Source organism: Tiliqua scincoides, chromosome 8 (assembly GCF_035046505.1).
Source record: "Tiliqua scincoides isolate rTilSci1 chromosome 8, rTilSci1.hap2, whole genome shotgun sequence".
NCBI classification, from domain to species: Eukaryota; Metazoa; Chordata; class Lepidosauria; order Squamata; family Scincidae; genus Tiliqua; species Tiliqua scincoides.
In genome coordinates, this window is record NC_089828.1 from 6,796,577 (window position 1) to 6,916,116 (window position 119,540).

General features: G+C 49.6%; 1 protein-coding gene and 1 pseudogene across 1 annotated transcript; both read right to left on the minus strand.

Moving 5' to 3' along the window:
• Positions 1-22,060: 22,060 nt before the first annotated feature.
• Positions 22,061-70,740, minus strand: IGDCC4 (immunoglobulin superfamily DCC subclass member 4). The gene is made up of 20 exons (XM_066635371.1): positions 70,692-70,740; positions 70,255-70,587; positions 66,034-66,175; positions 64,983-65,116; positions 51,888-52,025; positions 50,600-50,755; positions 48,675-49,085; positions 46,789-46,953; positions 45,532-45,669; positions 44,692-44,862; positions 43,998-44,231; positions 39,740-39,847; positions 37,066-37,249; positions 34,662-34,789; positions 34,068-34,238; positions 32,152-32,289; positions 31,469-31,574; positions 30,156-30,396; positions 24,075-24,236; positions 22,061-22,594 (listed from the first exon to the last, which is right to left on the minus strand). The coding sequence occupies exons 1-20, from the start codon at positions 70,738-70,740 to the stop codon at positions 22,061-22,063; spliced, it is 3,843 nt and encodes a 1,280-aa protein (XP_066491468.1).
• Positions 40,575-40,691, minus strand: LOC136659735 (5S ribosomal RNA; annotated as a pseudogene).
• Positions 70,741-119,540: the final 48,800 nt, after the last annotated feature.

Below are 119,540 nucleotides of genomic sequence, written 5' to 3' on the forward strand. Positions count from 1 at the left end.
CTCTCATCTCCTTGCGATGAGTCTCCAGGCTCTGCTTCACAGTTGCTCTGACCCCCTTTGCAGTTTGCTGCTGTGCACTGCTGGTGCACAGCATCCATCTTTGTTTTTAAGATGACCATGCTGCCTTTAAGGTACCCCAGAGTATCTCTGAGTTCTTGTCTTTGCTGCTGCAAGGTCCTTACTGCTCTTGTCTCACCAGTTTCACGTGCTCTCTTTGCCACCATGGCTCAGTCACCCCAGCCCAACATTTTTCTCCAGAGAAACAGCAATTCCACTCCTACCACCAGTGTTACACGCTTGTGCCCCATTTCTCCAAGTGGTGAGAAGTGCCAGGAGCTGCAGCACAACCCAGGTCTCCTTTGGAGCAGCAATCATGGGAGGTTGTTGGGAAAATTTACATATATATAGGCTTGAGCAGAGGCATCGCTAAACGGGGTGCAAAGCACTAAGTTTTGCAGGAGGGCAACCTGTGGTGTGCAAGCGGCCCCTTCCCTTCATAGCCAGGCATACACTCAGTTTTGCTCCCACCTACTGGAATGGCTCTGAAGGGGAAAGGGAGGGGCGCTTTGCACACTCCCGCAAGCAAGACTCCCTGCAAAACTTAGTGCTTTGCACCCCCTCAGGCCACTGGGCTTGAGTGCTGGACAGATAGGGGAGCAGGCTTCTGCAAGCAACGTCAGCTACATGCATCCTCCATGCATGTGTGTGACTGTTAGTGTCCAGCCCCTTTGGCTTCCACTCCAATCTCTTCCCCCCCCCCCATTACATCCAAACTCTCTCTGCCTCTTCCAGAATCTTGTTGTCACACATGTTGGTCTTTAGGGTCTTTCTCACTAATCCCAAGAGGGAGGGAGGGAGGGAGGGAGGAAGGAATCGCCTTAGCCCTTCTAGACTTGAGGGTCCACAGAGACTCCCTCACATCATGGTCTTTCACAGCATCAAATTCCAGCCCTACAACAGTATAACAAGAATGACAATACTGTTCAGGAGTGAAGAGAGGGTTCCAGAGTGAAGCAGGGCTGGGCCTGCCCCACTGCCTCCAAAGAGTAAGGCATCTGCCATGACGCCACTGCACAGAGATAGTCCCAAGCGAAGTGCTACTACAACCACTGGTGGAACCACGCCCAGTGACCCTCCCCCATGCTGAATCAAACTTTCCCATGTGTTGGAAGGACACAGAATGTTATCCAGACATGCAGTCAAGTCTATGACCAATGATGGGAGTCAAGCAGCAGCCACACATTTCCCACCAGGTGCCATTTGGGCCTCAGTGCTCCAAGGTGAGCCGGGGAAACCCAGGCATGTGGTTGCCTTTCAAGATGCTCCTCAAGGACACAGACAGCCCATGGGAGAGGGAGAGCTGAGACCAGGGCGCAGGCAAAGCCCAAACTGTGGGTGGATGCCATGGGAACAAGAGCGAGGCCCTGCAAATAGCAGCCGCTGCGCCATGGTGATAAAGCCAGGCTCCCTTGATCTCTCCACACCACACAAAGAAGCCGGTCTGGGGCAGGAGATGGGGGGAGGGCAGGGAGGGGGAGGCCCGGCAGGGCTGGGATAAAGGAGCGTGGGCTGGAGAGCCTCTTCCCCGGGCAATGCGGGGAGCAGCTGGGCTGGTGGGAACCTGGGCTCCAGGGAGAAATGAGAAGAGAGAGATGCAGACAAGTTGGAAAGAGGAAGACAGAACAAGAGCTTCGAGGCTTGATGATGGAACCAAAAGCCAGACCGCTTAGTCCCTTCTCCTTCTGTGTGTGTGGACGGACAGGGACACATCCAAAGCGAGCCTGCTCTGAAGACAAGCTCTGCTGAAACAGACGGAACTGACTTGCAAACAAACTGCAAGACAAGGATCGGGCTGTGTAAGCGCCAATCGTACTAACAGATCAAGAGAGGCCCCAGCTCTCCCAGAAACAGGACCAGGACCTGGGAACAAAGGAGAGGCCGACAGATAACCCAATGCAGCATTAAGCACCCTTATAGCCACTAAAATAACTGGGCATAAGCAAGACTAACTCTGTGTGGATATATAAGCGGTATATAAATACTGTTGTTGTTGTTGTTGTTGTGGATCTGCAGCCTCAGAAACTGAGTGTAAACTGCCAAAAGTACGCCCTGGAATTAAAATGGAACCAACCTTAATCAAGCTACAAACTCTTATGACACCACAGCACAAACCAACATCCACCAACAATCCTCTACCCCTTCAGTGTGACTCCAGAATGGAACTGCCCTGTGAGAAACAGGGGAGGTCTGACACACCCATGGACCCTCTGTACCTTTCCACCCACCCTACTCTGTCTCTTACAACATTGGTACAAACCTCACTTGTACCAGACTTATCTACGGATGAAACATCCTGACTCAAGTTTTCAAATTCCAGAACTGCCCTGGATCTACTCAGGACACATCCACACTCTAGATTCAAAATGCTTTCGCTGTACTTTAAGGGGCTTTGTCCCAAGGGGGGAGGAAGTTTGAGATCTTGAACAGAATTCCTAGGTCCTCCTCAGGGTCCCCTGGCAGTGGCATGCAGTGGGCAGGGTGGCAGATGAAGCACAGCCTCCCACTGGAGTCCTTCAAAAAGCACTACCATTGTGGGAGCGCACTGTGCATGAGTTGTGTGTGCTTGCACACCTCCCACGGCAGCGGTGCTTTCCAAAGGATTCCAGCGGGGAGGCTCTGTCTCACCTGTCTCCCCATCCACCGCAAGTCCCTGCTCCCTGGGAGAAGCCACGCCCCTTCACACAGCAAAATGGATGGGTTCCTACCTGGGTAAAAAAATGGTATTGGCGGGGGAGTGGGGCAATGGGCTGGCAGGCTGGTGGCCCATAAAGGGACACAAATGTACAAAAATCAGGAAGAACTGAGAGGAACCGGCTGGCCATCACCTTGGCCGTCACTTTCTCATACAACTTGTCCACACACACTGGAGAGACTGCCTGCTTCTTGCGTCTCGTCATACTGGGTGTTTTGATTAGAAAAAAGAGCTGGGCAAATTTCGGCACTCCAGACTGAATTTCATATACTCTGTCAACTTATTTTATTCGTGAAATGATACCCAGTACGTATGTTAAGTGAGGCTCACTTCCACAAACAACAGACAAAATATCTCCGTCACCTCAAGCAAAGGGAAATTTTTGGATTTTTTTAAGAAGAGTATCCATAAGACAATGCTAGTCCTAAAACCAGAGTTAGGGTGAAGCCGAGGTCTAGGAGGCTCGAATTCACACATTAGCACAGCCCTCATCTGGGCAGCTACAGATGCCTGAGCTATGGAAACGCAACTTCTAAGACTAGAGTAAGAACATCAGAAAAGCCCTGTTGGATCAGGCCAAAGGCCCATCTAGTCCAGCTTCCTGTTTCTCACAGCGGCCCACCAGATGCCCCAGGGAGCACACAAGAGAACAAGAGACCCGCATCTTATTGCCACTCCCTTGCACCTGGCATTCTGAGATGGCCTACTTCTAGAACCAAGAGGTTGCAGGTACCCATCATGGCTTGTCATTCATAATACACTTTAGCAATCAAGCATAACGTTAAACATGTGGTCCTTTGGGGGCGTGGGAGTGAAACAGCAGCTGTATTAAAATTAGAACCACGAGGGTATGGAAGAGAGAATTACCATCATGGTCACAGGACAAACAGCAATATCCCCCAATTGCTCTATGCTCAGCAAGGGAAGCATCTCTTGGGCAATGGAAGTTTCCTTTCTGAGAAAAACACCACCTCCAGGAGCAGGGCTTTCCATGGGACTGAGTCATGAGGGGAAAGAAGGTAACGCATCAAGTGCCACCCTCCCAGTCCTGATCAGTGCACCTCACAGCTGCTGCTTAAAAAGAATGACGGTTTCAACTACTCATTTCCCATAACATGTCCTTGCGGCATCAGTGCCTCTTCTGTGAAATGGGAACATACAAGATTCACTTCACATGGCTGTTGTGGGGGTGGATGTGCAAAGCTTGCAGTGTTGTGAGTATCACACAGTTAGGGAATGATGCTTCATACAAGGGGGAAGGTCACAAAATCAACATTCTTGAGGTCCAAGAGATGAAATATTGCAAACCATCAGAAAGTCCCTCAACCATCAACCCTTCCCACCCCACAACTGTTTACAGGTTTCCCAGCTGCCCCCCTCACCCGCACATACTGGTCTGGTTGTCTGGAGGTTTGCATTTACGAAGGGTTCAGCTTTCAAGAGACTGTCAACTTTTTAAAAAATCCATGTTATTTCAATCATCTTAATTGCATACTATTATCTACCCTGTCATCAGGACAGGCACGTGCTAATAAGCGGAGCTGCCTAATTGCGTGTGGTTAATCAGCGCTTTGTGCTCTGCAAGGGCCGCATCTACACACTCCCCTCACCTTTGCCTGCTGAAAACACAACATCAGGGACCTGATGCTGCTGGAATCAACACTCCAGGGGCCACCCTCATCCCTTCTTTCCAAAGAGGCTTCCGGCTTCCGATTCCGGGAAAGTCTCTTCTTCTGCAGCTTGGGGTCTTTAGGCAACACGTCCTTTGGCCTTTTCCTTCCTTTTCCTCTTGGGTGGTGCAGACAGGTTATGCTAAATCAGTCCAGCAGCCTTTGGAGCCCTTTGGAGTGCTCTGCTGGGGCTATAGCTGCTCTCCAAGGACTCAGGAAGAGACAGGCTTTTGCCTTCACCTGCCACCTCAACTTTCAGTTGGGGGTGCAAAGAGTTGCACGATGCACTTATCTGGTCACTAAACACAGCGGGATTGGCTCTTGAGTCGACATACATAGCACTGCCCTGTCAAGCTACAATCCTGAGCACACTTTCTTGGGAGTAAACCTCACTGAACAATGAGCATATGGCCCCCCTGCTGTTCACCCCACCTAATGCTGATCCTAAATGTTGATCGCAAGGTCCTGGGGCAGAGAAGCCACCAACTGGGCCTTATGTGTTGCAAGCTACCATGTGCACTGATGGTGTCATCTAAAGAATGATTCCCAAGCGTGAGTTTTTTAATAGAAGGAACTCCAACAAAAAGGAAGGGGGAGACACAGCACCCTGCGACTCTTCCCACATCATCAATGTGGCCAATGCGGCCAAAGGGTGGAATGAGTTCTCCTTCCTATCCATTTGCTCAGATGCGCAGGGAAAAGAAAGCGGCAGACCAGCCAGGTGAAAAATGTTTGCAGTTCATCAGCCAGGGTGAGGAGAGAAACCCCCGTGATGTTTTTGTAATTCTGCTCCGGGCCAGTGGGTGGTGTTGGCAGTGGAGCTTTTGCACTTCTTGGAATGGAAATTGTGCACTGCAATAAAGGGCATTACTTTCGAGGATCGGGAAGGGGGGAAGCACTGAATTCCTGCACACTTTTTATCTCATCCCTGACCTGCCCTAAGTCTAGAAAGATAGCCCCCCCCCCCTTGGCACCCAGGGAAGTTTCCCTCCAGAGGATCACAGCTGCTCAGACGCTTGATTTTCACCTGGACCACAATGTGAGAGGAATGAGCTTCATGCCACCCATGCACTGCAGTTCCAGTCCTGACCATCAGCTCTCTAGCCATTCCTGTTTAATTTAAAATGAAAGACACAATGGAAGCCACAACGTAAGAAACAATCTTTTGCACACTTGCCTGGGAGTAAGCTCCATTGAACTCAGTGGGACTGCCTTCCAAGTAAATACGTGCTGTGTCGCAGCACATATTTAGTTGGAAAGAAGTCCCACTGACGTCAATAGGGCTTACTCCCAGGAAAGTGTGCAAAAGCTCCATTGAACTCAGTGGGACTGCCTTCCAAGTAAATTCGTGCTGTGTCGCAGCGCATATTTAGTTGGAAAGAAGTCCCACTGACGTCAATGGGGCTTACTCCCAGGAAAGTGTGCAAAAGCTTGCAGCGCCATATTGCTTCTGTGGGAGCCAAGCTGATCCCTGCACAAGTTAAGAAAAAAAGAAAAAAGGGAGTGCCTCTGAGCATGCGACCAGAACATTTCCGAAACCATTTCCATCACCACAGCCCACCACAAACATCTCCGATTACAGGGGCTTCAGGGTCAGGAGATGTGGCAGGCACATCTCTTGCTTGAGCAATGCAGAGTCAATCTGCAGCCAGCCACACATGTGCAGCATTCCCATTTACTTCCCTAGTAAACTTTTCAATTTCTACGAACCTTACACAACAACCAACAAAATGTGAAATTAAATTTACTGCCTCAACCAACACATCAAAAAATGTCCTACAGAACGCTCCCTGGCAGAAAACAGTGAAAAATCCCGGGGCACAATGCAGAGCTGTTTATTGGTGAACAGGCTTTTTCAGGTCAAGACAACTTCAAGTAGCAAAACCTATGAGGATCCCTCCTGGATTAAACGAAAGGCCACCAAATAGAGAAGCATCCAATTTATTTTCAGAAGTCTCCTACCTTACACTTCAGAAAAGCCCACAGGTGTTGCAGGGAGGCCTCAGCCCTCATCCACTGTTTGCCCACTAATGACTGCAAACCCGAGGTAGACTGCCTCTAAACAGGGAGGATCCATTTGGCTATAACTGTGGCTCTGCTGGGAGCCAGCCGCAGGCCCAGCTTGTCCAGCATTCTGTTCCCCAGAGTGGCCAGCCATGTGCTTCTGGAAAGTTCCTCCCCTAATTGTCCCCCACATTTGCTATTCAATGGTACACTGCCTTTGAACATGGAAGTTTCATTAAGTTACCAGGGCTGATATCCATTTGCATGCACAACCCTCTTGCCCAGACTGACAATCAGGAATCAGGAATCCCACACCTAAGCTACAGATATACTTCTAAACAGTCAGGGGTGTGCAAGCACACATACCCCTGCAACCACACACCCTATTTGCTGCGCACAGAACACCTTGATAGTGAGTACCAAACTATGGTTCAGCACTTTATCAGGGCAGCCAATCCACACTGCAGAGTCTTCAGCTTCATTTTAAGGGAGGAAAGTGCCTGCCCTCCCATCTTCAAACTTTCCAAGAGTCTGTTTTCTTTTCCAGGAGAAACCCTACCTGTTTCTCTTTGCTTCTGCTCTCCGCCTGCCAAGAGACCCGCATGTTCCAATCAGTGCTGAAGACAGATCTGAGTAAAGCCGGGTTTCATATTTTCAAACAAAGGGTGGGAATCACAGCCATTCCTGCTTCCTTGACCCAGCAGCCCACTTTGCAACCCACACATAGCTGAGGCTAATCAAACTAAGTCTGCATAAAATCTCCTGCGCTCCGTTTTGAGGCTGCGACCAATTGCAAGGTTTGTTTGGAGCTTTTCCACCAGGCCCAAAGTGGTCTCTCTCTCCCTCTCTCCTTCTTTAGGTCTGGCTTAATAACCAGCCTGGAGAAGAACCAAGGAGAACTCCAAAGCCTGCTCACTGCTACCATGTGGGAACTGAGCTTGTCCTAGCAAGGGTCTTGCCATTCTTCAGCGAGACATGCTGGTGACTTGGACATGGAATCTCCCTGCTACTTTCCAAAAAACAAGTTGCCCACTGGACTCCTCTGGATGCTCCAGATGTACAACCAGGTGTTCAAAGCTCACTTTGGCAGAGCCAGGGAGAGAAAAGTTCAGAAGTGGTCTTGATGCCCTGGGTCAAGGCTGTGTCGCCCACATTTTTCAACAATTATGTTTCAAAAAGTGGCGGGGGGGGAGGGCCACAAAGGGGTGCACCCATCCTCTTGTGCTGGCATCCCCATCAGTTCCACTCCCTCCAACAAACCGAGGTCGCTCTGCCCCACCCCCACCCTGAACTCCTTGCTGAAGAGCAGTCCTGAATCCCACACCAACTGAGTTTCTCCTTTCCAGATTCCCCTTCCAAGTTAAAGACTTCAGAACCACCTCATTGCTCAACTGGACCAGAAACCCACTGAGATCAACAGTGGCCACAATCAACAATCAACCCATGGATCTCCAAGTCTTCTCATTCTGCAGGCGCCCCTGAAAGTGATTTTGACCCCGAGGTTCAGTATTCGGGGGGGGGGGGGTCTGCCCAGGAAGTCCCTCTGGCTAGCCTGATCTACTTGGCTGGTGCAGCAGATTCACACTATCAAGGCTTTTTGTCGTCAAGCTGCATGTCCCAACAAGGGGAAGAGATGGAAGCGTTAAGGAAGTGAACCTGCTACACTAGGCTCTACTGCCCTAGATCAGTGTGCAGGTGCTGGCAGCTCCTACATAAGAACATAAGAAAAGCCCAGTTGGATCAGGCCAAAAGGCCATCTAGTTCAGCCCCTGTATCTCACAGTGGCCCACCAGCTGCCTTGGGGAGCACACAAGACAAAAGGAGACCTGCATCCTGGTGCCCTCCCTTGCACCTGGCATTCCAAGGTAGTCTACTTCTAAAATCAGGAAGATGCACCCACCCACAGCTTGTAGAACTTTTCCTCCAGAAATTTGTCCAATCCCCTTCTAAAGGCATCAGGCAAGATGCCATCACCAGATCCTGTGGCAAGGAGTTCCACAGACTAATTACATGCTGGGTCAAGAAATATTTTCTTTTTTATTAATTTAAATATTATATTCCTCCTCTCTGGCCCCAGGGTTGGGGCTGTAGTTGTGCCTGCATGCAGGAGGATTTGGGGTCGGCTCAGGGCAGCATCTAGAACCCCCTCACTGACCCGGAGCATGGGCAGCAAACTGGTGCTCCCTTTCTGTGGAACAGGTGAGGGTCCCGCTAGCCCAAGGGCTGTGCTCTTTAAGGGAATGGCCAGAAGAAGGTCTGCTGTCCAGGGTGTCCCAATGGAGCCCAGGGGGACAGGCTTGGGGGCACCACATGGTGTGGGGGGGGCACAGCTTCAAGCCTGACAGGGGAGCCTCCTAGAGGGGCACTGTTGGGAGCCAGCCTGGGGGCGAACTTGCTTGGGCTACAATCCTATAGGCACTTTCCAGGGAGTAAGCCCCATTGACTATAGTGGGCTCAGAAGTAAGTCCCATTCTAGTCAAAGGGGTTTACTCTCTACTCAGTAGACATGCAGAGGATTGGGATCTTAGAGCCCAATCCTATGTCTGTCTACTTAGAAGTAAGCCCATTCTAGTCAATGGGCTTACTCCCAAGAAAGTGTGTGCCAGGAGGAGAGCCGGTTATCTCCGGCGGCAGCAGCAGCAGGCGAAGGGCGAGGGGCTCCGATAACGCCGGCGAGGGGCGAGCGCAGCGCGGGCTCCGGGAGGCTGGAGCCCCGGGGCTGATCGGCGCAGCGCCCCGTCTCCCTCGGCCCCTTCCGTCCGGGGAGGAGGAGGACTTGTTGACGGAGCCATGTGCTTCCCGGCACGGGAGATCGCAGTCCGCCCGGCCGGCCGCCTGCAGCTTCCCTCCGGCATCCCCACACCCGCCCCCCCCCAGGACCCCGTCGGCGGGCAAGAGTCCAATCCTGGCGAATCTACTCAGAAGTAGGCCCACCGGACTCAATGGAACCTACTCCCAAGAAAGGGAGCCTAGGATTGTAGCCCAAGAGCCCCAGCCTAGGCATATCTACTCAGAAGTCAGTCCATTCTAGTCCATGGGGCTTACTCCCAAGTAAGTGTGGCTAGGATTGCAGCCCGAGCCCCCCTGGGTGCCCCGCGAGCTGTGCCGGCGAAGGGTTCATCCTACGCGGGTCTACTCTGAAGTCAGCCCCACTAATCAATGCAACCTACTCCTAGGAAAGTGAGCTTAGAATTTTAGCCCAAGAGCCCCGACCTAGGCATGTCTACTCAGGAGTCAGTCCCATTCTAGTCCATGGGGCTTACTCCCCGATAAGTGTGGAGGGGGTGGCTGCCTTAGAGCCCAATCCTAGGCAAGCCTACTCAGAAGTCAGTACTGGGGCTTACTCCCAAGTAAGTCTGGAGAGGGTGGCAGTCAGAGCCCATAGGCATGCCTACTCCGGAGTCAGTCCCAATCTAGTCCATGGAGCTTATTCCCAAGTAAGTGTGGAGTAGCCTTAGAGCTACTCAGAAATTAGCTCCATTCTAGTCTATGGGGCTTACTCCCGAGTAAGTGTGGAGAGGGTGGCAGCCTGAGGCGGGAGCAAGCCCCTAGTGGGGTTTCCTTCTGAGTAGACCCGCTTCGGCTTGGGTCGTCAGTCCCTCTGGGTGCCGGGAGGTGCGGGGACGGCCAGCAAGAAGGTGCGGGGGTGGGTCGCCGGGGGTGGGCGCCCGCCCCGTCGAGTCCGGGGACCCATCCCCGCCTGCCGGACGGGCGGCGCTGGCAGGCGGGGATGGGGTCCCCCGGACTCGACGGGGCGGGCGGGCGTCCCCCCCAGGACAGGATGCTGCGCCCCCCCGGGGGCGGCCGCGACGGAGCCTTACCTGCGCGGAGGGCGGCCAGCAGGCAGGCGAGCGAGCAGAGCGGCCCGAGCGGGGGCCCGCGGACAGCCATGGGCGAGGGCGCCTGCCTGCCTTCCCTTCCCTTCCTGCCGGCGCGGAGCCCACCTGGGCGGCACGTGGCGCCCGGAGCCTCAGCCCCGCGCAGGGGCGCCCCCGGGCAGCCTGTGCTCCGCGGACGCTGCCGGCCGGGAGGCTGCGCGCTCTCGCGCCATCTTGCCGCGCTGCGGGAGCAGCAGCATCTCCTCGGCCGGCCGGCTGGCTGGCTGGCTGGCTGGCCGGCCTCTCGCTGCCTCCTGCGCGGCGCCGCCCCCGCTCGCCCGCCCGCCCCTCCCGGGAGGCTCCGATGCCGCCGCCGGGCAGAACAAAGAGGGGCCGAGCGCCGCGCAGCGCTGCCCGGGCCGACACGTGCGCGCCGTCCAGGGATGCTTCTTCACGTGCACTGGCCCCCCCGGGCTGCGGGGAAGAAGAGAGGCCGGCCCGCCCCGCCCCCCGGGAAGGAGGAAGGGGGGACCCCCTACACACCCCCCGGAGGGAGAGGCAGGCCTGCAGCCCCAATCGGCCTTGGGGAGCCGGGGAGAGGACCAGCCTGTCGTGGGGATGCTCCCCAAGAGGGGAGGCTTGTCAGTGTGAAGCCGGCCCCCCCCCCGAAAAACTGCCCTTCTTAGAGCCCAATGCTTTGCCTGACTCCTCAGAAGAAAGTCTCATTAGAGGCAATGGAGTTTACTCCCAGGAAAGTGTGGAGAGGATGGCATCCTTAGAGCCCAATGTTATGCCTGTCTACTCAGAAGTAAGTCTCACTAGAGTCAATGGAGTTTACTCCCAGGGAAGTGTGGAGAGGATGGCATCCTTAGAGCCCAATGTTATGCCTGTCTACTCAGAAGTAAGTCTCATTAGAGTCAATGGAGTTTACTCCCAGGAAAGTGTGGATAGGATGCTCAATGCTAAGTGTGTCTACTCAGAAGCAAGTCCCATTGTGTTCAATGAGGTTTACTTTCAGGAACATGGGCATAGGATTGCGGGCATAGGATGGGGCGCTTTGCCCCCCCCCATGGCTCTGACAGGGAAGGGTTGCTTGCAGTGCACATTCAGGTGCCTGCAAAACTTAGTGCTTTGCATCCCCTCTAGCTATGGCACTGCACATTCCAGAGGCTTCTTCTGGTTCTTTTGCTCCCTCTCATCAATAGTGGATGTACCTCATGTCCAGTGACTCATCACACACCAGGAATGGACACAATCCTCAGCCTGCCTCCTTGAAAGGGGGACCATCACAATCAGCATTCCCCCCCAAAATGTGCATAAGGTGGCAAGCATTTTCGGAATGGATGCCCTTAGTTTTTTCACTTGAGGTAAAGCTCTCCAACTGTGCCCCCCCCCCCATGCAGATAGGCTAAGCAGGTAGGGCCACATCCCAGTCCTGGCTCAGTAAAGAGTGGGAGGAGTCCAGCTGGGGAAGTAGGGCTGAGGTGGGGCTGGGGAAAAGGCTGACATTTTTTGCCACACTTGATCAGCCTTCAGCTAGTTATGTTATATAAAGACAACCAGTAAACTGGAGAGGTTCAAGCAGAGACTGGACCAGTAACTGCTGGAGATGCTCTAGGACAGCATTTCTCAAATTCTGAGCTGGGACCCACTAGGTGGGTTATAAGAACAGCCCTGCTGGATCAGGCCATAGGCCCATCTAGTCCAGCTTCCTGTATTTCACAGCGGCCCACCAAATGCCCCAGGGAGCACACCTGATAACAAGAGACTGCCATCCTGGTGCCCTCCCTTGCATCTGGCATTCTGACATAGCCCATTTCTACAATCAGGAGGTTGCACATACACATCATGGCTTGTAACCTGTAATGGATTTTTCTTCCTGAAATTTGTCCAATCCCCTTTTAAAGGCATCTAGGCCAGATGCCATCACCACATCCTGTGGCAAGGAGTTTCACAGACCAACCACATGCTCACAGTCGTGAACAAATTTCAGGTGGGTCATATAGTACCTAGCTCAGCTGCCGTTGAAAATACAGGGTTCAGAGCTGCTGGGCAGGGCGGGCTTTTGGTGGGAGAGAGGACTGGTGGGAAGATGAGAGGCTGGAAGGAGAGAAGGGCTGTGTGGTTGGAGAAGGGTCCAAGTTCTGCTTTGACCTGGAATGTCTGAATTTAGCTATGCAAAATAATGACATAAGTACACTGAGTAATAGGACCTTTGGCTGATGGTGGCTTAGGTTTTTATGGTGTCACTTCTAGTCATGACATCATGACATCACTTCCAGGTTAATGACATCACTTCTGGTAGGTCGCAACAGATTCTAAAAAGTGGGTCCCACCCCCCACCCCCTTTCTACTCAGCCAGTCACCCTACCATAACAACAGACCAAACCTCAGCAGCAAAAGGCTGGAGCCAGCCAAGCGATCTGGAGCCACAGATGTTATTAGTAGTAGGTAGTAGTAGTATTTATATACTGCTTTTCAACAAAAAAAGTTCACAAAGCAGTTCCAGGAAGAACAGTTGGACTAGAACCCAGGAGAAAGGCAGCTCATCTGGACAGCTTCAGTTGCAACTTTGGAGAGGCAAAATAGAACACAGGAAAAAGAAATGACAAGCCTCTACATTTTACTGCATACTGACCCATGACACATTTTTTGCCACCTGGGAGTCACTTGAGAGAGAAATGCACCTTTCACAATCAGGGATTATGGGGAGTGCTCCGGTCCTGGGAAGCATTATGGGGGAGTGCTCCAGAGGCCCCCTTTGTCCAGGGAGGACTTGCTCCCCAGTAAGCATGCATCCGAGTGCAGCCTGAACCTGTGATTAGTTTGGCTTTCCACCAACAAGTGACTCTGTTCTTTATGCGCTGAATTCCCACACTCACTGTGCCTTCTGTGAAGGTGGGTGCTCTTTTTCATTTGCCTGAACTTCCTGCCAAGCAGTAATTGAGTGGCCTCGATTTCTGATGAAAGGAGAGGCAGATTCTGCTGAATCTGCTCACTGCACTGATGTTTCTCCTTTATTACCTCTTTTCAGAATCCAAAAAGCCCCAATTGTTTTAGCCTTTCCTTCTCAGGAAGGTCCCCAGCCCTGCTATCATTTTAATGCTCCTTTCATGTACTTTTCCCAGCTCTGCAGTCTGTACCAATCTATTTTCCACTATAAACAGCAGCCCAGGCCGCTCTGCCTCAGGCAGTAGCTAAGTTTTGCAGGGAGCCTCACCACAGTGTGCAAGCGTCCCCTCCCCTTTGGAGCCATTCCAGGCAGTGGGAGCAAAATGGAGGCATACACCTGGTTTCAAAGGGGAGGGACTGCTGGCACGTTGCAGTGAAGTCCCTGCAAAATTTAGCGCTTTGCACCCCCTCTAGCTACGCCACTGTGCAGTGGTGGTGGGAGGGTGTCAACCAGTCCACGCTTCCCCCTCTCCTTTCCTGCTCGCGTTTATTTCGACCACCTCTAACTGGACTAGATTATATTACAAGCCACTGAAATCATATTCTATTACTTGCCAGGGAGGGAGCACCCAGCAGTTCATTTTACAGAGCAGCTACTGAATTCCACAGCCGTCGCTAACAGATTAGAGCCGAGCTTGTGATAACAATCCCAGCTGCATCAGTAGCAATTGTGCTTTCTTGGATAATTATATATATATATATATATATATATATATAAAAAGAGTGAGCAGAGGGAAGGGAGGGAGAAGGAGACCTTTGCTGCTCAGGAAAATAGCTGCTTGCTTGTTATTTATAAGGCCTGGATTGCACAGCACCAAAATGTGACAGAGCAGCACAAAACAAATATTGAGTCACTTTCTCCCCACTCTCCCTGTCTCTGTGCTTCCTGTCGCTCTTCTCCACATGGTCTTACCTCCCGCTTAAAGTCCATCCTGGAGAGACCCACATCTTTGAATGAATACAGAAGGGTCCTTTAGGTTTGGCTGCCATTTACAGTGAGCCACGCTCAGGGCTGGCCCATCTATGAGGCCAAGCAGTTTGATGCAGGGGGGTACAACTCACCTTCATATGTGCGCTCATCTCCATTGCTCCTCGCCCGCGTCTCACTCCCTGGATTGGAAAAGTGGGGCTTGGATTGGGGGCTGAAGTGGAACTGTGGAGGTGAGTGGTAGACATGGCTAGAGCCTGATGCTATAGCCACAAGAAGGGCAGGAATGCAACAGCCTTTGCCTACTGTTGATACCAGCAACTGATACTGAGAGGTAGACTGCCTCTGAGCCTGGGGGTTTTATCTAGCCATCATGACTACCCCCTTCTGCTCACAAGTGTGTGTAGCAGATATTTGTGCTGGTGACCACGGATCCAGCATGCCACGTCCAGAATCTGCTTTGGATGCCAGAAGTACTGGTTCTGCCAGAGAACTTGCCAGCTTCTTGCCATGTTCTGGTACAAGTCTAATGGTTAGGCATCCACTTCAGGAAAGCCAGGATCAGTTTCCTCTCTTGCTGCAAATCAAACTCTGTTTCTGCTGCAGCTTTTTGAGGAGCAACTGGGGCAGGGAGGGGGCTGAATTACATGCCACGTGGGGGTTCCGTGACTGAAACATCCCCTTTAACTTCCTTAAAAGGAAGTTGCAAGGCTTGGGCTCCAGGCTGTGTTGCAGGGAAATGGGGGGGAGAGAGAAAATCCCACATACCCCCCACATGCACACTATGACCAAGTCTCTTCTTCAAGCTATTAGGTATAGAGGGGAACACTTACAGGCACAAAAACTGTTCCTGTAAATGTTTCCCTCCACCACTTATTGAACTTAGTGGTGGAGTCATAGAATTGGGACAGCCCGATCCTAAGCTACCCAGCACCAGAATGGCTGCATCTTACGGGCACCATGGCAGGCTCTGGAGGTCTCTGCAAGGGAAAGGAACATTTGTTCCCTTCCCCCAAGTAAGGGCCAGGCCCTTCAATGGGTCTCCTCTAGTCTGCACCAGCTATTTTGCCGGCACAGACTGGAGGAGCTCCATGTTGGGCTTTTCAGCGTGACCTAAAGCATGAGATCCGGCAGTCCTCCACCCCATTCCACCCACTCCACGCCTCCCCCCTGCCCTGAAAAGCCTTACCTCCGACCTAAGGCCCATGACAGGGGGGTAAAGGGGGTAATTTGTACCTGGCCCAGGGTCAAACAGGGTGCCCAGGAGCAAAAGGAGGGGCCCAGAAATTTCCTGGGCTCTTACATTTTATGATCTTGCCCACACTTGCTGCCTGTGCAGGAAGTTGGGGCTGCTGCCACAGGTGCGTGGTAGTGGCTGCTGCCACAAGCCATGTGCACGGGGCCAGGAAATGCATACATGACACTCCTTACCACAGTGTGACATCTGGGAAGAAACTGGCCTGCTGCAGTAGCTCCTGGGCTTGTGAATCAGCTCACCATGAAGGAGCATACAGGAGCTCAGGGGCTGCAGAAGAAAGTTTTGGTCCATCCAGCACACCTTCCACGCTAGCGTGAGCCTAAATATGATGATGCTAATTTTCTGCAATGATCTTCTATATTTCAAAGATTTAGAGAGAAACTTAAGTGTGTTTGGTTTACCGTTATTACTGTATCTAGCCTGTCAGAGCCACACAGGCAGGTAGACCTGGGCTCTGCGTTGGGAAGCCTGGTGGGCCAACTGTCACCACCCCAACCCTGTTTCACTCCCTCCCCACCCCAATTCCTCCTGCCCATCACCACCTTCCCCTTGCTCTGTTTCACCCCTCCTCTCCCACTTCGGGAAGGGGTCCAAAAGAAACTTTGTACCCCCTGATAAAAGTGGCCCTGCTTTGGCTAGTGCTGCAGGTCAGCCATCCCCACCAGTGCTGGGGCTTGGCGTTGACTGGCACTGGTGTTCCCTACTCCTGGATTGCCGTAAATGTGCTTTATGGCATGTTTATGACACCCAGTGCTGGAGCTCAACACTGGTGCTAGGAATGGATTGGACTCGGCCCTTAGACTCTTCCCACCATGCGAGAGGCCCAGTTCAAATTAACCCACTCCCTCTGGCAGGGTTTGGAAAATGAAAAAGCTGTGGGGATTCCAATCACAGAATTTCCATGCCAGGCCTCTGTCTGGGTGAAACTAGACATCACCTCAGTCACCAAATTTCTCCTTCCCACACCCACCAAATCTCCCCTGCAGATGCACTCATAATACTACCAGCACCTGAGTTTATCTCCCACTTAAGCACCCAGCTGAGAAAGAAAAAATGATTTAAAATTGGACTGGGAGGGAGATGTCCATGGGAAATGGGGGAAGGCAGGATTATCACTCCCCCCTCCTACTTGCTAACTTCCCCTTTGCAATCCCCCCATTCCTGAATACGCATTAGGAGATTCATATGGGGCTTCCTTGGCTGCACTCAGAAATGGAGCCTGGCAGCCTTCACCGTACTGCCTCCTGTTGGCTTGTCCAGTCACTCCTTTCCATCCTACACTCCGTTTCTCTGCTGCCCACCCTCCACTTTGCATCGTCAAAACCCACCAACATCTGGTTTGCTTTCTGTCCTAACTGTTGCTGTATACAGACCAGCTGTTTCCATCCCTGTGGCCACACCAGCATGGAAATCTATTTCCTGAATGGTTACAGTTCATTTAAAACCTCTCAACATGTATGTAAATAAGCCATAGGCATGATAGAGCTCACTAATCTGTGCCTGGCACATCCAGCCGCACACCGCATGTGTTGAGAAGGGGACTTGATGATCTGCCCATATACGTATGAACTTAAGTGGCTGCCTTCCACTAAATCAGGCCATCTTGCACAAAATTATCTACATGAACTGGCAGCAGCTGTCCAGGCTTTTAGACAGGGGGCTTTCCCAGTCTTATGAGGTGGTGCTACCCAAATGAGAACACAGGACCTTCTGCATGCCAAACTGGCTCAACCGCCATAACCTTAGTGGAGAACACAAAACTCAGCTCCATTCCTCCCAACAGGATCAGTGGGACTACTTGTGCACATAGCCAGTCCATGAATGCTCACAGAACTCCCCAAATTAGGGCAATGCCATGCACAAATGAACCATAAAAGGTCATAGACTCTTGGAATCTTGAACCAAGGGGTCACCCAATTCAGCAGTGTCTGTTTCTGACTGACTAACCACAGTCAGAAACAGACACTGAATTTGGTGGCCCCTTAGGCTTTAGGGAAGTTCAAAATCAGGGCAAGAAGCCTTCCCCTTCTCTTTGTCCCCCAGCAACATTCAAGGACATCACAGTCCTACACAAGGATGTTCCATTTGGTTAGAAGAGCACAAGAGCTCCCTGGATCAGACCAAAACGCCAACTAATCCAGTAAAGTGGCTCGCCAGATATTTCCGGAAAGTTCATGAGCAGGACACAAAGACCTCCTGGCCCCACTCGTGACCAGCGAAGGGGAATTTCAGCATTTCAATTCCACTTAGTTGGTTCATTAGCCTTTGACACCCCATGAATTTGTATTGATCCTTTTTAAAGTCATCTGACAGAGTGGCTACCACCGCCATACCCTGTGGCATCAATGTCAAAGATGCTTATTATGTTTGTAAAAAAGCACACACACATTCATGCACACAACCATGGCAAAGGAGCAAATCTAATCGCTTTTATTTTTTCTTTTTTAAACAAGAATGAGGTAGTTGTGTTGTTAAGGAGAAAAAAAAAACCAGAGAAATAGTAGTAAAAATGCTAGGCTAGAACACATGCTACTCAAATTCTTCCTTTTTGTCTTACAAAATTAAATAATGTAATAAAGATGCTCTGAAGAAATTAAAAAAATACATTGCCATACATTAAAAAGGAGAAAAAAGTGAGATCAATACCTAAAATATTAGGTACAAGAACCTACGCGCACCGTCTGGCGGGAATTTCTTCTGGGCGAACCCCGTCAAAATGAGCAGCAGCTGTGAACCTGCCCCATTCGTTTCAAGGGGACTTGCGGGGAGACATTCCCACTGGATCATGCCCTAAGTTAATACAAAAGTCCAGGCTGGTGAGGTGACCCAGTAGCTGGAGAAGGTTCTCTACTTTCAGTACAAGTTGTTAGAAGCACTCGCAGAGTGTAATATAGAAGAAGTCTCTGTGTCTGTCTGCTGGGATGGGCTAGTGCCTCTCAAACAGGCTCCTTTCCTGTTTAAGTCCAACAGGATTAAGTGGTCATGCTGTCCATGGACTGAGGGGATTGTCTCAGGCAGGAGGAGCAGAGATGATCCATCTCTACTCACCCATTCAGCTCACCCCACTGACCCCCCACTTCCCATCCCGCACTGGATTCAAAAAGGAAGCAAGAAGTAGAGCAGAAGGCTGGAGGAAAAGACAATGGTGAGCTATTGACAATCTAGCCCGTCACTCTCTTCTCCGCCTCACTTCCTCCGCCACTCCACCACCCTCTTCCTTTTCCAGTCCAAACAGTAGGAGGAACAGAGGCTGCTGGCACATCACCCTGCAAGGGGGGGGGGCAGCATTTAGCATGCCACCTGAGGCACAAGGAGGTCTTGGATTAGCCGCATATTTGAATACTCTCCATCTTTAAAAAGCAAACAAAAAAAAAGACCGCCCCGCCCAATTCACTGTATGTCAAGCACTAGTAAATAAGAGAAAACCCCAGATGGAGGCCTGGCTCACACAAAAAGAAAGAGGTGGCAGGACGGACTGCAGGTGGGGGACAGCACTCTTTTTCAATGCTCCTGCACCAGAATAACTCTCACCACATAGAAAATGAGCAAGGAGGGGGAAAATGGCATGCCAGCTCTTTGCCCACAGTCCTGGTTTTCTATTTTCAGTGCATTTTGTGTGTGTGTGTGTTTAAAAAACATAGGAGACCAGTAAAAATGTCGTCTCTCGTCTGCATTTAGAAGCAGTACAGTCTGTTGTACCACTTCAATCTGCTACATGTGTAGACCAGACCTGAAACCATCACCCCAACAGGTTGGGCTTGGGGTATTGAGGGGGGGGGGGCAGAGGACTGCATTACACAGAACAGCATTTAAGTGTGCAACACCCCCTCCCTCTCTGCACCCTAAAGTGGTACAGTCCAGGAAAAGCATTACTACTTGATTCTTCTGAAGATATAAACCAGCCCTAAAGATCTGAAACTTATGGCTGCTGCAACTCACAAGAGTCAGGTGTTTTGCACACAAGGGCTTACAAGGAGACTGGGCAACTTTCTTCGCACTCCTGCAAAGCTATTGGTCAAAGGGGTATTTTGCAGAAACACAGAGGGAAAAGCAAATGGTCCCGAGTACCCTCTGCACAGAAGCAGCTGCCACAGGAAGAAATTTGACGCTGCCTCCATATGGCGACAGCTTCTGCCAGTTACATGGGTGTTTACATCACTGGTCAGCAACTAGACTGGCTGGTGAAAGAGTGTAGGGATTGGGGAGAGGCCACCCTCAGCCCTTCCTCCTCCTCTCCTGAAATGTCAACCAGCAAATTCAGGTCTGATCAAGGGCAGATCCAAAGGGGCGGCCATGGGTGTGTGCCCCCCTCCCCAAACTATCATACCACCAAGGCAAGGGCACCCTCTGGGATGGGAAGCAAAGTTGGACACCAGGGGCGTGACTTCGCCATTGAGCGGGGCGTTGGCAGTGCGATCACGCCTGGCCAGGAGCCCAGGTCAAACCTCCAGGAAAAGGTGGCAGAGTTGGAATGAGAGACAGGGTCTATGCGGTAGGTAGATCTGGGCTCCAAGTTCAGGCAGGAGCCCAGGTTTACCTGTCCAGCAAACCTCAGCCATAGAGGCTAAAGTTCAACTGGGAGCCCAGGTCTATCCATCTAGCGGACCTGGGCTCGGGAGTTGTTAGTGCTCATCCCCCGCCCCCCCGCACAAGTTCTGGATCTGCCCTGGGTCTGGTAGAGAACAACAACCCTCTAGCCAATGTGCTGCCTATTGGGGCCATGGAAGGAAGTGTGAAAGACTACATCAACAAGCACTCTTTGGGTTCCTGGTCACTCCTGCCCACGCAACACTCACACTTCTGTGTGATGAGCAAGATAATAGGTGCTAAAAAGCTCCTTTGCCTCAAGGGAAGGGCACAGGTGAACTGTGAGCCAAGTGAATATCTATCTGTAGGCCAGATTCAGCCAATGGGCCACAAGTTGCCAACTACTGGCCTAAAGACAGTACTGGGCTCCTCTGCACCAAAGACAAGTAGAAAAGGACTGCAGTGCACAGACTTTCAGGCACTTTGCCTGGATAAGCCACCTCTGGCAGGAGGCCAGCACATGGTTGCAAAGTGGCTACATACCCTGGCACTACTCACTCCTTGCTATCATTCCCAACTGCGTGAACCATGTTACAGGCATGTCCTAGAACACATGTACAGCAAGAGACAGAGCCTGTGGCGTTATTGCTCCCCACACACTTGCATTAATTCAAGGTCCAGAGCCCAGAATCTGACAGGAGCAACTGAGCCATTTAATTGGACCTTTTAGAAATCCATTCTAGAACAGCAGCCAATTTTATTTTTCCTTTTTGGAAAAATAAAAGCAAATACACATGATACATCACTAGCACATCTGTCCAGTGGCATTCCCAGAGAGGAGGCACAGCACTAAGTTTGCAGGTTGCCTCAATGCGCTGTGTAAGCTGCTGCTCCCCCTGGCCATCAGAGTCTTTCCAGGTAGCAAGAGCAACATGGAGGGGACACCTCCATGTTGCTCTCACTGCCTGGAATGACTCCAACAGCGAAAGGGAGGGGCAGCTTACACGACACATTGAGGCACCCTGCAAAACGTAGCACTGTGTGCCTCTCTGGGAATGCCACAGCATCTGCCTGTCTTGCACTGTTTCTTGTTGCAGCAGAAACAGCTGCAGCTCCAGCTGCTTTTAGGGTGTGTTGTGCAGGGTGAGCTCTGGCTTTTATCCCAATGAGTTTGCAAAAATGTGAATGCGAATTATCCTAATAGGAGTTTATTTTCAACATTCCCAGTTACGGAGGCTGTTAGATTGGGAGGAACCTGGGGGAAGGGTGTAGAAATACTGGATTTTCCAAGTTCATAGATACTTCATAGTCCTGTGTTGAAATTCACTAAGGAGACTTAAGGGTTTGGTTTCCTAAGAAGCGGCTGGCTCTCAGGGCTGAATGTCAAAGCACCCCTTCTACCCAAGACAGCATGTATGTGGTCAGTGCCATCAGCTGGCAGGTTGGGCAGCTGTCAGGCCAAAGCCTGCCAACTAGAAGCCAATGCCACCCTTTTGGTCCAGTGCACTCTGCCTCTGTGCTCTGTGGATTTGACAAAGTAGCCACAGTCCTCTGTAATAGCACAAGGGAACCCAGGGCCATACCCTAGCTCCTAGGGCTTTTCCTCTCCACCTTTTACTGATGAGCTGCTTCTCCCCTAGACACTTCAGAGACCACCTAGGCTCAATTCTCAAAACGGCTGAAGTTGAGGCCCTTCTGTTTACCTTGCCCCAAATCAATAAGCAGATTATTGTTCCTCGAAGACTGTAGACTAAGACTTTCCCCTTGCCCGCACTGCTGCCGCCACTGAGTGACAGAGTAGGGGGGAGAGACGTGCTGGGCTGAATGCAGCTCAAGGGTCTTGCAATGCCCACCCTCCTTCTTTGTCATACATGATTCCCAGTGTGTTGCTCCTTCTATGCTGGATTCCCAGGAGCCTCTTTGCAGAGTGGGGGAAGGGAACTTGCTTACGGAGCTAGGACAGGAGCAGGCTTGGGGGGGGTCACACACTTGTGGGGGGGGGTTAGCACCTGACAGGCATGGCTCTATCCCCCCTCCTCCTCCAAACAGTGAGTTGTCAGGCTGTTTAGTACCACCAGGGACTAAGCCATACTTAACAGTTGTTATGCTACTCCTAGCTCTGCCACAATCAAGGCTGTGGAAAGCCTTTCTTCAAAGATGGTGGATGCACGCCACATTCTCGAACACCGAGGACGGACTGGTGATTGTGGAGAGACCCCCACACAAGAGGGCTTGCGACTGGCTGGTGGAAAAAGCCTCACACGCGATGGGCTGAACATCCTCACCCTCTCTTGGAAGGGAGCCGGAGTCTGTGCTTCCAATAGAGTCCAGGCTTTCAGCGGGTCTGGGGAAGCCCGCAGTCACCCCCGGTAACCTGGCGGACACCTTGTGAGTGTGCGTGTTGGTCCTTAGAAACGTCCCAGAGGCCTCCAGTTGGCTCGCGCCTTCTTGGTCCCGAAATGCCTTGCTGAGGCTCTGCTCTTGGGAGCTGGGGGTTGCCTGCTGGGGTAGGTCCTCCATGGGGAGGTCTTTGGACTGACTGTCCTCAGAGAGAGCCTCGTCCTTGTCCAGTGTATGAAATTGGGAGTCACAGTCTCTGTCCAGGGCTGAGAAGTCAGAATGGACGATGACCTCTGCGTCCATCTGGTTGAGGCTGCTGGGAGCCCGGTCCTTATTCACTTCGTTCTGCAGGATTTAAAGGCAAGAGAGAGTGACTATAGTGGACCACTTCGAGGGGCTTCAGCCTGCCCAAGCCACTCAGAAGCAATGCTGAACAGCACGGTCATTGAGAAAAGAAGCCCTGCCTCAACTTGGCTGGACGGGTGATCCAATCACTGTCAACTCCAGGACAATCCACCCACTTCCTGCTAGCCAGGCCCAGTTCAGTGCTGGCCTTTGGCAAGTACAGAGGGGTCTCCAAGAATTCCTCCCCTCCTACAGCCCCAGGGGTGGTGTGATCCGCAACGCTGCCTGATTGGGTCCTCCACCTCTGTGCTACTATCCCTCCCCTAAACAACTAAAACTGTGCCCCTCACGCAGTGCCATGAAACTGGAAGTCCCACAGTTCCAGCTTTCATGGCAGCGCACAAGGAGCACAGGAAGGAGGGAAATTACCTGTTTCTCACTCAGCTGAGCAAGAAGCAGATCCCTGTGGCTTGCATCGGCAGCAGGTTGGAGGGAGATGGAGGCAGACGAGGTGAAAGGCATTCTGAATCTGCTCTTCCCTCAGACCCCTCATCAGCTGCTGCAGATGCAAACTGCATCGGTGGGGCTGCATGGGTGGGCCAGCAGTGGCCAAGCCAGCCCAGCCCAGCCAGACTCCTGGATGTAGTTACCTGCCCTTCAGGCCCCAAACGCACCATTTCGTCCTCTCCTTCCACATTCCTCAGGTGGCCCCTGAGACTAGGGAGGGGGTGCAATCAGGTGGTCAGGTTCAGCCCCCTCCTCTGACTTCCTGGAGCCTCCGCTAGGCCCCGATTTGAGGTGTGCCTGCTTGTTTCTTTTCCTTGATGGTCTGCAGCCCCTTGCGTCTTGACCGCTGCTGCCAAGTGAAGGCTTCCCCTCAGCCCCGCACACGAAGGGACTCTACCCTGCACCAAAATACTTTGGGCACAATCCTAGAACGTACTTGGGCCGACACAAGTCCCTCGTGCCAACCTGGGAGGGTCGCAGAAGTGCCATAAAGCACTTTTGCACCACTCGTTGGGGAGGCAGGCCAGTTGCTGCAGGCCCCGGGGAGAGGGTGAGTTGCGTCGGTCGAGCTTGGCCAACGCAGGGGTCTGGGGGGGCGTGGGGAGGAGGCGGGAGGGAGGCGTTTTGGGGTGGGGGAGTATGGGCACTGGGAAGGACCGTGGGTGGGCAGGTGGGAAGGGAGTGGGAGGCAGGGCCAAAACCTGGCGGTTATGCTGACCCCATTCCTGGGCAGCCCAGGTTGCTCAATTTGCGCCATCTCATCAGGTGGCACAGATTTGAGTAGACCCATTGGGGCCACTGCAGCACAACATGGGGTAAGGAGAAATGTCATTGCAGGACAAAAATCCCAGGAACGCAAACAAAAACCTCACAGCCCCCAGTGTTATGCAGGTGCTTTAAACCAAACGGCAGCCCTTGTCATCCCACCCTGGTTTCAAAGGGGAAGTTCCTCCCTGCCAACTGGAATACCCACCGTCACCACCTCGTAGACCAGTGCTTGCAACAAGAGCTTCTGGCCCCCATTAGAGGTCATCTTCACTGAGCCGTTCAGAGTCACTGCGGGCTCCTTCATCAAGGCGTTCTCGTAGCCAGAGTTGCTGTTGGTCCAGTTGTTGGGGACTTTCTCCCAAGGGAGCTATGGAATTGAAAAGAAAGAGGAGGAAATCATTTCTGGCTCAGGAGACCCTTTCCCAGGTGGGAGGACACGGCCCCATGAGCTGCAGTGGTGCCCTGTGGCGGTCAGGACCAGAACAGGCTCCTACCATTTATACTGGACCCGGTCAGTCCACTTCCTTCATACTGCCTGCCAACAGGAGAGACTGATTTCTTCTGTGCCTCTGTAACTGGGGCACACACAGTGAGGGTAGCTGCTACTCTAGACCAGCGGTCTCCAAACCACAGACCGCGGTGTTCTGAAAAAGCTGTCCCCACATGGCATGGCACTTCCCATTCTGCACCGCAGCCTCTCATCTTTCAAGGCAATCTGGAAGCAGCTGCCCAGTGCAAGTTTCTGAGAAGACTGCCTTGAAAGAGGCCACGGCACAGGAGGGAAAGCACCACGAGGGGGTGGCTTTCTCTGACACTGGATCTGGCCTGTGGGCTGCGGTTTGGAGCCGGCTGTGACTCTCAAATCCTAAGATTTTGGCATTAAACCCCTGCCAGTATGCCTGTCATTGGTGCTTCCAGTTTCTGCCTTGGATTATAAGACACCCTGAGTTGTTCCCTGCACTGCTGGGAAAAAAGAGATGATGCTGGCCACAAAGAGGAGTGGAGGAACCTTTCTTGACATCCGTTTAGCTGCACATGGCCATTCTAGCACAGTAGCAGCACTGAAGGTGATGAGAAACTGAAGGTGATGAGACCCTGCCTACTGGACGCCAGCCTGACCCAGCCACAGATCCGGCTGACCCCTCTCTCCCTCAGCCCATCTGGCTTCAAAGGGGGTGGGGGAACCAGATGCTGCATTTTTTTGCCAAGCAATTATGACCTTCTACAGCCTCTCTCTGGTCACGACTGGGAGCAAAAAGTCAAAGGGCAGGTCAAACAGACTCGGGAGCTCTCGCACAGTGCTCTTTGCCCAAGGGCAGCAGCAGTGGGCAACCCTTGGGTCAAATGTACCAGAAGCCACATCACGAGTGTGGAACAGTGTCACTCTGGTGCCTCCCACGCGGCAGCTCCTTGCTGCCCTTCGATTCTGCGCTTTTGGGGGAGGGGGTTTGCTAGTTGTCTACAGCAGGGGCAGGTTGCAGGTAGATGAGGATTGAGTAGCAGTTCTCTGAGTGATTTGCAGTGAATCTGAAATTCTGACTCCCAATTATTTAAGAAGAACTAGAAGGAACTTTCATAAATCAGGCTGTTGAAACTAAAGAAGTGGGAAAAAGGAGTTGTGTGCAAGGATTGTGAGCTCAGTGCCAGTACTGGGGGTGGGGAACAAATTTCTGGGCTACATAGATGCTCAGAGGCCCCTGGTTCTTACTGCTAAGCTTCCGTCCAGGCAGCTGAGCCACTGTTTTGCACTTGGCTCAGGTTGGTAGACATTGAGATTCTAGGCACACACACCTGAAGTCTGTCCATCCCTGGTCTGCAGAGACAAGGGGCACAGCTTTATGGGACGGATGAGCAGGCAGGCAGAAGTGCAGGCTGTCAAGCTACCCTGCACCTGCCAGGACTGTTGTTGTCAGTTGTGGTGGCTGTGCCAGGGGCTGGTTGTCCTGTGACCACAGCTCTTTTCCAGGCCATGAGGTAACCGAAATACACAGCAGCACAAATCAACTTCTCCGCAAGTCGGCCACAAGAGTGCTGAAGTTTGATACGGTCAGCCCAAGAAGAAAGAATTGGCCCAACACATGACTTATGACTTCCAATACAAGCAGGGAGGTCTGCTTCAACCCACTTTTCTCTACATACATCAACACAAGTCATCTGCTTTTTTTTTTTTAAAGTATTTCCCACTCCTACCCCCAAAAGAACTCTGAGGACCAAAGGGCTGGAAGTTGGATCCCAAAATCTGCCCACTCAGTAGGGCAGGGGAAGACCTGCCCTCCCTCAGCTCCCATCCCAGGAGAGAGTGACCTACTGGGCATCTGCAAAGGGTGTTTATGAAGGACAAAAAGAAAGAGGATTCGGCGACACCTGTCTTTGTGCTGGGCAATGGAGCGGTGGAAATACACCCAGCAGAGGTCTGTCCAGCTGTTTCTTCTGGCCAGCCCTGATCAGAGCAATATTGAGAGCATTGAGCCAAGCTGGGACGGGGCTCAAAAGCACCGGGACAAAGGAGACTAGCGTGCAGGGCTCTCCGTAGCTCTGCTGACCAGGAGAAAGAGGGGTGGGACTCAGAGAAAGCCCTTCCCTCCCAGCCCTTCTTCAATGCAGCTCAGAAGAGATGACGACCTGGGAGTATTTCTACATCTCACCTTTTCCCAGTAGTTTTATGCTGTGGGTCTCAATGGGTGCCGGAGAGATATGGACACTCTGGACAGAGGTTTCAAGGTGTGTGTGTGTGTGTGGGGGGGTCTCTTTCTTCCCTCTTGCCCAGTGCTGAAAGCAGCAGAGGACCACTTCCTAGAACGCAGGCAGCCTTTGGCACAGGCCGAGTATCTGCTCCCCTCTAGTGGCTGCTCAGGGGTGTGGAGAAGGGGTGGCTGAGAGAGGCCAGCCAACTTCAGAACAGAGAGCGAAATGAGATGCCATTTGGAGCTCCTCCTAACATCTTTCTTTCTTTCTTTCTTTCTTTCTTTCTTTCTTTCTTTCTTTCTTTCTTTCTTTCTTTCTTTCTTTCTCAAAAAGCAGTCGTGTTGGGGAGGGAAGAAGTGACTTATGTCGGGGCCGCAGCATGAGTTTTCTTTAACCCTAACCCCCACGGCCAGTTCCCCAACAGAGATCACAGCCCTTTGTTCCTCACCCGGCTGCCACAGGGGACAGCATACAGACACAAGTGATGGGAGGGGAAATAAATTCAAGCTGGAGGGCAGCATGGGGCAAAATCTCCCCCTTGGGCCCTGAATCCTTCTCCCCCCACACAGCTTTTTACTGAGAAAGGAAAAGATCACCAGATCTCCCACGACCCCAGGTCCAGTTTGCTCCTGAAAGAAGTTCTTGCAAGCTTGTGTTCAGGGCCGAAGCCCTGTTCAAAACCACCCTCCTCCTCAATGGGCTCCTGTGAGCCACACATGGCCACCTGCCTTCCTGGCAGGGCCATCACACAGCCACAGTGGCAGTCTGTGGAGCTCCAGCAGAACTTTCCTCCATCGTGACACTTGTTGGAACATTGGCCCAGAAGCAGAGGTTGTGGCTGCTGGCCCTGCAACCTCGCTTCCTCTATGTGCCTGCACCCCTGGGGGGCTACATTGCAAGAAGACATTTGAGGTTGGGGAGGAAAGAAGTGTTGCTGGACAAGAGGTGCTCTGTGAGCCCTATTACCCAGTGAGAGGCTGGGTTGTGCCACATGAGGGAGCACCCCAGAGCTCTCTGCTGAGACAATTTGTGGAAGCAAGCTAAGTAGCATGTCCAACAAGGCACTGGACTAGATGCTTACAGACACCCTTCACGTCTTCTTCTTTTAACCAAAGGGCAAAAATGAACCTGGGTAAGGTTAAGGGGACAGGAAAGGTCACGCGGTCAGTGGTGTCACAAATGCAGTGCGGCCAGAACAGGCTGCACTAGGTGATACCCTCAGGAGGGGGTGACACTACACTGCCTGAGCCTCCGCTGGGCAATCTTCAGCCTGCTCAAGGCCCAGCTGCCTTGTGCTCACACCTAAGATGGTGTTTTCACTGCTTATTGGTGAGAACACAAAGCAATTGGGCCTGAAGTGAACTAAGAATTGCCACATAAAGGTGGTCTAGAGCAGGGGTGTCCAAACATTTTGGCAGGAGGGCCACATCATCTCTCTGACACTATGTCGGGGGCTGGGGGAAAAAGAATTAATTTACATTTAAAATTTGAATAAATTTACATAAATGAATTTATTAGAGTTGGAACTTATATGAATGAATGAATGAATGAATGAATGAAGGTCTTGCAGTGGTTCAAGGCCTATAAAAGACTTTGCACAAAGCAAAGCCAGCCTTTCCTACTCCTGCATCACAGATGTGAAATAGCAAGTAGTGGAGAAAGCCCTCGTCCCACAGCTCAGGTGAGAGGTTGAACAGTAGTCCTCACGCTGAGAGCAGTTGCATCAGGCCAGTAAGGGCTCCAGCAAGTCTCTGGAGGGCCAGAGGTTCATTGGGGGCTTCCTGAGGGCCTGATTGGGAGCCCCTGAGGGCCGCAAGTGGCCCCCGGGCTGGGGTTTGGGCACCCCTGGTCTAGAGGTAGGCTTATCACATTTAAGGCGGACCAATAGCCTGGAAGGTATGGGGAGATGAGATTATGTCACCCCCAAATTTCCAGATCTGGGTTCTGGGAAATAAAATTGGGGGCTGTGAGGAAGAGCAGGTAAGAGATCTCATTTCATTCGTGTCTTCTCAAACTGCCAATATTTTTCCCCTCTCTCATTCTCACTGCCAAATTCAGAGTAGAGCATTTCTCGTGAGCCCTACTAAAAAAGGCCGCTCAATGCCGACCTGCCCTCTGCCCATCACTACCTTCCCGATTTCAATTTGACAACCGCCAGCACTTGGTGCTAGGGACTTTGGCACCAGGGATTGGAAGTGCATGATTGATGCAGACACAAAATCCCACGCTGGCCACGCACTTGTTTTAGTCGATCTCCTAATTACCTTACACGTTCTCCATGGGCTACAAAGACAGACATAAACAGATTAACTAAATTAGGCCAGTTAAACATTCCCTAATGGAATGAAATGCTCCAGACAAATGCTGGGAAGAATTAAAGTGGGATGGGCAGGGAAGGCAGGCAAAGGCAGCACAATGGCAGGCCAACAACTTGCCATAAGAAAATCAAAACAGCCACAAAGAACGCTCAGAACATAAATCCACGCAGAAGAATCTTGGGGGACTTGGAGCACATTCGCATGTGCAAGCCCCTTCTCAGCCAGGAGCATACGACTACACAAACTGGCACAAATCACCATGTTCTCCAGCAAAGAGTACAGAAGCGCACAAGACTTCCCAGCAAGCAAGCTGGTGCCTAGGTCTCTGGGGTCACCTCACCATCTCTATAGGGTACCAGTGCTTTGAACTAGGGAAACTTGCAGAAAGGTCCTTGGCACCTGACTTGCTGAGACAGTTTGCAAGTGGAGGAAGTGGCTGGTGTGGGCCTTGCTGTTTCACAGTGCTGCCGCCTTGACAGTAACGGGAAGGAAATCTGCACTGGTTAGCCCAGAAAGATCAGGTGATCTTTAGAGCAAGTGGGTGATCAGGCGGGGCTTTTAGGCTTGGTTTCCCAGGCTGAGCAATTAGACCACTGGTTCCCAACGATGAGAAGTGGTCCACGAGGCCTTAGGAAAAAAAGATCGCCTCTGATCACTTCCAGCATCTCACCAAGTAAGCACTCTCCCACGGAACACCAGAGAGGGCAGAGAACTGAATGTCCACAGTCACAGCTGGCACTGAAGTGTTGGCTGTGGGCCTTTTGTTCTTCACTCTCTCTGGCAGGCAATGGCTCACTCGGGAGATGCTTCCCTGCATACCACCAGAAGAGGAGGAGAATGGACCACCCACAGCTGCAGCCAGCAACAAAAGCAACAAATCTTCTCTACAAGTAAAAAATCTTTAATCTTCTCTATTAGAAATTTTATTGTACTTTTTGTGTGCAGGGGGGTTGTATGTGGTCCACGATGATTCCCATTTTTGCCACAGTGGTCTGTGGGCTCCTACACTCTTTGAACCTTTGAACTACATTCTGATGCAAACTACCAATTTCTGTGCTTTTCCTTCCTATCCCCTCAACTGCTGCCTTTTGGGACCTGACCACCTGTATGACCTTGACCACAACGTATCTGCCTCTGTTACCTGTGACTACTTTCCACTGGTTCGGCCTGACCTGAACTACGTCCTCACTTCTGCCCCCCAACAGACCTACTCGGCATAGCCACAAGACGCAGAATAGGAGGGTCCCACACAAGAGGTCACTCAGAGCCTACTCTGGCAATACCTTTCTCAGAACATGCCCAGTGCTGTCGCTGTCGCCCACAGGGCTGCCACGGATGAGGCCCTGCACTTCAGTCAGCTCCATGATGTCTGTCGGTGGAGAAGAGGCGTCCTCTGAGCGGGGGGTCATGAGAGACTCCAGTTCGTGCAAATTAGAGGGGGCCACAGGAGGTGGGGCTGCCTGTCGGCTCCGGTGATAGAACTGGTTCCCAGTTGTTTGGGATTCGAGATCCGGCACAGGCTCCCTGGGGGAGATGAACAAGGGAATGGACCACAGCCCAGGCAGCAAATTCCCACCCCACCTGCCCCTGACCCAGTGGCAAGAGAGCGAGGCCTTTGTCTCCTGCTGGGGGGCTTCCCAGAGGCAGCTGGGTGGGAAACAGGATGACCTAGCAGGACTTTTCTTATGTTCCTATTTTCCATTGATTTATTCATGGAGCTCTCCTGCACTCCCTTCAGCACCTGAGGTTTGACAGGTGCGCACAACAAGCAAAGCTTTGGTGGTGGTGCCAGTACTCTGGAACCCCGTCTCTGCAGTGGTTTGAACAGCCTCATCAGTCTGCCCTTTCTGGCAGCAGCTGAGGAGCCAAAACATTCTCTTTAAAAAGACATTTGGGAAATGATCTTTTCTTTCTCATATCATTTGGCTTTAACATTATGTCATATGAATCAGTGCGTTGTGTTACTTAAAAAATAGGAGGAAAGCATGACAGGATTTGCATTTTTTTTTTTTAATTAAGAAACAAAAGAGGACACTTTGCCTAACTTGTCCCCCATTTAGTGCTGGCCATTCAGTTATGGCTTTTTCCTTGGCTCTCAGGTGCTGGTGGGCCTCGTACTAGGCCCTGATACTGACCAAGTATGGGCTTCCCTGCCAAGTCTGCTCATGCATCAGAATGAGGTGGTAAAGCCCTCATGCAATAAAGTGGACCGTACCACTTTAGACTGCAAGTGGGGGAAAGTCTTTTTTTTTTTTTTTACATATTCACTTTCTTTTTTCATCCCTGCAAGGAGAAAATTAACACATCAGAAAGGAAGGGCAACATTTTGTACACTCTGCTAGCTTTCTATTTGCAAGAAGATGATTTTCTTTCATTTTTTTTTATTATAGGGGAGCATTCAAAAATGTGTTTCTCCCACTACAAGTCTGAAACAGTACTGTCCATTCTACCACTTTTGACCACTTTCATCTGTTGTATGTGTCAACCTAGCCCAAACTCCTTGGAGGAAGGACAAGGTTGGACAGACTGACAGGACTGTTTTTTTTTTTTCCCATTTGGTCCACTGTGCTACAGATCAAGCCAACAGGAGGCTTACCTTGATTTGCTGTTGCGGAAGCTGGCACACATGCAAAAGAGAACACAGAGCAGACCCAGGCAGACTCCCACAATGATCCCTGTGACAGAGTGAACATCCAACATATCTGGTAGACAACAAACAAGGAAAGAATCAACATTTCTGGCAAAAGCAGGAAACAAAAAGAATGGGATAGAGCCAGCCAAGTGTGTTCTGAGATGCACCATTCCTTGCACTGCAAGACACTTGCTGTCTCCAGAAAGGATGGTCCCCCCTCTGCTACAATGTACTTGAAGTTAGTTTGACTGACCCTCCCAAAAGTCAAGTTGGCACAGAAATAAGCCAGTCCAAATTCAGCCCACCCCAACCAGCCCACACACCTTCTCCCCACTTTCCCTTAACCATGTTAGTTGGAGCAGCCGTGGCCCTCTGGGAAAGGGAAGCGGGCAGCCTCCCACCCTGTTCTCTCCAGCATGAAAGAAACACAAGGGCCAAGATGAACTGCCCCTGGCAAACACAGGTTTGCAGCAGAAAAAACTACACTGGGAAATACAGGTTTACACTGTGGAAGATTTAAATCTGAGCTGCAAGAGATCTTAAAGTCTCTGAAGAGAGCAATGCCCCTTTGGAGGCATTTGGAGTCCGAGCAGCTGGTTTCTGGGACTGGCTCAGCAAGCTTTCTTCAATAAGCAGAAGCTCAGTACCTGAGGACGTCTCCCGTAGGGTCTGCACATCCTTGACATCCGAGTACGGCCCTGACCCAACAACTGTCTTTGCACCCATCTTGAAGAAGTACCTGGTGTTGCTCTCCAGTCCATGCACTTCAGTGCTGAAAGTATTCCCTGAGCAGAAGAATAAGGGAAGTCACCTTACCCTGACTCAGTCTTTACAGGTCAGGGCTGTCTACTTGCAAGGGCAGCAGTTTTCCACAGTTCCAGACCAGGGATCTTTCCCAGCCCTTCCTGGAGATGCCACTCGCACCCTCCACATGCAGACAAGAAGCTCTCTCTGGGCACTCAACTGGTCTGTTTTTTATATTAAGCCCTGGTTTTCAGAGCATGGTCACTCCAGGCTGTAGCTATTAATACTGTTGACGTTCTACTGCTGTGGCGTCATGACCTGGACTGCCAGAAAGATCCTAGACGCTGACACAGAGCAAGGGGGTTCAGCTGGGTAAAGGCAGCCCACAGCACAGACCACAGAAGTGCTAGATCAGGGCTCTGACACGAAGCATGAGACCAGCAAGCACAACCCCTCCAAGCCAGCAATCCCCAGACCCTTCGAGACTGCAACCCCTGAAGCCAGGCACTGCTAAAGGGCCAGCATCCACACCCTCAAGGCCAGAATGCATCACAGGGCTGGCTCAGCACCGCAGGCAATGTACCAGGCAAGAGCAGTGAACATAAGAACATAAGAACAGCCCCACTGGATCAGGCCATAGGCCCATCTAGTCCAGCTTCCTGTATCTCACAGCGGCCCACCAAATGCCCCAGGGAGCACACCAGGTAACAAGAGACCTGCATCCTGGTGCCCTCCCTTGCATCTGACATAGCCCATTTCTAAAATCAGGAGGTTGCACATGCACTTCATGGCTTGTAACCCGTAATGGATTTTTCCTCCAGAAACTTGTCCAATCCCCTTTTAAAGGCATCCAGGCCAGATGCCGTCACCACATCCTGTGGCAAGGAGTTTCACAGACTGAACACACGCTGAGTAAAGAAATATTTTCTTTTGTCTGTCCTAACCCTCCCAACACTCAATTTTAGTGGATGTCCCCTGGTTCTGGTGTTATGTGAGAGTGTTAAGAGCATCTCTCTATCCACTTTATCCTTCCCATGCATAATTTTGTATGTCTCCCCTCAGGCGTCTCTTTTCTAGGCTGAAGAGGCCCAAACGCTGTAGCCTTTCCTCATAAGGTAGGTGCCCCAACCCAGTAAGCATTTTAGTCGCTCTCTTTTGCACCTTTTCCATTTCCACTATATCCTTTTTGAGATGTGGCGACCAGAACTGGATGCAATACTCCAGGTATAACCCTACCATCGATTTGTACAACAGCATTATAATATTTGCTGTTTTGTTCTCAATACCATTTCTAATGATCCCAAGCATAGAATTGGCCTTCTTCACTGCCGCCGCACATTGGGTCGACACTTTCATCGTCCTGTCCACCACCACCCCAAGATCTCTCTCCTGGTCTGTCACAGACAGCTCAGAACCCATCCGAGTGACTAGTGCCAAGCTCATCTACGCCACAGGACAGCCCCTCCTCGGAAAACGCTTTAGGGGGGGATGTCTGGCCCAGAGAGTGTATAAGAACTTGGGTAACACCAAGCATTTGCTGGAAGAAGTTGCCTGCTCCTGGAGACAGGCCCCAAAGTCTAGAGGATCTGTCTCTAAGCACTCTCACTCTCCAACTCCCTACCTGTGCGTCTGCTACTCTGACAGCTGATTAGCCCCAGACTCAGTTCCTCCAAACCCTTCAGGGGCTCAGCCTGGCCATAACTGAATACTTGATGAATGGCTTTCAGGGGTGGGTAACAATGGAAGCTGGAATCCTTTGCTCACACCTTCCCTCCCTCCCTCCCTCCCTCCCTCCCTCAGTGCATTTGCAGACATTCACCCTCTTTGGTCAGCAGAGTCCACATCTCGTCCGGCTGTGTGCTGTTTGCATTGTACAAGATCAGGTACTCCACAATGATTCCATTTGGCTCAGAAGGGGGGCACCAGTGCACCTGGACCGCGTAGGGGTTGATCGGGTGCAGCCGCAAGTCTGAGGGAGGAGTTGACGGCCCTGCAGAAGCATAACAGAGCACTCCAGCAGGAGGACACTTAACACACCATTGCTAAGAGAACAGAACGAGTGCCTCGAGCTCATGCTACTCCCACCACCATGCCATGTGTATCTGGAGACCAAGGGTGGATTCTGCCCACCGATTCAGAGGCAGGATTTGACGCTTGCAGAATCACAGCTTGGCTTCAGAGACTTGGCCAGGCGCTGCCCACACATTCTCAGACTTCTCTTCAAAGCCACGTGGGCACATGGAAGTATGTTGCTTTAAAAAGAGGCCAGGCGGAAACTCCTGTGCGTAAGAGACAATGCTGCAGTTGCAAGGAGCAGCTACACAGCTGATACAAGAGATGCAACATGAGCTCCCCCTGATCCATCTCCCCATTACCCAGAGGAAGGCATCCCACCCCACACTGCTGAACTCACTGTCTGGAAGGGTGAACCACTCCAGCGCATTCCCAAACGGCCCATCGACACCGACACCGTTGGACTGCACTGCAAATTCGTATCTGGTGAAGGGCTTCAGCCCGCTTATGAGGATGTCTTCATCAGGGCTGCCAAGGAAAAGAGCACCCACATGGGAGGAAGTATTAGGGCAGAGTCTGTCCCTGTCGTGGCCAGCGGGCCCAGACTCACTGCGCACAAAGCCTCAAACGATCAGCAAGCGAGAAAGGAGAGATCCATAAACCAACCACCACGAAGCGTTTCTCTGCTCTTGCAACGAGCCTGGCTTGTCAGAGACGGAGAAACTAATCAGGCACTGGGGGTGGAACCCACAAAAGGACCCACAAATGAACACTGCTTTAAGTCACTCTCTATGGCCATTGTCTGCCTGGGATGAGACAGATGCTGCCTCAGATGTCTAGAACAGCATTCCTCAACGTTTGTCCCCTGCTGTACCAGACACAAGGTGACAAACACCAGTAAGAGGCTCAGGGCAGACAGGAGAGTTTTTCCTGGGTATGTAAAAAGTGCACGCTGGAGGTCTGCCCGCCAAGCCTCCAACTGCTGCTTGTCACATTGCATTGCTGGTCTCACTCTAGGGGTCCCATGCGTACCACCAGATAGTTGGCATAGTATAGTTCGCAACCTTCAGTCTTGAAAGACTATGGTATCGCGCTCTGAATGGTGGTTCTGGAACAGCATCTTGTGTGGCTGAAAAGGCCAATTCGGGAGTGACAATCCCTTCCACACTGGGAGCAAGTGCAGTCTGTCCCTGGTCTGTCTCCCTGGCTATGGGCCTTCCTCCTTTGCCTCTTTGCCTCAGTCTGTTGGCAAAGTGTCTCTTCAAACTGGGAAAGGCCATGCTGCACAGCCTGCCTCCAAGCGGGCCGCTCAGAGGCCAGGGTTTCCCACCTGTTGAGGTCCACTCCTAAGGCCTTCAGATCCCTCTTGCAGATGTCCTTGTATCGCAGCTGTGGTCTACCTGTAGGGCGCTTTCCTTGCATGAGTTCTCCATAGAGGAGATCCTTTGGGGATCCAGCCATCATCCATTCTCATGACATGACCGAGCCAACGCAGGCGTCTCTGTTTCAGCAGTGCATACATGCTCAGGATTCCAGCACGTTCCAGGATACGACCTCAAGTATCACTGATTGAGAAACACTGTTTATACAAGCAAAAGTAGGGCTACTTCTGGACCATACTGGGGGTAGGGTCTGATGGGCCAGTGGGTATATCCAACACAATCTATCTATGGATTGCCTCAGTGGTATATTACTCTGCATGGACCACAAAGGTTAGCTCCTGAGCACTGGAGCTCAGTATTTTGCCGCTGCTTAAAACTGGTTAATAAGATGACTGCAACAGTGTTGACAAGCACTCAATGGAGAGCAAGTGTCATGTGTCAGCTAAGAGGGTGGCAAATTTCATCTCTTGCCACAAACTTACATGTGATTCTAAGCAAGCCCTAGCTTCCTCAGTCAACACATCTGCAATGTGGGTGATAACAATGGCCAGTCTTACAGGGTTGTTGTAAAGAGTCACAGGACTTGTGTAAGTGAAGCAGTCTGAACTAGAGCTAAGCCAAAAACATCCCACCCCCATCAGGTGCTGCATGTATTGAGAAAGGATGCTTCTGTGTTTTTTTCAGGGCTAGAGGGGACAATCTGGGGAAGTGGGCAGGAGGTCTGGTCTAGAGGGTAGAGCCTCCGTTAGCCCGAAGATATCAGAAGGTTGCCAGTTCAAGGACACTGGCAGCTGCCTGAACGGCTGAGAATGGCGAGACCTTGAAGCAGCTGACAAGCCCAGCTGAGTGATTCCACCTGCTTTTGGTGTGAGCAAGAAGCGTCTTGGCTGCCCTCCATGTGAGAGATGGAGCTGCTTGTCAGCCTGCTTGGGAGAACCGGAGGCCAGAAGTGAGACCAAACCAGGAAGATCCATTCTGAAATGTTGTTGGTTCTTGAAAGAGAAAACCTCTATGATTGTAAAAATCCCCTTGAGGGATTTAGGAACGTCTGCCTATGTAAACCGCCTTGAATAAAGTCAGAGGAGTAATCCAATGACCAGAAAGGCGGTATATAAATACCTAGTTGTTGTTGTTGTTATTAAGTTACAGGCCACCATCAGAACAGTGCTTCTTGGCCTCTGAAAACCACCACTTCCTCCCATTTTATCATCTGATTGTATGATCAGGTGCAGGGGAGCCCTCCGGCCTTTCTCACCTGCTCATTTCATTTCCTACTGGGCCTGCTGGGCAGCCAGTGGCCACAATCTGTGTTGTTACAGTAAGAGATGAAAAACTGTCTCTCTCAGAAGGAAAGTTTCTAGCCCTGCCCAAGCTTGGTTTTATTTCCCAACTGTGGGCAGCCACTGTGGTTCTCGGCCTTACCTGGTGTAGTAAGTCACAAGCGAGGCGTTCTTCAGGCCCCAGGGGCTGAAGCGCACCGTGTAATTGACAATCTTTACTGTGGTGAAGTCCGGCTTCTTCCACTTCAGCCAGATGGACGTTGAACTGTTGGATTCAGCGCAGACGTGGGCTGGGGGCAGGGGTGGGCCCTTCTGCGCTGGGGGGTCTGTGAGGATAATGAAGAAAGGGAAAACCCAAATTAGGCTGGTAGGGCTACTGACAACAGCAAAGGCATGCAAGGAAGAGCAGCAATAGTCAGAGATCAACATGACCCCCTGTGAGGCACTGTGTGTGTTTGTGCTGTACCAGAATGCTTGGCAGTTGAGCTCCAGCACCTTGACTGGGGTACCACCAGTGCTCTTCAAACACTGCAAGCCTGGCGCACTTGGCACATGCTTCTAGGGTGCCCTCTGGGCTGCAGTGCCAACACGCTCAAGTACTCAACCAGTGGACCACTCAGGGCCAATTGTAGCCCAGCAGAACCTGCAAAGTCCTTGTTTCAAGAGCTTGTGCCGTGTCTAAGTGGTTTGACTCCTGCGTGATGACTCTGCCTGCATTCCTACTTCCTTCCTGCAACTCCAGCCTTCGATCCTGACTCTCTGCCTGGTTTTGACCAGGCACCTGCCTCTGATCGATGACTGCTGCTCTGGAACTCAACCTCCAACTGTTTTGGAGGGTGTACCTGCTGCTGACCCACCTGGACTCACCATCAGCTCCCCCAAGTCTTGGAACTCAAAACCCAGAGCTCAAGACCTGAAGTTAATGTGAGCAAATGGCCCCATATAGTTTTGTATTAAGGAAACTTCCAAGTATAACCTGGGAAACTGTAGCTGACAAGTGGTCTCTCTCTCTCTCTCTCTCTCTCTCTCTCTCTCCCTCTCTCTCTCTCTCTCTCTCTCTCTCTCTCACACACACACACACACACACACACACACACACACACACACACACACACACAATTAATTCATTATACTGACAGGTATAGGGATGTGCCCAAAGTATGCAGTATCAATAGCAAGGAAGGGCATTGGGGGTGCTCCCAGCTCATTTTTACCCACAATTCCCCTTGCATTTTGCCCTCGTGAAATATTGCTGAAATGCCAATTCCTGTCCTCATTTTCCCCCACTGTAATGGCACAGTGAAGTGGGGTGGGGGTGCTCTTCTCCTTTCTTAGACTGTTCTGGGAGACTTGGGAAAGGGGCAAGAAGCAATGGAGGGTGTTAGAAATTGGCCTGCGCTTCCATAGCCGAACCCACCCCCCCCCTTCCAGGTCTGATTCACCTTCCAGTCTGCCCACCCAGCCCAGAAGTGCATCCTTCTCACCTCAGAAACTCCCTCCTGCCACCCTCTCTGCACTGGCCTCCTTCAGCCAGCGCAACTTAGCATGCCCAGGATCATTGGCGTAGCTGGAGGGGGGGCGGAGCAGCTTGCCTGGCAGGGAGGTGGGCGAGCGGCCCCTCCCTTCAGAGCCATTCCCGGTGGGGGGTACGACAAAACAGAGCCGTATGGCTCCGTTCCTCCCCCCCCGCCGCCGGGAGGGCTCTGAAGGGAGCTGCCGCTCGCCCACCTCCCTGCCAGGCAAGCTGCTCCGCCCCCCCTCCAGCTACGCCACCGCCCAGGACCAGATCCAGAGCAGGGAGGCTGGCGCATGTCCTTGTACCAGTCCAACCTGTTTTAAGGAGGTGTGAATGCGCTTTATGGCACGTTTGCAACACTCCTGGGCCAGCACAAGGGACTTGCACATCTTCAGGATTGTGCTCTAAGAATTACATAAGAAAAGCTCAGTATGAGTTCAATTATTTTACACTATTTTATTTACAATTACTTTACACTAAAGTCAACCCTTAGCGTCAGCTGGACCTCAGGGGATCTGTTCCCAGACCGCTGCAGATACCGAAAGCCACAGTTAATTAAATCTGCAAGCTGAAGTTCAATAGGAGCTCCAGACGCGACAGAACTTTATTCTGGTCGTGCCCCAAGTCATTCTGAGGCCCATGGCAACCGAACACAGCCTCCATGGGCCTCAGAAAGGCTCCCAAACGCGACCAAAAACCACCTGTGGTTACATCCAGGTGCTCAGGTCCCGCCTTCATTGCTGATTCAGAACCTGTGGTTAGTTAAAACTACGGATCACGCCTATGGAGGTAGGACCTGTACGTTATTTACTTCTTTATTTTAAATAAATTTTTAAACTACTGTGATCTTTTAATTTACTTACTTAATTCATTAAATTTGATTTACAGCTCAATCCTATGCATGTCTACTCAGAAGTAAGTCCCATTGTGTTTAGTGAGATTTATTTCCAGGAAAGGGTGGATATGACTTCAGCCTTAGTCACAAGGATGTTAAAATTTTTCATGCCCCCAGCTTCCAGATGTCTCAGCTGTGCCACTGACCACTGGAAATGCTCCTTGGAGCTTCTGAGTTTTCAGCAGTACTGGCTTCTCCTTGCAGGCTTCTCTAGTGCTAGCCTAAGACCATCAATCCAAAATGTTTTAAAAGTGGAGACCTTCAGGAGACCGAATGCTCATTCCAATACAAATTTCTGCACTTGTGAGTACTACATGTATGGAAAGGACATCGCCTCACTTATCTGACTTCATTGTGAAAACTATCTATGAACAGGCACTAGTGCAAATGTATCTGGGCACCTACCAACTGCGGTTGCAGGTGCTCTCTCGGTCTTGCCCTTCCATACTGCAGCGTAGCCGTCCTCATGTTTATTGAATGCTACCAACTTCACCTCGTAGAGTCTTCCAGGAACTGAATGAAGCAAGCAGAGAAATAAATGAATACAGAAGCCAGGGCAGGATGGGAAGAAAAGGGTTCAAGAGAGATGTGGGCTGGCAAAGACCTCAACAGACAAGAGTGTGGACTCTTTTCTCATGAGTCGCATTCTGATTCATTGTGCCCTGGGCTTTCTCCATGGAGATCCGAACGCAAGAGTGCCCTACTGGATCAGACCAAAGCTTCCATCTAATCCAGGGTTCTCTTTTCAACAGTGGCCAACCAGAGGATTCAAGCACAGCACAAGGGCAACAGTTCTCCCCAGCACCCAGAATTTACAGCTCTCCATGAAGATTTCACATCCCCACCACAGGTGACAGTTGTAGACAAAAAGCTCCCCCCCCCCCAACCCAGAGATATCTAACCTTTCATCAAAACCAGTTGAGAGACAAACTGGACATGATGCAGGAGGTCCATGAATGAAATTCCCAACATCTTTTTTTCTTGTTAAAAAAGCAGCTGAGAGGAACAATTTGGAACAGTGCTGTGGTTCAGGGAAAAGGAGGTTACCCCTTCCCCCGTGTCATGGTCTTGATCCAAACTGCGCCACCCACCCCCTAAAGCTACCGTTTGCCATGGAGGGAAACACATATGGTCACAAAAATTATACCCTAAAGTTTTCTCTTGAATGGCTTAAGAACAGGTTCAGCAGCTCTTTAAGTTGGTTGGTTGGCAACCTTCAGTCTCGAAAGACTATGGTATAAGCCTACAGCACCCGGTATTCCCAGGCGGTCTCCCATCCAAGTACTAACCAGGCCTGACCCTGCTTAGCTTCCGAGATCAGACGAGATCAGGTATGTGCAGGGTAACAGCTGGAGACACAGCAGAAGGCAACGGGTTTATTAAAAAAAACAACTCTTCTCTACGGGTCAACTCAAATTACTCCTTCTGCAGTTGCTTTTTGAATAAAGAAAAGTCAGCAGGAGTTGAGTCCCAGAACTCCTACTTTATGACTAACTCAGCCCCAACCTCACGTCCATCACACAGCATGGTTGCAACTGATGTCTGTTCCGAGCCTTGAGACTAGACCAGTGCTTCCCAAACTTTTTACCACTGGGAACCACTTTTTTAAACAACAATCTATTGTGACCCAGTAGAAAAAAAAAGAGATTTAGAAAGTTTTTGTTATTAATAATAATTAATATATTTATTAATTAGTAATAATCAGGGTCCTATGCTCCTGAGACTGTTAGAGACCTTATGCATATTAAGTGTGTGTAGACATTTGCTAGACTCTCCCTAAAAATGGAGTCCCTAGAAACTCCCTAAGGACTGTTCCCCCAAACCTTCACAGTCATTGCAGGGTACCCAGAAGGCTGAACTGGAGAACAAGAAGTCCAGTAAGCAATTTCCAGACCAGAAAAAAAAGGCTGAAACTGGGTTCGCACGTGATCTACAGCATGCCAATTAGTAAAGAAAATCAGAAAATGTGACATTTTAATTGGGGGGTATTAAGGTTTTCTCACACCACTGGTTAGCATTACAGCTAATGATTTTCTTCTGCAAACTGGGCAAGGGAGCTTTTTTTTTTTTTTTTTTTAATGTTTCAAAAACTTTTTGTGACCCATCAAAAATTGGCTCGTGACCCACAGGTGACCTACACTGTACTAGACCAATAATCCTGCACAATATGGGTAGCACTTGCTCAGATGATATTCCATTCCCCCATTGTTCCCTCTCACCCACAGTTTTTTTATTCTTTACTGTTATTATTTTAAACATAAACAAGGACACAATTCTGGGCTAGGGTTGGCAGTAGGGTTAAATGGGTTAAATGTTAGGGGGTTCGTTGATTATATTGCATGGGACGGTGCATAAAACTTGAATAAACTCTAAATAAATTTCAAAATACTAGCAGTAGCAGATTCCATAATTATTTATTATTTATTTTTATAACTCATAATTCTCCTTTTTCTTAAAGGTCTCATAAATCAATAAGAATTAAAATCCCAGAGCCAGAGTTCAATGACCAGTGAAAAGCAGCCATTGCAAATGCCCCTCCCTACCTAAAATCAAGCCCCAGCAGAGTCTCTCCCTCCTGGCCAATCTCTTCCCCAGCTACTCGGCCCCTTTACCGAAAAGCCCTACTCCACGCTCCTGCTGACCCTACCTCTCAAGCGCAGGAGGCGTTTAAGTGTTTTGATTATATGTTGCCAACACATAAATAGGGCAATCTTTAAAAAACAACATCATCATCAATTAAGTAATTGCCTGGCCTTGTTGCGGCATGGAGGGCAGCCCAATGCGAACTGCGTGGCAACCAGAGCGGAGTGGAGGTAGCATGAATCCTGCCCTGCCAGCCTCAGCTGCCCTTTGGGCTGCAGTGCAGCCTGCGCCAAGTTCTGCGAGGACAGCCAAAACAGGCCATTTCCAAAGTTTGCCTCCCCCTCCTTTTTCCAGCCTGCTTGGGAGACCTTCTTTTCCAGATCTCCTTATAGAAGGGCGCTGCTTAAACAGCTCAAAGTTTACAAATAGAGGAAACATGGGGCAATTCTCTCTTCCAACACCCGGCTCCTTGTTCCCAAATGGCCTCCTCTTCCCCCTGGACGCCCCCCCCCACCAGCCCTGGTCTGCAGCACTTCAATTGATGAAGCTCTGCTAATTAGGGATGCGCCATTCATTGCCTGCTGCAAAGGAATGGCCAGCTCCATTTGCGGCCACAATGCACCAGCACAAAAGTGCCTTTTTGTTATGCTAATGTCATCGCCTCTTGCTGTGGCTGTGTTGGGGGGAGGCAGGCTACTGCTGCTGCCCTCCCCCAAGGAGAAGTACATGGAGGCTCTAAGGATCAAAAGATTCTTCTGCTCCACAACACACATTTGCCTCTGGAAGAGAAAACAGCCATTTTTGGCAACTTTTTTTCTGACCCAAAAGAATCTCACAGAGAGGAGCCTGGTTTGCTCCAAACCCATTTTGGCAGCACCCTGACGAAGGGAGACCAGGAACAGGAGGGGGAAACAGGGCAGGCCCAGGTCTCAGCATTGACCTGGCAAGAGAGATCCAGAGCCAAAAGCTTTCCCCACATCAGGTGCTCCAAACACAAGCGCAGGTAGGCCTCACGGCTAATCCAGGTGCGGGATCCATGGTGCGAGGAAGCAATGCGCTCTGGTTGCTAAGCAACACCAACTCACTTTCCTCCTGGTTCTGAAAGAACTTCTAACTTATCCATTTCAAAAGAAGTGGAATGGGAACCCCATTGTGCTACGTTGCATAATGCAAGCAGGAGGGGCCGGTGTTCCAGAGAAGAAAGAAAGTGCCCAGTGGAGGTCCTAGTCTCTTCCCACAGCCCCACTGTTCATTCTCCTGTCTCCATGACCTGCTCTTCTGGAACCTTCAGAAACTGGCCCCTTCGCCCGTTCCTTTGGACAGCGTCTAAACAATTCCATACCCTTAGAAAACCAGGAAACAAGCCGGCCCTGAGAAGTAGCACAGATTATGCAACAGAAGCTCACACGGGCAAAAACTGCTTCCCTTCCAACCACTGATTCCTGCCAGCTCCAAAAGCTAAAGCCAGCTGAGGTCTCCTCATCAGAAGAGGACCCCACTATAGGCCACAGCATGACCTAAAGCCAGGGTAAGACTAGACTGGGCACCCTGAGATTACAAACCCCACCCAAGAAGCCTGTAGAACTGGGAAAACCAGCGTGCCCCAAAGTTCTCACCGTCTCCGCCTGACTGTGGCCTGTCAATGGCTACTAACAGGACCTCTGTAATGGAGTTGGCAGGGAGACCAACCTGAACTTCAGAACCAACAGTACAAAGCCCACATTGCAGCACAAAGCATTCCACTCCAGAGCCCTGCAGAGGAGGGCAATCAGGACCAGGAGGTGCATGAGGAAGGATAGGGCAGCCAGGCGGACCACGGAAAGCTGCTGTCAGAACAGCTCCATGTGCCAGCTCCTGGCTGCCTGCTGGGCAATTCCTCCACTACTCAGCACCTGTGCCTCAATTCAGCTGACCAGCAACCCTGCATGGCCTGCAGGACCATGACTGGGACTGTCAGCTTGGGGTTGAGTCACAGTACAGTGTAAACACAGCCTTGTTAACCACCTCCTTGAAGGGTCTGGCACTACCCCGCTCAACCTCCATGGCCTGCTGTGCAGTCGACAGCAGCCTGACAACTCACCCAGTTGAGTCAGTTCGTGCTGCTTGACTTTCTTCTTCAGCCGTATCGGCCCAACATCCCAGAGACCATCTCCGGTGCCTTCAGAGGGGTTCTCCTCGCTTGTGTCCTCCACGGCCACTTCTCGGTAGTAGAGTTTGTAGCCTGAAATCTGGGCGTGGTTGGCTGGAGGTTGCCAACTCACCAGGAGGGATTCCATCTTCGCTCGGACTTTTAACTCCGTTGGGGCAAACGGAACTAAGGGAAAAAATAAAGAAAAGAGAGTCATACCAGGGAAATGGTGGGTGTTGTCCTCCAGTACCTTTTTTCCTATTGTCTGTGTTCATCCTGGGTGGCATCTTTTCTCATGGCTTTATGCTGGTCTGGTCTCCCTTTTGTAAGAGTGCGAATCTCTTTGGGACAAAGAGTTAAGTTTTTCAGTTCTTTTTCTACAAAAACTGCTTTGCAAACTGTTTTGCAGGATAATAATTCTTCTCCAATTTATCACTACTTTAGCTGCATCTTCTGTCCTTGTTCCCATCCCACTCCCTGGTGGCCACTTGGCATTTCATCACTGCCACTTTTCGCTCAAACTTTATTCCTTGCCACAGGCTTGGCTTCTGCCACCTAACTGCTCCTGGACTTACAGACTAGGAATCATCCAAGCCCCACAAGGTCTTAGTGCCGAATGATGCCAACCTCAAAGAAGTGAGCCTACCGTGAGTCTGGTTGTCTCTGTCTGGGGTGCGATGCTGCGTCCATTCCGAAGGGGCTCCGTAGCCCATGCTGGTGCTGGCAGCAATGCGGACTTTGTAGACCTTATTAGGGTGCAGGGCATAAAGGGTGAGTTGTGTCTCATTTGCGCCAACTTCAGTGGAGGAAATTTGATCTGTTAGAAAAACACACCCCGACACCTGTTGACAAATGTTTAGCGTTCCAGTAATTTACCCAGTTTTCTCAGATCGATGGACAGAAGTGTGTCTAAGTACAAAGTAGTACTAACATCGCTCAGAAAGGTCAGGCATCTTATCAAAACTCATTTAAAGCCCCCTCAAAATTCTTCTGATGTTTCCTCAAGCACAAATTCCTCAATAAAGTCTAGGAGTTAACCATACAATTATGGCATGGGAGCACAGGCTACCTCAGAATGCCAAGTGCAAGGGAGGGCACCAGGATGCAGGTCTCTTGTTGCCTGGTATGCTCCCTGACCCATATGGTGAGCCACTGCGAGAGACCAGAAGCTGGACTAGATGGGCCTTTGGCCTGATCCAGTGGGGCTCTTCTTATCTTCATGTTCACAGGATTATACACAGGCCCCGTTCAGATGAGCAGCTCCCACATGAATCACTGGGGACACAATAGGTGGGGGGTGGCATACTGGGAGGACCGGCCTATCCCTGTCTCAACCATCTGATGGGCCAGATATCACCCAAACCTGCTGTTGAACTTCTAGGAACAAGCAAACTCATGCTCCCCTAGTGCAGCCTACACAGGACGTTGTTTAACAAATAACGGCACTCCATCATGCATTTCTGCCACGGAACCGTCTCTTCCTCACCTTCTTTGAGAGGGGCATAGTCGATCTTGTATATGGTGACCCTCCCATTGCTCAGTTCTGGAGGGAGAGGCAGCCAAGTCACCTTGATGTCAGTTGGGGTTGTACTTGACAGAGACAGCTGAGGTGCTGTGCTGGGCACTGAGAAGAGGAGGAGGCAAGGGACAGAACTCGTGACTCTACCTCGTCATAAGGGAAGCAAGAACAATGCTTATTTGGCCAGGAGAAACGTGTTTGATGTGGACGGGCTTCATGGATCTGGGAACTTGCTCTTCAGTTCCCTCGGTTGCCCTACATTCTCCTTTTGTGTAAAAGGGTTTCCCAGGAGAACAAGGAAAAAGAATCGTTCCTAAAAATATGAGGACTTGGATCTCCTCCAAGTGGCTGAGAAGCAAGGCCTATACAACTTGTAAGCTACCAAACCAAATACAGCTGTCAACAGGAGCCAGTCTCAGTTTTTGCAATCCCAGGCAAGCAGTAATTAGTCTGGAATTGCACAATCTTGTGTGTACACTCCTGCAGCCCATTTTCTTCATTTTTGCTGTGTTCCTTTCCTGTCTGCATAGTGAGAGGTCCTTGGGAGTTCCCAAAAGGATTGCCGCACCTATGGTTTGGTACCCACAAGTGCTTTATGAGCAAGCTTGAAGCCTTGACCTCTGACCCTCCTCCCAGGTTTCTAGGATTCCTTGGTACTTGGGAACCTCATTCAGCACCACTTTGCATGTTTGTGGATGAAGCTGGGCATTCAAAAACAGATCATGGAACTGAAACCATGGATCAAACTACAGTAGTTAAATGCTTTGCATGGATACACACATTTCATTCTGGATGAGGTCATGGGTCTGCACAAGTCGGGGTTCTTTTCACTGACAGCAGCCAGATGCAACAGAAGGGCATTTGTTTCTGGCATCTGTTAGTCAGGAGCATACTGTTTCCAAACATGGAACTCTTGCAACTACAACCAGTAGCTGATGGCGGTGAATATATTTACTGTATCTTATCTTTTTTTTAAAAAACCATGTATTTGGTCAGAACAACATCCCATGGCAAGGAGTTCCACAGATACTTCTGTACTGCTATTCCCCACCAAGCAACTCTGATTGCTACTCTAGCTTTGAGGAGGTCTGAGAAGCCAGTAACAACAGTGACTAGAAGAACAACCCCCTCCCTTTTCAGGGATCTTTCTGTGAGTAACAGAGAAAGACGTCCTGTCATCAGGAAGCTTTTGGGGCAAATTCCTTCCACTCCTATTCTACGAACCATCCTCCAGAGTCTGAACATCTATGGAAGCGGACATCTGGCTGGCTCCGAGATGCGAGTAGGCCACCACGTAGAAAACATATCTGGTGTTGGGCTCCAGGTCTTTGACCTGGTACTCCGTTGTGTCGTTATTCACCGCAAACTGGTACTCCACATTGTCAGTGCCTAGAGAAGGTACACAACGCTGTCAGACAAAAAAAAGAAGAAAGTTTTGTCCTTTCTTCAAACTAACTTCTTGCGAGAGCTCACAAAAGCTCCAGCTCATTCTTCCTCCTTGTTTCAGCCACCCTCCTGGACTCACAGCTGAGGTTGTTCCACCGCTTTCCATGCACATGGAGAGGTGATGTGGAATTTCAGTCCACGTTTCCAACCATGAGCATAGGAGGAGAAAGTGACAAATCTTGCCTTAATTAACCTGGAGTTCCAGATCAACACAACCCAGCATTCAGGGTATGACACTAAACTGCAGGCGTGAACCTTGGAACAGTTAAATGAGGCTAAATAGCTGGAGCAACCGGAAAGTCCTAAGTGGCTCAAATGAGCATTTTATTCCAAATATGTCTCCTCTTTCTTTGTGCTTCAACAACCATCAGTACAAAAATGGAGGATGGCTTTTAAAAATGTGCAATCCAGTGAATGTTCACTCAGAAGAAAGTCAGCTGAACTTACCCACAGGTAAGTGTGAACAGGATCACAGTTTGGTTACACAAATAAGGGTTGGCACCCATTCAAAAATATGCTTATGATTATGGTTATTGAATCAATTAATTAATCCATTAAGGATGCAATCCTAACCCACTTTCCAGCACCAACATAAGGGCAATGCAGCTCCAAGGTAAGGGAACAAATATTCACTTAGTTTGAGAAGGCCTCTGTGACTGCCCCCCCAACTGCAGGATGCAGCACACATCCCGTTGGCATAGCTATGCCAGTGCTGGAAAGATGGTTAGGATTTGGGCCTAAATCTATTATATATGAATGTAGAAGTTTCCTTACACCAAGCCAGAAATGTGGTCTGTCGAGGTCAAGATTGTCTATGCTGGGGGTGACTGGAACTGAACCCGGGAACTTCTCTTGGCTCTGCCATTGCGTAATGGACACATCCCTTTAATTTGCACCTGAATAAAACCCAGAGTTCTGAATAAAAGACATTCTGTTTGCTTGTAGAAGATGCACACGTGTGTTGCAGCAGGCATCATGTAAGAAACAGCATTCCCTCCTGAGCTAGACAGAAGGTGATGCCTGCCCACCAAGGCTCTGGTTCTTTTAGCAGGTTTTATTAAAAGCACCGGGTAGATGGGACCCATCAGCCTGGGAAGGCAGCTCATCTGAGAGAAGGAAAACTCTGATCCCAAACCTCCACTGCCTTGTGGCTACATCCAGTTATGGAAAAGGCTTCAGGAGTCAACCTCGAGGCAAAATCTGGAGCCGGAGTCCCTGAGGCAGTTCGTGGCTAAACACAGTCACGTTCTGGCAACTCCTGCGACGCCGCTGGAACCAACCGTATTGGCCTCTGCCTTTCCATTGGACCATTTCAGCGACGTAGAGAGGGGGGATTTGCTGCATGGGTAACAGCCTATCCTCCATACCTACTTTACCCAGGCTTCGCGCACTGGAGAGGACACTCTGTTCCAGAACCACCATTCAGAGCGTGACACCATAGTCTTCCGAGACTGAAGGACGCCAACAATAATAATATAATATTAAAAGCAATTGAAAGAAAGGCTTCTTTGATTAATCAGGGGAACATTTTTAATGAATTCAGTGAACCAATCATGCAACTAAGTGTTACAGCCTTGGCACAAGATCACATTGATGGTCAGAAGGAGTAGACCTGAAGGTATTTAAAATAACTAAAATAACATGAACAGCGCGTCTTCACGTACCTAAAGCCTTCTGATAATGCAGAGAGAATCCAATGATCTGCTCGTTGTTTTGCTCTGGCCGCTCCCAGGATACCAAGACAGAAGTACTGGAGAGCGAACTGGCGGACAACCTCTGGGGAGCGCTGGGCAGACCTTCCCGCACCACAACCATGAGCCGGCCAGTAGCACACGCCATCCCCAAGTGATTTTCCGCCACACACTGGTAGTAGCCAGCATCATCCAGCCCAATCTGGTTGATCACTAGGGTGCCGCTGCTCTGCACCTTCACCCGTCCGTTGGACAGAAGGGGCTCGCCGTTCTTCATCCAGTGGATGCCAGGAGATGGTTCCCCTTCTGCTTTGCAGACAAAGCGGGCGGTACTGGCCCGGGTCCGAGAGATGGTTTCAGGAGCTTGGGAGATGGTGGGAGGAGCTGTGAGGGAGAAGAGCTCAGTTAGCATTTAATTAGCAGTCACTGTCTCTCAACCTGGCCTACAACCTGGGACCGGTGCTTTTCAACCTGTCCATAAATGACCTGGAGAAAGGGTTAAGCAGTGAGGTTGCAAAGTTTGCAGACGACACCAAACTTTTCTGAGTGGTGAAGACCAGAAGTGATTGTGAGGAGCTCCAGAAGGATCTCTCCAGACTGGCAGAATGGGCAGCAAAATGGCAGATGCGCTTCAATGTCAGTAAGTGTAAAGTCATGCACATTGGGGCAAAAAATCAAAACTTCACATATAGGCTGATGGGTTCTGAGCTATCTGTGACAGATCAGGAGAGAGATCTTGGGGTGGTGGTGGACAGGTCGATGAAAGTGTCGACCCAATGTGCGGCGGCAGTGAAGAAGGCCAATTCTATGCTTGGGATCATTAGGAAGGGTATTGAGAACAAAACGGCTAGTATTATAATGCCGTTGTACAAATCTATGGTAAGGCCACACCTGGAGTATTGTGTCCAGTTCTGGTCACCGCATCTCAAAAAAGACATAGTGAAAATGGAAAAGGTGCAAAAGAGAGCGACTAAGTTGATTACGGGGCTGGGGCACCTTCCTTATGTGAGGAAAGGCTATGGTGTTTGGGCTTCTTCAGCCTAGAAAAGAGATGCCTGAGGGGGGACATGACTGAGACATACAAAATTATGCAGGGGATGGACAGAGTGGATAGAGAGATGCTCTTTACACTCTCACATAACACCAGAACCAGGGGATATCCACTCAAATTGAGTGTTGGGAGAGTTAGAACAGACAAAAAAAATATTTCGTATTTCTTTACTCAGCGTGTGGTCGGTCTGTGGAACTCTTTGCCACAGGATGTGGTGATGGCGTCTAGCCTGGATGCCTTTAAAAGGGGATTGGACAAGTTTCTGGAGGAAAAATCCATTACGGGGTACAAGCCATGATGTGTATGTGCAACCTCCTGATTTTAGAAATGGGTTATGTCAGAATGCCAGATGCAAGGGAGGGCACCAGGATGAGGTCCCTTGTTATCTGGTGTGCGCCCTGGGGCGTTTGGTGGGCCGCTGTGAGATACAGGAAGCTGGACTAGATGGGCCTATGGCCTGATCCAGTGGGGCTGTTCTTACGTTCTTATGTAACTCAGGGTTAGTAGAATAGAGCAACCACATAAGTTATTTGGAGGAGAGATTTAAGAAAAATTCTATTGTTATGGCTTGGTTTGAGTTGTGTCTTTACTGATAGCTGCCCATGTTGTCTGGCATCTTATCTGTGAAAATAGATTTGGAGGAAAAAAAAAAACAGAAAAGCAGAGTGAAAGCTATTAAATGAGCAAACAAATCTTAGAACTGCACCTTCCCTTTGGCCGTGTTAAATGTCAGCCCTTGCAGAAACTTAAAGTTCAATTTTCCAATAACCCAGTCCTCTGCCAGAATTAGTACAAAAGCAACTGGAAAATTTCAGGCCTGCATAGAAAACAGTGTTTTCATTCTCACCAAGGACTTGGAGCTCGGCAGCAGCGGTCACAAAATGCCTAGTGTGGGGTTTATTGGCACGGCAAATATAAACTCCCGAGTGACGAGGCTGGGCATGAGGAATTAAGAGGTTGGTCCGTCCCAACACAATCACGTCAGTGGAAATAGGCTCCCCATCTACAGGAAAAACAAAGCACCAGATTTCTCAGCTGGATACCAATACTAAAAATGGCATTCCATCATCTTAAGAACTCTTCGCTCTGGTTGGATCACGTCCTTAGTATTTTAGGCTTACGGCATCAAGTTTTTTTAATCCAATTTAGCATCCTGTTTCCTTCAAGGTCAAGATTTTACAGAGTTGTTCTGATCTGCAACTTGTTGTGTATAAAAGCCAAATTAGGACTGCACAATGCCCCTTAATTAAGCAAGGGACACATTTACACAACAGGCACTTAAAGATCACTAAATACAGTATATACAAAAGTACTGTACATCAAAATTGATCCACACAACAAAGATACAGGTTTCAAAACTGGGTTTTGAACAGTTTATGTTCAACAGACCCTAATTATGTCTCATTTGATCCGTGCCAAACTTAAGTCTTTGGTTAGTTTCCCTACTGAAGAGAAGACGGCTTGTGAAATGCCACATTTCATTGAAAGAGACACACACCCCTGGGCCCCATTCCCCCCAAGTGACTTCAGTGATCTTTATCACATCTCCTAATCCTAAAGATAACCTAAGAGTTATTTTTGCAAAGCGCCAACAGATGCCTCAGAATTACCACCAGCTCTGTAGAGCCCCTACAAAAGACCCGTCAAAGACCCGACTCTTCTGCTCCGACCTTTCAAGCTGGGGGCGTCATTCCATAGGGGCTGCGACTAATTTAGATCAAAAGGCATCCAGTAACTAGAACTTCATATCTTTTACATATCAAACAACTTAAATAAACCACATGCTTTGTATCACTTTAGCTTTAATTGGCAAACCCCGCTTGGCCGGCACTCTGGCTGGTGCAAGCACTAGTATCTCCATATATTTGGCTGCAGCTAATAAAGCCTTCCAGAGTCCTTTCCCCTTTTAATACACCCTAAATGTAGATGGACCCCCGGTGGCGTAGCTGGAGGGGGGGCGGAGCGCTCAGGCTGGCAGGGAGCCTCAGCGAGGCAGGCAAGAAGCCCCTCCCTTTGGAGCCATTCTCGGCGGGGGGAGCAAAACGGAGCCGTATGGCTCCGCCCCCCTCCAGCTATGCCACTGATGGACCCCCAAGTCCCCTCTCGGCATCAAAAGAATGATCCTCTTCATTTACCCTCCCGTATCCAAGAGACAAATGGCGTGGGACTGGCAGATGCCATACACTCCATCACGGCGCTCTCTCCAACCACCACCGTGGTGTTCTCCGGGGCAACGACGATGGCCACATCGCCCGCTGTGGGTGGCTCATGACCTAGTGCGACAAATTTCAGGGTTGCTTCTTCAAAAAGAGATCAAGAAATCAAGGAACTTTATCCAGACCAACCTTTTTGTTAAGTTCCACTTTCTCTCAGTGCAACTTTTCCTTTTACAGTAGTATTTGGGATACAGCCTGTGGGGCGCAAACAAAGGGATGTAATGCTCAGGCAAGCCGTGCAGCTCCCTGCGGCAGCTCTGTCGAAGAGGGCACGCCACCAACATCATATATTGGAGTAGAGGCTAAAAATGACTCTCCCTCTGATTACCACTGTCACTGAGCACTTCAGTCTCTGTTCCATGCTGCAGTGTGACACAATGCTGGAGAACGCGGCTCTGCACCTCATCCCACCCTTCCAAGGTACTCAGATGCTCATCCCATTTTCATCCTCACAGCAGCTCATGAGTCGTGTCAGGTCAAGAGTTTGAGACTTTGCCAAAAGTGCCTCCTGCGTTGCTGCCCGCCCAGGCCCAGTACACCACACCACATTGACACACTCCCAGACACTGGTGACCTTAGGAAACACTTCCCATGATGTGTGGAGCTCCTCCCTTGATTTTTTGGAATCAGCCACCTTGGGAACCAAAGTCTCCCAACAGCACTATCTTTGTGCTGCTAAACCAAAGCTGGGCACAAGGTAGATCTTGAGTGGCCACAGATAGATCGGCAAAGGTTTCTAGTGCCCAGTAAATATAATAACAAAATGGATGCAGTCCTGGCAGCCACCACCAACCCCCCCCCCCCCAAAAAAAACTGCGTAGAAGGCTGTGATTCAGCCCCTACTCTGCTCCTTCCTTATGAGGTCCCTTTAAACAAAATAAGAAGCATGGAGCATGCTGGGAGCTTGCTTCGTCAATTGACGTACATGTTGTGTATCTCCAAGACACAGTGCTACCCAGTTGAAAAATGAGACTTTACACTTAAGGCTGCTAGTACAACTGACTATTCCTTAAAACCACAAGTTAAAAGAAACCTCCAGTTCCCTGCCAAGCTAAGCACATCTCACAGTCTTGGTCTGAGGAACATAAACTGGTTGTCTTCCTCCAGCTCTGTGCAGCTCTGCTTTAGAGTTCAAATCTCTGGGTCTGTAGTAACTCAGATGTGGATCTGTACTTCTGTCTCAGGACTTGACTCATGGGGTGCAGAGAACTGGCTCTACCTTCTGAATTAGTATTTTGCACTGGGGTCCACCTTGCCACCATCAGGCACCTGACTCTGGTTGTTGGGCCTCAGGGTTGAATAAAAAAACCAGGCACATGTTGCAGGTTTGAAACCTGCACGGCCTTGTGCTAAACATTTATCCCCCGATTTCTAAAATCGCCAGCCCCTTGCCGATAGCGCTGTAGCCAAAATGGGATCACAAACTGAGAGGATTGCAAGGGGCGGTGGGGGTTGTTTGAGAGAGAGAAAACCCAGCCCCTGCAACATGATCCAGGGCAGGTTTACTCTGATGTAAGCCCCAGATCCAGATCCAGGTGTCCCTGGGGGCTGGGGATAAGAATAGGCCCTCAGTTTGGCTGTACTTGTGTAAGAGGCGACTAAACAGCCACCGGGTAGATGGGACTCGTCAGCCTGGGAAGGCTGCTCATCTGAGAGAAGGAAAACTCTGATCCCAAACCTCCACTGCCTTGTGGCTACATCCAATTATGGAAAAGGCTTCAGGAGTCAACCTCGAGGCAAAATCCGGAGCCGGAGTCCCTGAGGCAGTTCATGGCTGAACACAGTCACGTTCTGGCAACTCCTGCGACGCCGCTGGAACCAACCGTATTGGCCTCTGCCTTTCCATTGGACCATTTCAGCGATGTGGAGAGGGGGATTTGCTGCATGGATAACAGCCTCTCCTCCATACCTACTTTACCTAGGCTTCGCGCACTGGAGAGGACACTCTGTTCCAGAACCACCATTCAAAGCGCGATACCATAGTCTTCCGAGACTGAAGGATGCCAACAACAAGCCCCAGAGAGCCCAGTCACCAGTGGCGTAGCTGGAGGGGGGCGGAGCAGCCAGTGTGGCAGGGACCCCCTCCAGCTACACCACTGCCAGTCACTTATTCCAAGGGACATGCGTAACTCCTAAAACAGCCTCCTACACAATAAGCACGCTCAGTGGCACTCAGGAGCCACAGTCCATGAAGATGCCATTGGGAGAAAAAAATGATGTGCTGCATCATTTATATTTGTCACCGATGGAGCGTTATTGTCTTCCATTGGACACCTAGAGAGGTCTTTTCTGGCCCTGAGGAGCTGCCTGCAGATACTGGAGGAAGGCGACTGTGAAATAATTACAGGAAGGAGATTCTGGAGGGGGAAAAAAAGGTGGGGTGTGGGGAAGGAGAAGAGATGGAGCCATTCTGAAGCAGCCTCCAAATGTAGCCTTGACCTCTAACCAGCAGTAAAAGAGACCCTCAGTCTGCTAAGCCCCTTCACCATTCTGGAACTGGAGAACTGCAGCTGGGTCTGAAGGGCCTTGCTTGGGCTCCTGTTGACTTGTGTACAGAGTCACTTTTTAAATGATGTCTTTATTTGCATGGTTCTTCAGGTTTCCTCCTTACTGTCCCCTCCTTCTCGCCCCCCCTTTTATTTGCCTACCAGTTTGTGCTTCCCAATACATTTTTGTTAAAGAAAAAAAACAAAAAGGAGATCAACACCAGTAAATGAGTGATCCCAACCAGGGCAATGCGGTTCTTGGAACTAGCCATAAAAGGATTTGGACTTGAGTCCATGGAATGTCCACTTTGGGCCCCATGTTTAAACCTTCTCCAGGTACAGTGCTGACACAATGCCTTTCTTTACAGGGAGTTATGCACACAGCAGGCCTTGAATCTTTCTCCCACACACACACACACACACACACACACACACACACACACTCCCCTCAAGTTCTTGGCTGCCATTGGCACCTGCCAAAGGCCACGTCTGTCCACCAGGTGGAAGCAGAGTGGGGAGAAGTAGGATGACGCTCTAGATGCTGTTGCGCTGAAATGACAGCAGCCTGTCAAGGCTGCAGTGCAAAGAGAAGACCTACTTTGACCAGAGTGCTCATCAGCATTACAAATGCCTCTTTGCTGCATCAGCTAGGCAAGAAGCCTTGTACTTGCCCATTTTTAGGCCCCTTCCTCTTCTCGGTGCTGAGCACAAACAGTAAGATGGGGCCATACATTAAAGTCATGCAACCTTGAACAGTTACTCTGTAAGGAGAGTTTCTCAGCTGTAAACAGAATATGCGGCAGAGTGTCCGTCTGCCTTTCTCCCAAATGGGCCAAGTCCTGGCTCAATTCGATTTAAACAGTCACCAAAACCTGAGTACCAGTGGTCTTTTGGAGAGCCTGAAGGAAGTGCAAGATAATGTAGCTGGCTGCAATCCTAAGCATGTCCTCCAAATGGGGTTTACTTCTGAGTAAACCTATACAGGTTCGTGCTCGATGGAGGACACTCACCTGAAAGAAGGCCTCACTGACCACAATGGAACTTGCTTCTGACTAAAAATGCACAGAAATGTCTCCATCCATTGTGAGAAGAAAAGGCTACCCTTAGTTGTGTTCCTTACTAGGGATGTGGATCTGTTTTCAGAGTGAATGAAAAATGAACCGTAGTGGGCCCATTTGGTTCAGCGTCATTCATTCCAAATACAAAGGACGGCAAGTGGTTGCTTCACATTTGTCACCCCATCCAGACCCCAGCCTGTGCAACACGCTTTTCTTCTTCCTATTTAAAACCCCAAAAGAAGTGTCAGACCCTCTCCACTCAGCAGCCTTGCAGCAGTTGCCATGTTTTCCTCCCACAATCCCTGAAGTGTTACATCGATCTAGGGTAGAGATTCCCAAACTGTGGGTCTGGAACCCACCAGTGGGTTGCGACCCAATTTTGGGTGGTTCGTGAGACAGGGCCGATTAGGCTATGTGCATCAAGGGTTAAACAAGCTGCTGCTAGGTGGGGGAACACTGCTGAACAATCACTATTATAGCCACACTCCCTGGCATTTATAAATTGCGCAGCAGCCTCTAGGGCCTCTAAAAACTTTGGGAGCCACTGATCTAGAGCATCCTAGGGAAAAAAATGGCCACCTCCACTGGGGCTGCCATATTTGTTTTCCTTGCTGGCCACAGTTTTTCTTCCACATTACCCTAAGACCAAATTGCATCCAGAGCATTGTGGCCAATTCTTTAGCCAAAGGCAGCTGCACAGCGAGTCACTGAGGCAGCAGCTAAAAGAGTTTCAGAAAAGAAAGGAAAAATCAAACCCATGAAGAACAAATGGGGTGAAGCGAAAGAAACACATATAAGGAGCAACATATAAATAAGGAGAATGGGTGCTTCACGAACAAAAACAAATTGAGAATAAAAATTCTTGCACAGCAAATAAGCAAAAGCATGCTTCACTCTGATGAGAATTGCCCCTCACCGATCAATTTTCACTGATTAATCTCCCAATTAAATAGGTTAAAGCTTGCAAACCTAATTACAAGGTAATGAATGAAATGTCCATCCATCCATGCCACCCCCCCAATCTTTGTCTGCTTGAGATCCTTTGTTCCCTTCCAAGGCAGGGCCCACGTGTGGCTGTCCAGACAAGGGCACAGTTTCTCAAGCTCTGCAGTGGTCACAGACCCCCGCGCAATCTACAGGATAATGGCAGAAAATCACGGACAGACTCTTCTCCCCCCCCCCGCCTCTATTGAACAGCTGCTGAAAGCCTGAATCTATTCCCAGGGGAGATTCTCGAGGGCTGAATACGATTTCAAGCTCCTCCTGCTGAAAAAGGGTGAGAAAGTTCACGGCACAACAGCAGAGCACTGCTGGGCTGTCTGATATCTCGGTGTCTCAGGCTGCTGACAGCTGAGCAGCAAATGGGTTTGTCTCCTCCCCTCCTGCAACCTCCCCTTCACCAGCAAGCTGCGCCTGAACTCAAGTGGTCTGAAGCAGAGCGTTGGCGGAATGCACAAGGGGCGCCCTCCGTCATCACCTGTGGGGCTCCGATGAGGCAACTTTCTTGAGACTGACTCTATATAATGTCACCGTTAACTTGGAATTGGGGTGCAAGGAGAACCAGCTCTCTTGGGCATCCTGGTTGCCACCAGCACATTCAGCGACACAAGTGGGGTCATGCAAACCTCCCCCAACCAACTTGCCCAGGATCTCATCAAGCTTGGGATGTTTTGTTCTCTGCCATCTGCAAAACAGAAGCAGCAGCAGGACAGGTCTTTAAAAAAATCAAAGACAGACAACTGATGGAGAAGTTCCTGGACAGGGTGGGGCAGCTGACCTGTTTTTACTGCAAGTCGCTTCATACTTTTCCACTTGGAATTGCAGAGTTATCAGGATACGTCAGGACTGGTCTGGCCTTGCAAGCAAATGAAGGGAGCCTGTTTGGCTGTTGTCCGGCTGCCTCCAGCAGCACACTGCTTTATGAGGGTGCAAAGTGCTTCTCGAGTACTATGCTGATGCTATTCTTACAACAACCCTGTAAAGGAAGTATTAGTATCCCCATCACAGCTGGGAGGGGGTTGCCAAGAGGGTGTGGTTTGCCTAAAGGCCCCCCAACAAGTTCATGGCAAAAGTGAAATCCCCACCAGGAAATTCCTGGATTGCTGCTCACAGCATTTCTGCTACACCAGATCTCCGAAAGCATCCTTTGCATAGGCACATACAATAATAGAAAAAAAGGCAACTTGCAGGGTGGTCTAGTTACCCATAATTCCATCGTGGTTCTAATCCCACAGTATAGGCCTAACAACTGGTCTTGCATTCAGCCTTGCTCTGCTGTTGACCTAACAGCCTATCTGCTTACCTTGCTTCCTGCACCATCCCGATCCTAGATTGTCAACCTGCAACCCAGGAAACTGTTTCCTCCATTTACAGTAATTTCCATTCAGATTTCTACTCAACTGCATGCTACAGACACTTCAAGTTCTTCAGGTCTTCTGTACAATTCTCCCTGTGACTCTGGGCATCCAACCTTCAAGCTTCTAGCTATCAGTGTTTCTCCATCCTTCCACCATGTGCTCTTTCACCTTCCCTCCTTCTGTCCACACAAGATGTCCTGCATCACCAGAAGAGAGCTGCAAATTCTTGGGCTGCAGAATTCCACAGCCACATGGCACCCTGTGGCACACCCACAACCCCAACATGGCAGGAGATTGTCCCCGGGAGTTCGTCTCACTGAAGCTGAAATCAAGGCAATGACAGATGTGCTGAGAAACGGGCACGGGTGATATTGCTGCCACATGGGCTTCTGGCAGGCAAATACGTTCCTTGCGAGTTGGGATTTAATATGCCGTTATTGGAGATGACACCGAGAGATTGCCACCGGCAGGATATCATTTAAACTGACAGCCTTAATCGCTCACTATGGCGATACCCACCGAACACTCCCCCTACACACACACTTCTCCATCAAATATTTGCACAAGATACAAGCATCAGGCTGAAGCTGGAAGCAGAGAACAGATATTTTCCTTTGGTGAATAAAAGGAATGTTGTAGAATTAATGGGGGGGGCATGATCCATGTGGAAGGGGTGGCAGCTTCTTCTCAGCTCAGCACTATCCCCGAGTGAGGTCTTCTCAGCCCTGCTAGCTGGGGTCCTTTAGACTGGAGACACCAGAGACAGAAACAAGACCTTCTCCATGCAGGACACGCATTCTGATACAGGACTGCCTTCTAGCGAGTCAGATACTCAGCTCATCAATCCCCCCTCATGTTGCTGATGCTGACTGGTACCAGCTCTCCACTGGAGGCCTTCTCAGGCCTGTCACTACACTTCTAACTGCAGGTGCCAGGGATCAAACCCGCAAACCCTCCACAAACAAAGCAGATGCTCTACCACTGCGGAGATATGCCATCTGCACAAATTCCCATAATTTTATTTCTGAGAAGTGATGTAGTGTAGCAGCCAAGAGACTGAGCTACAAATTGGGAAGTTTCCTGTTCAAATCTCACCCCTACAACCCCACCTCAGTCTTCCCCATCTGCAATATGGGCATGATACTTAATTTAGAGCAGTGTTCTTCAGCTTTGGGGTTGGGATTCAATGGGGTCGCAACAACTTTCACAAAATGAGAAAGGTTGAAGACCACTGGTCAAAAGCACCACCAGGTGAAAGGTGTACCATTTCAGGTACCTGGAGATTGTGGCCCATTCCTGCTCAGGTTCTTGGCAACTGTTCTAAAATAGCTTTCACTAGTGCTAGGCTTCATGGTAACTTTTTCTGCCCTGTCTAATAAAAATATTTGGTTACAGTGAACAGTGCTGAGAGGGCATAAAGGGGGCAGGGAGTGGGCAGTAATGGGGGCAGGGGTGGATGGATAAGGTCCCAGGAGATTGGCGGGATTAACGGTGGGTCCCCAGTCACATAACTTATTGTTTATTGGGGTCGTGGCATGATAATGGTCAAAGACAACTGCTTTAGAGTGTGTCATAATGCATTCAATAGATGCATATAATATATGTGATGTACTCTTAATCCTGAAGATACACAAATACTAAGAAGTAATAGTAATTTATTCAGTAGTATTCGCCATTTTGCAAACAGCATCATCCTTCGGCTCATCAGCGCAGAGGATGAGGGCGATACAAGACCCTCCACTTTGGGAAATCTGACTTGGCCTCCATCCTCTGCTGTGGGATGACACTTCCAGGCACATCTTCCAAACAGTTAAGACTAGGAACTTACTAAAAAAGGAGATTCCCAGGAAGCTGAACTTTGCATTGAATACCCACATCCCATGCTTCCCCACCCCTAGGCTGCTGCCAAGTTGTGGCACACACACACACAGAGCCCTGGATAACACGGCTGGATTGCATGGATGTTCTTGTGTGGAGAGACTCTATGGCTGGCCAATGTTTTGCTTCATGTTGTAGGGAGGAAAAGGAGAGGTAGAGAAGTTCTGGCTCATCCTCTCTGAGGTCTGAAGGGGAACTCTCTCTCATGACCAGGGCTACCCTCCCCAGAGGTATTTTCTCCATGTGAAAACAACACTTCCATTTCAGGGATGTGAAAGAAATCGGCTTGTAAAGGCCCCCCAGATCCTTGTTCCCCTCTGGAATGCAGCTCCCCAAGGAGCGTCTGGAAATTTACACCGTGCTCGGAAGATCTGCCACTCACACGGCAACAACCCCGGCTGCAGTTGCTGTCCTGTCAAAAGCCCCACTGCCGACATGAACGCAAACACCTCTCCGTGACCTTCCAGGGAGACCCAGCCTGCTTCTCGCCCAAGAGAAACAGCAGCCCCCCATCAAAAGAGATGCAACTCAGAAAGGGGGGGGAGAGAAGGCAAAGCAAAAGAATAGCACAGAGCAGGAATTCTCAGTCCAGACACTCCTGTTCTGGGGGCTCACACACAAAACTGAGCTGACTAAGAGTGGATAGCATTCACTGTGATGTGGACCAGGTGCAGATCCTAGGAGATAGCCCCAATGCTCTGTGGCAAGCAGTCAGGGCAGGAACCCAGGTTACATTGGGTCCTGAAAGGAGGGAAACTGGCCAGATGCAGTTGCCTGCTTGCTACCAAAGGGAATGGGCAGACCCCAGACTCGCAGGAATGCATCTGCTTTTCCATGAGCGCTCCCAGGTCCACCAGCTGCAAAACAGCGGCTCAGGGGTGGAGTCAATTACTGACCCCATGAAACAGATGCTGTAACACCTTTCATTTGCAAGTACAAATCCAGACCCAAGTTACTGCAGATCAGACGTTCTAACTAGGACAAAATTCCAACACTGGCTAGCAAAGCTCCACAAAGATCAGTGAGAGACAGCCACTGAATGCTCCTATTGCACATGTGGACACAACTGAGGCTTGGGCCACACTGGATGCAACATTTATCCCACAGTTGGCCCTTGTGCGTTCATTGTTTAAAACTAAATAAGAGCCACTGGGGAAGGGGAATCAAGAAAGGAGTAAGGGGGGAGAATTTGGGTCACAGCCACCTCCCTCTGGGGGCCAATAATAACTGCAGGGAGATCACTTTAATCAGGATCATGGCACTGAGGTAAAGGGTTAGAAAGCTTCCCCTTTCTATGGTCCCGATCCCAATTCCCCTCCCCACCACGCACAGTTGCTTTTTACCATTATAAAATATCTGCACACAGGTCAATGACACAATTCGTACCACATCTAGTCTGGCCTTGAAAAACAAGTTTGGCAGAAGGCCAGCCATTGCAGAGAATTTTCAACGTCAAGTTGTCTCAGCACACTTAAGCACAAGGTCCCATTTTACAGCTGGGGTACACTGAGACTCAGACTCTACTATGCCTGTGACTGCAGCATTTCTTGTGATTGCAAATGTGAAACCACTTGGTGTCAGTAGCTCTTGATGACCGGGTGCAAATTGCTCACAGAGACCTACCAGGAAAGCCTGATCTACCTTCTCTCCCCAACCTTCAATCTAAAATACTGATATACTGCATTTCCAAGTAGCTCAGAGAGGGTGACAACAGCAAGAACAGCATTAAAGAGCACAGCTATAAATAACATCGCCAAATAATTTAAAAATGAGCACCAACAGTAAAACCATTACGGGTTAAACAACCACAGGGAAGAAAGATCCCCTCAGCCTGATAGAGGTGGCAGCCTTTACAGCCTACCCAAAGCCTCAGGAAAGCGATTGCTCTTCTAACTTCTTCTAATGCTCTGGCTCCATATCTGAGATACATCCGTTCCCAGCCGCTTCCACCCTGACCAACAGCGGACATAACCAACAACAGAGCTGCTGACTGATGAGGACTCGTGCCAAGTCAGAAGTCCTCTCTGGCTAAGGGCACAAACATGGTCGCCAACGCACCAATTCTCACCTCTCGCCTATTTTGCAGCCGAAGTGCTCATTCCAGCAACCACTATTTTTTCCCCTCAAAGGCCTTTAGAACAAGCACTGACCAAGTCTTTGGGGAGGCAGCAAAATGGCAGCCAGCAGCCACAGCCACAGCCAGAAAGCATCTGAGATTCACGAAAGCAAATGTTAAAATAAAGGGGTTTAAGATGTTAGAAAACCCTCTTGCAAGCTGCACTTGCCACTGGTAAGGGTCCCAGTCCCACTCAAATCTCCAAAGCACAGTGGCACCACTGTGCCACTGAAAATGGGGCAGTGAAATGATTCGTTCATCAAAAGCGTCTTTTGCCCCAACAGGCCCTGCTCAAAACCCAATTCCTCCCTCTCAGGGGTCTGACCAGGAAGCGATGGGGTAGCCCTCGGCCTCAATACTTGTAGAAGCTTGTTGTCAATCCATCAAAATGTTTGTGTCCACACCCCATCTCCACCTTGGGAGGCCCCTGTGGAAAGACACTCAATCTGAAGAAGTAAAATCCGCCCAAGAAATGTTCAGATGGGGAGCTGGTGGAGCCCACTTTTGTCTAAATGCTGCTCTTCCCATTTTACTTCTGTGGCATGGGAGTGGTTGATGCTCAGGGTTTCTGCTTCCAGCACTCCAGAAGCCACAGACCACTTGAGAGGAAACAAGGATGCTGCTTCCTCCTGCACCCAAACTCCCTAAGGGGGTGATGCTGGTGCAACCACTAGCCATGATGTCACACCATGCGGGAAGGAGACTGAGGCACTGTCAGCAACAGGGTCCTATCCAGCCTGCAAATTTACATGAGTAGAAAGCCCCGGCCAAACCTCAGTGACTTCCCCAGGACTAAATTCTTTTTTTTTTTTTAAATATCAACCACAGAACTGGTTTCCCACCAGAAGCCACTGGCTGCCCAGGTGCCCTTTAGAAAACAAAGGAGAAAGGAAGGGAATCAGCCACCTGCCAGAGACGTCAAGATGTCAACGGTCACGGGGGTCCCTTGGGAAAAAAAACACCCCAAAACAAAGCATTCATCATCCACAGATGAGTTTTGTCGATTAAAACCCTGCTTGGCTGCCTTCCTTCTGCCTGGCAAAGGGTGGGAGGACTGGACAGGGTTTCCTCATGAAGGACAAACACGGCAGGATGACTGCAGAGAGCAGGGCTTTCTGAGTCATGTTGCAGGGAAGACCAGGGTTTTATCCAGAATCTTCCTGGGGTTCCTCTCTCTGGGGTGATCCAGTTGAGGGGGACAGCTTCCCTCCCACCCCACTACCAAGCTTTCCCTGCAATATGCAGTTGCAAAAGAGAGTGAGGTGTGTGCCTGTTGTCACATCATCTCCACACATTTGGCGCCAGGGGGAGGGGCAGGGGGCAGGAGGGAAACACACAACCTGGCAGTTTTCTCAGTGCAGAGAATATGGAGCTCCGTGGACCAATGATCTGATGCCAGAGAAGGCAGCTTCATTTACGGACACATGCCAAGTACTGGCAGGAACTCTTGGGGAAGATGGAGAAACACAGGTCTCCTGAGCATGCCAGGCTTGGCGGGACAGGGAGCAGATTTCAGCTTCTAATCAACCCCCCCCCCCCATTTAGCATCTTTTAGTATTTAGCAGTTTAAAAAAAAAACAAACAAGTCAAATTATACAAAAAGATGATGAAACATTTTCATATTGCAAAACGCAGAACAATGAAGGAGTTGGGGAATGATGACCAACACGTGCAAGTGAATCCATCACCTTTTCTTTGATAGTGCATCAAGCTGTGGAGGTGAGCTGTTCCCAGGGCCAAAAAGCAGCTGGATCTCCATTAGCAACAGTGAAACTGACTGAGACGTAATGAATGTCACGTAGATTCACGTAATGTCACGTAACGAATGTCTGACGTAGATTCAGCCCGGATTACTTCCCTAACTTCACTGAATCAGTCAAAGATGTACTTCTTGGACCCTACAATCAGTTCCAAACTGATGGACCAGAAGCTGGACCAGAAGCAAAACGCCAAGCTGATAAGCCAAGATGCAACTCTTTCTCCTTGAACTTATGCTTGTGTTTTAGGAAAAGGGAAGCCACCTCTAAAAGAAGGTCACCAGCACACTGGCCACCCTCAGCCAGGATTTGCATCAGGTGCTGAAACAGGAAGATAGCAATCCAAGGGGCCAGAGGAATACCACAGAGAGGTTAGCCAGAAGTGGAGGTTCAGAGTAATGGACAGAGATCTGGAGTGGGAGGTAGGTCCATAATCAAAGCAAAGCGGACAACTGAGTTCTAAAGAGTGGGAGGAAAGGTGGTCTGGGAGGAAAGGTGGTGAATCAAGGTGGAGTAAGGCAAGCCCAAAGCAGAGTTATATGGGGCACCTAGGTTTTTACTGGTTCTTCAGATCGTCTGCCCTGGCTGGGTTGAAGAAGCAGAGCAGCCCTTCTGGACATCTTCTGAATGGTCCCCCAGCTCACCCCCATTGAATAAGAGCTACTCTTGATGGCAGTGGAATAAAGGCATCTAGGTTTGAAGCAGACCCTAATTTAAGACACACACAATACTGACACCTTACACCCGAAGCTTGCTGGTTCAAAACGGAGCATACACAATGTTTGCCAGATGTCCGCGGTGCCACTTGTCATGGCAAGCAGTGGCGTAGCTAGAGGGGGTTCAAAGGCCTACGTTTTTCAGTGAGCATCACTGCAACGTGCAAGCAGCCCATCCCCCTCCCCTTCGGAGCAGCTCTGGGCAGGGGGAGCAAAAGGGAGGCAAATGCAGGATGGAGAACACGGGCAGTCAAAGCAAACGCCTTCATTTTGCTCTCACCGCCCAGAATGGCTCCAAAGGGGAGGGACAGATTGCACACCGTGGTGAGGCTCCCTGCAAAACTTAGCGCTTTGCTACCGATGGCATGCTTCCCGTTGCCCTCCGAGTCATAAGTCTAAGCTGGGGAGCAGACAGGTCATCACCCACACAGCTGCACTTTCTGCTTTGCCACAATCAACTTGTAGTTGTACAAGCACAACATGAGAAGGATAAACCTCAGATTTTACCAGGCAGAGTCACATTTCGATAATCGTGGGCCACAGGACAATTAATTAATCTTATCTGCCAGATGCTGAATTGGAGAGGGGTTGAGAATCTCCAGCGAGCCAAACCGTGAATAGCCAAGATATTGCTCAGGCCCCTTACCTTTCAGGATGCTAAGAACCGCATCAGAACTATAGCGCCACCCAGCTTTATTGGCTGCCACACAACGGTACACCCCAGCGTCGGAATCCTGCACGTCTATGATCTGGAGGACGCCGTTTGGGAGAGCAATAAACCTGTGAAAATCAAACGGACATGAGGAAATCACAACTTCCACACCGGGTGACCTTCTACTGCCGATCAATTTCACGCAATTCCTCCCAGTTCACTTTCCCCAAATGTTTGCAATGTGCTATCAGGTGTTTTGCTCCCCCTCAATCCTTCCTGCCTTTCATAAGGTTTCCTCAGTTCCTTTCCAAACCAAACGAGTCAATCCTACAAGAACACACACACATTCACACAAAATAGTAAACCTTCCTCGCACAACTGTGGTCCAGAGAAGGCAAGACCGGCAGTCAAGAATTACAGTTGGGTTGTTACGCAGAAAGCAATTTCCAAGCCACCTGAGCTGAAAAGCAATAGCTGAGCAGCTAATCTCACAACATCTACTAAGCTGTCATATTAAACCATGAGGTCCTGTACCCGAAGCATGTCTCAACTGCCCTCCTATTTTTGTGACTTAATATTTTGTTTCTTGCACAAAGCCAAGGGCTCTCATAAACTCTCCAATCAGTCCTCCTGGGCTGCCAGTCGGCCAGTCCTTCAGAGACCCAGTTTCATCAGGTTGATAGAGCCAGCACAGCCTTGGGGGATCATCTGGTTCCGGTAATGGATAGTATCCCCCTCCTTACCTCTGCTAGGCAATGGTAACTGTCGCCATCAGTCCGTCTCCCTCAGCACTGTGTACCCTTGACAGTAGTCAAGGGTCTCAGGTAGGGAAGGGTCTTTCTTGTCAGCTGCTGCCTGAGACCCTTTTAACTGGAGATGCTGCCAGGGACGATTGAGCCCATGAGCCCCTTGCACGACATAACAAAAAGTTTTTAAAAAAATAAACAGTTGCATCTGCCTGCAGTCTTCCCGTCAAAAGTCCCACTGTCCGTCCATCCATCACTTCAAGGGGATGCTTCCCCCTCACAATTCCAGGGACACTTACCTGGGCTCGGAAGGCACAACCGTGTGGTCCTTCTCCCAGGTGATCTTGGGAGGGGGCAGTCCTTCGATCCGACACTCAAAGCGGGCAGTGCCATTTTCTTCCACAACTTGGGATTCCGGGTGCTGAAAAAACTGAGACAAAGCTGGAGGCGGGAGGTGAAGGGGGATGGTTGAAGGGAGACAGGAGAGGGAAAGAATTGTTCCTTACAGCTTCTTTCACGGACACAGCGGCCTGTTGGTTTTGTCTACATCTAAGTTGAATATTCTCCTGCGAGAACTTTCAGCACAGAGTTTGAGAGGAGAAAAGTCTATCCCGAATCGGCCTCCCAGCTCACCTTTCTTCCCTGTTGCCCTTTCTGGAGCAACAGTAGCAATGTTTCTCGGAGCAGCTGGCAGCTATCGCTTGGCTTCCCAGAAACCCCCTGGGAACCCACTATGTCACCACGTCATGTCATTCCTCAGAGGCTTCTGGGAAATAAAAATGGTCAACACCAGCCACCCAGAGGAGCACTGCCGCCACATATTTCACCCCCCCACACACACACACACATAAACACATTTAGATTGCTGACAAGTCCCCCAGTTGTGTTGCCGGTAACTGGGGTGGGGGAGGCAGTTCATTTACTCCTAGTTTAATGGTTAAAAAAGCAATGTGCTGGTCAAGCTATATCTTTACTGCCCTGTGCATTCCAGTCACCAGAGTTCGAGAATTTAAAAGGAGTGGGCAGGGTGTTGAGCTTGGACTAAGAAGACATGAGGTCAAGGCTTGAGTCAGTGAGGAGCACAAGGTGACCTTGGGAAGCCGCTAAGTGGCTCTGTCTCAGTCTAGCTGAGCATACAGTGGGGGGGGGTTGTTACAATGATAAAACAGGACAACTCACATGTGCAAGGCTTTGCACACTGTCCTGGACAAAAGGCTATTTAAAAGGCAATGATTAAATAATAAACGCGCCACTTAATTATCCTTGGGATACTTCACTTCAGGAGAAAATACAGTGGGGGGGGGGAGAGAGAGAGAGAGAGAGAGAGAGAGAGAGAGAGAGAGAGGCATACTTAGGGGGATACAATGTGGTAAGTTTTACAGGAGCCTGAATGCGCCATGCAAGAGGCCCCTCCCCGTTCAGAGCCATACCCGGTGGCGAGAGCATAACAGAGGCGTATGCTTGGCTGTGAAGGGGAGGGGAGGGGCTGTTTGCACTGTGCATTCAGGTGCCTGCAATACTTAGTGCTTTGCACCCCCTCTAGCTATGCTACTGCACGCACACACTCACACACGCCCTTTTGCTCATAATAACAGGTGCTAACAATGCCTCTCCCTTTTTGGCTCTGCAGCTGGGGATATGAGCCGATCTGCCTTCAGTGCAGAGAAAGGAAGAGGAATTCCAAGCACTCTTTGGAGACCCGAGAGCCACATTCCTTCCAAGGTCATGGGGCCGGGGCCTCGAGAGTGAGAATGTGTACGCTGCACCCGTGCGAGACCCATCTCTGCAGTTTTGATGGCCAGCAAGGATGGAAGGAAGCCCGGGGTGTTAAATTCAAGACAACAGGGGATGCGTTTATGAAAGTCTTTGGGAGGCTTTTTGCTGATGCACCCAGTGCAATGAAGGGTATGACTGCTTCAAGCTGCCATGTGAGCACATCAAGCCCAATCCTGCTTAACCCCTTAACCCCTGCTAATTGGGTAAGAGGCACTTTTTCAAGTGGGTGCTCCTTTTTTTAGCAGGGGGAGAGTAACTGGCCCACCTCACCCCAGCACTGTCTGTTCTAGTGGCTGTCTGCTGGTGTTCTTTTTGCATCTTTTTAGATTGTGAGCCCTTTTGGGACAGGGAGCCACTAGTTGTTTGATTTTTCTCTGTAAACCGCTTTGTGAACTTTTAGTTGAAAAGCGGTATATAAATACTGTTAATAATAATAATAATAATAATAATAATAATAATCCTGTGTCCTCTGATTGGCAGGTGCTCTCCAGAGTCTCAGGGAGAAGAAAGTCTTTCCCAACCAGGTTACAAGAGGTCCTTTCACTGGAAAGGCTCAGGGGCTGAATCTGGGGCCTTGTACTTGCCAAGTGAAGCTTCCCCCAGATGGTGTGCCCCTCTTCCACCTTTTCAGGATCTGAACCCAGCACACTTCACTCCCAAAACAAGAATCACACTCAGGAGTGCGGTAAAACTGGTCTTGTCTCTCTCACACACAATCCAAGATCTCAGGGGAAAAGGGAAATGCCCTTTTCTGCGGCAGGCACCTCGGTCCCCTTGGTGCCTGTTTACGTGCACATTCCTGGAGAGCGCAGCTGCCAGTCATCCAGGGGCAAATGGGTGAACAAATTTCACTAGAAAAGAAAAACGTGCCCTGTGTGAGATGAAAAGTTTTGTTTCTGGTGCTTGACCTGTGACATCTCATTCATACACACAACTCACCAGCTGCTGCAGGTAACTGAGGGATCAACAGTCATGTGTGAACTGGCCATTTGGGAGCCACTGTAAAGTCAGCATCTTTGGCGCAGCTCTCTGGATGTGGTTTAGGCAGTGGGATGGGGACAGTAGAGACTGGTGTCTAGAGGATCATCAGTCTTTAGGTAGGGGTTGGGCAAGCACTATGAAAGGTTTTCCCTCTCATTTTAGATTTGGTTTATATCCTGCCTTTCTTCCACAATGGCTGGCTGGCTGGCAGGCAGGCAGGCAGGCAGATAGATCTACATATCTATATATATCTTTCCAGCTATTCACAGCAGAACACCAAATATTCATCAGGCCCCCTTAGCAAAATCAGCATGAGCAATGATCCCTCCTGCACAAAAACAAGCCCTTTGATTGAACACAGCATCACGTCTCGCTTGCTGTGAGACGGATTTCCCTCAGACCCTGAACTCCCCTTCTCTGAAGGCTCAATCAAGCGCCAAGAGTGCTCCTGGCCTAAACAACCCAGCAGGCAGCTCCCAACCATCACCATGAAGATGTTCTGGCCCCTCAGGAGTCAAAAAGCAGTGGCAGAACAAATGCTCACTGGAGAGGCTCCCAAAGGAAGGCAACTAGTTTCCCCATAAGCCACATGATAGTAATTATGACACATAACACAGTTCCTTTTCCCAGGGCTCAAAGCGCTCAACAAATGCTAACTTCTTACAACCCTTTAAACAACCATGAAAGGAAGGTCAGTATTATTCTCCCCATACCGCAGACAGAAAGGTAGAGGCTGAAGCGAGAGAGAGTGACTTGCCTAAAGGCCACCTTGTGAATCACCATAGAGGCAAGTTTAGAATAAGGGACATGCTGCTCAGGTTCTAAATCACTCATCCTATGAGCAAGTGATGTTGATGTGGATTCATCTGTACTAGCAAAGCCTGCATCTTTTGCTTACGAAATGCCATGGCAGAGAGAGCATTTGCAGAGGGAGGTCAGTTATACAGCAGAGACTCCAAATGGGTGGGGTGGACAGACTGCACCCACCCACCAGGACAGTCTCCACCACTGGCGTTGCTAGAGAAGGAGCAAAACACTAAGGTTTGCAGGGAGTCTCACTGCAGCGTGCAAGAGGTCCCTTCCCCTCCCCTTCGGAGCCAGACGTATGCCCGTTTGCTCCCCCTGCCTGGAATGGCTCCGAAGGGGAGCGGCCCCTTGCACACTGTGGTGAGGCTCCCTGCAAAGCTTAGTGCTTTGCACCCCCTCTAGCTACACCACTGGCCCCCACTGCAACTGCAACAAAGAGAGTGCTTCACTTTATTGCACACAGATACACTCACCACTTACAGAGGAGAGTGTAATCTGCAGGAGGGGGAAGGTGGTGGGGTAAATGTCTGGGAGGGAAGGGCAAGTTTTGTTGCTTTGCAATCAACTTCCAATGGCAGCTTTTTTAAAGTCCTCTAAATAATGCACAGGGCAGTGCAACTGGGAGCCAAACCGCGATGGGGCAAAAACGCTATAAACCCCTCTCATGTCCCTCTATGTTTTCATACTTTTCTCACTTTTATGCGTGCATTCACGCTCACGCACCACACTACCATTAAAAAAACTGAGAACAAGAGGAAAAGGTTGGTTGTCCAGATTAAGAGCTTGACCACCTCAGTCTGCTGGCAAAACTGCACACACTTTCAAACCTATAGTTACAGCCAAGACAGCTTGAAATCTGTGTTCCTCCTTTCTCAAAATAATAAAAACTGAGTTGTTGTTTTTTTAAAAAAAAAACCTTCTGCATTGAAATTCAGAGAGATAAATGGAATGCTCACTTGAGAGACGAAGTACCACGGTCTGGCCAGCCACAGAGCCTGAGGGGCCGTGGGAGACACATGAGTAGTTGCCCTCCACGCTGGGCCCTCCAGGAGAGTTGCCTTCATCTAGAACCCTCTGGGCTGATGATATCAATAAAGATCCATTGGGGAGGATGCAGAGGTTCTCCTCTTCCACGAGTGGAAGCCCATTCTTCTTCCAAGTAACATTGAGGAGCTGCTCGACTGGAGCCAGGCCACAGCCCAACTCTAAGGTGTGGTTTAGCTCCAGTGTCACCTGGCTGGTCCCAATGCCACAGTTTAGTTCCACTGAATAACCTTGAGATGGTTCTCCTGCAGCAAAAACACAGAGATTGGTTACGTCCTAACAATATCAGATCCTCTGTACGTGCAGGGCACTTCTGACAACTATTCCAATGAATTTGCTGCAAACTGACCTGGCTGCTCTCCAACTTTCCAACCGCGAGTCAATTCTCCTCTCCCCATCTCCCTAAATCTGTCCACTTGACACTGCTGTGGTCAGTTGGACTTTCTCTGACACTCTCTAAATATACATACTGCTCAATCTTCATGCTAGAGATTATTGCTTTTGCAATACAAATCTATAATTTGTGTTATAATTTGTGCTATAATTTGTGCTATAATTTGTGTTGTGGCTACATTGGCTGCCCATTCGTTTCTGGGCCCAATTCAAGGTGCTGGTTTTGACCTTTAAAGCCCTATACTGCTCTGGGCCAGGGTATCTTAGAGATTGCCTACTTCCGTACAATCCGGCTCGTCCTCTTAGGTAATCAGGGAAGGCCTTTTTACAAGTGCCACCGCCTAAGGAGGTACGTGGGGCGGCGGCAAGAAACAGGGCCTTCTCAGTAGTGGCACCAACGCTATGGAATTCCCTTCCCCTTGACTTAAGAATGGCTCCCTCTCTTGAGACTTTTCGGCGAGGCCTGAAGACCCTTCTGTTTAAACAAGCCTTCTGAGTTCTCGGCCTTTGTAACATCTTTTCAACATCTTTTAATTTTTTACAGGCCTGATTCTTTTATGACTTGCTGCTCTATGCTCTTTATACTACTTTTTATCTGACTACTGTTTTTATATGTGTTAATATGCTTTTATCTGTTTTCAAATTATGTTTTTAATCTGTTTTAACCTGTTGTAAGCCGCCTTGAGTCCCTTCGGGGAGAAAGGCGGGGTAAAAATAAAGTTATTATTATTATTTTTATTATTATTATAATGCAGCCGCAATTGGAATACTGTGTCAAATTTTGGCTGCAACGTCTCAAAGAGAATATTTGAGGCTGGAAAAAGATGCTGAAACTTAAAAAAAAAATAACGCAGGGTGTGGAGTTCTCAAGCTACAAAACTTGCTGCCACAAGATGGCCACTAGCCAAGATCGAAGATAAAAGTAGATAAATTCATGGGAAGGGGGAGAAGACTATCAATGGCTACTATCCATGATGGCTCTGAGGAACCTCCACACTCCACGGCCGTTCACCCCCCAACATCAGTTGCTGGGGGGGGGGCAACAGCAGGAGAGGACTGAAGTCTTCATGCACTGCTAGTGCGCTTCCCAGGTGCAAATGCAAATGCCACTTTATGAAACAGGATGTTAGGCCACATGTACCTGTGCATCATGCTCACTTCACAGACCCTATGCACACTAGAGCCTCCGTGTCTCCTCAAAGCAACTGTGCCCATCCTTGAGGACCTTCCTCCCCAGCAAGAGAGCCTAGCAACTGCAACCAGCCCCCACCCCTAGCCACTACCCCTCCTGCAAGGCCAGGGTCTCTGCCAGTCACCAGGCTTCTCTACCACTCCGCTCCCAACGCTGTTGCCAGCACTCCAATTGAAAACGTTCCCTGGCTCCGTCACTCTCAGCATGGCCTGTGAACTGCATGGCTCCCTGTCTAGTGCCTATGGCAGATTAATTTTACAGCAATTCACGCACTCTATTAAACCTTCTGCTACCTCGTGCTGACAAAAAGGCACACCTTTGAGGTGGGGGGGGGGGTTGGAGAAAGACAAAAGGGTGTGTGGGGGAGAATGCACTTCAGAGCCTGCAATTAACTGCAATGGTGTCCAAAATTAACACAGAAAAATGGTGTGCTTTAAATTTGTGCAAGGCGAGCTGGAGATTGGTGAGGAAATTGCTCACTTAACGTAAAGCCCCTCTCCTATGCTTGCCACCCCTCAGAGTGGCTGTTATGGCCAAGAGGCAAGCATTGCACTTTCAGTGCCACGCTCCATAGCGCTGCCCAGCTAAGGTGGCACATGCCATCAAAGGTGCACTGCCTTCTCTCCCCTACTGCAGTCCTGTGGTCTGAAAAGCTGCTCCGGCGGAAATTCCCTCTTCAATACAAGTTATTCAAGATGCAGAAGGAGCCTGGTCTCCTGCTGCATCTGGCCACTAAAGCTAGTCTGGTGCAGTGGCAAGAATGTCCAGCTAAGACTATAGAAACCTGGACTCAAATTTCTGCTCCACCACAAAACTCACTGGGGGACCTTGTGCCAGTCACCATCTACCAGCCTAGCCCAGGCAGAACTACAAGCGGACTCCTTGGAGAAAAGATGAGATATGCATGAAGGACAGGAACCATGCCCAGCAATCAAACAACATGAAGCCCTTCTCCCTGCTCTTATCCACCACTCCTTTCCCCACACTACTCTCCAAGACGACACAGCTGGTGCCTTCGGTTCGGATAGCTGCCCCAGCTCAAGGAGGATGTTTGGTCTGCAGAGCCCAGAATCGGTAGTGGGATGGAGAGCATCACTGCTACACTCCCAAGTCCACTCATATATGGGCAGCAAACTGGCAGCAGAGAGAGGTCTCTCCCAGCCCGTTCCCCTTTTCTCTGAAGATGCCTCTAAATGAAAGGAGCCTGGAACCTTGGCAAGAAACCAGCTACTAGCTCCTTCCCTGAAAAAGGAGTTAGGCTACAGTCTACTAGTTCACCTCAGGCCTGGCTGGGGCTCACCTGCCACCCAGGCCAGCTGCAAAATGCCAACTTCCCCGCTCAATAAAAAGCATTGCCACCACTGCCCAGAAGGGCTCCAATAGCAAGTGAGAGGGGCCGCTTACACAGTGAGCAACAGTACCTGCAATATTTACCCCCTATAGCTATGCCACTGGGCTTATTCTCATTGCAAGGGAAGAGTCAAGGATTAGAACCTAGAACCTAACAGTAACCTGCTTTGAAGCATCAAATGTGGTCCTCACTCTTGAGTTTTAAACAAGCTATGTAGATAAAAATAATAATAGAACAATGTTTTTTTTTTAATGTTACGGTGTGGATTGTGAGCTTCCCAAAGGCATTTAGAAGCAGGTTGCCTCTGATTGCCAGATGCAAGGGAGTAGCCCAAGGACGCAGGTATCTAGTTCGCATCTTGCTCCCCGAGGCATCTGGTGGGCCACTGAGAGATACAGGAAGCTGGACTGGATGGGCCTTTGGCCTGATCCAGCCAGGCTCTTCTGATGTTCTTGTTATTATCTGCCTGACTGCTGCTGGAAACGGAACAAGACACTGGGCTAGGATGACCCACCTTTGGTCTAACTCAGTAAAATAATCCTTCAGTCACAGAAAAGAAGCTCATTTACGTATATAAAGCGGTTTAATCTGCATCCCACACACGGGCTACAAAATTCAGAATGTACCCATGCACTGAAATATAGTTAGTGGAAATCACCAACGACCCAAGACAGACTATCTACAAGGAAAAAAAAAAAAAAGGATTTTGCAGGCTCCCGCAAATGCTGGAAGATTCTGATTCTATGGAGAGCCAACTCAAAGGACTTGCTAATTTGTCACCCTTCCAAAGCTGACATCACTTCTCAATTCCTGGCAGCAGCAGTAGAGTAGTTTTCCTGGAGAGCGTCTGCTGCTGCTACCGTGAAAGCAGGTTCCACTCAAGCTGGGCCAGAGCCAGCCCCCTTCCCTATTCCATTCACATCTGCCTCCCTGAAACGGGCTGGCATGCACCTTGCAGAACATGGTCCCCAAATAAAATCTCCCCCGCGAGAAGGAGGGCTGTTCGCAGAGCAGAAGGCAAATGGCCCCATAAACCAGCACTGGTTTGCATTCGCTTTGGCAAGACAGCACCACACTGGAGATGAAAAGGGTCAGTGGATGCAAATGGCCACTTGCCAAGCAGCACGTCACTGCGGGAGGGGATCGTACCTCAGCAGGACAGCAGGTGCCCAGTATGCAAAAGGATCCAGGTTTAACCCCAAGCACCCAACCTCCATCCACCCACTCCCAATCCTTGGATTGGAAATGGGAACAAAAAGGAACAAAAAGAAGTGTGAAGGTGAGGGCTTGGCCAAAGCCTCTAGTGGAAATTCCCTAGTCTGGGACCCCTTGCCCAAGCCACTGTCCAAACTGCGCAGGCCTGAGCCTAAAACAAAAGAAGAAAACTGGCAGCAGCATCACCACAGCCCACCTGAGGTCAGACTACAACCTCCTTGCTGAAGCTCTTTGAGACAGAGCATTGGCCTGATCCTGTACACAACAGTGTTGTATGTACCATGCTCCTATGTTTCTTTGGATGAAGGGCCACAGCTCAGGGGCAAGAGCACATGCTTTGAGCATAGAAACACTCAAATTCAATCAACAGCAAGATTTTAGGCAGAAGGGTGGAAAAAGACTGAAGAGCATAGCCGTGGAACAGACAGTCCAACAGGCTAAGTCAGTACAAGGTTTTCTATGTTTAAGAAGAGGTATGCAACTCTTCTTAAGAGGTGTTTAAGAAGAGGTATGGTGGAGAGGTATGCACATCGTCTTCTTGGGCTCTGATCTCACCACTTGGGCTCCAGCACACCAAAAGGAGGAAGAAGGTTCTCAAGGGTATTGCTCATCACATGCAGATTCCCTACAGCAGTCTCTACTGTATCCTGTACACAACAATCATGGCAGAGACAGCTTGGCCTGGAGGCCTTTCCTCTTCTCTAGCTCTAAATAAGAAAAACTCATCACAAATATCTGCAATTTGGAGAAACTACATCCAGAGACGCGATTCTCAAACAGACTTCAAGTCAGGCACGGTCAGTTTTGGAAACTAAAAATAATCCACAATTCTCAGAGCTGCTGAAGCAGCCAGCCACCACTGCGAGACAGGAGAGACAAGAGGCTGTCTCTGCCCCACTTCCTGTCATTTAATAGCCCAATGAAAGAAAGACAAACTCCGGCTCAGTAGTTCCAATCTATTATTCATCAACTGTATTATCAATAGTTATTATAAGAGGGAAGAAACCACAATTCTGTAAACACACAAACACACGCAATCTTTACACACTCTTAGCGTACCAGAATTAAAGCTTTTGTCACAATCTGCAAAAATCTATGGTCTCTAATTTGGGAGTCTATCCTGAAGTTGCAACTCCAGCACTGAGAAAGATACGTTGGGGGGGACGGGACGGACGGATGGGGGGGGGGACTGAAAGCATGATAAACAGTACAGAAGACAAACCAGGCAAGTATTATTCTAGTCCCTTCTCCTTTTGCTTTGCATATCGGCCCAAAAAAATTACTAGCCTACAGATAGTTTTACTAGCCTTCCTGTCAACACATGCCAAAGTTAAATTTGTAAACAGCCATTTTGCCTGTGGCAAAAACCCCTCCAGATGGCCAGGTAGGAAAGTGTTACAGAAACTGGGTCCCCCCCCCCATTCTTTAGAGGTCACAGAATGTCAGCATCAGCATATGGGGGTATATAAATGCAATAAATTACTTAAAGTACAGAGTACTTAAATTAAGTCATTTGTGATATACAAGAAGAAGGAGATGGTAATGATGATGACAACAGCAACAATGATGATGATGATGATGATGATGATGATGATGATGATGATGATGATGATGAAAAAGAAGAAGAAGAACTGCCTTGGGTGCCCTTTGGGGAGAAACGCAGAATATAAATCCAATAAATAAATAAATTAATAATAATAAAGAAGAGAAAGAAGTAGAAGAAACCTATGGGCGCAATCCTAACCCATTTGCCAGCATAACAGCAATGAAGTTCTGATATAAGGGAACAGACATTTTCTTACCTTGAAAAGGCCTCTGCCACCCAACTGCAGGATGCAGCACATGCCCCACTGGCACAGCTATGTCAGTGCTGGAAAGTTGGTTAGGATTTGGGTCTAAATCTCTTCCACTTTACAAATGCTTCTGGTTGTCTGGAGGTGTTCATGCCACAGGAGAACAGGTGAGAGTGGCTATTTATGAGCCTGAATGAGGTTCAGACAGAGCTGCATCCCTCGGGAGCCCAGTGGGAAAAAGCAGGGAAGACACCCTGCAAAAACTGCAAAGGTGCACAGAAAACAGATCTGGGAGCACAGCTAACCTGAGCAAATTCAGCAAATGGAGATTGCCAAGCAGCAGGCTTCAATGCACCCAGCAAGGCAAAGGCCGTTAATTATACAGCAGCAGACCGGCACACAGGTGTATTAATGTGCGCTGATCAGCCACGATAATCAGACGGACTGAGCCTCAGTAGCCTGCAAATTATGAAAACGGCTGTAAAGAGCAAAGAGCCATCAACTGAATCATGTCTATAAATGGTGCCCACAACAGAGCAGGAATGCATCGTTACAAGCCCCATTTGCGAAGGTGTTTTACCTTCGCAAGGTAAAACACCATCCAAGGATCTGGATTCTTGTGCAATTGCACGGCTGCCAAGGGGCCTCAGGAGGCCCTCTGGCCCACCCTAACCTGGAGCAACAGAGGACATTTATTGGCCCGAAAAGACTATGGATGTGTTTGGCCTGCGTATGCAGCCCCGGCGTCTTCCCTCATATCTAGCTTCAGCTCTCGTTAGAAGAGAATGTGGACTGCATGTGGCTCTTTGGCAGTGTTTCTTGCTCACTTGTACACTATGCTGGGTCTGAAACTTTTCCAACAAGAGCATTGCAGAAGTTCTTAGGGATCAATGCATGGGAGATGGAAACCACTGGGGCATGCACAATCTGAGAGCATCGCACCCTCAAGCCCACTCAAATATGGGCAGCTAACTGGCAGCAACAAACAAGAGCCAGAATTCAACATTTTGATAAGGACCTTGGTTGGCATCCTCTCCTATGCCTGCGCCCACGGGCAAGTACAAAATGAGGCACTTCCAAGATGAGCTTTACGCACTGTTCTTGCATGCATCAGGTCCATCTTCTCCCACGCTGGGGGAATGGAGTGACTATTTCTACTCCAGTTTGCTTTGGGACTGGAATCATCTCAGTGGTTCTCAAACCTTTTCGACTGGGAGCTCCCTTGACCTACTGGGCTGCTGGCTCCACATTAGGGCTACAATACTACACATAATATAGAGGGGTGGATTTTCATGAGGATTCTGCAGTTCCCAGGGAGCCACGGTTCGCAGTTTGGGAACCACTGATTTATTTTCTTTTAATGAAGAATGGAGAAGCCACAGCCTATGACTAAGCATTTGCTTTTTAAGTAGAGGGTCCCAAGTTCAACCCCCAGCAGCTCCGGTTACAAGGAACTCCAACACGAGGGCTAGAAAGAACTTCCAGCCAAGACCCTGGAGAACCACACACTTCAATGAAAACCAGCACCCAACAAATACTGTCCACCTGTAAAAGGCACTGCAGCTTCCAAGGCCTGCTGGGTTGGATCCAAAGGACAGCGTGTGTGAATGGAAGGCAATTCCACCCAAGCAAAGGAGACTCCCTTTGCTGGAGACCCCTTCCTCCAACTGGCACCCATGCCCTGCTGTTCCTGAGCATCTCCTTTAATGGTAGAGGGTGCTCCATTACATGAGTGGAGCTCCGTGCATGGTTCTTCAGACCCATCCAATTCAGAGGAACTAGAAAATCAAAACAATTTACGCCTGATATAGGCAGCTGATGTCCTTCTCCTCAACATCACAGCATCAACTTATGTGGTGAATCTGGACTGGCAGATGTTCCAAAACAAGACCATACGGAGCCATCCAGCTTGAATGGCTGCCCAAATCCATTTCACTTGAATGTATTCTTCCATTAAGAACCAACGAAAGAGAATACGACTGCCAGGACATTAAGGATATCACCTCTTTTTTCCAATTACGGATGTCACAAAAATAAAACAAATTACATGTAATTCTTTCCCAGTGCCCCATACAAAATCCCAGGCTTATGAAAGACATGAACTGATTCAGTTGAGTAGGCTTCAGGGGCTATTTAAAAAACCAGCAAGGTTCTTACAACTCCAAAGCATGGATAGATTGGCCCAGAGTTCCCACTGAGTCCTGTCTGTTTACCTGCCCAAGGAGTTTTGCTTAGGGCCAGTGGCGTAGCTAAAGAAGGTGCAAAGCATTAAGTTTTGCAGAGAGCAGCATGCAAGCAGCCCCTCCCCTTCGGAGCCATTCCCAGAGGTGAGAGCAAAACAAAAGCATACGTGGAAGGTACAGACCAACCATCTGTATTACGCTGCAATCAGACCGTACATGCGTACAACATAATATGGGAACACAGGCCCCATCCAACCCAACAAAAAGCTCAAGGGTCGAGCTGAAATATTGTGTCATTCCAGGTCATAAAACACCCCTCTCACAGCCACTGTGGGAACTTGCCAAGAACACATTAATCTACAACTCTAAGAGGACAGTAGGCAGCCAGACCAAGTTGAACAGATCCAATCCAGCCCTAACCCTTTCACCTGAGTGCAGCTGGTGGCCTTGGACAGCAGTCCCAACACTGACTTCTGCCTCCCCACCCACAATTGCAACACAGAGATAATGGCATTTTTGCTGCCCTTCTGGAGCTGGTGAGGCTGGAGGTCATGAAACATCACATCCTTTCTGTCGCACAACCTCCTTTCTCCGTGGCCCACACACACAAATCTGTGGCAGGCATCCTGCTGACCCCCAAAGAGAGGGAAGCCAGAGGCCACACACATATCCTTGAACTCTAAAAGGAGGAAGCCTCAACCCGCAATGCTCTGCATATACTTAAGGACTGGGAGAACTGATTTTGATATATTTTATATGTGCAAGTGTGAAGCTTGCCCCTTCCCCCATTTTACACTACACTCACTACAGTGTACAAGGGGCCCCTCGCCCTCTCTTTCAGAGCCATTTGCCCCTGTTTTGCTCCCCCCACCCACCCAGAATAACTCCAAAGGGGCCATGCCACACTGAAGCTCCTTGCAAAATTCACACCACGCTGAGGCTCCCTGCAAAACTTAGTGCTTTGCACCCCCTCTAGCTACGCCACTGAGTTGGGGAAACACCAGGACCCTCGTTCAACAATCATCCTTTCTTGGTCTATACCAGGGGTGTCCAAAGTTTTTGGCAGGAGGGCCACATCATCTCTCTGACACCGTGTCAGGGGCCAAATTAATTTATGTTTCAAATTTGAATAAATTTACATAAATGAATATATTAAAGATGAACTTATATGAATGAATGAAGGTCTTGCAGTAGTTCAAGGCCTATAAAAGGCCTTGCACAAAGCAGGGCTAGCCTTTCCTTTCCTGCTGCTACTGCATCACAGACGTGAAACAACAAGCAATGGAGGGAGCCCTCATCCCACAGCTCACTCGAGAGGCCAAACAGTTGCCCTCACGCTGAGAGCAGTTGCATCGGGCCAGTGTGGGCTCCAACAAATCTCTGGAGGGCCAGAGGCTCATTGGAGGCTAGGGGCTTCCTGAGGGCCACATAGAGAGGCCTTGAGGGCCGCAAGTGGCCCCCGGGCCGGGGTTTGGGCACCCCTGGTCTATACATTCAGAAAGGGTTGAGATGAGATTTCATTTCTGGTTCCCAAAAGGAAAACCTGCTTAAACTTATTTGGTTCACATTACAAAGCTCAAAATTAAGATACAAATTATGATATGTTGTCTCAGCCAAAATGGAACAGACAACGTGCCTTGCTGAAGCCTCTAAGAGCCCAATCCTATGCATGTCTACTCAGAAGTAAGTCCCATTATAGTCAATGGGGCTTACTCCCAGGAAAGTGTGGATAGGATTGTAGCCTAAGACAGTTGTCCCATAAAAGACAAGCACTATGGAGAGCTCTCTGCCTTCAACAGACTTTCACTGCTCTTGGGAAGGGATTACTGCTAATTGAGTTTACAACATATTAGCTGCGGATTATTTCTTTAGTCACTGGTCTAAATCACTCCCATTTTCCAAATTAGGGAATTATGAGCACTGCTTGGATTGCTGGGATAACCCAAATTAATTGATGCGCTTCAATGTCAGTAAGTGTAAAGTCATGCACATTGGGGCAAAAAATCAAAACTTTAGATATAGGCTGATGGGTTCTGAGCTGTCTGTGACAGATCAGGAGAGAGATCTTGGGGTGGTGGTAGACAGGTCGATGAAAGTGTCGACCCAATGTGCGGCGGCAGTGAAGAAGGCCAATTCAAAAAAGACATAGTGGAAATGGAAAAGGTCCAAAAGAGAGCGACTAAGATGATTACGGGGCTGGGGCACCTTCCTTATGAGGAAAGGCTACGGCGTTTGGGCCTCTTCAGCCTAGAAAAGAGACGCTTGAGGGGGGACATGATTGAGACATACAAAATTATGCAGGGAATGGACAGAGTGGATAGGGAGATGCTCTTTACACTCTCACATAATACCAGAACCAGGGGACATCCACTAAAATTGAGTGTTGGGTAGGTTAGGACAGACAAAAGAAAATATTTCTTTACTCAGCGTGTGGTCGGTCTGTGGAACTCCTTGCCACAGGATGTGGTGATGGCATCTAGCCTAGACGCCTTTAAAAGGGGATTGGACAAGTTTCTGGAGGAAAAATCCATTATGGGGTACAAGCCATGATGTGTATGCGCAACCTGCTGATTTTAGAAATGGGTTAAGGCAGAATGCCAGCTGCAAGGGAGGGCACCAGGATGAGGTCTCTTGTTATCTGGTGTGCTCCCTGGGGCATTTGGTGGGCTGCTGTGAGATACAGGAAGCTGGACTAGATGGGCCTATGGCCTGATCCAGTGGGGCTGTTCTTATGTTCTTATGTTCTTATGTAAATACTCTCTCTCTCTCTCTCTCTCTCTCTCTCTCTCTCTCTCTCTCTCTCATATTCTTCAAGAAAAACCCAAACAGCCCTCAGCACCCTCCAAAATATCCGATTAGTTCAGCTTTACCAAAGCCATAAAAAAAATAAGACCCGGAATATCCTGCTGCACCAGTTCAAATGAGAGATCCATTTCTGGACTCTGAGAGCAACTACATCAGGCATTTCAACATCAGGCTAAACTTGGCTTGGGTTTCTCCAAAATTCCAGATCATGCTTAGGGTGAGTTTGCAGAACTGGTGACCCACCAAGCCAGGCGCAACTCACCAGCCACAGACTGGGGCCTGCAAGGTGATGGAGATGTTGACACCCCCACTGTTCTCGCTCCACTTTCCTCAAGCAAGCCCAGGCAAGCAGCAGGGAAAGAGGTTGATCAAACTGCTCGAAGAACTCACAGGCAAAGATGGACAGAAGGAAAGTGAGGATCACCTGGTAGACCCCCGGAGTCCTTCACAGTCGGCTGGCAACAGGGGCACAGATATGCCATCTGGCACCTGGGGCAAAAAAAAATTTGACAAATGCACAAATGCACTTTCCAGAAGTGGATTTTTAAGGTCTCTGACAGGTCCCAACCCTTGGAAGGGTTTTGCGAAAACTGGAAGTGCATTTCTAAGGCCTCCAGCAGGCCTTGTAAGGCCTTCTGAGGCTTGCAGAGGCCGTGGATAACCTCCCTGGGCCCCAGAAAGGCACCCCTCTGATACCTCCCAGGTGTGAAGCCCGGGGCAATTGTCCCCCACTCCCCTCCTTAGCAATGCCACTGGCAGGCAAAATAATATCTAGCAATTACTACCTATTCAAAAACAAATAGGCTCCCCCCACTAAACTACAAGAAAACTTGGGGGGGGGGGTACTACTGCAGGTTTATTGGGCTCCATGGGGCTAAATGCTCTCCCATAATGCTTCCCCCAATGATGGAGGTAATTCACCACTAAAATGGATGTGCTGGATGTGGCCCAAGAAGAGTGCAGTTTCAGCAGCAGCAGCATCTGCTGAATTGCAATCCCCTTTTACTGGGCCTGATCCAGCTTCACGGGTCAACACAGACTTGCACCAGCTATAGAGCTGGCACAGGTCTGAGTTGACCCATGACAGCTGCCAGGGCTTACCCTGGGGCAAGAGAAAAAAATGTCCCCTCACCCCGAGCTCCTCATGTCAAAACTTCCCCGTGGAATACAGTGGAAGCCACACTGGCACTACTGCATTGCTGAGTGGGGGATCAGGATTGCTCTGCCTCCCTCTCTCCGTGAAGAAGAGTGACTTAGAGTCAAGTCAGTGGCCACCACTTTTTCCCCATGGAAGGCTATGTCATCATGCAGTATTGTCATGACGGTGTTCTAGTGGCACCTACCAACCAAAAGCCATCCAGAGAAGGGCCACTGTCACAAATAAGTCTCCTCCCTGCAAAGCCATCCCCAACTCCTGAACAAAGCGCCCCCCAGCCTTGCCCTCCAGCCTTGCAAATAGAGTGGCAACATTCAACACATAGTTCAAAAAGCTGCGAACAACGGAAGAGAAAATGGAATCAAACAAAATTTTGAACTGCCACCAAACCCGTCCATGGGCCTCCACTGCTTGGGATCAAGAAAGCAGAACTTCTCTCCAAGTGAAACTATTTTCAAATAGCTTCACCAGAGCCCATAACATGGTGTGAGACGAGAGCGTGCCTGGATGTTCTTCCAAATTTACTCCACACATGAATTCTACAGGGATTGCATGTAAAAAGGAGGAGAAAAATTAAATTAAGTAAACAATCTGCTAAGCCAGTTAATGGCCTGTTTGGTCGCACCAATTAACTTAATTATTTATTGACTGCCTGTTTAAAAAAATCAGCAAGGAGACAAGGATCACTACAAAGGAGAAAAAAACACCACAGTATGCTTTTTCCTTTCCACATCCCACCTGTCAAGGATGACCAGAAACAACAGAGGATGATGGAAAGTAAATAAAGTTGAGTAAATAAACTTGGAACAACTCATTACAGCACCAGAAATAGACCAATTATAATATTTCTAACGCAATAGCTCAAATGTGTGAGTCTTGAATGTCCCTCAAAACAGATCTCCCAAGGAAGGCATTCCAAAGTTTTGGTGCCCAGACCAAAAAGGCCCCCTATGTTGTTGCAGTTTAGAGCAGCAATTTGCAACTGGTGTGCTACAGCACACTGGTGTGCTGCAAAAGGTTCGCAGATGTGCCACGGGAGTTTGAAGAACAGCGGCTGAAAATCACTATTCCTCCATGAAGTCGGCGGGGGGGGGGGGACGACAGACAATTTGTTACTACGAACAGTTGCCCTTGAAACAGAGCCATAGACCCCAGAAAAGTGCACCAGAAGCCTGAAATGACATCACAAGGAGTGGAGACCACAGAGGTCAGTGTACTGTAAGAAGGAAAAAGTTGAAAATTGTGATTTAGAGGGTTGCAAGGTAATTCAAATGCACAAGCTCCCAGGCTCCACCCTCTGTGTCACAAGTGCAGAGGTTCAAGGGATGGCACTAGTTACAGTGGAATCGACACTCTGATGGGCACCCAAAGGTGCATTCCACTGAAAGAAATGCATCGTGGATCACCAGTATCCATAATGAGATGCAGATCTATGTACAGCAACTCAAACAGCAAACATTCCAAGAACTATACTTGTTTTTAAAAAAAAATCTATGCAGAAGCTGCAGTTTTAGCAGCAGCAACATCCCCCTGGACCAACATCCCCCTTCCTCAAATTATGGGAAATTCAAGAATCCTGCCCTCTGTTGTAGATGGGTGTCTGATTCCTACAGCGCATAAATACCACATTTATTTATTTATTTGGTCTGTAATCCACCTTTCTCCCTGAATGGCACCCAAGGCAGCTAACAATATTTAAAAGACATAAAATACATAAAATCAACAGCAATAAAATAGATATATCCTGATATTTGTGTACAGCCAACATGTGAATGCCAGCATATCTATTTACTTGATGCATCGATACCCCTCCTCGGTGAGAACCTCCATGTTCAGAAAGCATGCCATTGAACAGTGGGTGCAAGGGATGAACAACACTAGTCGGCCAACATTATTGTACCTGCTTGCGAACTTCACAGGGCATTTGCCTGTCCGATGCTGGAAACAGAGCACTGAGCTAGATGGGCCAAACTTGGTATCATCCAGCATAGCTGTTTCTGTGTGGAAATGCAGTTAGGGGTCTGCAAGAGAAGCCCACCCACCCACTCCCCCCAAAATAGCTTAATTTCAGGTCCCCAAACAGCCCCTTTCTATTACCAATGCACACAAAATTAACTTGCTACCCACACAACAATACTCTCATTAGGTTGTTTCATTCTCCCTCTGTAATGCAAATACAGAGTTAGGAAAACTTTGGGATGCAGCCAAGAACAAATTACAGTGCAATTAAATATTCATTCCCCTCTTAATTATATAAACCAGGACTGTGCTCACTGCTGTGGCAGACAAGGGCTGAGCCACAGAGAGCCATGGTAGGGAAAAAGCCACACCAAGGCCCACAGGTCTTCCTGCTAGGGTGCAAGGTTCATATTGGATTGCAAGGCACATCAGAGCACCCAAGAATGTCCAGTCCTCATTCTTTACAGCTCTAGCAGTAACCATGAGTGTGGCCAGAGTGGGAAAGTGTTTTAAAAATTAAACTCTGGATTTTCAGGACATACAAATGGAACTCTGGATTTTATTTTATTTATTTTATTTTTCACATTTTTATACCACCCTTCCTCCGAAGAGCTCAGGGTGGTTTTACACAGCTGCTCCTCCCCTCTTTCTTGTCCTCACAACAACCCTGTGAGATAGGTGAGGCTGAGAGAAAGTGACTGGCCCAAGGTCACCCAGGAAGCTTTGTGGCCAAGGGGGGATTTGAACCTGGATCATCCAGGTCTAAGTCCACCTCCCAAACCACTACACCACCCTGGCTCTCTCAGGACATACAAATGGAAAAGGTGTCCTGGATTTTCAAGTGACTCTGGATTTTCAGGACATATGCATGGAAATGGAAAAGGTGTCCTGGATTTTCAGGACATACAAATGGAACTCTGGGTTTTCAGGACATAGAAATGGAAAAGGTGCAAAAGAGAGCGACTAAGATGATTACGGGGCTGGGGCACCTTCCTTATGAGGAAAGGCTACGGCGTTTGGGCCTCTTCAGCCTAGAAAAGAGACGCTTGAGGGGGGACATGATTGAGACATACAAAATTATGCAGGGGATGGTCAGAGTGGATAGGGAGATGCTCTTTACACTCTCACATAATACCAGAACCAGGGGACATCCACTAAAATTGAGTGTTGGGCGGGTTAGGACAGACAAAAGAAAATATTTCTTTACTCAGCGTGTGGTCGGTCTGTGGAACTCCTTGCCACAGGATGTGGTGCTGGCGTCTAGCCTAGACGCCTTTAAAAGGGGATTGAACAAGTTTCTGGAGGAAAAATCCATTACGGGATACAAGCCATGATGTGTATGCGCAACCTCCTGATTTTAGAAATGGGTTAGAATGCCAGGTGCAAGGGAGGGCACCAGGATGAGGTCTCTTGTTATCTGGTGTGCTCCCTGAGGCATTTGGTGGGCCGCTGTGAGATACAGGAAGCTGGACTAGATGGGCCTATGGCCTGATCCAGTGGGGCTGTTCTTATGTTACAATCTAACCAGGTTTACACAATCTGGAGAGTCTGAAGACCCAACACAATGAGCTGAACAATTTCTAGCCAAGTAAATTAGAAAGGTGACAACCTCTCCAGCAACGAGTAGTGTAGCTAGAGGGGGTGCAATGTTTTGCTAGGAGTGCAAGCAGCCCTTCCCTTTTAGAGCCATTCTGGGCGGTGGGAGAAAAATGGAGGCATTTACCACCCATCACCCTTCCTCATAAAAAGAACAGCAGTACTCTACGCCTCCCACCGCCCAGATTTAAGACAACAGGGAATAGAACTAGCTCCCTCAATTATCTGCAGCTGTGTGAGAAGAGGGGGGCTGTTAGGGGCAGACATTGCCCGGGTGGCATTTAAACACCCTTTCCCCATACATCCCAGACCTGTCTGGGACAGTTCCCATTAACCCGTGGATGCTAATTTAGTTTTTTTCTTTAAAAAAATCCACAAGGACAAACACATCAACATCTTGTGGCAGCTAATTTCATCCTCATATCTTTTCTTCTCTCTGGAGGAGGTGGCACCTCGGAACACGCAAGGGGGGGAGATTTAATCAAAGCCAATTTAATTCTTCCTCGTCTTCCATCCCTGCACAACCCACCTTTCTTCTTATGTGTGTTTATCCTCTTCTCCCTTTAGAAAACTGCAACAGAAAGCCAGTAGCATTTTGAATAGACTTTCCTGCCTTTTCAGAATGATACTGTGTCAGGAGTCAACAACAGCGTGAATGGAATCTGCATGCAGGTGACACTTCCAAAAGAGGAGCGAGGGATCTTCAGCTAAAGAAAAGGCATGTGACTTCCAAGAGAATGGGAGACCCAGAGTTCTCAGGCAAGGCACTCCAGCCGCCTATTCAAAACGCTATTGGCTTTCAGCTGGGGGGGGGGGGAGAAACATAGAAGAGACCCAGAGCCAGTAACACACAGCCTTAAAAGTCAAGGGGGAGAAATCCACAAAAGGGATCAGATGGTTGATACAAATGGCATCAATGGAGAATTATTTGAGAATTATTTGATCGGATCGCTGAGCTGGAAAGGTCACTTTCTCCTCTCCTTTCCCAGAGCAGATTCTGTCCCTTTCAAGAGCCCCATACCACAAAACAAGCCACACGCACACACACAACCCCTCGGAAAAGCCAACCACAGCATGGTTCACTGTTTGCTTTTTCCCCCCTGCGAAGTGCCTTTGCAACTCTGCAGGGAACGGGCCTCAAAGGAAGCAGACTTGATGCGTGCAGGACTGCCTGAACCAGGAGGTCGAGAAGCAGGTGGGAAGCATACCTGCAAAACACAGCTGCGCTCTGCATCACACACTCATGGATCAAAATTCAGAGGTTCAAAGAAGAAGAAGAAAAAAGACCAACGGGGGGGGGGGAAGAGGGCAACTGAAGCATGGAGAAAGAGAGAGTTGCCAGCTTTGTTTTCACTCGCCCAACTCTTGCAATGCACGCCAACAAAAATCTAGCAGCGAGAGGTTTTCCAGGCAGGTGCATAACATGTAACAGGGAAAGACTGAACCTGCCCAGTTTCTGTGCTTGAGGTTGCTTTTAAAGACACCAAAGCAGAACCAGTGAAAATAAGGGGTCCCAGCTGTCCTGTCCTACAACTGCATTGAGCAGAAGGTAGAAGGTCCACAGGTGAGGAGAACTGTATTGGTTGCAAGCCCCCTCCTGAACACCTATGAACAGATACAGGAGCCTGGCTTTCTATGGCATCTGGACATGCGGAGGGGCTTCTTCTAGGCCTAGAAGTCCTCTCAGAACATACACATCCCTTTCTTACTGCCTCTCTCTTCACTGCTGATTGTACCTACGGACAAGATACACCCAGATTCCAGGCTTGAAGGCACTACACTGTGATTCCACATGCACCCTCCAGTCCACCAGGTGCAGAATGGCGGATCAGGGATGGAGCAAAGCACCTTCCGTAATGCATGAGTCTGGGATGACCTGAATGTACAAACACACACCTACATCTGAGTGATCACAGATCGGGGATTCTAAAAGAAAAGCTCATTACCGGCCAGCAGAGTGGCATAAGGACCAGCCCACGGCAGCCACCCATTTTACAATGCAAAACACAGAGGCTACACAATTGGTACCAAATCCACCACAGCAGAAACGGGGGGGGGGGGGAATCTTGCCATTTGACTTCCTATTCTGAAACCCCTGAGAGTCAGAAACCCACACTGATCATCTCCAGTCTCCCAGAGATCTACTAATAGATCCAGACCTGCCTTCTGCTCACCCGCGAGGTATACCTAAGCAACTTCCTGCTCTGTCACAATCCCCCAAAATGAAGAGACACAATTCTTGTAGCCCTGCCCACACCCCACACTTAATGAGATCTGAACGCAAATGCAGTTATTCACACATTCAACACACATACCACAACACATGCAATTTGTACACTGCATTTTCAAGGGGTCCAGGATGCCAGCACTAGATGGGTCCTTTGTACCTGATCCAGCAGGGCTCTTATGTTTCTATGTTGGCGTGGCAGGGACTGAGCTGCTAACTTTTTGGAAAGAGTATATGCCCCCAAATCAAGATGCACAGGAGGAAGGGGCTTAGGAAAGGAAAACAGACTCGGTTTTCAAGGCTAGTGCTGATCTCTGCTGTTCTTTGAGGCAATAAATATTCATTCTCAAATCGAATATGGATGGCTTACCATAACTAGCAAACAACTATCAACCTGTGATACTAAGGCTGCCAACTGTGTTCAGTTGACTATGCTCTTGTGCCTTTAAGAGCACTCTAGCAGGATAATATTTGGCATCTTAGCATAAAGGCAAAGTGTTAAGAAAATGACTGGACTCATTTCAGTGTGCTGGGCTGCTCTTAAAAGGGCACAGCAGCAGGAACTTTTTTTAAGTTGGCAGCCTCAGATACAATTTTTTTTAGACCTTTTCAATTCTCTGCCTAATTAAAACATGGATGTGTAATCACCCTCAAGTAATGCCTTTGGCTACTTAATATAAAGTCTCTGTCCCCTTAATACACTTCAGTCAGCCTTTTCATGGTCACAGTCAAGCTGGTTAAAAGAGAGAGAGAAGGTCATCAGCTGAGATGAGGTCTTGCAGATCATCAGTTCCAGGGGGCTGTTTTTTCCTTCACCCATCAGGCCCCCCCACAGACTAACCATTGCAATCCTGGCCACAAGATGCAAAAGGAAGGCACAGCTGCCTGGCAGAAAAGTCCTTTAAGAGCAAACACTTTAAATCGCTACCAGTGGGTTCAGTTGCGCAGTCCATACACAAGGGCCCCACACCAGCATCAGGAGCCGCAAGGACACTACAGCAACAAGGTCCCTAACAGAACTTTTCAGGGCCAACTACACCAGTCTACAGGACTGGTGTAGTAAGGTGTGGACAAGCATCAGAATGGCAGGATCTACTTTGCTTTCCACTAGAACAGGGGTGTCCAAAGCTTTTCCCAGGAGGGCCACATCATCTCTCTGACACTGTGTCGGGGGCCAGGGAAAAAAAAGAATTCATTTACATTTCAAATCTGAATAAATTTACATACATGAATATATTAAATATGAACTTATATGAGTGAATGAAGGTCTTGCAATAGCTCAAGGCCTATAAACGGCCTTGCACAAAGCAAGGCTGGCCTTTCCTTTGCTGCCACTACTGCATCACAGATGTGAAACAGCAAGCAGTGGAGGTAGCCCTCACCCCACAGCTCATACAAGAGGTAAAGCAGTTGCCCTCCTGCTGAGAGCAGTTGCGTTGGGCCAGTGTGGGCTCCAGCAAATCTCTGGAGGGCCAGACGCTCACTGGAGACTGGGGGCTTCCTGAGGGCCGCATTGGGAGTCCTTGAGGGCCGCAAGTGGCCCCAGGGCCAGGGTTTGGGCACCCCTGCACTAGAATTCTGACATTTGCCAACTGGAACCAGGCGCAAAATAGCGGAGGGGGGGGACGTACTGCATACACCCCATGAGGCAAATACCTGAATAACTTCAGCAGCAACTACAAAACATTTTAACTCGCAAGCTTAAGAAAAAGCATAAAGTTCCATTTTGCAGCTGGGAAACATGGAGGCTCAGAGATATACAACTTGCTTATGGGTCAGGCCACTAAATGTGCCGAAGACTGAAGCCTTGGGGGTGCTCAACAAGAAGGTGCCAGAGGCGCTTGCTCCCTTCCTGCAAACCACAGAGAAATCTACCTTCTGATTGCTCTCACTGTGAGGTGTGAAGCAGGCCTGAGGGAGACTCCTGGTCATCCACTCTGCAACGCCTGAGAACCGGACACTCAGGGGTTGGGCCTACACATTAGATAGCCAAAGAACCGAAGAAGGGCCAAAGCCCCACCTAGCCCAGCATCCTGTTTCCAACTACAGCTAGTCAAATGTCTCTGTGCACTCACAAGAAAGGCACAAAAGTCACAACCTGCGCCACTGCGTGTCCCCAACTTCAGTTATTCACAGGTATACTGTCTTTGCAGGTGGAGGTTCCATCAACCTTGGCTTTTTTCTGGGCCACCTCTTGGGACTAGGAGGTCTGGTGTTAGACTGGTTCTGATTCTATCGTGATAGGGAAGGGACACAGGGGAGGGAGAGGCTTCTGCTTGGCCCCATGGCTTGTAGCCTGAGCAGACCTACAGAGTTCCATCTAACCCCCTACGCTGTTAAATATCTACATGAAGCCGCATGGGGGGAAATTAATTTGGGTTAAGGCAGGGCTTTTCAAACTGGGGCGTCGTGACACCCCGGCCTGCAGGCCCTGGCCTCTGTCCTCTTAAAGGGGGGGCAGCCTGGAGGCAAGGAGGAGGCAGCGGCGTGATCCCCAGGATTGCACCGCTCAGGGGGACTGCAGGGGCATGGGTACTTCAGAAGTGGAGCGTGATCGCTCTGCATCCACTTTCACTGCTGCGGGGAGCCCTGCTGCAGGTTGTGTACGTGTACCCAAGCCCCTGCAGCCCCCCTGAGCAGCGCGATCCTGGGGATCGCACCACTGCCTTTCCCCACCCCTGCTGCCTCCCCCCTCCCGCCCACACAAGAACTTAGAGGCTCTCAAACTCTCCCAGAGAGTTTGGGAACCACTGGGTTAAGTTGTTAGCAATGCATGGAGGACACCTGGCTCTCCCTCACTATGTCACCTGATCTCAGGGATACAGTGGAGGTTCTGGACCTTTTTTTGGAGGCACTGGTGTGCTGAATGGTGGACTAACCAGTTGAAGCATCATTCAGGCACAGGAGGGGAGTTGGCCCAGGAAGAGAAGGGTGGCCTGTTCTTGATGGGCTGACCCTCCCTCAGGAAGAGCAGGTGTGGAGCTGGGGGGGGGGCTCTGCATAAACCTGGTCCTGCTCTGAAGGGAGCAAGTGGCAGTCGTGGCCAGGATCACTCCTGTCCAGCTTTGCCTGGGGCACAAACTGCAGCCCTTACTGAGGACGCAGGATGTCCCCAGTAGCATCTCGGCCGCATCTTGACTCGATCGTTGCAATTTGCACTTCCCAAGACTGCCCGTGAAATGACCCCGAAGCCGAGACTGGCTCGGAACATGGCAGCCAGGTTGCTGACGAGGGGTCCCATGGGGGGAGCACATCACTCCCACCCTGCAGGAACTGTGCCGGCTTCCTATCCGTTTCCAGGTCCCATTCAAGGTGCAGGCTGTTACCTTTAAATCCCTACATGGTTTGAGCCTCTCCACCTCCTGCCATATGAATCCACCTGTCTGCCAAGAGCTTCAGGAAGGAAGGCTCTGCTCTGAGTGCTGTCACTGAGTGCAGTTCAGGTAGAAGGCATGAGGGAAAGAGCCTTCTCTGCGATAGCCACCCCCTTGGGATGTGGAACTCACTGCCTCAGGATGTTTGGAAGGCCTCCTCTGCAGAGGCCCACCTGTTCTGCCCGGCTGCTGGCGTGTGGGCTGTTCCTGCTGCTGGCGCCTTTTTTATTTTTGTCTGACTCTTGATTACTATTTTAAATGGCTGCATTTAATGTTATTGTAAATGGTTCTTATGCACTTATTAGCCACCTGGGGACTACTTAGCGGAAGGTGGGATAGAAGTGAAAACGTAAACAATCGCTGCCTCCCAGCGCGCCTTGCAGAAAAGCAGGGCGGGTTTGGGGCTTCCTTGCATCTATAGGAGGGGGGGGTTGGGTTTGCACAGTTGTCCAGGGCAGTGTTTCTCAAACTGTGGGTTGGGACCCAATAGGTGGGTTGCGAGCCCATGTCAGGTGGGTCCCCATTCATTTCAATATTTTATTTTTAATATATTAGACTTGATGCTACTATGGTATGTGATTGCATTTGGAGAAATGTTACAGACCTGTACTTTGAACAAGCTACTATGTATATTCTTTTAACAATGACAGTCAGTGGGACTTACTCCTGGGTAAGTGTGGGTAGGATTGCAGTCAAGGATTGTGAAAAATGTTCCTGCTTCACAGTGTCAGTTCCAGTCATGACATCACTTCTGGTGGGTCCTGACAGATTGTCATTCTAAAAAGTGGGTCTTGGTGCTAAATGTGTGAGAACCACTGGTTCAGGGGGTTATTCACCAGGAAGGGCCTGCGACTCGCTCGCTCGCTCACTCACAAGATTTCTCTGTGCGGCTGCTGGAGGCAGTGGTGTAGCCAGAGGGGGGGTCAAAGCACTAAGTTTTGCAGGTGCCTGAATGTGCTGTGCAAGTGGCCCCTCCCCATTGGAGTCGTTCTGGGAGTCGGGATCCAAACGGAAGCAGACCAAACCGAGTGCCTGGTCCCCCCTCTGGCTACGCCGCTGGCTGGAGACAAGTTTGTCCAAGGTGGGAGACCCTGCAGGAAATTGCCCTTTTGTGGAAGGGGAGCAAAAGGGGCTTCTACAGAAGGCTCCAGATGGGGGCCATAAGTGGGGGCGGCGGGCTTCCTCGGGAGTAAGCAGGCACAGAGTGCCACAGAAACCTCTGCCTCGTGTTCCCCCAGTGGCGTAGCCAGAGGGGGGGTCGAAGCACAGTTTGGCAGTGCGCCTCCCAGCGGTGTGCAAGCGCCCCCTTGGGAGCACACGGCCCGGAGGGGAGGGCAGGGCAGGGCAGGGGGGTTGGAGCCCCTGCACGCCGCGGAGGGCTGCCTGCAACCTCAGCGCTTCCCCCCTCCGGCTACGCCCCCGGCCCGCTCGCTGCCCGTTCCTCGCGCGCTTCCCCGGAGCCCGCGGGCAGCAGAGGCGAAGGGACACCTGCTCCGAGCCATCACCACGGCCAGGCGGCGTCCCGGGTCCGGCCCCGCTCCCCGCCCCGCCGGCCAGGCTCTGCGCTCCGGGGCTCAGACCGGGGGGCGCCCCGCGCTGCCCCCCGAGCGCGCCCCACTGGCTCCAGCGGGACTTACTTCTGAGTAGACAGGGGACGGGCACTCGGGCTGCGATCCCAGCACCCCTTCCTGGGAGGAAGCCCCACCGCCTCCAGTGCAGGCGGGCGCACGGCTGCCACCCCAGCCACACTTTCTTGGGAGCAAGCCCCGCGGCTCCAGTGGGACTCGCTCCTGAGTGGGCACGCGCGGCTCGGGATCCAGGCTGCGATCCCAGCCACACTTCCCGGGAGGAAGCCCCGCGGACGGTAACGGGACTTCCTCCCAGCAGACCGGCGAGGGCTCAGCCCCAGCCCAGCCCAGCCCGCGCCCCAATCCCGCTTACCTGGCGCGGCCCAGGTCAGGGCGAGCAGGGCGAGCAAGCCGCGCAGCGCCATGGAAGCCTCTCGCCCGCCGCCGGCGTCCAGCTGGCTGGCGGGGCCCCGCTAGCCGCGCCGTCGCTGCCCCTCCATCGCCATCTTGAGCGCAGCGCAGCGCAGCCGCTGCCAGCCCTCCAGTCCCGCCGAGGGTCCGCCGGGGCGCCTGCGCCTCTCCCGCGCCTGCCCGGCCCGGCCCAGCCCAGCCCAGCCCCGCGCCCCCCGCGCCCGGCGGCCGCGCAGATGGGGCCTCCCGGAGACGCCCGGCGGGGGAGGGAGGCGCTGCCCACAGGCGCTTGCGGTCCAAGGGCGGGAGGCAGGTGAGGCACAGCCTCCCCACCGCAGCCCTTCGAGAGGCACCACTACCGTGGGAGGTGAGGCAGGTGAGGCACAGCCTCCCCACCACAGCCCTTCGAGAGGCACCACTGCCGTGGGAGGTGAGGCAGGTGAGGCACAGCCTCCCCACCACAGCCCTTCGAGAGGCACCACTGCTGTGGGAGGTCAGGCAGGTCAGGCACAGCCTCCCCACCGCAGCCCTTCGAGAGGCACCACTGCTATGGGAGGTGAGGCAGGTGAGGCACAGCCTCCCCACCGCAGCCCTTCGAGAGGTACCACTGCTATGGGAGGTGAGGCAGGTGAGGCACAGCCTCCCCACCGCAGCCCTTCGAGAGGCACCACTGCTGTGGGAGGTGAGGCAGGTGAGGCACAGCCTCCCCACCGCAGCCCTTCGAGAGGCACCACTACCGTGGGAGGTGAGGCAGGTGAGGCACAGCCTCCCCACCACAGCCCTTCGAGAGGCACCACTGCCGTGGGAGGTGAGGCAGGTGAGGCACAGCCTCCCCACCACAGCCCTTCGAGAGGCACCACTGCTGTGGGAGGTGAGGCAGGTGAGGCACAGCCTCCCCACCGCAGCCCTTCGAGAGGCACCACTGCTGTGGGAGGTGAGGCAGGTGAGGCACAGCCTCCCCACCACAGCCCTTCAAGAGGCACCACTGCTGTGGGAGGTGAGGCAGGTGAGGCACAGCCTCCCCACCGCAGCCCTTCGAGAGGCACCACTGCTGTGGGAGGTGAGGCAGGTCAGGCACAACCTCCCCACCGCAGCACTTCGAGAGGCACCACTGCCGTGGGAGGTGAGGCAGGTGAGGCACAGCCTCCCCACCACAGCCCTTCGAGAGGCACCACTGCTGTGGGAGGTCAGGCAGGTCAGGCACAGCCTCCCCACCGCAGCCCTTCGAGAGGCACCACTGCTATGGGAGGTGAGGCAGGTGAGGTACAGCCTCCCCACCGCAGCCCTTCGAGAGGCACCACTGCTATGGGAGGTGAGGCAGGTGAGGCACACCCTCCCCACCGCAGCCCTTCGAGAGGCACCACTGCTATGGGAGGTGAGGCAGGTGAGGCACAGCCTCCCCACCGCAGCCCTTCGAGAGGCACCACTGCTGTGGGAGGTGAGGCAGGTGAGGCACAGCCTCCCCACCGCAGCCCTTCGAGAGGCACCACTGCTGTGGGAGGTCAGGCAGGTCAGGCACAGCCTCCCCACCGCAGCCCTTCGAGAGGCACCACTACCGTGGGAGGTGAGGCAGGTGAGGCACAGCCTCCCCACCGCAGCCCTTCGAGAGGCACCACTGCTATGGGAGGTGAGGCAGGTGAGGCACAGCCTCCCCACCGCAGCCCTTCAAGAGGCACCACTGCTGTGGGAGGTGAGGCAGGTGAGGAACAGCCTCCCCACCGCAGTCCTTCGAGAGGCACCACTGCTGTGGGAGGTCAGGCAGGTGAGGCACAGCCTCCCCACCGCAGTCCTTCGAGAGGCACCACTGCTATGGGAGGTCAGGCAGGTGAGGCACAGCCTCCCCACCACAGTCCTTTGGAAGGACTTTTCAAAGGACTCCGATGGGGAGGCTCTGCCTCACCTGCCTCACCTCCCACAGTGGCAACGCTTTTCAAAGAACTCCAGTGGGGAGGCTCTGCCTCACCTCCCCACAGCAGCAGTGCTTTTCAAAGGACTCCGGTTGGTAGGCTCTGCCTCACTTCACACAGCGGCAGTGGCAGCACTTTTTGACGGACTCTAGTGGGAAGGCTCTGCCTCACCTCCCACATCGATGGCAATTTTCAAAGGACTCCATTGCGGATGCACTGCCTCACCACCCGCCACACATCCCTGGCTTGCACCAGTCACCCTCCTTTCCCAAAGTGGGCACCATGTTCTGTTTTCTTCCAGAAGAACCCTTCATTACTCATTAAACAGGGTACACACCGCAACATCTCCTTCTGGGGAGAGGCCAACAGGCTCCCTTTCTTGTCACATTGAGTCAGGTTCTGCAAACGTTTCTCCCCAGGTTATCTGTTGGTGTAGAGACCCAGACCCGAGGGCATTCCTAGCTGATTGCACTTCACCACTACTCTGGCAGGGCTGTATCCATCTGTTGGAAATGGCAGAAAAAGTAGACAGGCACCCAGCTGAAGAAGACATCTGTATCATCTGAAAGTTTGCTACCCTGGCAGCCCAACTGGGTCCAGGAAAAAGTGATACAACCAACTGTTATGGACCTTACCTGTCAAAAAGCACACACACACAGGCACATACCCAAGAAGCAGCCACTGCCTGTCCTGTTGGGGTGAGCCATGCCAGGGAGCAGCAGCTGGCTGCATTTAACAGCAGGCATCAAGTAAGTGAACAACAAAATACGCAATTTGCTCTACAGCCCAGAGATATCAGGACAATTCTGTGGAGCAGAAAGGGAGGGGAAGCAAACCTTTAGATGCTAATGCCCTCCGGGAGCTGATGTATAATAAGTTCATTTCATTATGCCAGCTCTCATAAATATTTATGGCATGCAATCTCTCATCGCTCTTCATAGAGCGGGTGTTTGGATGCATTATTGTTACTCCACGACAGAGGTGGGGGGGGGGTGTTTCCCCACTCCCCATCCCCTCTCAGCCTTCCGACAAGCTGTGAGTTGCCTGCCATCCATTTGAACAGGAGGTTTTCAGGGGAAGAAAGGAGGGGTGGCAGAAGACTGGGGCATGAAAGAAACCAGTTCTAAAGAAAGGAGCAGGACTTATCCAGTGCGTTGCTTTACATCCTGTGCTTCCAAAGGAAAATAGAATATCACAGGATGTGACTGGGACAGGAGAAGACAGCCTGAAGCTTGTATGAAGGCAGCCATCTTCAAAGAGCATTCCAAGGAACTCTGGTCATTACTTAGAATGGGACAGGGTGGTCCCTTGGAGTCTACTAGCACATCTCTGCATGGTTTGCAGTACATTGCACAGGTCTTGAACTCCCAGTTGTTTAACGAAAGCAACAACAAAAAGGATGCCATCCCAACAGGATCACTTGCCTGATCCAATAATATATTCTTTGTTGCTGCGCCATGGGGAAAACACTATTCTGGGGTAAAGAGGGACAGTTATTCTTCCCCTGCTAAACATAAGAGGAGCAGCACTTGAAAAACTGCCTCCCTACCCAGTTAGCAGGGGTAGCTGTATTATGATACATGGAAATAAGAGCTGACTCATATTAAGACCTTATTAGTTCCATGCTGTATCATAATGACATCTCATTGGCACTCAGAACAATCAGTCTCATAGGTCAGTTCTGAGTTAAAGAAATCCACTTTTTGATCCATAAGGCAGTTGTGTTTTCATTTTCTGGTTAATTGGCCATATCTTTTGATAGAATAGACATATTCAAATGAGGTTTGTTTCATTTCATTCTGCATTAAATTACCTTTCCAATGATATATAACATGATGGTATTATTTGTACGTACCAATTTTTTTCACAATTTTGGCCACTAGTGTCAAGCTCAACTTATTGCCCCCCTGAAGCCTGTTGCCCAGTACTACTGCTACCCCCTGCACCCCCTTAGCTACGCCACTGTTTCGGTCTTTGTATATTCAATCAAAGTTAATTGTATGCCCTGCCTGGAGTGCAACTAATAAATATTATTCATACGCATATATGCTTCTACTGCTCCATGCCACCTGCTGTCCAATGACTGGGCTAGGCCCCCAGTGCCAGTGGCAGCAGTAAGGGAGGCAGAAAACGAGAAGGGCACTCTGGGCATCAGCCTTGTAATGGTGACCCGTGACGCTGGTTCCAGGCAAGGATGCATCTCCACCCCTTCCCCCTTTGCATCTGCTGCACGCATGAGAAGCAGCCATTTGGAAGGTGGGGGGGGGGAAGTTGGCAGCCTGATGGTGATCTTTGACTGGAAAAGTCTGAAGCCAGCTTTGATACACATTAGTTCTCTGTCACCCTCGCCTCAGATGACCCACACAAGAACACACGCCCCAGCGATTTTTGTGTATGCTCAGAAACCCTCTCTGGTGACTTCCCACAACTCACAGATGAAAACTTGGTTTCAAGAAGCCATGTTTGGCTTCAGTCTGTTTTGGACCAGAATTCTGGCAGTCTTCTTAGAAGAGGCAGTGGTACACACAAAGAGGTGGCGAGGTGGCGCTTCTCTAATCTTACCAGCAGTGAAGAAGCTTACAGAAAATGACATTTGGGAATAAACATGCTACTCCCCATGGAGGTTTTTTAACAAACATGTAAAGTGGGGCCAATAGATACAGAAAATGTTTTGCCCTGTTGACCACCCCTCTGTTTCCACCCATTTCATCTGTGTTCTCTCTCTCTCTCTCTCTCTCTCTCTCTCTCTCTCTCTCTCTCTCTCTCTCTCTCTCTCTCTCTTGTGTCTACTGCTAGATTGTAAGCCTCTTGGGGCATGAACCTTGCAACTCCCCATCTCCTCCTGAAACAAAGCCTAAATATGAGTTCCTTTTGATGATACTTACCCCATCCAACTGGCCAACATTCAATGGCATACACACTCGCAGTGCAAGACCTGGCCCTTCCCCTCAATGCCCGCGTTAATGTCCCTGATTGCATAGCACATGGTTTTTCCAAACTGTCCCCTTACACACACTGCAAAGCTGATTTTGCCATGTGTGCAGAGAACTTGTTCGGATGAACCACACACACCCCTGCACTTTGGAAGCTTTCTAAAGGAAGTGAGAGAGAGGGCTGGATCATGCACATGGCATGTGACCACACCCATCATTTGACATGCAGTGCCAGCTGGGCAGGCTAAGCTTTGACTGAACCCGCCCGCCCCCCCCAATTGTGCAGTTGGACAGAAAAATGGCACTTGTGCATACCATTGTGAATCACTTTGGCATCAGAAAGTGAATCACCCCAAGATCTCTCTGCATATCCCGACCAACCTTCTGCTCACCTGATCTAAACTACAGTGTGCTGCATTGTTCCTTTCCCAACTTTTCTTCATCCTTGTTCCCTTTGTTCATTGTTAGCTGCTCCTGCCTTGCAACCATGTGCTGGCTCAATGAACCTACAAAGAGACGGGGTTGGTGAACTGTATTTATGGATTGCTGACTACCAGAAGGGAGAGCTTTCTGCCTGGGGCCTGCCCTCCAACATCAGAGTAACTATAAATAATGCACCATTGTTTGGTGCTGGTCTAGGCAGAAGTTCCAGAGATCAGGGTGCCGGGTTCTGTTAGTAGAGAGAAGCTACCTCAGGGAACGGAGCAGAAATAACCCTCAATCAGACTCAGTGCTGGCTGCATCTTGAACCTGTTCCCTGGAAAATTGGTTATAGACACACACACACCCCTTCCTGCCCTGCCCTGCACATTCACTACACACCACATGGCCCTCAGTGATTTCCTTTCAAGCAGTAATTAAAACTAGAGGTTAACGTCGCAATGGGACAGCAAAACTTCACAATTACAGCTTTCGAAAAATGCTTCGTGCAACTTGCCGTGCACCCCGCATGAAAAGCGAGAGCAACCAGGCTGGAAGTTCCCATGCCATCTGAGCAATTATGAGAGACTCATCAACCTGCCTTTGAACTGTCCAATTAAATTTGTCACAACCAAAGCTATTGTCTTACAGCTGCCTTGCTCTGGGAAGTGATGGAAGAGAACTGCTAAGGAGATCATCGCTGCTAATTGGTCTGTTGTGCATTCACCCTGAACTTTTTGCCCAAGTGAAGATGATTTGAAAGGAAAAAATAAAGAATTAAAGAGGGCACAGAGAGAGAGAGAGAGAGAGAGAGAGAGAGAGAGAGAGAGAGAGAGAGAGAGAGAGAGCACTGAAAACTAGGCAGGAAAAGAAGCAGGGGCTACTCTGGGCAGGAAGGAACATCACTGCTGAAGATGAACATAATGTTTTCACATAATGCCCCCATACTCAGTAAGCGCAGGGAGCAGGAGTGGCTCCCTCTGCCTTCACTGTGACCAGTAAATCTGCTGGCCATGACCTTGGGTGATCTGCATAAGCAAGGGGGCACATCTGCACACCTGACCATGGTGTCCTGTCAAGATCACTGAATGCACAGAGTGCTTGCTGGCATTAGGGGATAAGGCCAGCGGATGTGCTCCCCCTCACCACATTTACTAAGCGCAAGGAGAAAAGAAAAACCCCAGCCAGATCTTGAGCAGATCCTGGATAACGGATAGACTCAGACCCAGGAGAGAGACCCACCTCAGAGAAGGTCCTTCTGCCTGTGACCAATAACTGCGTCCCAGAACCGGCCTTGTGGACACCATCCCAGATCACATTCACATCTCTGCAACAGCCAGTCTTTGACTTCCCTCATCATCAGATCACTCTCCAAGATCAGCAACTGTTACCCTGCACGTGCCTGATCTTGTCTGATCTCGGAAGCTAAGCAGGGTCAGCTAGTATGGTACTTGGATGGGAGATCGCCCGGGAATCCCGGGTGCTGTAGGCTTATACCATAGTCTTTTGAGTCTGAAGGTTGCCAACCTAAGTCTCCAAGATTGCTCTCCATCAATGTAGACCCAAGAGGCACCGAACAACTGCTTTCATCTTGTGATGCAAACCCTCTTCTGCGGCCTTAGTCACACACTGTTCAATTCCCCATTCAATCAAATTAATTAAGCCATGGTCCTATTCATTTAAATTACAATGATCAGAGGATTTATCCAAACCAAGTGATTGAAGGTCTACATCAGACTAATTAAATACCAACATCTCTTAAAATGAAAAGAGAAAAAAAAATTCAACAAATTCATTTATCATAGATCAAGCTTATTTGCTTGGGATTTCTAATGCCCTGGTTGTATTTCACAAAGATTTCCACAGCTGTGAGAGCCAAGGAGTTTCCACCATCACCAGTTTTCCTTAACATATGCTCTTTGTAGCATAGTGGCTAACAATGCAATCCTATGACCTTGTCTGTCTCTTCCCACTCTATGATGGTATTTTTGGAAAGTGCAAAGCCAGTGGTGGGACACTGGGGGGGGGGCAGTGTATTGTCCAGGAGGCAGAAGGCTCCAAGGCCACCTGTCTCAGACCCTGGCCTTGACCTTTGTGACCTGCAAAGGTGCGTCCCTAGCTTTTGCTTCCTTCCTCTCCTGACCTTGCAATGGGCAAGAGCTCTGCCAGCTGCAAGGAGCCCACTGTACCACCAGCTCTCATACATGGCATTACCAAGGGGAGAACTATAGACATTGTAGAAAGTGAGGTCCTCTGCGGCTGAATGTCATGCTAGAGCAAAGTGCACCTATCTGAGAAAATAGGTGCTGAAGCACTCGTAATACACTACAAGCTTCTTTGGGAGTAAGTCCCACTGCCTTTGAAGAAGTTTGCTTCTGAGTAGACATGCATTGGCTTGCAGTGTGATTATGCTGCAGAGCGGCTGGTGCAGATGATGCCCCTTGAGACCCCTTGGCTCAGTGACTGTTCCTCGCCTGGCAGCATCCAGAAAACAAGAGATCCCAATTCTGACCACCACCACCCCCAGAATATTGTCAGAAACCATCTAGAGGCCTAAAACACTCGCAAAGATTTGCCTTCCTGTTTCTGAACCTCTGGAATGACCAGACTTAGATTTGTGGTCAGCAACTAAGTTGGCCAGGAAAGAAGAGCCAAACCTTTCCTCCTCCTGCAATTATATACTTCATACCATTTATGGTCATAAAACTGGCTGCGTTTAGTGGTCCTAACAGATGGCGTATTTAGAAGGGGCTGGTATAGTTTTCTGGAAGTTTCCCCCTGCTTCCTGTAGCCAGATGCGAAGTTCTGAACAAACCTAAAAGAGACATTTCTGGGTCACTAGACAGGTGTACTAGGGAGCCAACAAGGTGATCAGCTGCAGGGTAGGCCCAGCTCCAAGGTTGCTAGTTGCCCACCACTAGTGTGTATCTATTTAAATTACTAGAAGAACGGTTCAGCTCCCCAAGGAAATGTGAAGGAAAGGCGTCTTCTTGGGCTCTCATCCACAGTTGGGTTTGAGTGTTCTGACTGGGCAAAGGACAGGATTTTAGTCATTGCTTGCAGCTGCCTTTGCCACAGTGCCAGAGTGTCTTTTCAAGAATACAGGAGAAACTTCTTCCTAAAAGGTTAGTGCCTTCAGCAACGTGGCAAAGCAATCTGGGATTTTGCAAGCAGGGGCAGATAAATGAGAAGATAAATGTGGCCATTAGCAGAAGTGACCGACTGGTTGCTGCAGAAGATGAGGTGGTACCACCCAGTAATTTAATAGCATGCTGAATGTTTTTTTGAACTCAAGAGACAGCCTGTAAATCATAGAGATTATGCACCCTCCTGCCCCCCCACCCCCTCACCCCTGCTGTGAGGCTGGGCACAGAACTTCTGTTTCATAAATGCAGCTGTCCTTAAACTACCGCTGGAACGGAGCAGGAAAGGCAGCTTAAACCCCACTGGGTGTTCCTGGCTAGTAAATCAATCCATTTGGGGAAGGCTATGGATACAGCAAACAAGTAGCCACCTGGGTGCAGGTTGGAGCATTTCAAACAGGCGGCAGATCAGGATCTATTGGTAGATCTATGGTGATTTGCAGTAGAGTAGATCAACAAGGGCTTCTGATTTCCCAATTGCTTAAAAATAGCAGGCCTAATAATAATAATAATAATAATAATAATAATAATAATAATAATAATAATTCTCTGCCACAGCTGTCCTTGTGCTAACCACACCTCTTGCTGCCTCAGTATCCCTCACCTGTAAAATAGGAGCACTCACTGGTTGCCATTCACCAGATCTTCCTTGTGCTCTGCTGTTCGGTTCAGGAGTTTCCTGCTCTAATCTGCAGTGAGCAACTCAGGTGTCAACTTGCTCTTGTATACGCAGGTCACTCCAGGTTATGGCTCATCAATGCCCTCCAAGCCATCCTTTTGCATCTGACTTGCCCCTAACAGGTAATTATTTTTCACCTGGCTGTGACTGGTGGACCTTGGGGCTCTATGAAAAAGCAGTGATCCAGCAAGTCCAAAGTTTGCCTACCCCGATTTAGACAAGTCACTTGTCTAAATGTGAATTTATTTGATGTGAATTCAGTGGTGTGTGTGAATTCATTGCCTTTTACGGGGAGGTCAGTGAGGAGCAGTCGTCTTATTTCACTGGTGCCAAGAACTGGAAATTTAATAGTAGGAGATGCAGAACAAACAAAACAAAAAGGCCTTTCTGCACATGATACATAATTAACTTGTGAAACTCTCTGCCACAGGATGTGATGAGGGCTTCAGGTTGCTTCAAAAGGGATTAGAAATATTCGTGGGGGATTAAGAGAGATCTTTGAATGGCTGTTCACTAAACTGAACCCCCATCTTCAGAAGCATGATATCTGTACACACCAGGGCTGCTTGTTTCACATCCTGCCTCTGGATGCACCGGAGAAATAGAGCGCTGGATCACAGGGACTGTTGGTCAACTCCAGGGATGCTCTTCTGTTGTTCTGAGATCACCAGAAGAGCCATCAGCTTTGCCCAAAATGCTGACATTTCAATGCTGCCTTTGGCTGGAGAATAAATGAACAAGCAGAACCTGGCATTACTGGTGGGTTTGGAAAATTTGACTTTGGGGAATGGATTTCTCTGTTCCCTGGTTCCAACCAAGCACACTTTCTCCCTTGTTCGCTCAGTTGGAGTTTGGAGCAACCATGCCTGTTGTCCAGAGGTGGCAGGATACTGTCCTGAAAGGGTTAAGCCATGGCCCAGTGACCCTACACTTTACCTGTCCCCTTTGTGACCTATGTGGGGGTGTGGCCCAGACCCTATAACCTTCCCTTCTGCTCTCTCTTGCTCTCTTGCCCTCTCTTGCCTCTCTTCCACACTGACCACTGACCTGAAAAGGTGGCACACCACATGGCATGCAGGGCGAGGCAGCTTTTAGGGCCTTGCTATCTCAAGTTAGTGAAACCTCTGATCATAATCAGATGCTGTAAACATGCTTCTATGGAACCGTGAGTAAATGACTCTCTTTTGCAACTTCAACCAGCTATTGTTGTTTGTCTTTCTTGATTAGCAGTCAGCCGGTTGTGGGAGCTTCCCTGGGTTGATACCCAGCAAAGGGGGGGTCTGCTGCTGAAGCTGCTTCCCCCCAAAGAGGAAACCACTTTTTAAGATTCTTCCAACACTCTCTAGTCGAGGCTGCATTTCATTCCGGGACGACCCAAGAAAAATACCTGGCCTGTGAACATCGATGAAAGAAGCAGCAAGAAGCAGGGCGAGCAGGTGACTCAGCCCTGACTGCGCCAGCCTTTATTTCGGGGGAAATTATCTACGAACCTTCAACTCTTGAGTTCCTCTTCGGAAGAATTTCAATGCTGAGCGGTCTTAATTGGGAGCGTGGCCACTTAGGGAAGCTGGAATGTAATTAAGCCATTGCCATAGCAACCAAGGCACCTTGACAAGATGATGACAAACAACCGGGTGGGATCCTTGGTTGGCTCACCAGGCCTGGCCTGTTCGGCAGCCGAGATCAAGAAAGAAGGCTCCTGGGGCCTCAGCTGACCCCAGCTTGGAGAGGGCCCTCCAGTGAATCTGCACCTAACTGTGTGGACCCTCTCCACACCTTGGCAGCAGAAGTGACAGTTGGCGTGTCACCTCAGGTGCCAGGAGGAGGCCTTGAGCCAGCCCTGGCCCTTGTGGTCTAGTGATGGGAGTGTGGGTTACTGTCTGTTTGGGAGGCATAGCTATGCCCCTATCTCACAAGAGATCTCTGGGGACCCCCTTTTAATTAGCTCCAGACTGCTGTGTGTGTGTGTGTGTGTGTGTGTGTGTGTGAACTCCTCTCCAATTCAAAGAGGCACCTTTTGGAGGAAGCGCCATGTCACCACAAAGTGTCCAAGTCAATAGAAACCTTGTTAGGTGGAGAACGAGGGTCCCCTGCTAACAAGCTCTTATCTCTGTTTTTGTTCTCTATTGAAGGTGCCCATCATTAGCCGGAGTGTTAACAAGAGCTCTCAATAGCCACCAAGCGCCAGGCGCCTCTGAATATTCATGAGGATGTGAGGAGAATGTGGGAAAGCAAACAAGGAGGAAGAAGAGAGCCAGGAGCCGCTCATTCAGGGTACTGATGCACTGTGGGAAGAAGAGGCCTGAGGCCCCACTGCAGCAATGGGGTCTTCACCTGCAGAAGCCCTTTTCAGCTGGAAACAAGGGGACCATGGCGTTTCCACGTAGCTCATGCTGGTGCACACCAAAGGCTATTAGGGGTGTATCTATGCCACGGACTTGAACCGGGAACTGTATTTCTGGGAAGGGATCTCTGAGAACCAGGGGCAGCCTTAGGAGCTTCAGGGCTCAACTGGAAACATTTTTTGCGGGGTTCACACCCAAGGTCTGTAGAATCTTAGTGCGAAAAATAAAATTTATGATAGACTTTATATCTCTATGGCAGAATGGAAAGCAATCAAACTGTGCGCTGAAAAAGTGCATGTGAGTGAATGAACCAAGCACGTTTTGATATAAAATTGCATATTACCTTTGAAAAGTAAATAGTTACAAAAGCACTTGCATTAGTGACTGCGACATGATTTAGTAGAAATATTAATTTTTTTTTAATTTTTACCCTACCAAGGGTAAAAGACCCCTTAGGGGCGGGACCTAATTGGGTGCAATGGTCCTATTGGCTTAAAGCTGGCCCTGTTGAGAACAAACATTTAACATGCTCACTGTCCAGTTGTGCTCAGAAGCAGAGCTCTTTTAAGCCCTGGCAAATTATGGCCCCACCAGCTGACCCCAGATAGAAGCCTGGCAACTGTATTTTGAACTGCAGTTGCTAAACAGTCCTCAAAGGCTGCCCCATGTATAGTACCATGCAGCAGGTTTATGGCTTTGGGAGTGGGTGGGCCAATCCAGCCAGGGCCAAAAGGAGGGGAAGCCCCGATAGGCATAATTCTAGCTCCGCAGCTATGCCTGCTGCAAAACCAGGTGCCAAGAAGCACCCAGGTTTCTGCCACCTCTTAAAATGTCCACTTCTTCAATGTGTCACTTTGGAAAGTTTTCCAACTTTTGCATGTCATTCGCTAGCAGTTAAATAGTTTTCACTCAACAAATCAGTGAATGGAAACAGTTTTGAGGGTCAGAGCTGTAGGACGGTTCATGGATGACAACAGCTGCTGGGACGAAGAAGGGGGGAAGGCACAGATCAGGCAGGGGAGAAAGAAACAGATTTTTTTTTGAATGTTAAAAAAAGGAGACTCTGAATTGCAGCTGGAGAAATGGAAACAAAACTGAACCAAAAAGAGGGGGGGAATAGAGACTGAAGTCCCCAAAAGGCCCCTGGTGTTTACTTGCCTTTGACACAAAATAGAACCGAAGAAAGGAAATTTAAAAGCACTGGGAGAGCTAATCATCGCAAACAACCCAGTTTGGATTGCCAAAGAGCCTTTTCTGAACAAGTAAATGGAGGACGGAATACAAAGCAGCAGCACAGAAGACCCAGCTCAGCTGCCGACTGCATTTCAAAAAGTGCTGCCCAGCCAGCTTTGCACTCCTGGCAAAGGAAAGCCGGCCCAGTGCCTGCCATGGCCGCCTCCTGGGATGCTGGATGCCTCTTCTTGTTGCCCCCTCCTTGAAAAGATGGTCAAACGCAGTCCTCATGTGGAAAGGACCTAATGCACAGCTTGCTGCTTTGTCTTGATCGAACAACCCCTGCTAGTAGCTCTTCTCAAAGCAGTGGGGGGGGGGCACCCAGAATGAAAGTTTATTCATGGCTACCATTTAGTTACCATCTGTCCACTTTTAAGATACCCCAAAGCCATTTGCCAAAAAAGCAATAATAGGAAACTTGTCTACACACCCGCACATGTGCCCATAGACAAAACCCCTCTCTGGCACCTCCAATAAAAACCAGCAGTATCATTTTAAAACCCTTGGAGAAAAATGCTAAGTGGTGTGCAGCTGGAAGGTGAAGCAATGAACTTCTGAACCACCAAGAAGCCCCAGTTCAAATCTCTCCTAGGCCAGGAACTCACTAGGTGGCAAAACATGCAATAAAGTAGCTAGAGGGGATGTAAAGCAATGGTGCCTATGTTTTGCTCCCCCCCCCAATGACTCTGAAGGGGAGGGGTTGCTTGCATGCCACAGGGACGCTTCCTGCAAAACTTAGTGCTTTGCACCTCCTCTAGCTACGCTGCTGGAAGTATTCTCTCGCTCAGTCCCTGCAATATGGGGGAATAATAATACTGAACTACACTACAGGGCTGTCAGAAGAATTGCAACCAAAAAACTCACGCAAAGCGCAATGAACACCTGACAGGGCTATAGCACAGGACATCATTAGCTATCCTTAGCTAGGCCCTCAGTCTGTCTAGGCCAGGATATTGACTGAAAGAGGCTCTCCAGGGTTTGGGGCACTGAGAGGCCTTTCCCAGTCCTACCTGGTACTGCTAGTCAATCTATATGACTACCTGATGTAGGTTGTGTCAGCAGCAGATTGTGAGGGGTTGTTGCAAGGTCAAAAGCAAACTCAGTAGGCAAGAGTGGTGATCGGCTGCAAGCTTTATTTTGTTGCCAGCAACGGGCTTCTCAGGGACTCCTGTCCAAAGTGAAGAGAGCAATGTGGGAACTCTCAGAGCCCTCAGAGAAAAGCAATTTTCCAGTGTGTGCCTCTCACTTATATTTGATTCTGGCTCCTTTGCCTGAGGAGTCTTACATTTCTCATTGGCTGGTGTGTGACATGAGAAATGGGGGCTTTCGTAGGGTTGGCCACAGACAACTTTACAAACATTTGATTGGTTGGCTTCAAGTTACAAACTCCAAAAAAGGCAAAAACATACATTTGAGACATATAGAAAACGTTGTTTCCAACAACCACTAGATGACACTCTTCACTCATTTACTGGCCTTTAGTATGTCTTGTGCTTATTTCTGACTTTGACAGAGTTACTAGTGTTATCTTTCCAAATTCCTTTCTGTCTGGTCCCATCAATCACTGTGGCTTTCTGCTAACCTCTGTTTAAACTAAGCCTTTTGGTCTTTCCTCTATCCATGTGTAATTCTCTATATGTGATCTGTATAGTGGTGTAATTTCATTTATTTAATACAGGACAAACTAAACTCTTATTGTACAAAAGGATTTTCTTTTAGAACTCTTTTCTTATTTAAAACAAATCTAATTTCCCTCTGTGTCGGCTTAGAGGCTCTCATTATGCTTTGGCTTAATTAGGGGACTTTCTCAGGAATGTTATTTCTGTTATCTGTTCCTGCCTAGCTGGTTCTTGTAGGTGTCTGTATCTGCCAAACAAGATAAACTGTCTGCTTGGATCTCCTCATTAAAAATGCTTCTAACCTGTGTATAACCTTTTTTGGTGCCAAGAGATATCAGCTTCCTGGCTACTCCCTAGTTCCTCTGTATGTTGTATCTAATCTCACTTTAAGTTGTAACTCTCTAGTTCCAATTAAAAGTATCTAAATCTGTCACTTTGAGTCTACAAAGATATCAGAGTTCTTATCTTGTGAGGAGTAACTTTTCTTAGAGTCTCCTTGTTAGACTCTCTTAATTAACTTTGCCAGACATCTGCCTCCTCAAGGTTACATTTGAATTACATTTACAGACTTGTGGCTTTAAGCCTCTTTAATAGTTTTCCCCTTTCTGTGTATTTCATGCTTTGATCTAACTATTCTGACAGCTAAAAATTCACTTTAAACTACCATACATTGCTACTAACATTAATTTACACTTTTGAGCAATAACTATTAAAATATTGATGAATGCATGCAAACATTGGCACTTCTTATGATGCTTGGGTATGTTGCTTTGGTATAATGAATATACAAGGCTGTAAATTTGATTCCAAGAGAAGCTTAAATCATTTGTCATACTAGCAATTAGCCTGAGATAGAAATTCCAGCTTCTTATACTCCCTTTTCCATGAAGCGTTCACTTTATCTGAGGTCCTTGACAATTTACCAAGAAACATTCCTTGAGACTAATTTACAGCCTGTCTGCCGTTTGCAGACCAAAAATGCTTTCTTTGTTCTAAACATATAAGCATGCTAAACATAACATTTTCCCCTATTTCTTAAACATAGAAACTAATAACTAATTTAGCTATAAACACCCATAACATAGCATAAACATTTACTTTCATTAAACTTGTAAACATTTACATAAATGACTAGTTTTCACGGCCTTGTCTCAGGGTCTGAGGGGACAGTGGATTTGGGGGTGCCACCACCACCTCCGTCCAATCTGCCTCCAACACTAGCCACACTGTTCACTCAAGAGAGATACAGGTCACCCCCCTGCTAACCATGCCCCATACTGCTCTGAAGCCCCACTTCTCCCGGAGGCTGGAGAATCTTGATTCAGGTTCTTGCATCTTCTGAGATCTCAGGCTAAGGCTGAGCCCCTCCCAGTTTGGGGCTTAATATGAAGTTAGAATCTTGAGCAGGTATCACCTGTGGCATCGGAGGTTTGCTGAAAGCACACTTCTCAAATACAACTCTGAGTAGCTCCTTTGCTAAGAAAGTCCTGCTGCAGGTAGGCATCATTTAGAACAGGGGTCTCCAAACTTTTTGGCCAGAGGGCTGCATCAAATATCTGGCATGGTGTTGAGGGCTGGAAAAAAATAATTAAATATAAAATTTATTTAAATAAATTAGAGATGGAACTTAGATGAGTGAATAAATGAATGAATAGGCTCATTCATTCAACCTCTCTGGCCCTTGAACACTCTCCAGGCGCAACCAGAGCATAGTTCCACTCATGTTTGGCCAAGTGGGCCAGAGGTTTTCAGGGGATAAGAGGCTCGCCACAGGTCGGATAGAGGCTCACCACGGGCCGTATCTGGCCCCCTGGCCAGGATTTGGAGACCCCTGATTTAGAAGGACCGTGTGGAAGGCCACAGCTTCTAGCTCAACCTAAAGCTGCCCTAAATCATTTCCTTCTCCACATTTAGCGACTGCATTCACAGAAAAGCATCACATTGTGCCTGAGTATCGCAAGCCTTGGAGTTCCTAGCAGTTCAGGTCTCCTGCCTGGGTTTGCCTCTTCGTTGTATCAACCTCTGCTTGACAAGCACAGGCTGTACTTTCCAAATCAAAGATACAGACAGTTCTACAGTATCATTAACCCCTTGCAACAAATCACACCTCAGCCAGAGGAAATAAACATTTGGCAAAACACATCTCTCTCTCTCTCTCTCTCTCTCTCTCTCTCTCTCTCTCTCTCTCACACACACACACACACACACACACACACACACACACACAACATTTTCATCACTGAGGCTCATATTGAATGAATTCAAAATGATGGGCTGTTTCCAATGAATTCCAATGACTGGAAGAGTCAGAATCGATGACGAGGGTCTGCTGATTACTTTCAAGATTATTAAGATTATTGTTATTGTGGAATTTTTAAAAAAAATATGGCACTGCAGTTTGAGATAACCATGTAGTCATTAATCCCTGTTCCCTGAAGGGAATAAAATGAGTCCTGTCCCATTGGATCTGCCAGGGGCATTTCCACTGTGCGTTCCTAGATGGTCTTGTAATATAAACTTTGAAAAGTGCGTTCCTCCTTCTATGATTACTTTGTCCTTAGATTTCCCAGACAAGGGCAATTCCTCAATCTCTGCTCTTCTTTTTTTTTTTTTTTGGTGGGGGTGGGGGGAGAAATTAGGTTTTCATCTTCCTACCTACATTTAACATTAAACTCAGGCAGCTGGGAACATGGAATAGGCAGCCCCACTGTGTACAGCTAATTGGGAGTCTTAAGTCATGACAAATTATTGAGCTCCAATACCCTGAGTTAGTAAGAGGATCGTATGCGTTGATGTAATTAACGTAACATCGTTTTGGCCAGATAAGATCACCTGAAAAGAAGCAGAGACATTTCCAAACGCCTGAGCCTTTAGCACTCTCCTTTGCAGCGGCCCCATTCATTTTTTTTCCTTCCAAACATTCTGGGGTAGCAGATGGTATAGAGCAGGGGTGCCCAAACCCCGGCCCTGGGGCCACTTGTGGCCCTCAAGGCCTCTCAATGCGGCCCTCAGGGAGCCCCCAGTCTCCAATGAGCCTCTGGCCCTCTGGAGATTTGTTGGAGCCCACACTGGCCCAACGCAACTGCTCTCAATGTGAGGGCGACTGTTTGACCTCTCGCATGAGCTGTGGGATGAGGGCACCCTCCACTGCTTGCTGTTTCACGTCTGTGATGCAGTAGTGGCAGCAAAGGAAAGGCCAGCCTTGCTTTGTGCAAGGCCTTTTATAGACCTTGAGCTATTGCAAGACCTTCATTCATTCATAAGTTCATCTTTAATATATTCATTTATGTAAATTTATTCAAATTTAAAATGTAAATTAATTCTTTTTCCCTCCCGGCCCCCAATACAGTGTCAGAGAGACAATGTGGCCCTCCTGCCAAAAACTTTGGACACCCCTGGTATAGAGGAGTGAGGTCTGCTTTTTCAGCTGGGTAAACGGATTCTGTTCCCCCTTCCTATTTCCTATCACTTTTTTTTTTTGCAGGATCAACATTTGTGGATTCCCCAAGATTGAGCCTTCCTTCTTGCAAGGAACATAAACAGAGTGGTGAACTATAGTCCTTCCTAGACTCCTGGGATGCCCTGTACCCAGGGTGGCAGAAGCCCAATCTTAGACCTACTGCTGGTGTGTTCATGATCAGCTGGATAAATGACCATAAAAATGCTTGTGTCTTCTCTAGCCTCAATTCCTCTGAACATCCACCTTGTAGAGCCTGCTACCGTCTTAGACACACTCCATCCTCAGTAGAGATGAGGTCTTTCCTTGCTGGGAAGCCCTTCTTCCACACCTTACTTTGTTCTGACCTATCCTGCAGCCAGTCTCCTCTTCCTCCCCCACTTGCACAATCCTCCTTGCATTTCCAAAGGCATTTCATTCCATGATGACACTCCCCAAGAAATACTGCAAGGGCAAGCAAACCGCCTGCCCTGACGGAAAAGCATCAGTCACCCAGCAGCAAAAGCACAGGAAATCAATGCCACCAAAGCAAGACAAATGCCTGCCCTTCTCACGCAAATGGCAGCAGCTTCGGCTGGAGCAGCGGAATAGGAGGGCTTGGCCATGGTTAATGTGCAGTGGGACTTGCACCTGAAACCTCCTTGGGTTTAACTTCAAGCAGCCATTGTATCCAACATGCCCCTTTTCAGTGGCACAGCTAGTGCAAAGCACTAAAATTTTCAGGCACCTGAATGCACCATGCAAGTGGCCTGTCCCCCTCCCCTCTGGAGCCATTCTGCACAGTGGGAGCAAAATGGATGCGAATGCCCGAGAGGCAAATTTCCTGAGTGCACAGAGAGCTTGGGACCCCCAACTCTTGTGCGATGTGCTTTGCTTGTTAGACCAAAAACATTGCAAGGATAATTAAATCCCCACAGAACAGGCAGGGGAGCAGCAAACATAACTCATGTGAACTAGCAGGAAGTTTTCTTTGACCAGGACAAGCCAGCAGGATCAGGTCTCATCCCAGGTTTGCAAAAGGGGTGTGGCTTGAAGGAGCAAATGCCTAAGGAGAAGGCTCAGGGCTCTGTTAGACCCAGGAATCCCCGGGCTACGTAATATTAGATAAAAAGACAGCAGGCAGAAATTCAATTGGCGTTTGCAAAAGGGAAAAGTCATTCTGGGTTAACAGGGAATATGCTTAACATACTGTGATACTGAGTCCAGTATATATCATTTAATAAATCACTGAAAGTACTTAAAATTAATTTGTCATTGTGTGCTGCTGGGTTCCATGGGCCAAGAATCCCCAGGCCAAATTCCTAAGAATTTGGAGATCTCAAAATCCCCAACTATTTACAATAATTAGCATGTTTATAGTATTTTCGCTAGCCTTATCTTATGGTATTTCTTACCACTCTGGTCAGTATGTGCAGATTATCCCCATATTGCAGGTGAGAAGGCTGAGGTCATTGAGCGAGTGACTTGCTCAATGAGGAAAGGACCTTTGAGCGGCTGGTAGATTTATGCTAGGACAGGGGTGTCCAAAGTTTTTGGCAGGAGGGCCACATCATCTCTCTGACACTGCGTCGGGGACCAGGGAAAGAAAGAATTAATTTACATTTCAAATCTGAATAAATTTACATAAGTTTACATAAATGAACATATTAAAGATGAACTTATATGAACGAATGAAGGTCTTGCAATAGCTCAAGTCCTATAAAAGGCCTGGCACAAAGCAAGGCTGGCTTTTCCTCTGCTGCCACTACTGCATCACAGACATGAAACAGCAAGCGGTGGAGGAAGCCCTCATCCCACAGCTCACGCAAAAAGGTCAAACAGTTGCCTTCACGCTGAGAGCAGTTGTGTCAGGCCAGGGCGGGCTGCAACAAATCTCTGGAGGGCCAGAGGCTCATTGGAGACTGGGGGCTCCCTGAGGGCCGCATTGAGAGGCCTCAAGGGCCGCATGTGGCCCCAGGGCTGGGGTTTGGACACCCCTGTGTTAGGAGAAGGGGTTTCTGGGGCAAGAAACAGTGATAGGAAACTCCCCTAAGAAACAGCAAGTAATGTTCCAATCCCAGATTGGCCCCTCTCTCCTGTTATGAGCTCCCTCTTGAGTTGAAACCTCTTTGTGCCCAGTAGGTACCCAAAGCAAAACAATTAGCAAAACAAGGTGATAAATGTCCTTGGGGCTCCACCAGTCAGAGCTGAGCCCGGCAGAGATTAAGTGAGCCCTTCACCTTTCGAAGCTGTGTAGGCAGAGAAGGGTTAGGTTTCCCTCCTCCAGCAGGTGCACAAGTCAGCATAATGGAAACTGTTGTTCTTTGTGCAACCTGCCTGTGCAGGATCGTGACTCAGCGGAGCAATCTGAGAACAAGCAGAGCGGAGGAAAAATGATCAGTACACCCGTTACTAGGGCACCGGCTGCATTTTCTCACTGGGGACATTGGGTGCCTCCATCTCCTGGGAGCCCAGCCATCGTGTTGCTGTTCCCCAAATGAAAATGGAGGGGGACACTTCATTCTTTCACCAGAAGGGTCTCACCTTTACTAAATGACTTAACATCCCCAAGACACCCACCTCCTGTCTTTTTCCATGGCTGACTGTTCTGGATTAATTCTGTAGGTATCAGTATTGTGGTGCCATCAACATGTGGAGTGCTTTGCAAGCTATAAGAGGACAGGTCCCTGCCCCAAGGAGATTACAGAGTATGATTCAGCTCAAGTGAGACACCAGAGGAAGATGGGGGTCGGTAAGGGGCAAGCAGGGGAAGGATGCATGGGTATTTTGATGCAAGAGAACAGGTCTCTGTCCCAAGGAGCTTGCAGGCTAAAAGCAAACCCAGGAAGGCAAGGACATAGTAAGCGGGAGAAGATGTGGTTATTTCCCCCACACGTGATCTAAGGCTCAGCTCCAGAAGGTTATGGGGTGGGGAGGGGGTTGTGCCAGAAGCTTTACAGGAAAGGTGAGATTTGAGGTCCGTGAAGAAAGTAAGAGAGGTGGCGTCACAGGCTGGAAGGAGTATGCCCATTAACTCATGCAGAGTAGCAATGGGAAGCCTCTTCTCAGGGGGAATTCATTTTCTTCTCAGGGGGAATTCATGTTCACAATGAGTGATTTAATGCTAGACACTGACAATAAGCATGCAGTGACTGTGGCATGGAAAGTCTGTGCAGTTTCTTCTGGGATCCACACTTAGCAGCCCAGCTACAGAACCTCTCCTAGCAAGACCCATCCACGCTTATCACGCACCCGTTATAGAAACATGTCCATCTGCTCCAGCACCACTGCAGTAATGAATGGCACCGCATAAATGTGCAAAGAGACCCCCACATTGAACTGCATCCTGAGCCCTCCAGGGCCCTTCCTGGTCCTGGTCACAAGGTCTGAGATGTGCAGTGCAGATTTGTCGCTCTCTCCTCTCCAGCGTCTTTACGTTTTTTAACCCAGTCCGGCCCAAGGAAGCATTGCTGGCCTCCTTTGTATTGCATAGACCTTTGCCCTGCAGGAGAACAGAACAGAACAGCCCCAATCATTCCAAAGACCTGGCCCCTTTAATACTGTGCGTAGACCCCTGTAAACTTTATCCTATCCGGTTATTGAAAAGCACATATAGTTCAGTTGAGTGTCTTACTGACTGCAAATAGGCAAAAAGAACCAGAAACACTTTTATAGCTGCAACTAGGCTGAGGGCAGTGGCATAGCTGGAGGGGGTGCAAAGCACTAAGTTTTGCAGGGAGCCTCACCGCAATGTGCAAGGAGCCCCTCCACATCCCCTTCAGAGCCATTCTTGTTGGTGGGTTCAAACTGGAGGCAAATGCCTGGCTCCGAAGGGGAGGGGGAGGGGCTGCTTACACTCTGTGGTGAGGCTCCCTACAAAACCTAGTGCTATGCACCCCCCTCTAGCTACACCACTGGCTGAGGATATCAGGTTTAGCTCTCTCACTCTCTTCAGCCAAAAGGAATTGGGAATACAGTACTGTAAATGTTGAGGACCTTCCAAGTGTTATTAGTCATCCTCTTCAAAGTTACCCAAGCCCATTGTCTGGTACTGTTGCTGTTGGTGACCATTGTGTGAAGAGTTGCTTTGAGAACAGCCCTTTGTGAAGTTCCCTGGGGGTCTGCCTGATATGTTTAATGATGACCGACTTTTGCCTGCCAATAACATAGAATTGATTGTTGCAGATTATCTGTGTGTGTTTAACAGTGGGGGGGGGGGGGAAATCAAGGAAGTGTACTGGCATCCTAAAACTTTAATGATCATGTTGTGTGTCATTTGCTTGGTTGTGTAACATACAGCTGGGCCGTCAATGAACTTATGAGGCCCGATCCTATCCAACTTTCCAGCGCCAATGCAGATGCAGTGTAGCCTTGAGGTGAGGGACCCAAGGTTCCCCTACCTTGAAGAGGTTTCTGTGACTGCCCCACGCCACTGCAAGATGCAGCACATGCCCTGTTGGCAGGGCTGCATCGGCACTGGAAAATTGGATAGGATGGGCCCTCAGCCTCATAAGTTCTCTTCCCCTCCCTGGAGGTGCCAAGATTTGAACCTGTGACAAGTGAACTCCCCTTACTCCCCTTCCCTCATATGTTTTTTCTTAAGGCAATCTTTAGCGTACAGTTCAAGAGGAAAGAGATGTCCCTGAAATCAGCGCCACTGGCCAGGCTGGCAGGTCATTTTGCATACTAGTTTGTTCCGATTTCCCCAAGAAAAAGATTTTTTCCAAGCAGCCCACTGCTAAGATTGGCCTGCTCCAACCAGTTGGGCATCCAAGCTCACCTGACCCAGTTGAAATGAGTAGAGAGTCATCCTCTTGGCTTGAGAAGTATAAGAACAAAGCCCAAAAGGGTGTCTTTGGCCCTTTGTCTTCGTCTTTGGTCTTTGTCTTTTGGCATGGGTGCACATCCTGCCCCAGGCCAGGACCATGTGGCCTCATAGGTAACTGAGGATCTACAAAAGAAGCTGACCCAGGTGAGAGTCAGAGAATAATAGTTAGCCAGTTAGCTTTGTTATTTTATGCTGATATGTTTCCTATAAGTTTTTATGCCTCTAGCATTTGCTGCCTTTTGTAACTTTTTGTAACCCTATGTACTTAATAAAGTAAAAATCCTTTTACCATGTTGGTTCATTGTCTGTTGGGGACAAAGTTTCAGAATCCTGCCTAGCCGTTCAGCAAGCTACCAAAAATCCTTATTGTGGACTAGTAACTTGAGGACTGAGACTTTAAGTAAAGAAAGTGCTCAGTGCCTACAAGGGATATAGTTAAGCCTAGAGGGTCTCGGTGTCCCTGGACTGAGGCACTGGCTCTTACAGGGTGGTGGCAGTACTACCGAAAAGGGATCTTTGAGGGCTCTAGGGTTCAGAACCAACAACTCTGAGCACCCAAAACCCTGGGAGCGAGACCAAGTGTACGACAGTGGGCTCTGAGTGAATCTGTGCATGGTCAGTTCCACATGCCTCAGTGGGGATCAGAGGTGCGTAATGGCATCTGGAAAGCTAAATCCCTGGGCAGGCACAGGCAGGGACCAGTCAGCCAAGGTGAGTCAGTGAGAATTGAAGCAGTGGTTACAGGCAAAAGTAAAAGTAAAATAATTGCCTAAGAACCATCCAAGCCATTTCCAAACCATTTGTTTTATTCTTTCCTCCTTATATTGTCCAACTCCAGTCCTCCTGCAGTTTTAATACTGTTTTACATTGTAGTTCTTTACCAGACAGTGGTTGGTTGAACTTGGTCAGAGCCCTACTCCTCACCCCTTGGCAGTGTCCTATGTCTAGGTTTTTGAAGCATCCTCCGCATGACTGGGAGAGAGGCTTTAGAACAGCAGCATTTTCCTTCTCATGGCACACTGACATCTATGATCTTCTCTATGGTCCTTGCCTCTTATGATGTCACTTCTGGGTTCTGGAAGACATCACCCAATGGCCCTATTGATAAATGACCTTCCCCCAAACTCCCACAGCACACCTGCAGACCACACCTGCACACCTGCGGCATACTGGTTGAAAATGGCTGCTTTAGATGATAGTCTCTTGCTTGGCTTTGTTGTTGGCAGGAGAATCTACTGGATTTTGGCCCTGGCATGGGGTAGAGGGGGGAAATGGGCAGAGGAACCAGTGCCAGGGCTTCCCTCACCCTCTGATCACCACAGACCTTTCGCATACTAAGCACGTACTCTGCCGCTGAGATAGGGCACTCCCCAAACCTAAACACAAAATATATGGTGTGTTTTAAAGCATAGTAAACATAATGTTTGCACACACCCCCACCTGCTCACTGGGGGCTGGAGTTCAAATCAGGTCCCTTTGAAACCGAGTGAAGTTCCACCATGCAGAACTTTTGCATCAGAGAGAGAGAGAAGCCTAGCTCCAGGCACAGGTCTTTCTAAGAGAAGTGCTTCATGGAGTAAGGCCAAGAGCAGTTTCTCCCCCACTGAAATAGCCATTCCAACAGTGCGGAAGGGCAGCCCTTTAGTCCTGGGCTCAGACAACTTTTCTGTGCAGGTGTGACTGCACCTTCACTGACGGAAAAAGAAATGCTTCTGGGAAACCAGCTCCCTCCACATTCCCTGCCTGGCCTGTTTCCTAATCCATTTTAACATAAAGGCAGGATTTTTCCATCAGTGCTGGCTGAGAAGCTGCGGTAGCCATTAATCAGATGGCGAGGAAGACACTCTCGTTGTAAACTCATCTTTTGCCTGTCTTGTTCCGTTGATTTATATGCTCCCCTGATACTCTTGCCAAAATAGAGCTCCATCTTCAATAATTAGTGTATGCACTGCTGCTCGTGGAGTCACACAATCACCTTGTAATGTGTGTTGTGAAACAGCCACTGCTTGTTTCCCGGTGCTTATTTTGGGCTTAGTAGTTGAAAACCTGGTCCCACAGTAAACAGTGAGGTGGGGGGGGGGGAGGCCTGGTTAAGGCAGTGCTTTTGCAGGCACCATTCAGTGGTCAATTATTTCATTTATTGATACATTTTTAAGTACACGTTTGGATTTTTCTGCCTTGGGCATTCCAACATGGAGGGCTGTCTCTGACCAGGGAGCCAGCTGGCCTTTTGAGCTGCCACAGGACAGAGATGCACTCACTGCATGCATCACTTTTGCTTGCTTGACTTCAAACATCCATGGCAGGGGATGCTATTCCAAGCCAGTGCCACCATCAGGCCTCTCAGATGATCCAATGGTGATACCCCCTTTGCACCTGCTGCTTCAGCATGCCCTCCCACCAGCATATCTGCCTCGCCACCTGTCAACTTTAACCAATCTGTCCTCATTGCAGCCTCCCAATTCTTGTTTGAACAGTGGCAGCAGCTCTCAGCAGCTTAACTAACAAAATCCAGAACTGGTTCATCAAGGTATTGATAGTACTCAACCCCAAAGCCCCCATGATCTCTCAGCAGCTTTCTTATGGATGTCCCCAAGCAGCTGCTCTTATTTTGTGTCATAGCACCCCCTGCTGGCCACAAGAGCCTGCCAGAGAGCCTTTACAGGCATGGGAGACACACACACCCTTCTCTCTACCTGTTGTATCAGGCTGACAGACGGTCACTAGTTCTTGATTTCCAGTTCCTGTTTCCTGATGCAGTCCAGAGGGACAAATGGAGTCTAAGTAAAAGGATGAGATGCCAGTACCGCTGTACCCCCAAATAAGCTCTGAAAGAACCTAGTTGTGCCGCAGGGCGATGGTTCATTGCTTGCTTGCCTTTTAGCATCTTTGCCAAGCTTCCCCCTTTTTCTAGTTCATCAGTGCCCAGTTTGTATCTCATGCGCTTTCCTCTCCATGGCTTTCTTTGACCTTTCAGTATATTTCTTTTGCTAGCACAGTTTGCCTATCTGGTCTCAGGAGAAAAGGTCCTACTACTACTACTCAAGTTTAAGTACTGGTTGGTTTCTAGGGAGCCCCTGGACTGGGGGCTAGTAGCCACGGGGAAAGGCTTTCTCACTTTGAATGGAGGCAGCCAAGACTACATTTCCCCAGTTTGATTTCAGTTTACTCAATCAGGGAGTGAAGCAGGAAGATGCCATCATTAACCACTAGCTGCTGCACCTGTTTTATGCTCTTGCACATGCTAGTGTAGAGGTTCCCAGAATGGGATATTACAACACCCCAGACAGGGAAGCCTATCTCTGACCCCTTAAGGGGCAGTGCGATGGCAAAGACAGCAACAGAATTGTGGTGATCATGTCACTTCCTCTCCCCCCCCCCCCCCACACCATTACTTTGGTTCCCAAACTCCTGGAGAGTTTGGAAACCACT

Excerpts from the sequence above, each read along its gene's own strand:
- IGDCC4 (XM_066635371.1), bottom strand. The coding sequence starts at position 70,740 with ATGGGGAGAGGAGAATTGACTCGCGGTTGGAAAGTTGGAGAGCAGCCA. Across the intron at positions 46,954-48,674 it reads GCATTATCAGAAGGCTTTAG|GCACTGACAATGTGGAGTAC; the intron begins GTACGTGAAGAC and ends TACCTTCTCTAG. Across the intron at positions 34,790-37,065 it reads CTTGTGACTTACTACACCAG|CCCTGATGAAGACATCCTCA; the intron begins GTAAGGCCGAGA and ends TTTCCTTGGCAG.